A 144179-nucleotide genomic window follows, 5' to 3' on the forward strand; every position below is an offset into this window, starting at 1 on the left:
CTTCTTTAGATTTAATACATCCTGGCTTTAACTTTATACACATTTTAAAAGTGGAAGTGGGTAGCAAAGCCTTCTACATACAACTAGTCTTTTTGAAAGGTGATGTCCAGCATGTAACACAACAACTCAGTGAAGTAGAGAAAGTGCACTGGTAGTAAATGAGCGTGTCACAATGATTTGTCTCAGCTCCTGCAGAGGCAATTTAACATCATTTCAGTGGCAGTGTAACAAGAACACACAGGAATTCGCTCTAGTGCTAGCATAATTTATTTATTTATTGCTGTCAATATGCACAGTAAAGGAAGACCCAATGTGGCTACCTCCTGAGTAAAATACTTTTGTAAAATCCAATATTGTGGCTTTTGATGGTAATAGATCAAAGGTGCTGTATTCACAAGCCACAGGGTGATTTTCCTAACTGCCTGAATTACAGATACATTCTCTAGCTGTCCTTTTCTCTGTCCCTTCCACTATCACATGATATAGACTTGGTAACTGGAAAAGGGCCAGAGGTGATATGAGGACAGTGTAAAGGGGAAAACCAGCTCTGGATTGCTTTCTTACAGCCTTTCAGCCTTCCAGGAGCAAGAATTCATTTGTGGCTTTCTAGTATGCGCACACAAGTGGAAAAAACGTAGAAGGATCAGACATGATAAGGAGGGATGAAAATTCTTTTTTCCCTGTCACATCACCCATCATCACAAAAATGTCAGCCTTCAGTGCTGAATCCTTTGATTATGTAAGAGCTCCAATACTGGTCAGTAACTACCTGACGTGGAAAGTACAGGTTGTACCTTCAGTGCTTGTCATCTGGTCACACCAGAGCACCTCCCTTCAGGAGTATCACACCATCCCAGTACTCTCCACTACACAGTATCAACACCTTTCCTGTGGCTGGCAAGTCAGGGCTCCCCTTCGCTGCCTCATCCATGATTTCTCCCTAGAAACAGTGCTGAATTGGTAGGGAATGACTTAGGTGGCCAGAAGTCAAAGACTGGGACTGAACAGCATTACAGTCTGCATGGGACAAGTAAGCAGCTACCCCAGTGTCACTGGACATAAGTAATACCTAGGGGTACTGGCAAGGGGTACATCCCTGAAAACCCCAGTAAATCCGCACTTAAGAGCCCTTGAGCCCTAACTGTACCTCTGCTGCTAACTTCATTCACCTTTGCATCATTTGCAAATTTTTTTCTGAATTTATACCATGAGGATAACAGTGTTATGCTGAGTGTGCTTGTCATGTGCCCTGTAAGCACCAGGCAGTGCCCTCACTATAGCACAGATAAATATTAGCCAGCTGCTTGCTTAAAGAAGGCAAGAGAGGCTGCAAGGTTTCCACAAGAAAGTGGTGCCTCTCCTGTAACATATGAGATGACTACATGCAGGGCAAATCCTTACCTGAAATAACCATATGGTGAGCACTTGGGAGGGTAAGAGGCCAGCCAGAAGCCCACCTCTGAAAAGGCTGTCCACAATGACTCTTCCAATTCAGCCTTGACTTGCCAGAGATTCCAATTTGACCAAGATAACCTAGATTGCAATTAAGTTAACCAGTAGAGCATCTTACAAAGCCTTGGACACAGGCTTTTCACTGCAGCACATAGAGAGATTACTTTGCCCACTTCCACAGTCCTGATAGCTTGCTGCTGGCAATGTTTATTTCTCCAAGTGGTAGTGGGTTTTGTTGTTGAACAGTCACACAACCTGTCCTCCTGCTTGTTTTACAGAGGCGATGGGGAAGCCATCAGAGTTGAGTCAAAGGCTCCTCCACCCTGAATCTGCCTATAGATAACACCTTCTGCAGCACAGAGCTCTATGTCTCCTGCTGGCAGTGATACAGCCAGATGTCCCGATGCAAAAAAAAAATGCAAAGATGTCCCCTAGATGTTCTGCCCACAGTGAGCACAATGCAACCCTCCCTCCAGCTTGCGTCACTGCTGCAGAGTTACCTATGAGCTCTTCTCTAACCATGGCTCTTCTTGGAGCCAAATCCACAGCATCTTCAGGTTGTCTTCATCTCTTGTTCCTACCTTTTGCTTGAAATGATGCAGCATCAACAGATTGCCCTGAGTTTGGTGTTATTGCCTGTGCTTGGGAGGCTGGGGCTACTGTGGTCTTCAGGAAACGTGCCAGGAAACATGCCCCACTGAAGTGCTGATGACTGAGGGGGTGCAGCAAGGTGTTTTCTAGAGGGAATTGGGCAGAACAGGGTAAGCTGTGTCTGACTGGGGACATTACAGTAGCTGAAGCACAGGCTGATAGAGGACTTTGTTGGTAGCATTTGTATTTGACAGACAGACTGGACAGGAAAGGAACAAAGAGGCACTTTCTAAGCTGTGGTCTGAGGCTTACGTTAACACTGACCGTGATATCTTGGCAAAATATGGCTTAACATAAGCAACTGTAGCAGAAAGAGTTGGAGCGACCAGCAGAGAAAGTCTGCCAGGCTACAGGGAACATTCAAACTAAAGCAAAGACACTAACTGAGGGAATTGCCTACACACAACTTTCCCCTATTTTCTCCAAAGGGCAAATTTCCCTTCTGACCCTGGCACCCAATGGCATAACTTCTGCGGAGCTGAATGGCAAGTTTATATCAGAAGCCCCTTCCCAACAAGAGTCACTTTTCATCCCCTGAAGCAGAATCCTTTTGTGACTTCATGATCTGATACAGAGTTTTCCTGAAATGCTGGTCCTGGCTCAGTCTTTTGGCTGCTTCTTTCAGCTCCTCAATGTTTTCAGCTTCTGCATGTGAGATGATGAAGGACTGGGACTGCTTCACTGAAACAAGAACAGCACAGAAAGGTCAGCATTTTCCATCAGGGACATAAACTGAAGACAAAGCTTTTACTAGAGCACAAAAACCATGTGATCAACACAACTGACAGCACAGCAAGAGATGAACTAACCATAGCACTCTAACAGTTTCACCTTGTTGTTTGCAAAAGAGGAAAATACTGACAGCATGGAAACACACTTTTCTTCTTTACAGCTGCCTCTCATTTAAAGTTCTACATAGAACCTGATCTAACCTTGCAGATAGTCACTCTGAGCACTGGATTGGATTGGACAGGACAATGTCCAGGTGTCCCTTCCAACCTAACTCAGTCTGTGATCAAGCATTCAGATGAAGTTTTGAGCATATGTTTTTTTAAGGAGCGCAGGAACGACACAGCATAGAATCATAGAATCACTAGGTTGGAAAAGATCTCTTAGATCATTGAGTCAACCATTCCTATCTTCCACTAAACCATGTCCTTAAGTACCTCGTCTACCCATCTTTTAAATACCTCCAGGGATGGGGACTCAACCACCTCCCTGGGCAGCCTCTGCCATTGCCCAATGACCCTTTCTGTGAAAAATTTTTTCCTAGTGTCCAGTCTGAACCTCCCCTTGCGCAGCTTGAGGCCATTGCCCCTTTTCCTGTCCCCTGTCACTTGGGAGAAAAAGCAGTTACCTTTCAATATGCATGAAGAAACAGGCAACCAGTACGCAGATTCAGTGCACGCTCTCTGCGTAAGGAAGCTCCAAGATTCTCTGTAACTCCATTCTACTACTAGAGAATTCAAAATATGAACCGCATTTGTAGACCTCACCGCTCTGTCAGCCCCATCTGCACATATCTGCTCCTGCAGAATACAGAGGAAGAAGCTGCCCGATACCTACAGTCATTCCATGAAGTGCTGGCTCTCCGGCGGTGGAAGCGGCAGCTCTTTATGCGACGAGTGGCAGCCTTGTGGATGTATACAGAGTTCTTCATGATCACAGGCATCTTGGCCTCCAGCTCAGCATTGCGGATGCACTCTTCAAAGAACTCTGAGGAGAAAACACTGAGTAGTGATGGAAGAGACACTTCAAGCAATGAATCAGCCAGGACTGTTACCTGGCTCAGCCCAACAGAGAGTGCAATGTTCAACATCTCGCTATATCTTCACAAAGAAGCAATTAGTAAAGTTCCAGAGTATCATCAGAATGAACAAGTTCAAAGTGATAAGTACCTCCAGTCCTCAATAAATACATACTCAAATTACAAAAGGAACAGCAACCACCTGTTTCCCACCAATCATTCCCACATCTGCTCATGATACAACTGCCAAAAGCCTCTGATATTAGGATAAAACTTCTCAATGCTCTTGCAATATTGGGGCATGAAGCCTTTCTCATCACACCTTCTTTGAAGGGCTTCTAGAACCTGTCAAGTCTAACTGCAGAAAGAAAGTCTGCAAAACTGGCCTGGGCACACACCCCCAGACCATACACGGACAGGAATTTCTTAATTGCACAGCAAATACAAGCACATACATAGATACATTACAAGCTCCATACAAAGACTGATTATTATTTTAATGATATATTATAATTATAAATGTGTATACAAAAATATTTATAAATGTATATATATGTATACATGTGACAGTGTTCAGAATGCCACAGTACTATTTTCCTTCTCTACATTGGCCAATACATCCACCTTTCACTGAAATGAAGCCTTAACCACACAGATATGGCATCTTCATAACAGTTTCCCCCTGCACTATACTTGAAAACGGAAAACAAGCAAGACTTCATCCAGTTGAAGCTGCTAAGGTCAATTCCCAAACTTGTCTCAAGAGCGATGCCATGGTAGCGACTCATCTTACAATTAAAAAAACCAAAACAAAACACTTTTGAGGAACCCACAAGTGGATTGCGCCTGACCTGTGGACTGCAGTCAGTCATCTCAGCACAGCATTGCTGTGCTGGTGCAGTGATTAGGCCTTAAGTAAGGATTCAAACTTCACTTGCTAGGTCACCCACCAGCACGTTGCTACAGCAACCATGGTCCTACTTAAACTACTGATATTCTTGTAACCAAGGCTGAGAAAAATATTATCTTGAGGGGAATCGGAGAGCTTTCTATAACTTGGAACTAGGGAGGCTTTACAGGTCTGCCACGGCCTTCCTGTTTGATATTTTGGAAAGCGTTTGCTCGTCTCTGCCCCTGAGTTTGTCCTCCATCTGACAGGGAAGGCTGGGATAATTTTGCCCTCCTTTGAGGGCAAAACACCAAGTGCCTGCATAGCACACTCTGGATTCTCAAAAGGAAGGTGTGTTAAGGTACAAGGAATTGAGATAGCACATTATATACAGCTTTGCTAATCTGGGGACATCTCTTTCTATCTGGAAAGATGGGTAGAAATATTTCCTCTCTCAGAGTTTGCTCATCAGTAGACAAGGTGGATGACTTACTTCTCAAGTTACTGACATCTGCTTTCATCTTTTTCTCTTTCTCCTTGTTGCAATCCAGAGAACTTAAGCCTTGCTCCAAGCTCTGCAGTGCTTCCTCAGCTTCTCTCAATCTCTTCTCCAGGTCCATGCGCACCTTCACCTCAGCCTGAGAAAGAGAATAAACATTGATGAAAACCAGCTTCTCTCAATAACCATCCTGCTAACTCACAAGGTCTGTGAGGAACCCTACCAAGCAGAAGAAAAATGAAAAGACAACAGTAAGGAAAACAGATAGACATACTGTAAGACAACATAAAAGTTTTCTCATGTCTTCAGACAGAATCTGAATTTGAAGTTCAGATTAATTTCTTAATTCGTCTTTACTCCGAGTTTCATTTTCACAACTTCCCTCTCATTGTATAAGCCATGTGGAATCAGAGATGCTATTTCAACATGTGAATTTGTGCTTATGAAAGTACTTGCAGCTGAGCAAGAACAGGACATCTTTACAGCCAAACCCGATTTGAGTTAAACGCAGTCAATTCCCACAAAGGACTGTGCAGTACTTAGTTTCAGAAACAAAATACAAGAAATGTTAGAAATAAAGGATAATATCAGTAGTAGCTTGGCAAATGATAGTAACTAATACAGCTTAGGGTCAACTTAGCTTTCATTTGGCCAAGTGAAAGGTTACAGGATAAGAAAATCTTGGAAAAAAGAAGAATTGTGGGTGTTTTTTTCACAAATTTGTAGGAAAAAATTGAGTATGAAACAGTCAGTAATAAGCATAGCCTTTATATTATTTAAATTAAAATAAAATAGCATACTTCATCCAATTACCTTTGCATAGATTAAGGTATCTTCCATTACTGGGATAACGTGAAGGAGGGCTGGTCCCTCGCCTGCATTCCTCTGCTTTTGAACCCAGGTCCATGAGAGATTTCTCAAGATTTACAAGTCTTATGACTGATTTTCTGAGCACAAGTGAGGAACAAATATTTCTGCTTAGTTCTGCAATGTTCATATTAGCATTTCTTTGAAACCATTTTTATTCTTAATTGTGTTTTGTTTCCTCTTTTACATTTTTTCTTCCTCCCTCCATCTTTAGATAGTGCTTTCATGGTAGCAAATCAAAAAAGACTTTTACTGGATGGGTTAATCAGGCCTCAGGATAAGAAAATAAGTAGTTGTGCTACATAGATACCACATGGCAACTTCATATTACCATGATATGAAGCATAGCAACTGAAGATTTGTAAAATATAAATTTAAAATAACATAAACCCAAATCTTCCACTTGGTAAGTGGAAACAAAAGGAAAAAGAAGACAACTCTGGTCTCATGGACAGCAATATGCAACATACACAAGGGATACCTTGAGGTCTCTCTCCGCCTGCTGTTTCTCTGCAGTCAGCTCTGAGAGCGAGTTCTGCAGCGCTTGTGACTGGGAAGAGTAAAACTCTCGCTCCTCCTCCAATGCTCGTGACCGCTCCTCGTTCTCCTTCATCCTGGTACACAGCACAGCAAAGAAAGGCGGACATTCCACCCCACCACAACTCACAGGAAACAAGATGCTCGGTGATGGAGCATGCTTAACTACCTATGTGCCCTGAGCAAAGAGGCACTAACAAGAGCATTGCGTTTCACTTCAATAACTCAGGCATTGCTGGAGAAATACAGGTGTACATTTCTTGAACAGAAGATTCTCAGCCCTCAAATGAGGTCCAGGAGCATCAAACGCTTCTTATGGACAAGTCCATGAACACCAAAAGGATTCACATGCCTAAGTTTTTATTTGAAAGGAGAAGGCCCAAGCGGTAGCAAGGACCTCAGCTGCCCTGGCTCACTCTGTTCCCTCTGAAGCATTTGTAACCTGAACTCCTGACAAGATAAGCTTGCAGCCTTGTCTCGTGTTGGCAACCAAAAAGCAAGTCAGCAGACAGTCACACCATTTGGCACCACTAAGGTGAGAAAGACAGAAATGTCCTCTTGCCTTTACTGCACCTAAGAATGGAAATTATAAAGGATCTTGCCTCCCTGAATGTTTCAGGATAAACAGAGGAACAGTTTTCAAGTGATCCTAATTTTAAGCCTTGAAATAATTATCCATATCCTTTCTGATTGCCTCCCACCTGCGAGGGTGCAAACTACCTCTTTTCTCACCATCCTTTTCACACCAGATCACCTCTTGTCCCTCATAGCCGTCTTTGGCCCCACGGTGAGAACCCCTGCCCCCACTTCACCTCTTCTCTGCCAGGAGTTTCTCCTCCAGAAGTTGCTGCATTTTCTCTTCAATCTGTTGCAGGCTGCAGTGCAGTCCCCAGATGGGGCTTTGTTCTTTGCTGGGGCTGGTTGCAGGTAGGAGCTGGCTCTCATTCTCTTGCAGCATCTCCAGCATTTGTTGCTTTTCCAGGGAGAGATCCTTGAAGAAGAGCAGAGACTGTCAGTACCAGCCAAGTCTAACATTTCTGCTCCTGTTCCTGCTTGGCTCCTCCCTATTGAGTCCCTCCATCCTTGCATCCACCTGCTTCATTCAGGTTAAAAACAGGAATTACAAAATCTAGTTTTGACCTTATACCTGCCTCGAGAGGAGCAAGCCTCCAACACAGCCTTTGCTATGCAAGGAAGCGAGAAGCTGCATGCTCCTTTGACACGATATGCTAGTAAGGTCCCACCTCAGAGACTGGAGTGTATCACCACTGCAGGCAGCTTCTCTGCTTTTCCTCCTTATCCTGCTCCTCAGTGTGAACTAGAAGCATCCCCTTTGTGGTACTAACTGTGGGGCAATAGGACATATCATGCTGCTTTCCTGTGAAGTGTTCAATTAGGTGTACAGCTAGGGCATGAATGGTTCTTCCCTAGCTTCCCTGTTTTTTTTTCATTCCTCTAGCTGTGGACAAGGAAAACAGCTCAAAGGAACATCAGCAACAGATTTTTTTTTTTAAAAACTTGCAGAGTCTGACATGAATATTGATTGACGAGAAGCTTGACATGAGCTGGCAACGCACACTCGCAGCCCAGAAGGCCAACTTTATACTGGGCTGCATCAAAAGAAGCGTGGCCAGCAGGTCAAGGGAGGTCATTGTGCCCCTCTATTCCGCTCTTGTGACACATCACCCCGAGTACTGTGTCCAGGTCTGGAACCCTCAACAGAAGGAGAATACGGAGCTGTTGGAATGAGTCCAGAGTAGGGCTACAAGGACACTCAGAGGGCTGGAGCACCTCCCATATGAGGACAGGCTGAGAGGCTTGAGGTTGTTCAGCCTGGAGAAGAGAAGGCTCCCGGGAGACCTTATAGTGACCTTCCAGTACCTGAAGGGGGCTACAAGAAAGCCAGGGAGGGATTTTTTACAAAGGCTTGGAGTAATAGGATGAGGGGGAACAGCTATAAATTGGAGAGAGGCAGATTTAGACTAGACATAAGGAGGAAATTCTTCGCAATGAGGGTGGTGAGGCACAGGCACAGGTTGCCCAGGGAACTTGTGGATGCCCCATCTGTAGAAGTGTTTAAGGCCAGGTTGGATAGCGACTTGAGCAGCCTGATCTAGTGGGAGGCGTCTCTGCCCATGGCATTGGGGTCAGAACTAGATGATTTTTAAGGTCCTTTCCAACTCAAACCACTTTATGATTATTAATAACAACATTGAGGCTTCAGAAAGTGACCTGCGTGGAAATGTCGTAAAAATTATATATTTCGTACTGCTGAGAAAGCTTTAGTTCTGTTGGGCTCCATGTCACTTCTAGTCCTTTATCTGCAGGGGATTTTTGCCTTCCTATCAGCTACTGAATGAACCTGTTCATACACACAAGGCTAGCGGATACACTGGCACCAGTGGATACTAGATTAATTCCATGGGACAGCATTGCTTTTAGCCCTGGTCAGTTCTCATGCATCATTCCCAGAACGCTGCTAGTCAGATGGGAGAAGTGGTGACTCACCTCTAGGGTTTTCTGTAAGGACTGTGTCAGGCTTCGCAACCCTTTCTTTTCTTCCTCCACTCCCTTAAGGGAGTGGGCTGTGAGCTCTAGCTCCCTGGAGAAGCAAAAAGGGTGATAGCTATTGCAGGGGAACACTACCCCCACAGACCATGCTCCAACTGCATTGGCTGTGGAACTCCTAGTGCAGGACCTGCAACTGGTGGTTGGTACAGACAATCTTGGACAGTCAGGAGCTTGCCAAGAAGCATTACACCTTGAACACACTATGAGTGTCCACAAACTTCACTGTCCCTCCCAATTATCAAACCAAAACCAACTGTTAGCATGCTTCTCCAGCAAGGGCAGGCCTACAGTTGCAACTGGGAGAGCTCAGACAGGGCAGTCATGTCTAAGCAGAGGTAGGTTTATGAAAACAAAAACGGTTTGCAAACTCACACTGGCTTTTCCCATATGTTGTTTAGGAAGAAGGAAAAAAAAGAGGGAAATGGCAGAACACACCCTTTCAACACTCAGGGTAAAAAGCATTGGATCCATCCTTTTCTAAATAGGTTTGCTGTTCACGTTTTACATTGTAAAAGTCTTAAAATTATTCTTGGTTAGGCAACTTCATCATTCACCCACTGTTATTCAGCTGATGGTGCAAAACCCAATTCAGATATCTGGACTCCACATGGCTGGTCAGTGAATAAAGTTAATTGCCTCTCTGAAATCCTCTAACACCTGTCCATTGCCATGCTACCCCAACTAAGCTGAGGTTTGCTGATACCCTAGGGCCTTTGAAAATGAGATTGCTGGAGTCTTAAACGTAAAACGAACTAAGTGGTTTTCTGTTGGTCATAAAATTGATAGCAAATACAGGTAAACAGGTGTCAGCTGTCCTTGCTTTGGTCAATATTGGGGTCCAACACAAAAGCACCTAAGAATAGTCCTATAGCTCAGGAACCAAGAGTGGTAGGGGAGAGACAAAGAGGTGGTTACAGAACACGTTCTAACCTGTCACAATGAGACAAGGCTTGACTCTCTTGCTTTACTCAGTACGAGTGGACATGTGTTCAAATATAGAAGCCGGTCAGAAAATGTTGGTGTGGAAGAGTGAGCAGTGAGTTAACATAAAGTCAATGTGCCAGACCACAATGCCATCTGTAAAGCAGGTTTTAGCTAATATCATTGTGCTTCAGCACCCACCCTGTTCTCCGGACCTGGGTCCCTGAGATATCTATCTCTTTCCAAAGAGCAAGTTGGTGTTCAAAGGAATCTATTTTTTATCAGTAGAAGATGTGAAAGCAAAAACAATGGAGATCCGTAACAGGCTTTCAGAAAATGGTCTGCAGAATTGCTTTGAAAGTTGGCAGGATCATATGCAGCTGTGTTGACTCAGAAGTGAACTATTTTGAAGGTGGTCATAGTTGATTTGCTTAATTTTTTTTTAAAAAAGAGTTACAGGCACGGTTGGTTTTTTTTTTTTTTTTTTGCATCAGACCCCATATAGCACTTACATTCTTCCTATGGGTACAAAATAGGAGGGTTTTGCCCACTGTTTTGATTTACCACAACATGAGTGCTTCTGCTTGGTGTGGGCGTTCATGTCCTTTCTCTGCCCCTGGCAGTTTGCCACCTTACCGTCTGATCTGTTCCTGCTCCAGTCGCAGTTCCTGTACCACCTCTTCAAAACGGTGTTTCTCTGCTTCCAGGACCTGGTTCAGACGCTCGAGCTCCTGGACAAAAGTAGTAGACAGGATTGTACTCTGCTGACACATTTGACAGTCACGAAAGGCTTCCCTGTTAACTGGGACTTTTAACCTGCTGTATTGTAGAGCCACAGGGTATTCGATTCCACCACACTTTTGTCCAGGGGCAATTAGAAGGGATCGAAGATTGGTTGAAGATTTCCAGACATCCAGAAGTCCCAGTCAGGTTACCAGGCACCTGGAAATCCCAGACATGCTCCCTGCATAGATGAGCTCTACTGCACATATATAGAAGGCTCAGAGCTCCCTAAGAAAGCTGGGCTAAACATGCATGTAGCATCTTCAGGCACCCACATGCAGAGGGACAGAAAGTTCAGACAAGAATGCAACAATTCCAACACTGCTGCATCTGAAGTGTGATATTCCTACTGTCTCTGCTTTCCATCCCCACAGAGACAGGAAAACATGAACAGCAGTTACAGCTTTGCATGGTTTAATCAGCCTGTCTCTGTCTGTGCTGATAAAACCATGCTCAAAGAGCACCAAATACCACAAGCTTATCCTCAAGCGGTGAAACAGTCTCTTCCCTTAATCTAGAGGAAGTGATTGTACTGACACGTACTATGGATGGAGGAAGACGGACAAATTAGAGTGAGGACCCCCTCCCTTTCAGGTCCCCTTGCAGCCTTAGCTGCTAGGCAGAACTCCTACTGTAGACTCAGGCAGGTCACAAAACAGCACTTATGGTAAATAAACTCATAATAAGACTCTTGCTACCCGGTGCAGCTACGTGGTTCAAGCTGCTTTTCCGACATATTACTCCAAAGCCTTCAGGCTCACAGCAGGTCAGATCACCACTGCTCTTTGAGTTATTCCTTCATCAGTACCAAACTCCTTCAAACTAGCCTGGGCTCATCTGCTCTTTGTGGGCAATGGAGAGACCGTGAATGGCTTTGTAAGAGCAGATGTTTCATTTAGGGTCTTTAGACGAGGGCATTTCCCTCCCTATGGTTGTGGGTTGTTTAGCAGGCTACCTCACCAGAAAGGGATACATCCCTGCAAAGGCAGGAGGAGTAGCTTAGCCCTAAAGGAGTGCCCAAGTCACCTTTGGCCTTCAGCTCTGCAAAAGGGCACTCAGGCAAAAAATAGGCCTGAAAAGCCTAGGTCAGCATTGCCGTTTTTCACTACAGAGGGATCACAGTCATTTTGGATTAACTGGAAAAGAGTATGCAGTGGTTTGCAAGATTGTAATGTGGTGCTCTACATCCATGCAGGCTTTCCTATTCTACCACGTAATAGGACAACCCATCTGCAAAGCTATCTTGCGATTACTTTATGATGGTGCTATAAAAAACAGTATAGGTTTGGTGTGAGTATGAGACAGAGCTGCTTTTATTATATTACACAGATATAAGTTAGGAGTAGTTTGGAAAACAATAATAAACTTGATAAATTAACCTATAGTAGTCACATCTAAGGGAGTGCTCTCTTGAGTTTTCCCCAGTACAATATTTATTATTCTTGCCATCTCCAGTATGTCCAAAGAACAAACCACATTGTTTTTTGCTGCTCCTTCTTTGTAACCATGGTGTCTCTAGAGCAGGACAATGTTTATTTGCTTACTACCGTGGAGACTGACAAGTTTATTGCCACATTCTTCTTGAATCTGCCAAATAACAAGTTTATCATTCAACCCAGTGAATATGAATTTAATCTGACCTTCCACCCTGGTTCTCCTGGAGATTTAATCACAAATACTGCATGGAAAGCGCCTGGGAGTGGGAGAAAGAATACACCTCTAGGACTCATCCCATGGCACGACTCTTATTCCTCTCTTCATCCAGAGGGCCCAGAGGTTGGCCAGAGACTCTTTTGGCTCTGCAGCCTCCCTCCCTGGACCCTCACAAGCCCTCAAACCAACAACTCCCCGTCAGGCCACATAGAAGTTGAAGGAAATTGGCATGTGACGAATGCTTACCTCTTTTTGCTCCCTCTGCAGGCACAACTCTTCTGTTTCTTCCATTAGCTTATCTGCAAACACACACACATACAAAGGCCAAATGCAGTGAAAAGCAATTTATATCCTGGGGATATTTATGAGCATGGAATACTGACTGTTCGAAGCTTGAAAACACAGCATTCCGTATTGCTCTCTGTGTATTTGTCTAGGAGGCTCCAAGGGCTGAGACAACACTAATGGGATGTTCTGTAATTTCCCTCCTGTCAAATAACTTAAACTAAACAAACATATTGCTGTGCACTCCCTCTATGGTTTCCTCTCAATGTTCTGAAAGAGCACTAATGACCTAACCTCTGCAATCCTCTAGCTGAGTCAGGAAAACATTCTTATCTCTGCTTCATACACGAGGAAACAAAGTCACAGAAAGGGTAAGTGGTTGCACTGGGCTGCACACCACATGGCAGCAGTCAGTTGTCCTGCAGCTCAGTGCCCTGTCCCCACCCACCCGCCTAGCACATGACCCTTTCCTTCATTCCCCTGGTTATCACTGCCAGCTCCCTATTGTAACCAAGAGATGTCCCAGCCAAACCCAGAAAACCATTCCTTAACTCAGCCACAAAAGTTCTAGCTGTTAAGAATAGTCCCCCTCAACATCAGTTGCTCTTTTCTATTGAGAAGGACACTTACTCACCAAAGACTCTGCTCTGATCCTTACACTATGACCTGTGTTGTGTTATTCTCTAACCTTAAACAGAGATTTCTGCCTTAGGCAGCTCTTAATCACTCTTGCAGGAAACTAGACAGAAATGCATCCCTCAGTTAAGCCTAGGGTTTAGCTCTCAGCTCTGCCACACGGTTGCTGTGTGAGCGGGAGCAGATTCACTCTAGCACTTTATGATGAAGTCTTCCCTGGACCAGGCAAGGAGGATGCTACTGGTTTCCTTTTCACTGGGAACCTAAACAGATTACTACTGCAAGGAGGAATGCAGACTGCCACCTCCTGCCCATAGCAGGGCTCCTGGTGCCAGAGCAACACTGTCATGTTACTAAAGCTCTGCTGATCACCACTGCTACATTTCCTTCCCACTCTCACCCTCTTTCTCCTTGCCAAAACCCAGCACAGCTGAAATGCAATTACATAGAGGCTCTCCTACCTTCCCTTTTTGGCTTCTCTTGGGAGATGCAAGCTCCCAAAGGCTTGATGGGTTTCTGCAAAGTCTCTGCCTAAGAAACCCGTCCTGGATCCTAGCTGGGTGGGGGGCAGGTGTAAGGTAATTCCAGGGGTATTCAGGGAATTCCCCAGATCAGTGTTTCCTTCCTCCAGAAAGCCTTGACCTGATCCCAGAAGCAGTGCCTGACCTCAAAGCTTAACTACAGGATGGACACAGATCATTGAAGGTAAGACTAATGAGGCAGCAGTCTCAGCAGTTATAGAGAAATAAATAGACAATTGCTGTCAAAAAAAAGTAACCAACGGTGACAACTGACCAGCTCTGAATGTTCTTGTTATGGACCAAAGAACTCAGTGAAATATATATTTTATAATCCAAGTAGCTCCTGTTTGCCACAGAATGTGTATTCCTCTTGTTCTTCTTCACCTTGACTTTTATTGTACTTTGGCCCTTTTTAGTCTCTTAGACTCCTCAGTCTGCTCTGGTGGTTGCAAAATAACATTTAGACAAAACTTTCCTCTTTCTAATTTTCCTCCTGTCTCTTCACATCCTCCTCTCAGCACTCCCCATTATTCTTTTGTCAGGGGGTGGAATGACTCCCGCCTGCCTATTTTGCACACGAGCCCATCCATCGCTCTACATGTGTGAATGCACTTAGATGGCCACGATGAACATGCTTTGATATTTGAATTATGATCAGTTACATGTGAGACCATATACTGAGATCATCCCTTCTAGCGTGAGTGTAGAAATGCAAAAGGTTCTTCAAGATTCCTCCAGTGGCTTAATGATTAGGAGTAGATTCCACGAGCACCTGCCCAAGGCATCACCAACCTGACGCACTCAAAGCTGCTGCTTGTTTAAAGTGGGTAACTGTCCAGACCAGTCACTAGGCTCACATGTGCGACCAGCAGCCCCCAGGGTCAGAGGGGCTCTTAGACCCTGGGGAATGCTCTAACTTAGGAGTTGACTGAGCTAAAAAGGCTCCTCTCCCTAGGATCTTCCTATAGGTAATGTAGGGAAGAGAAAGCTGGACCTCCCAAGGCAGTCAGGGCATCCAAGGCACTGCCTTTCAGAAACTGGTTTCCGAGTAGGGGATTGGTCTGGATGACCCCCAGAAGTCTCTTCCAACCCAAGTTATTCTATATTTGGACCAACTGCCCTCTCCATTTCCCACAGAGAGAGCAATGATAAATTAGCCACTGCTTCTAGACATCTCAACAAGCCCATGTAAATGCTCCTACTTCCAGTATGAACAGTGTAAGCAAATACAGACAAAGACCAATTAAGACCAAAGAAATACAGCTAGAGGAGGAAAAATCATGCACAAAAACCTGTGATCAGCCTCAGAAATACCAGTACTGCATGATTCAGGGAGACAAAGGTGTTGGCTGTTTGCCTGGCAAGCAGCTGAAATTAGCACACCCAAATTAATTGGGGATAGCATAGGTTTGTACAGTCCAGCCGCCAGGAAGAACTGTAGGACTGAAGCATGCTGGTCAAAGCATGCTCTTCCTTTCATGCTCCACACAGATGTCTGGACCCTACCTTAGTATTTTCACATTTTGACTCCCTTCAAAACCTGAACTTCAGCTGCTGTCTACTCGAAACCTTCATTCAGCAAAAGTCAAGAGTAAAAGCCTGCGGCTGCTTAGCTTGATCACCCTGACAACTTCAGAAAAGCAAAGTGGCTATTTTGGGGTTTATAGCTTTTGGAAGTAGGAGTTTCCTACCTAAATACTCCTGTTTCTCCTTGGCCAGCTGCAGTCCTTGGGCTTCGAGGCTCTCAATCATGGCTTCTCCTAGCTGGGCATTCTTCCATGTCCTAGGGAGAGCAGACACAAAGCAGGCAATGTAAGAGAGCTAGGGGTCCCACAGAGAGAGGCAGGGGATGCAGCCTAGCAATCTGCTGAGGAATTCAAACACACAGACTCTCATCTGTTGGGACAGTGATTCTCTAAATTTTTCTCCACAAATTAATTAGAGAAATTTCCCTGACATTCAGTAATTTGACCTTTTTTCTTTCTTTTTAAACATAGGATCTGCACGTCAACACCACACAGCTATTCAAATGATTTTTCCAGTGTTTTGGAGATCTCTGTGCTGAACTTAGTCTTAAGGGCTCTCCAGACCAACCCAGCATATGCACAGCTTCCAACTGCAACAGGATGTTCCTGGAACCTGTTAAATGGATCCCAACAGACTTTATAACCATATTTAGCTTTTAACTTAACTAACTTCCCATATACTAGTGACATTGTCTTCTGCAGCCTTTCCAATATTTTGCTGCTATAGGCACTTTTCCTTTTTACACATTAATCATTTATTGACTCCTTCTCACAGCCTTCTATCTTCAGCCTTTCTGGTATCTGTCATCCATCCCAGAACCATCTAATCCTTCCTCTGCTAAACTTGTATGTCAGTTAGGATTTGATGTCTGGCCCTACACTGTGAGTTAAATGCCTCTCCCTGCAAAAACAACAAAGAATCAGAGACAAAAACCAGACAAGATGCTGGCAAGTAGGGAGAGTCAAAGGAAGCAGGCATATTCAGAGTACCTTATGTTATTGCAGGACCAGTGGCCAGAGGGTCTCAAGGTCTCTTGAATACACTACGAAACTAAGCTGCAAAACAGGCCTGTGGAGCAGATGCCCATTACTGATTGAGTTGGACAGGGTAGGCTTTAATACAGATAGTAAATACCAAAGACAAGGACACACAAATCAAAAACAGAACCAGAAATTAATTTTGCTGCTCACTTCTATTCATGTTCCACTAGAAAAAAAAATTATCTACACACATAAAATATATAAAATGTATACATAAAATTCACCGCAAACTATTTATATAGAGGCACATACAGGAACAGCAATTGCTTCCCAGAAATCCTGACATCTTTGTTAAACCCTAAGGGAGCTTATTAACATTAGGTACCTGTAAGCTTTCCTGTAGCAGGCATTTTTGTGAGCCATTTGAAACTGTAGCTTTTTGGAAAGTGTTAAGTTGGCAACCTCTTATAAAACAATTTCAAGGCAACCTGTACTTTGTCTCTTACAAAAGCCAGACAAACACATTAAACACACACCACCCCAGGGACCAGGCAGCTCACAGCTCCAGCAGCCCAAGCACCGCCTGTGCTTTTTGCACACTGCTGGGTTTCTTTTCAGCTAATGAGCATCTAGGATATTTCTAAAGTGCAGAGGAAATTACAACACTAATTAAAAAGGTGATGTTTTGCCCACAGGTAGAAATCTTCATCTTCAGCGAGAACATGTGAGTGTGAATGTGTTTTTCCACTAATGTTCTCTGATACAGGGTGACACTCATCCCAGGGAAACTAACAGCAAACAGCTAAAGGCAGAGGAGGAGGGGTAAGTGCATGTGTGACACGACAGAGTTTATTCTATGATTACTTGGCGGGTTTTGAAATGGCTGTAGCCTTTCAGGTGCCTGTCTATTCACTTTTTCAGTGCTCCCTCCCTTTCCCAGCCTAATAAGACATTTCCTTCATTCCTTGTCTGTAACTCAAAGGTTACTATGCCCACTACTTTATAACTTAGAAGATTCCCCCACATCACTGTGTAGCATCCAAGCTTTTATCTCTTTTATCTGCTGGAACCAATGCCAGTGTGTAACTGCAGCAGCGGGGAGGTAGAGGCTACCACTGCATCTGAGGGGCAAGCAAGCAATTTTTTTTGTTTTGTACCTCTTACCAAGTGAGTTTCCTTCAGAAAAAGCCAGATTGCTTAAAGTACTGGAAAGCACAGGGTCAGGAAGGCTCTTGGGACAAGTAGAAAGATACAGAACCGATAATATACTTCTGGAAAAAACTCTTGAAGTTGTATAGTATCTCTATTTGCTATACAGCTCAAACATGATCTATTCTAATCCTTTTGCAGCTCTGGGAACACCTCTCTATCTTTGCCTGCATTTTACATTTCTCAGGAGAATCCGCAACCAGTTGTTGGAGATGCTTAGCACATCATGGTCCACAGGGCATACGTACCATGGTACTTGGGGGTTTCTTCCCCATTGCCCACCGAGCCCACTTTTAACCACTGCAGGGAATGCTGCTATGAGCACAGAGGATGTACATGTCCCCCTTTCTCCACTGGCAGCAGTAAAAGCCTCTCTGGGTGGGAAGAGAAGCTGTCTGCAAGTCAGGGCTTTGTGCCTTTCTGAAAAGCTTTCAAGATCTGGCAAGTTTAAGTCCAAGCCACAAGACATTAGAAGGGTGAAAGGACCATCATCCTCCCTCCGAACTGAATAAGCGGTTTCCCTATCAAATCGGGAGGCTTGGAAAGGAGTGAAGAGCTGAAGGTGTTACTGATCACACTTTGATGGTGGAAGTAACAAGCAGTTATGCAGGCACGCACATACACACATCACCCAGCCCCACAGTTAAGGACGCACCAGACAAAATTGAACCAAAAGAGAGAGGATGGAAGACACTTCCCATCCTGGCTTCACCCTTTCCCCTATTTAACAAAATCCCAGTCTATGGGGTTGGGGTTTGGCTGAGGCTTTTTTTTTTTTCTCTTTAGTTGGTTTAAAATAAAGAGGGAGACTCTAGGATGAGTATAATAAACAGATAAACTGTAAGTGCTGCAGTGCCATCAGCAGTACAATCTATGTCTAGGCACAGCAGGGCACTGAAACAGGTTACCTAGAAGATTTCAGCTGTGCCCATTTAGGCTTCCTATTCATGGCAGATCAATTTGCTAGTCCATTCTGTGCCTTTCAGCTGCTGCTTAACTCCCAGCCCGACACTGCTAACACAAATCACATAAGCTGTGCTTTTCCTAGCATGAAGGCTATCATCAGCAATGATTAGGCACTAGAGCTGCATCCCTCTCCTTCTCTGGAACAAGAGACAGAACAGAAGCGGAGAGGGAATAGGATGTCTCAGGCAGATTTTCAGCTAGGCGCAGGCAGTCTGCTGTATGATAGCAGCCGCAATTTATCTCCTGTTTTACACACTAGTGCTCAAATATTGGAGCAAGGACTGGAGTAAAGGCTGGCTCTGTGAAATAAGGAGCTGCACAGGGCTTCTTTGTGAAAACCCCTCGTAAGCTGTGCCAGCCACACTTCTTCCTTCCCATGCACACCTGCAAGATTAATTTGGCCCACAAATTATTGCCCTTGGCAATAATTGAGTTTAACATTGGTGAAGGCAAGTGCGGACCTATGGTATCAAATTAAAAACTCCACATTAGTCAAGGGCTAAATCCTTTAGGTCCTGCTTTTCTGCAGTGGGCAAGTCTGCTCATACAGCAATCAAACCCACTCTTGCAGGTGGGCTGGAAATGCTTTGCTAACACCTCCTCCCCTGGGACTTAGCCTGCTTCTGCATTGCAGAATTAAACTATCTTGGGAGGCCAAATGCTCCTGCTGAGGCCTGGAGGCCCTAGAATCTGGGCAGAAAGGATGCTCACAATTGCTTCAGGGCTGTTACTGACATCTAGGCGTGACCAGCACTGCTCAGGAGAGCAGGGACAGGCTGGTGAGGTCCCTGCTCAAAGGCAGGGTGTAGAGTCACGTGGACTCAAAGCTCACTAGCTTTGTGCCTTGACTGTTCTGCTCTTACCTTACCTTAAATTTATACACCTGCATTGCAGGGAGGTTTTCTGACCCTCACGTCTGTCAAAACTGTGGACCTTGCTTCCCACACAAAATGGACCAGGAGATCTCCTGTTCAGTCCATGGTCCCACCTCTCTGAGGCAGGTGAGAGGAATAGCAGGTGCCACTTGCTATATCAGCATTTGACAGATGACATCCTGGGGTTGTTACCAAAGAGACATACTGCATACCACACTGCACACCAACATGGAAGGCTTTGTGTCAGTTCTAGAGCATTCCTGTTTAGGGAAAAGAGGAGTCTGAGAGGCGAGTGAAGGTCTCACTAGTCTTGGGAAGCTTGTCTGCCTCCTCACAGTGCTTCTAGTCAGGCTTCTTCCTCTTTATCCTTTACACATCTACAGAGCAGATCAAAGAGAGTAAGAAATAGAAAGAAGCTTACACTTTTCCAGACTCCTGTAGCATCTCCAGCCACTGAGCCTGCTCAAACTCTGATTCGGCTGCTAGAACAATGTTGCCCTAGAAGAGGAGAGGCGAGAGTGAAAAATAATGGATTAGAGATGCTAGTGCTTTACATGCTTCTGAGCACTCAGGGAGCGAATTGGACATAACGCAACTATGGCAGGGGCGCAGCCCAAAGCAAGCTTCCACCTCTGCAACTGCCATCACACGGGAGCAAATCTGATCCAGGCCTACCACGCATTGGAAAGACATGCACACGGCAAGTGGTCATGGTAGAAATAAAAAGATAGGGCTCCTGAACATGTCTACTGGTCTGCTAGTATCGTGAGACTCGCTGTCAGACAGAGCAAGTTTGCTTGTTGGTTATCAAAGCAGAAGCATCAGCAAAAGCTTGAGGGACTACCTCTAAGGACAGTCAGCCCAGAGAGGGTAGGCATAGCTTGTTGGGGTGGGAAAGACACCAATCCAGCTCTGCTCATCAACAATAAAATGTTTTGTGGGTTTTTTTGGAGAAGAAAAGAAGCCTACTTACATGGAAGTCGTCATGAGAGATCTTTATGGCATAAGGCATGTTAGGCTCTTCTCTGGGCTCCACGATGCAGCCTCCCAGGGGGATGACACCCTGGGGATAAATCAGAGCACTCCAATCAGTCAACAAAATCAGCTACAACTATTAACTAACCAGCAACTTAACTTCCAACCTTGGTCACTTGTAGCCTCCTGCCCTGCCTTGGCTATCCCAGGAGAGGCCATACATGCAGTTTCTGAAAAGCAGAGGGATTCTCACCACCACCAGGAGAGCTCCAAATGCTCACCTCAAGGAGATGGCTCTCCTGCATTTGGCTTGGAAGGAAGGCTGCTAGCTACAACATGGAAGCAGGAGCACTTTTGCCAAGGAGGAAGTGATGTAACAGGGGCAGATATTACAGTTTCAGTGTGGTACCATGAAAGAGATTGTGTATCCATTATATAAACCACCAAGAAGTCAACACCCCACACATGCTGCATGGGGACAGGTGGGCGGCCTGGTGCCCGTAACCAAGATGAGTGAGATCATCATCTTTGGAAGCACATGTGCTTCATCAGCCTCCAGTGGTTACAGAGCATAAAAGCAGACTCAGAGAACAGAGTTCCCTGGGAGAGCTCCAGGCAGCAGAGCTACAGAGGCGGCTTCTTGGGAGTGAGGGCACAGGGGTTAACAGGAGCAGGCTGAGACTGCTTACAAGTGCAAACACAGGTTAGAACCAAACAGTAACCAAAGCTGTTAGCCCCACCACTGGCTTTGCCAGTAGTATTCTCATAGCCGCAAGATTAGTTGATCAGGAGATTATGAAAACACTGGAATATGTCACCTACTATCATGTAAAGAAAATGTTGAAGTACATGCTGCATCCCTAAGCCTGGAGAGGTACTGTTGTGATTCTTGCTTTTTTGAGGCTTCCCTGGATCTGTGAGATGTTTGTGACTTAGCTCCCCTTCACTTGCTGGGCCTTATATAAGGGGGCAAAGTTATAGACAGAGTAAACCCCTCTCCCATGCAGACACTGCTCACCTTGGGGTGGATATTGAAGTATTTATTGCTTTCAAAACTCTTCTTCTCACTCTCAGCATAGTAGAGCAGGAAGCTTTCCTTAATGATGAAGAACCTTTAAGACAGAGAAAGGAAATTAAATCTGCTAGAACAGAGGTCATGGTTCACAGCACAAGAAAATCTCCACCTAACTAAAGCTGCTTTCTGAGCAGAAGAGTTTACTATTCCCTTCTAAGCCTAAGGTGAAGTGCCTCACTTCTGCTCATAGCCAAGAGCTAATGCTTAACACTAAGTACCAAGTTCAGCTGCTCGGTGCTTGCATGTTTACCATAGCATGCACTCAATATCGTTGAAGGCAAACCATGGCACCATTTACTCACAAGAAACTGGGAGAGCAGTCTGTGTCCAAGACAGGAGCACAGCCAAAGCCTTTTGGCATCTTGACCTTTGTGCACTCTACATAGTCCATGTGTTGGATTCAACCTATTGGAAGAGCTGCTCCTTTTCCTTTTTTTAAGGGTCTCTCTCACATGGGGCAAGAGCTACTAAAAGCTTATTCTTGCAATATACTTCCTGCCACCCTCTTTCTTCCCATCACAGCAAAAGCCCGATAGGAAGCGTTTCCACTGTAACACTGAGTCCTGTGGCAAGGAACGTCACAGGATAGCATCCCCAAGTGTCTCTCAAGGCAAAAGACTGGCCATGAGTGCAGTTAGGAGCAGAAATAAATTAAAAATATATTTTTAAGCAGAGGTACTGGCAAAATATCTTGTCTTTGACCTTGGTAAATATAAAGGAAATTGGATTTTTTTTCCTCGTATGCATCTCACAAAAATGTGCCTTGTTCTGCTCAGTCAGCCTTAGGGAGGCTCTGATGAACACTGTATAGTAGACATGAAATATCACAGCTTCTGTAAACCAAGCCTCTAACTTAATGGAACTTGGCCTCAAAATTGTCATTAAAGGAGTGCCACTTTTAGCTTATTTGGATGTTTAAAATGCCCCATAGAGAGTCTCTCTTAGAAAAATGAGGTTGCATTTATGCTGCAGGCAGTGTTACAAGGGAGACATCTGACGGCTTAAGTTTGGTCTAAATCTGCAGGACTCAAAGGCTGAGGAACAGCTGAAAAGATACAGGCTAGTTTAGCAGGAAGGTTTCAAAAGAGTCATTGACAAAGAAAATGTGTTGTAGTGTTCTGTACATATTTTCCAATATGAGAAAAGAGGGATTTAGATAAAGTGAAATGCAATAAGATGAAAATGAATAAAGAACACCTTTTTACATTGCACGAAACACTGCTGTGTAAATCGTTTTCATGTCATCCTGAGGACAAGAGCTCGTGAGGAATCTGGAAAGGATAAGGCATTTCTGTGAATAATGAGAACATCCCTGGGAAAACTTCCTGCTTCTGGGTGGAAAGCCCTCTCTGAGAGGGATCAGAAAAAGACTTTCTCCATGGAGTACTTTGCAGTTGCATAGCCTGGGGATTCCTGCAACAACCACTGAAGATGGGCTGTGGACCTAGAGGTCTGATCCACAAGAACAATTCTAATGCCTCCATATGTCCACCCCAGCCCAGCATTCTCCTGAAGCAGAGACCTGTCAGATGGAGCCAAGCACTGCCACCAGTATAGACGAGCACTGACATTTGGTAGCAGCTTATTTCCTAAAGCTAAAGAAAGAAGCTGGCAGGGAATTATCATTGTACTTACAATATATTATAATTAATAATTATTATACTCACGAAAAAGCTTTAGCCCTTCCACTAGGTCCTATCTTTTGCTCTTCTACTGTGACCCCGGCAACGCAGATGAAATTGCCACGTTCTGGAGAAATGTGAGGCCTGGGCTCACAGAAGGACTGGAAAACAGAGGATAGACCTAAATCTCTAAATGCCTGCAGCACGCTCAAGCTCTGGACCTACTTCATGCCTGCTCCAAAACATCATTGAACATCTGCTTATTTAAATCTGGAAATCTTCAGAATGTACAAAGTCCAGCAGCAATTCATGTTCCCCAAAGTTTTGCTTCTTGCCTGCTGAGCTATATCCATTTCTGTTGATATCAAGAGGTGGAGGGAAACAGACAGGTTGCTGTCTCAGCAGGACATTGTCTTCTCCTTCAATACTCCAGGAACATGATGGCTGACTGCCTAATCTCATCTCTTGTGTCTGTCCACACTGCGGCAAAATTTCTCTAGATAGAACAGCACGACTCAGTGCAAAAATCACTCTTCCACACTGAGCTCATTTAAGTAGAGAATCATAAAGGTCCCAATTCACAGTGCAGCCTGTCCAGCAAGTTATTTGAGTGGGAACAATTACTATTGACCTTCCACTGAGGGGACCACCAGCTCACTTCCACTCCACGCTCAAGTCGCAGTGCACCTCCCAGAGGGGCTACAGCTATGTCCCCTCAGCTGGCAAAGCAATGCACAACCCCACCTGTGGCAGCCGTCCATGTTCTCCCTGGAAGATGTGCCTAAGATGGACAGGGAGATGGACTGTCCACGGGGCACAAGTTGCTTTCCTTGAATAGGAACCTCCATCCTAAATCTCTTTCCAGCATCACAGATCAGGAACAACAAGTTTCGTCATGACAATGCAGGGATGGGAAGGAGTGGAGAAGGAAGGTGGGGGCCTGAACCGCTCACACAACTTTGAGACCCTGGTAAACAAAGCCCAGTCAGCAGACGTATTTGGCACATCTCTGTGGGTCACATTCCTGACAGAGTGGATTCATTGAGGTCCCATCTCTGTGTGAAACAAGGATTAGTATTTTCTGATACGTCTTCAGTAAACAAAACCAGCCACAACTCCTGCAAGAAGGGGCAGAGCTGATCCTGATCAAGGCAGATACCAGAGAGGCCTCCACAGTGCAAACAGAGCTTAGTCCTCAATTGTCCTATCACATCATTTCTACAAGCAGTAGCCTTCTGCCTTCCTCTTCCATTTTTCCTCCTACCTCTTGTCATTAATTCTATGAGCACACCTTCTTACGAGCGGCTACATCTTCACTATGTGTCTCTAATGCCTAGGACTTTATTTTTCAGGATGATATATTACCTCATCCGTACAATGAAGACAGAAATAAGTTTTAAAAGGCAAACAGATCCTGCCTTGTCAATGGACTGTGCTTGGTTCAGTGGGTCAGAGTGAACCAGATACTGTGGGCACAAACATGGAACTGAGGAATAAAAAAAGAACACGTGACATGGAAAAAGTCTATTCATTACTTTCAACAGTCTCCTTATTCTGAATGTTCTCAAGGAACGTTTACAAGACAGGTAACCATGTGTGATTTTTAATCGAAATGTTAACCCCCAGTTAAACCAGCATTTAGTTTGCTACATGCTTTTTGTGTGCTCAGCACTCCCGATAGTCCCCATAACATAGATTGTGCTCCAGCAGAAAGCAGAACCTAAACAAATGCAAGAACAAAGAATAGTACAGGTCTCAGAGCTGATGTGCCTTTGGCAAGGTAATGAACTTTTAGATCTCTGACCTCATAAGGATCTAAAGAAAACAGCTGTGGGGACTTGAAATGAAAATATACAAGATAGGAGTTAAAAAAATAACAAAATGCTGTAGAAAATAATGAGGGGAAAACATTGAATCTTGCTTAGCTGATGGATGTATAATATTTATGTTCTATTCCCTTATCTATCCTTACCTGCAAGGCAACACCTAAGCAACTAAGATCACCACTTCAACTTTGACTCTCTGGACAAAGTCTCCATACAACGATGCAAGGATAATTGATACAGCACAATAGAAAAAGGGATGAAATGAAGGAGTAGAGGAGAAAGAGCTACACGACCCAAGAACAAGACGAAGACTGAAGCAGCAGCCAAATAAGTGGGAACAGGAATGGCAAAGATGACCAAGGGCAAATGGAGAGAGACACCCAGTTAGGACAGATACTGAGAGACACTGAACGCATCTGAATTAGGCAGAGGTGTGCCAGCAAGAGAACAGGGAGTGCTGGAAAAACAGACGAAGATCTTGAATAAAAACAAGAAAACGAAATGGAAGAAACTAAAAAACAGAGCAGCATTCAAAAAGCCTGGAGGGCAGCAGCAAACGTGAGAAGATCTGGTACAGCCATGCAGACTCCACGTATGGCACAAGTAATACAAGAGCCATTCAGCATGGTCAGATTCTTTGGGTCACCCATCCCCTATCATTAGATCCTCCACTAAGAAACAACAGTGTAATTGAACTGCAATAGGACAGGAACAGTAACAATCTGAGTGACTTCGATGTAAAACCAGATACTTGATCTGCCAGGATTAAACACAACAGCTCCATACTGGACAAGTAGAGATACATGATCTCTAGTGACAAGTGCTTTCTTTGTATCTCAGAAAACTAAGAGATTAATTAGCTAATGTTTGTAAAAGTTTTTGAAGTGACAATGGCCATGTTAATTATTTACATTATAAAACTGCAGCGGTCTTGCTGGCCCTTCCTTCCAATGGCGGTTTTCTGGGCACCAGTCCAGGAGTGCAGGCAGCAAATCCCAGTTATGAGATCAGCCCAAATCTCTCTCCCTAGGGACAGCTCAGGAAAACAATAGGCAAAAGATCTTTATCAGCCTGTCAGCTCAGAGACCGCAGTACCTGTCTCTTACTCTTCCTCTCCTGGCAGCCCCTGGCTTTCCTGCCTGCCTACTGCCCAGGGTCTTGTAGCTAGAGAGGTGCCCAGCCAGGCAGGGAGCTGGAAGAGGTCGATGCTTCCCAACAGCTTCTGGCCAAGTGGGAATTTTGCAAGAACAAGAGGGGAACACAATCTTCTGAATCCACAGCCTCACTGCCTTGGCAGCTCTTGCTACCCATGCTGCGTGAAGGCACGTATGTTGCTCCACAGCAGGAACCATGTAGGGTGTTTTCTAGGTGTTTTGGGTTTTTTTAGAGCAGAAACCAGTCCTACACAATTATCCTTTCCATCTCTCCTGCAACCACATCCAGTTGGTACCCACTCTGCTGGACAATAAGGTTGTGTGCATGCTTTGCAATGCCACAGCCAGGTCTGGTCCAAGAGTACCTAAAAATTCTCTCTTAACTGTGCTCCCTCCTTACAGCAGCAGCCTGACATCTCTGATGGATTTACTCAGAAGTATAAGCATGTTTTGTTCTCTACTTTTTTTTCAGCTCCTCATGCTTTCCACCTTGCTTTCTGTCTCCGGCTGACCACCAAGACGATGCCCTTCTGGAAATGTTCCCCTTGGCCCCAAAGTCTCACACCTGAATGGCAATAATCAACTTAGAGACTGACATTCCTACGTGGACCTGGGATGATTCGGTAAAGGAGATGTGTCCCTTCCTACCTGCAAAGCTATAGCGCCCCATTCATGCCACATCCAGGACATGTATGTACCTTGCGTGTTTCATCCCAGACTCCATGCCAGGCTGATGCTTTTACCAGTACAACTTTTCTGGTAGGAAAGAGGCCAAACCACTTGCTGTTAATTGGAAGAAAGAATGGGGTGCATCTTGGTGGGAAAAGGGGCACAAGTCAAAAGCTGGGAATACAATTTTCTAAATCTACCCCAGCAGTGACCTAAGCTTAGATGGGTCAAAAGCACCAGTAAACTCAGAAGATGGTTGTGTTTCTCTCTTGGAAGGTTATCACTTTACAAGGAAAGAAAATCAGATTAGCCAAAGAATAGAACTTCCTCTCTTGGAGAGATAGGAGCTAAGATGCTGTTAATGGCATCTCAAAATAAAGCTCTGAGAGGCAGCGTGCTCAGCTCGTGCCCTGGCAGATAAACACAGCCACGTTGGTCCAATGCCAGAAGCACCCAGTCCACACTCGGTCAGTACCTGAGCCACCATACAAATGCTTAGGCTGCAGGACACAGCATCGTGTGGGCAAGGGAAAGGCCTGAAAGTGCTCCAGACAACCGCCTCATGTCAAGTCCTGCTCTCCTCACGGGTGCCACCAGATGCCAGCTCTGACTAAAACAAGCCTCTGTTCTCTGAATAATCCCCAAACCTGGGATTTCAGTTTCCAAACACTGGACACCATGCCTTGATATTTTTCCTTGATCCACTACCTACTCAGCCCCCATCCTCCCCTTAAACACTTGTTTTCTTCTCAGTGTTTCCAGCGGCACTGTTGTTTATCTCCCAGGGCTTCGAAAGACTTTCCTCAGGACAGGGAGTAGTACTATTGTCCACTGCAAAATTACTTCACAGCAAAGATACTACCTGTAAATACCAAATGGATAAAAGGTAGTAATCTGAGATTTCAGGACAAAATTGTAGTTTGCTCAGAGACCCTCCGGTGTATCTAGCAACAGTGATTTTTTTTTTTTCTCTTAAATTCTGTGGGAAACATCCTTTCTCCTTCTCATAAAATAAGGCACTTGGCCAGCTGTGTCTTGCTGGGTGTGGGGATAGCTGGGGGGAAGTGGAGATGGATTGCTCCTTAGCCTCCTCATAATGACTGACTTATAATAACATGCCAGATTTTTTACTTTAAAGCAAACTTCTCCCATGAGAGAAAAAGAAAAAAATCTTATAGTTCCTCCTGTTCCAGTACTTTTACTTTGTAAACCCCTTCCTTCCAAAGCCTACAGATTCCTCGTGTTCATCTCCCACTGACCCGTTTCTGGTCCCCCAGGGACCCTCACGGCCACCTCCCCATCTCTTCCCACCTGCTATCAATAAAATATTTACCACTTGCTGAAGATGACTTCTAGGAATAGAACAACCCTAAATAAATAATGACAGCAAGAACAGACACAGGCCATTTGCCTGCAAGAAATTTTGATTGGGAATAAGAAAGCCTTTTATGAATCTCATCCATCGTAAATTACCTCCCCTCTATTATGCTCTCCACTTCTTTTCCATAACACAGACATGTTAGTTTCCAGACATAATTAATTTAAATATCAATGTTTGGGAGCTGAGTAGAGAGAATCAGCATGAATTCCCTCATGGGTGAAAAAAGGCCATGGTCTTTGGGGGGTGGAGGGTTGGAGAAGTACAGAATAAAACCTGCACAGACATCAGAGATGGCCACAAACACAAAACTGCTTCCCAAGCAACATTTAACTCTTTTCCAAGCCATACTATTTTCACAGGTTTAGATTGGACAGCACCGTCGTTACTACACAGAACAAAACTGGGAAGGCTGTGTTTAGAAATGTATATGTTGCATCTACTCTGAACTGTAGAAAAAAGGTACCCGCAAGAGGTAACTATCAGAGGTAGTCAACAGACATTGTGTGTAGATTGATTTATTCTTCAAAAAAGCGTTCAGGCACACTATGCTACCAAGGCTATAAAACCTGCCTTTCAGCTCCAGAGGTAGCACAGGCTTCCTGTGCTGCCTTTTGTTAATGACTCATTTGTGCCTTTCCCCAGTGGAAAGATGAGGAGGGGAAGAAAACACCATTACTTTGCTTTTCTGGCAGACTTTTTCATCTGGTGATATCAAACTACTAAAGAGAAGTAAGTACTACTACCCTTCTTTAATAGATGACGGCAACAAATCCTGGTCACAAAACATATCTCTGACAGCAGCAGGGTGAAAATTCAAGTTCCTCGGCTGCTGGTCTTCTAACTGAATTATTTTCCAATGACGTCTAACAGCAGTGACACTAATCTGCCACCCAGGAATGCTGAAAGGCTTAATCCATTGGATCACATACCCCCAGTGAGCAATGAGAAAGAGCCGTACCATGTTTCTGTGAGTACCCATCCATAAACAGTCGTGTCTCATCACCTGACAACCAGCAGGAAACTCTCCTGTAAGACTCAGTGATTCACATAAAGAAGCCACCAACTTTAAACTTCAAACAGACCGATCACTTCAGCCTTACAGAATGTATTTCCATCTTTTGTAAAGGTTATAGCAAGCATTTTCCAGCTCCAAACTTCTTGCCTGCTAATACCCAACTCGCAGCAGCTTACAGGTCCCTGGCACCACCTAAGAAAGAGTTCAGAGCCACCTTCTCCCCAGGGAAGACTCTGCATTTGCATCACTGACTGGTAGCACAAGAGTACTGACGATGGTCCACAAACCCCCGCAGAACATCCACCCACCCACCCAGTCCTAGGTGCACTTTCAGCTCAGCCTGGCCATCTCGCACCTGGAGGGCTCAATGAGCTTTATTAAATGCTAATGAACAAAGTCAAGCAGCTTGGGGGCAAAATATAAGAGCTGACTCTTCCTCTCTCATGAAACAGTCGCAGGATGACTATCCCAAGGGGGCAGCTGGTCCCTGTTCCCACCCTGAACTGCATGTAGCACAGAGCCTGGGCAGATAAACGAGGCAGCACACTGGAGTGTAAGGCATTCTCAGAACAACAGGGAAACTATGCCCAGAGTTTCACTCCTTGTCTCTGCCGAGCTAGCCACACTTGAAGAGCTGCACGCTCAGGCTCTGACTTACCCCAGCACCCTTAGGCTTTGTACTTCGCCTGAGCATCCCTCAGTGACTGTGGCTTACCTCCTGGACCATTTGGCTGACTGTCTCCCAAAGGGTCTCTTCCACAGCACGCCGTACAGCTGCACTTTGGTGCTGATGTCCAGAGCATCTGAATCTGCCTGCTCCATGGATGGAGAAGGGGACACGGAACTGGATTTTGAAGTGAACATTATAGATGGATCTGGTTCGAACTCTTCCCCCTCTGCGCGGCAGCTCAGAGAATCCGATTAAATGCAATGAACCAGAAGGACATAACCAGCCACTCCAAGCGGCAGACAGAGAGACTGTGCTATGGTTTGAATCAATAGCTTGACTGCTCAGCACTCAGTCAATAATTCTCTCCCTGATGCACCGATGATGAGAGTTTCCTCATTGCGTATTACTTCCTGATGCATTACAGACAGCACGCATCCCAGCCCAAGGAAAAAAAAGAGCAAAGAGCCAGAGATCAGGAACACAGAGAGGCGGAAGAGCTCATCAGAGAGAAAGCTCCCAGCAACAACAGAAGCCAAAATACCTCTGCATCAGAGGCAGTTTGGATGTTTATTTCACTTGACATTGCAGCATCCCAGGCAGAAAACGGGACGAGATGGACATTTCACTATCAGGTATCTCTTACTATCATGTATACCCCTGATATCCTGCACTTGGAGACAGGTTCTTCTCATTTGTCCCAAAGAAGAGGGGAGAAGAGTGGGTGGGAGCCAGCAAGTTCAATCAGATTCCTTCTGCCATCAGGAGGGCTTTTGCTGTGCTAGCCTGGCACTGCCCACCAGGTTCAGTTCACGTGGCTCCTGGGTTTGGACTGGGCAGTGTCCATGCTGCACAGCTTGCTCAGCCTTAAAGGGCCACTGCTGAACAAAGAGCATCAAAATTCTGCCTGCCTCCATGCCTTGCTGTACCAACTCTGCCCTGTCTCTTGGGTACCGGCTCCTTTCTCGGCCACAGCACAGAGACAAAGGAATATGTCACACAGCTCAGGTGAGTCTCCATTCATCTCCTATTTAGTTCTCCTGCAACAAGTCTTTTATTCTGGTTCCCTAAATCTTTGTTCCCGTCTTGAAACGTACCTTCTCTCCACAGATAAAAACAGTCCTTCAAAAGATCCTCTGTCTTTTGTAATGGTCACAGGAAAGCACATAAGCATCATATTGTTCTGTCCTGCATCCTACCTTCTCTCCAGAATTAGGATTCAGGGAAGAACTGCCTGCATTGTGCCTAGGAAAGCATCTGCAGGTTTAGGCTATTGTATAACCAATGCTAACATACACATGCTGTGAGGCAACGGCTCCTGCTTTGTCCTCTGCCATCCTATATGTATCAATGCTGGTGTTATAATTGCCAAATGTCAGCCTTTCTCAATGCAGTTATTCAGAAATGACACACTGCAGACACATGACCTTTTCTCACTCCTGGAGATTAGGAACCCAGGATGTGCTATAGGCTACATCACAGCACGTGACAAAAACCACTCAAAATGCATCTTAAATAGAGGAAACGCAGACTGCCTGCCTCAAGCTCACAGGCTGCATTGGGCACTAGGGAAATTATAGATGCAAGTCCCTGATAAAAGTCACTATTGATCACTGAGGGAGTCAGCAAACTCAATGCTTTGTCACTTTCTCCCACCCTAGCTTTGACTGGCCTTCTGCTTCCAGAGAGGACATGTCCCAGGCAGCAGCTAATCTCATCTCAGAGTGACATTACGGGAGAGGGTGGAGAACAGGGGAGTGCAGCAGTGATGCCTCCATCTCGCATGAGCCCCAACTCTTGAATATATCCTGCATTGCAGAATAGAAGTATTAATGCTGTAGTGACTGTTCCACACACTGCACTGAAAATACTATTCATAACCAGGGTTTCAGGACAGGGAAAACTTTCCCTCAGATTATGTTGCACAAAGGGTAAAAAGGATTCAGGCCCAACAGCATCACCTTAATTTATAAGTGCACAATAAAAAGCCCCAGAGCTGCCATGTGAGGACAGTCCATTGCCCCTACCATTGTACTGCACCAGCAATGCGAAGATCTGATAGTAGTGACCTCCAGTGAGGAAAAGCAGATTTTCATCTTTTGCTTCTTTACTGAACTTTATTTCAGAGACCAAGACAGACAAGAGGCCTCCAGCTCCAAATAGCAAAAATGCAGATATTGTCACTTCTGGAAACATCTAAGACAAGCAAGGCAAAAAGAAACTTGCTTTTGTAAAGTCACCAAGACTTAAATACGGGCAGAAGCCAGCGATACCAGAGCAGTAAACAGCAGTGGGAAGAGTTCTGTAACTGCTGGTACCTGGACAAAGTAATTTGTAATAGCAGTGGTTCTGTTAATATTTCTTTCCTGTGGGTACCAATCTAAATAAATTGAGGGTCTGTCTGAAGGAAAGAGTAGAGGAGCAACACAACAGGACTAAGCAACTTGCCTCTGAGAAACCAAAGGTGACAGCATAAGGGGCAGCTTAGTGGTTCTTCAACGTTACTCACGTCAGGTGCATAACTTCAGCTGGCCAGAAACTTCAGGATCTAGAGAACAGAGACATAAAGCCAGGAGTCTATCACAGGGGGAGCAGGGAGAGTCAGGTCCTGCAGAAGCACCTTCTCCAAATTCTAGGAGACAGAAATCCATCGGCAAGCATAAGCAGATTTGGCCTTGCTACCAAGATCTTGGTGAAACCTAACAGCCCCAAAAGCACATAGGCATTTATACAGAAATAGTCCATTTGTATGTAATCTGGGAGTTCATCATTTAATAAGGGCAGAGGAAGGAGACCTGACTATCCGAGACCTTAGCACGGCAACCACGTGATACCAGTGCGAAAAGGAAGATGCAGTTGTGGTCTGCATTACAAGTGAAGGCAAACATAGGCCCTCGTACCAGACTCACACAAGATCCCATCTCTGCAGTTATGGCCAAAAAAGATTCTTCAGGCCTAAAGAGATGCAGTAAAGGACTCCAAGGATGATCACCGGTATAGTTAACCCATAGCATGACAGGAAACTTAATGGACTTTACCTGCTTAAATGAAAACAAAGAGGAACATTTGACTGCTTTCTAGTTTGAAGCATTCTTTCCCCTCTTAATGCATTGGGGTAAAGGCTGATGTTTGCAATAAACCACATGAGCCTAAACTGGCCATGAATAAATTAGAAAGTGTACAGCCCTCACAGAAAGGGAGTTGCAAAATTGCCTTGCAATGAGAGCTGCAGAGGCAAAAAGCCAATACTTGGTTGGATCCTTTACATGCACAGCAGCCTGAAGCAGCCACAGCTTCCAGGGGTACAGATTAAGCTCACCCTCTCTCTCTGAAGCATTTTCGTTCCAGAATAATAATTTAAAGATTTGAGATGGATGTCTCATTCTCAATGACTCGTAGGGGAAACACAGCTGTACATCCTGGAGAGAAAGCACTGGAGCTTTACTTGGAAAACCAGACAGACAAGTTGTACTGATACAGGAATCATTCTGCTAATATGTTGTGCCAATAAAACCAATAAAATTTTGCTCAAAAAAAAAAGCCAACTTTTTGAAGCAGACAGCAGTGCAAGCTAACACAGAAGTAACACTCCATCACAGGCCAACCTCCTCCAGGAATATGCTCCCTTTGAGTTTAAGGATGCACATATTGGCTAACTGCAGCCAATGAGGAGGCTTCTATTTATTTTTTTAACTGAAAAAGTTATACTTTTATGTTCTGGGCTGTGTTACAACAGTTCATGATGCAGAAGAGGACAAACTAATCCTTAGACTGGGGCCAGGAAATCAAGATTTGGACCAGAACTGCTGCAGAGCTGGAAAGATTCAGATCTGGCCTTCCAGTATTGATTTCCTTTCATCTTACATATTCTCATAGGCTCTGTAGCCATTTTCAACTCAAAGAACAGTTACCAACTATGGGAGGTGTTAGCAGGTGCCTGTAACAACGTGGAAAAGTAAAAAAGAAAGTCCAGCTCAGGCTTAATTTATGATATGTCATTCTTGCAAAAATAAATGTCACATGTACCTATTAAAATGATGTTCCAACTTCCCAGATATACACTTGTGCACAGAGGCTATTTTAAATAGAACAAAAGCAGCCATCAGTCCATCTCTTTAGTGTGAGACATTGACAGATTATATTTCTTTTGCACGTGGATAGTTTTTATTGTCACAAGGGGAGTCAAAGCTATCCTGCAGAGCTCAGAGACAAGAATTATTCAGCACATAGGCATCAAAGCGAAGACCCTTTGTAGATGTGTAGCCCCATCTGACATTATCCCTTGGTGAGAATCACATGTCTCAGTGCCCTGTTCCAGAGAAAGCCCTCCATCAGTCCTAGCCCTTCAAATTCACCCGGATCAATGTTGGATGGCTCGTGAATCATATTAGTCAAGCCATTAGCTATGGATATAGCAACACTTCAGGAGACTTACAGGAAGACAGAAAACAAAATGCCAGTTTACCGAAGCAAAGGGATTTGATTGCAAGCAGCCAGCCCAATAGCCTTGTGGACAGTAAGTATTCACAGCCTAGCTTTTGGGGGGAGGCTTGCTCAGGGACTGACACAACAGTCAATGATCTCAGCATCTAAAGGAGATTACTTCTTTTTTTTTTTTTTTTTTCTTTAATCCTACTAAAATCTCTTCTGGAAGAAGACTCATTCACTTTGTTGCTTTACAAAAAAGAAATTTCTGTTAAACAGGTATTTTTAGGGACTTCAGAATACATCACAGTGATGTGCCACATTTGAAAAAGCTTTCTCCAGAAGACAGCAATACATCAGTTTTTCTCCATTGAGCCTAAATAACACAAAGTGATCACTCGGCTTACATAAACACAAAATGCTTAATCCTAGAATAGTTAAATAGGCTGCTTCCAACCAGCCGCTCGTTCAACAGCAGTAAATAATAATACCTTTGCTTTCTTTCTTTTCTTACATTATGAACCCAATAGCACCTTTCCTCCCCGGGGAAAGGTGGTGAATGCTGCCTAACCAACCACATTGCTTGGGCAGCCCCAGCTGGCTGAATCCTGGTCCCATTACTGAGGCTGTGGGAGGGCGCAGCAGCCACGGGAATGCTCCTTCTCACAAGGGACAGCTGAATCTATACGTACATGGAGAGCCAAGAACAAACCTTTCCCCAAGGTTTCGTAACAGTGTTCTGAGATGGCAAGTTTGCAGCATAACATGCATGTCTGTCTACCTTTCCTGGAGCGCTTTGCTTTATCCATATCTTACCTGCTTGTGATTTACTCATCACAATCCCAAACATGACAGTATCATAGTAGTATAGTTTGGGTTGGAAGGGACCTTAAAGATCATCCAGTTCCAACTCCCAGCCATGGGCAGGGACATCCCACTAGACCAGGCTGCCCAAGGCCCCATCCAAGCTGGCCTTGAACACCTCCAGGGATGGGGCAGCCACAGCTTCCCTGGGCAACCTGTGCCAGCGCCTCACCACTCTCATAGTGAAGAAATTCTTCTTAATGTCCAGTCTAAATCTGCCCCTAGTCCTATCCCCACAAGCCGTTTCGAATAGCCCCTCTCCAGCTTTCCTGTAGCCCCTTCAGGTACTGGAAAGTCACTATAAGATCTCCTCTGAGCCTTCTGTTCTCCAGGTTGAACAGACCCAACTCTCTCAGCCTGTACCCTAGAGCTACCCAATACATGATTTGACCAGCTGACACAGCTTAGTAAGCTCTGCAGGAAGCTTTCCTGGACAGAAAACATCTAAGTCAAGTCACACGTGACACTGTGACACACACATACGTGCCACGTGAGTAGCACAGGCTATATAAAAGCCAGCTCAGCAATTTTTAAAGGCTTTTTTACCCTCTGTACCCTGTGGTGCCAGGACACTCTGAGATCTAGCAAACAGATCAGAGGCAAAGTTTAGAGCCGTTGTTCTGGTGGTCTGCACAGAGATTCAAAGGTGCAGTTGCTTACTCAGTCCTGCTTTTGTGCACAGAAAAATGGTTGCCTCTGTAACAAGGGCACCAAAGCAGGGTTCAGTATGCTGAGGCCTAGTTTCCAGCCTTAGCAATGTCCCTATCTAGCTTGAGCATGTACCTTGATTTCCCTCAACCACAGTTCCTGACCCGTGACACTGGTACTAAACCCAGCACATCACAGGAATTCATATAGTCATGCAGTAATTTGGATACAGTGGCCAGGCAAAAAAACCAAAAAAATTTCTGCAAAAGAAAGGAATCCGTTAGAGTTTCCTTAGAAGAACAAAGGGGGGTAAAAATGTACTACCTCTATGCAGGAACACGGGCAAACAACCAAAACACCAAACAACATTTTTAAGATCTGACAAAACAGTCCAGTAAAAGTAGGACAGTAAATGAGACCCAGGGCTGATAGCTGCCCAGTCCAGAGAAGAACACTCCTTAATTGTTTCAACACCACTGAGCAGATCTGAACTCTCCAAGTTTCTAAAACAGGGTCAGGTGCAGGACAACTTTCTACAAGGCATTTCTCAGCTGCAAAAGTTTAGGTATTGATTGCAGTCCATTAATTCTACCCACTTTGTTCCCTTTGGACAAAAGAGGGAAAGAAGTCATAAGCTTAAATTTTAAACAATAAATACATATTCAGAAAAGAGGATTGACTAAACCATGTTTTTATTTAAAGTCCATAAAATGTGCAGCATATGGACACAGAGACCATAATTGCTCTTGCATACAGACTCAATGTTCCCTTTACCCCTATCATTATTATGACTACTGAAGGCAAGGAATTTAAAAGCTAAGGACAAAACAACTAGAACTTAATTTAGAAGTGGAAAGTGCAGGGACCACACCGCCAACGTTCTTCACACCCTTCACCTTATACACCCAACAGCTCTAATCTGCAGCAGCCTCCAGTCCCAAGTTTCTCTGTCTCCTGGCCCTGCTCACAGCCAGTCACTGCAAGCTTAGGGCTCATGCTGCACGCACACACAGGACAGGAGCAAGACATACTTCTTACCTCCTTCCCATCTGCATTCTCAAGCGGTTCTTTAAATACAGAGGCACAAGCAGGAGACTGTGACAACTCTACTGCAAACCTTATGTGGAGAGCCATCAGCCAGATGAAAGAAACTGCCTGGCAAGGGAAGTCACCGAAAACATAGCCTGTTGTATTTTGTGGAGAGCAAAGAGGGCCATCTCCTCTCTCACCTACCCCCATCTGCCCTCCTGTCAGCCATGCTGCCCCGCAGCTTTTGTAGATGAGGATTCTTTCATACTGCTGAAGTCCAGGCTGCAGGGATAAACACTGAAAAACTCCCAGACTCATGGCTTGGCCCTCCATGCACACCAAAGCATGTTCACGTGAAGCATCTGCACAGGTTAGGCAGATATAAGGAGAACAACATTTTGTTCAAGATCAGCCATCCCACAGTTTCTCTGTCAGAAGGAGAAAACAACAGAGGAAATCCACAGCAGTCCTAAAACACAACTCATCCTACTTACAGCTTCACCCTCTGGAGGCAGGCAAGGAGAGATTGACTAAGTGTTACAGCAAGAGTCATTCAGATAAGCGCTAAGGCTGGTAAGCAGGGTTATCAGCCCAGTGCAACAATTAATATCTCATTTAAAGTGTTTCTGCTGACAGCAGAAGCCCATTAACTTCCACAGATTCCAACATAACTGCGATCATATATCAAAAAGCAATTACTATTTCAGACACAGGGTGGGCATAGAGATGGCACAGAGATACAGAACAAGCATTTTCCCCTTGCCTGTTAGATTTCCTAAATACTACATAGGTTTGGTGTCAACAACCAGGATACAGTTTACTTTTAATTAGATCTACAAGTTTTCTGAACAAGGCATTTTTCTTCACACTCCCCCCAACCATAACAGTTTGTTAATCTCACAACATCTCAGCAAGAGGGAGAAGTGCTGTGCCAAGGAGGGTGAAATGTTGTGCAATTCCGCCTGCAGGGATATTTGGATAAGGCTTGCACATATCAGTAGAAGAATGGCTTAATTTGTAAACTGGAACAATAGTTGACAGCTCATCTTCTTGCTGCTGTGCTTATCCCTAATGAGTTTCTGATAAAAATTCTTTCCTTAAAAAACGAAGGAACAGTCTACAGCCATCACTGGGAAGCCTGCAACACCACAGCTCCCCAACATTTAAGTTTTCAGTGATAAATTGTAAATCTTGTAACATAAATGGATCCAAAGCACTTCCTCACATCTCCAAAAGGATTTACAACAGACTGCAGCAGTTAAGTCTCCAGTTACCAAGATGACATTTTTATTAAACACACTAAAAGAATGCTAATATACTGCATAATGCTTCATCATTAAAACTGAATTTTACTTGCTGAAAACCCAAGACCTATCTGGCAAAGTACTGGCTTCCCATCCTTACTGCCTTGCATCTGCCTGTACTAACAACAAAAGCAACACTGACATTTCAGTTCTTCTACGGACTTCATATTAATCATAGTCTCTTGTGATTAATCCAGTCTAAAGAGATTACACTTCTTCCTAACCACACAAGTTCTATGAGCTACCAGAAAAATCAAAAGTAAGCAATTAGCTGAGAATATTGCTTATTGCTTTTATGAAATAGCTAAAACATTAACTGTTAAAGTGACAGAATCCTAGTTGAGTCTGTGAATAGCAGCTGCAGGAGAAAGATATAAATCTTTTTTTAATTAATTGCTCACAAACCATCTCTATCAAGGGTACCTCTCAATTTGAGATGCATGAAGATTTTAGGAATGCATACATCAGCCATCCTATAAAAGCATCATTCCCCTATTTTCTGAATATGTATATTTAAAAACAAATCCTGCTTCCAGGGCAGCCGGAGAGTATGTAGAGCAAGAGTATTTATGAACTGTGTCAAGTTAGCAGCTGTAGGAGAGATCTCATCAACGTACACAAATACCTGAAGCGAGGGTGCAAAGAGGATGATGCCAGACTCTTTACAGCAGTGCCAATGAGAGGACTGGGCTGAACACGAGAGAAAAGGCTTTTCACTGTTACAGTGACTGAACACTGGCACAGGTTGCCCAGAGAGGTTGTGAAGATAGTCAAAAGCCATCTGGACACAGTCCTGAGCAACTGGCTCTAAGTGGCCCTGTTTGACCTCCAAAGGTCCCTTCCAGCCTGAAACATTCTGCAATCAGTGCTCTAGACTGCATTCAATTAGCATCTTCCCACCAGGTGCTAAAGAACTGGGCACACTGCCAGGTACCACCCACATATCAGGGAGATGAAGGTCAGTCCTTTATCACCTATCTGCAGGCTGCTTTAAGGGGCCACTTCACTTTCTAAGATTGCTTTAAACCATTAATACTTCCCAAATTACTCCAGCCGATAGTTTCATCACTTAAGGCCAGTAACGGGAGTTTCAGACTCTTGCAAAACCCACAGAGATACCTAAAGGTGTTTCCCACCCAGGTGCTTCCTCTTGAAGGACTGCCTCGTGACAGGGTGTCAAATTCCTAGTTATTCCTTAGTTATTGCAAGGATCCCTGCCTCGATTCTCATCCTTGCACTAAATCCTGGCAGGAGCCATAGGGTGCTGCAGCGGTAATAACTTCCTTCTACAAACTCCCAAAAGCATCACAGCAGAAACCTTAACATGCTTTGGCAAGAAACAAGAACCCTTGTAGTTTTTACAAAGCATTTACTCCTGCAATGTATTCATTTATTTGCACCCTAAATGTTTTTAAAATGTTAAATCTAGTCCCAACCAAGTTTAGTAAAGTAACATTTTTAGACGGAGGTGTCTAGCTGTGGCCTCTTTCAAGTTGCACCTTAAAAAAATAGTTCAGTCATTTCTATGAAAAATTTGCCTCCCTACAGCCACAGCACACAATGTGCAACCCACTGGATTTTTTGAGAATCTTTTATTAAAACCTGCAAACCCTAAAAATATGGCCTAAAGTGTCCTACAGGAACAAATCTGGCTGTCCTGCAAGTTTTTGCTCAGATAAAAGGAGCTTTGAAAAATCTATTGTCAAATCCCCTGCCCATGTGCTTTAGAGACCACTAGTACAATTTGTTTTCCAACTATTTTTTGCACTTCACAATTATGTCAGAAGCAAATAAAACCCTCCCAGAGAAATTCAGTTTTACTTCACAGCAAGAACACAACTTGCTGTCAGTTACAATGACTGTCTAATGCTAGTCACGACCAGCATTAGAGAGAAAACTTAGGTAGCCATGGCTTCATGCAGGCTTTCATTTCATTGTACGCTGCAGAAAGAAGGTAAGCTGCCTTCCAGAAAGTCTGGGTCAGTATTGAAGACAGAGCAATATTGAAGAGCTGTTAACAGGTAAGCAGTAGGATTGCAAGGCAGTCAAAGAAAGCTGAGCTGTGACTTGGTGCTGGAAAACAGCAGGATTAGGGGAACAAGTCACAGAACAAGGATAAGAGAGCTTTCACCAGCAGTCTTCCCCCACAGTGCAGGAACAAAAAGCAGGCTAGCTTTTCTTTTTGCATATTTTCATGTACATTTAAAGTCGATTTTCATCCACATCACACAGAAGCAGGTATGTATGGGAAAGGCTACTTTTGTCACAGTCTCCAAAAAAGAACGGAGTGTTTATAATGTTGGATTTGGGGTTGACAAGATTGTTCTCACTCCATCCTGTGCTCTCATTTTTCTTTAGCCTTAGCTGTCCTCCAGCCTTTTAACAGTGGCCTGGAGCACTCCTGAGCCAATCTTGTCCTTATGGCTCTTCAAAGAGTCTCTGCCTTGTAAGCTTCAGACATTTTCCTGGGGCTGGGAGAAGAGATATTACACCTTCAGGGCAATGTCAACCCCTAAATGCTCGTGAGAGACAGTTGTCAAATACCCCTTTCAAGCAGAGCTGTTAAATAATTTCTGTATTTATACCTCTAAACCCATTCATTCCGAAGTCCAAATCAATCTGCTAGACTGCCTCTTTCAACTTGCTAGACTGCACTTTCACACTTCAGGTTTCCAGGAGGTGCTCTGACATCACAAAAAGCATCAAACATCTATACAAAGATAAAATGTACTGTCTACACCGCTTGCATCCCATTTAAGACTGTCATTTCTCTTTGTTAGAGCCATCACAAAACCCCACCCAGTAAACGACAAGCCAACTCCAAAGCACTGCACCTAGTAAAAATTTAATATAATAAAACAAATTGAAAACATTATTTTAACCATTCACAATTAAAGTGGAAAAATTATAAGGCAGCCATTCATGGAATGATTTTGTGTACGAATGGTTTGGAAAGAGAGACATTAATATTACAGTTCCGTACACGGAGTTCGGTAAACAGCAATGACCACGCAATATTTTTCCCTGGAAAGCCAAGGCTGCTAAAGGATGTAATAAAAGTAAGAAAAAAGATTTATTTCAAAGTGAGGCGAACAAGAAATCTCAAATTCATCATTAACTTTCCCACCATACCTCAACCACTCCTCCTCCTTCCACCCCCAAAAAATACAAATACACTTCCTTCCTCTTTTTCCCCCAAGTCCCAGCAGAGAACAGGAAGGCAGCCGTAGTTAACAGTTGTTTCACAGCATCATAAGGCTGATACCACATGGACACATCTGCTACTGCAAAAACCTCCTTGAAGGCTCTGAAGCAGTTCCTGACTAAACACAGTAATTTTCTTGAGTCACTTGGATAACGTTAGCCTTTTACACAAACCACCTGGAAATGGTTCTTTGAAGTCAGCAGTGGGTGTCTGTGCTAACACCCAGCCATCTGATACGCCACAACTTCCAAAAAATTCCTATCTTCATGCAAGTTATGCCATCTTCACTTAAGTTAATATCAGTGCAGCTTCTGCAGCTGTCATCAAGTGCTGAAAAAGAACTATTTCCCTTTTTTATGTAAGGAGCAGTAAGAGAATTAGAACAGTACCTGAACACATTGGGATCAATCAGCTTTAGTCCGATTCCTATAGTGATTAAGAAATCATTAACTGAAAAAACAGCTGATGAGAAGATTAGAGATTTCCTAGAGGGATTTACAGGAAAAAAGGGGGACACGCCTGGCACTTTGTTAAAGCATTACCTGCTAGACCTGCTGCCATCTACCTCACAGTAGAAAACACAGGCAGGGATGGCTATTACAGAGAGAGTACGAGGAACCTGTTTGCACCAGGGTCCCCTGAGGAGTAGAAAATGATACCAGATGGCCCTGACTACATCCAGTGCTTGGATTTACTGTGACAGATGGGGAGATAGGTAGAAAAAGAGGACATCATAAAATGGGCCATTTTATTTAATTCGTTAAAATACTCTGCCTGAAGAAAATAATCTCCCATGTGGAACTAACAATTTGGAAACGTTTGATCATATAAAATTTTATCCTCTCTTTATCACACAATCAAAAGCTTCCTTATTCACTGTAGTTTCAGCTACAGAATTGAAAATAATAGTTCAACACAGATAACAGAGGCAGCGAAAAGAAAATGCTGTTGCTGCTCCTAAATGGATAGGGAAAAAAAAATAAATCACAGAAGTGTATCACTTAACCGAGCACTGAAGTGAAAAGTATGTGTTACCAGAATTTTTGTGTTAATCTTGTCAATGTTTCCATTTAAGCATTTGCTGCTATAACTTGGCCTTTATAGTTCATGAACCATTAAACTGATTACAACCATTTCTGGTGGCTGTCCCTGAAACTAGAAACACGATCTGAGGGACAGGAGAAAAAGACCACAAGACCTCTCAGCAGCAGCACCTCTTACAATTCAAAGGCCAGAGGTTGTCAGCAGTGAAAAGGTTGGCTGGTACATCTTCATCCATACACACTCATACATGTAAGAAGGTACAATCCACATGGATATCCAAGACTGGCACAAAAAGCGTGAAATGGCACCTTACCTACATAACTCTCTAACCTGCTGCTCTTGTTATACACAAAATGAAGTTGAAGTGGAACACGGTCAGGATGCCATCTGAACTAGGTACAGGTGTACTTGCAAGTGGCAGACGACAGTTTGAAGCAAAAAACCTTACTGTTCTCCAAAACATAAGCATCTGATGCTGCACTAAGCTACCTCCTGCTTCTGCTGCAGATCTTGCACACTCTCCAGCTTTGGGAAACAGTTACATGGAAAGATTAAGCAAGGTAAAATAATAAAATTATCAAGGAAGAAGGTAATTAAGGGAAATCAGGAAGAACACTGGAGCTCTGGTACAAATATCCCTCTGTAGCATTCACATGCATTGGTAACCTGTATCACTAAACTTTCTAAGCTTACAACTTACTTGTTGCATGTGTATATTGTAAAAAAAAAAAAAAAAGCTTAAGAATGCACAGGAGAAGATCTCATCAATGTCACTGATTTCGCAATGGCTTCAGAACAAACTTCTGAGGGTCTAATATAAAACAATTGTTTAGACCCAATACACTAATTCTATCTGAAAATACTGTCTTGTAGGAAAAGATGCCTTTTAATAATTTTGCAGTGATTTTATATAGTAAAACACGCATGAACAAGCACTCCTGGAAATCAATGCAAGGTTCAATCCTCGGATCCACCTGTATGGTTACAAATCTAACAGACCAAGCAATCACCAGCCCAAGAACCAGGCCATACCACTTACTGAACTAGTAGACAAACAGGACAATGACAAAAATATAAAGTTAAGGGGCACAATGGCCTGCGTAGCAGAAGCAATAAATGTCACGAAAAACAGACACACTCATTCAAATGGAAACAAGAAGCACTTCACTTAAAATATTTCAAGTCTTGAAGATCCATGTTGAACAAAAAAAATCAAAATAAAACTATATTTGGCAATGTTATCTTTAAAAAGCACAGAGTACAGCTTAAAAAGGCTATGGCATTAAAAAGTTTTCCCCTAAAGAAAGAATTTTATGTTGAATTTGCACATGTCAAACATTCCTGACTTTTCAATGCACTACAGTTATTAGAGTACAATTTGTTTCGCATATAAGAAATGTGCCTGACAAGAGAAGGCTGTGCCTTGGAAAGGGAGGGATCTTTTATCGCTCTTCTGCAGTGAGAGGCATCAGCAGCTGGCAGTAAACCCTCCAGTAGACTCACAAAAACTAATGCTTATCAGTAAGAGGTGAATGCACAATTCCCAGAAAAATAGCAGAATGCCTAACAAGTCCACTGGGAACCCATCAGTTTGGTTTTTTGTTCAGAACCGGTTTAGAAACACTTTGTAGTCTATCTGTAGTATAAATATTTAACTAAACATCTGTTTTGTTAACATTAATACCTTTTATTCAACAAAAAAACCCACACCCATCACTGATTTCAGCAGTTCACTTTTGAAATGAGATAGTAAAGTTCTCTGGTCCTCAACAGCTGTCTCCATCACATTCCTACTGCTCAGAGCCCAGAACAGCTCAATTGTAAAGGACACTGGATCTCTCTCTCATTAGTAGCAGTAGTGTAATGACAGTAAGAAATACCTAATTCCTGCTCACATTTTTGGTGCCTACGCTTTGCTGACTTGGCAGAAGATCATCTTCCAAGAAGCACTGTCATTTCAAAAAATTATTAACAATTGCATAAACAATCAAAATAATATTCTCCTTGCTTCCATTCTTTGTCTTAAATAATGGAACACACTGCAAAATTAGTTTACACTTTCTTAACCAGCTGATTTCCTATTCTAATACTATACTTCCTCTACATCCTTCCTTTACTATCACTGACGCTTCTGTGCCAATAGCAGCGTTGCCTAGAATTCCAAGGGTAGCCCATTTTTACAATACAATTAGTGACAAACATTGCAAGGACCAGTCGCATCGCCAGGACAACACGGAACCACTGGGGGAGAGCCTCTTTCTTCATTAGTAAGACTTCAACCTCTCACAAGGCACCCATCCTTTTTTTTTTTTTTTTTTGAGTCTCAGCAGTGAAAGCTGAATTGCAGGATACTTTGGTGATTGCAATTTCATGATGAGTCACTATGGTCTTCCCCTCTCACCTTTCTTAAACTCCAAATTCCATCTTCCCTGAGAATAGGGCCAGAAGAAAGAATTAAAATAGCAAATGTCTTCAGAAAAGAAAGTTACACAGAATTTATGTCCGGCTGCCAAAGTACATTTTGCTACACTAAAAACTTTCTCAGTATTCTTCATTTTGCAATCAAGGTTCCCTCTGAACTCCATGGAGAGGATGGGATGGATGATAAGTAAGAGACAATGATAAAGGGAGCAGCTGACATTTACTGCTCATGTCAGATCAAGGAGAACGGTGAAATTCATGTGTTTAATGGTGGTGTCCAATAGACAAAACTAGAGGAATCAGGCATCCTAATACTAGGGCTGCCACCTCCAGACGACTGAGTCCTTTTCCTCCAGTTGATTCAGGTTTGTGGCTATGAGCAATTCCTCCTACTTCTGGAAGGACATGAACTGTGGCAACATACAGAAAAGTCCCAGCAGAAAACAGCATAGCAACTCCGGTGGCGTTGACTTCTGAAAGGGCTTCTTTGCTGCTCTGAAATGGAAAAATAAAAGAGAGCACAAAAAAATGAGGAAAAGCAGTTGTTCTTCAATCAACAATAAAAAATTCTCTAAGAGTCCAGACACATTAGGATTTTTATCAACTAATTTGCTCACAATAACAACAGTTCAATGTGTAGTTTTGTGTCTTGCACCTTATGTATAATAACTGACATCCTGAACTTGACACTGGGGGCAAAAAGACTTACTCATGCTATTTAGTTCACTTCAGACTTCTAGAATCCCTTACAGTAGGAAAAAGACAGTCTGTCCAGAAGAACCTTGTTTGACCAAGTCACAGGAACGTACAAAGAATCAAAATGACAAAATATGCTTAAAAAAAATCAGATGATACAGCCACGAAATTTAGGAAGGACACTCAAGGCTGACTTTTTTTTTTTTTCTTTCTTTCAAAAAAAGAATTCAGATAACATGTTAGCCTTTAAATATCTGGTCCCCTGCTCGTCAGAGCAAGATTTCCTAGATTTCAGTCCCAAATGATCACTCTTTCAATTTCTCATTTGTTTGTACAACTAAACACACAAAAGTCTTCCAGAATTTCCATGCAAACTTAATTAAGAAATGCATCTTCTGCATCAAAACCAAGCACCACTTCACATTCAGACTAGAATTAAGATAATGCTACACATCATTAAATACAATTAAATGCAAATCCACTCATATCAGTTACAAAATGCTTCTTGAACGATCTCCAACTCAAGTGTAATGTTTGTTCTCTGCTATACTCAGGTTAATTTTCCAAAGAGCAGAGATACATCATCTGCTCTGGAACTATATAATCACTCTGACAGCCCTTATGCCTTAATAATTCTCTGTCCTTTGCAAATGCAAAGTCCAAAACCAACTCTTGGTCAGCCTACATCTAAAGAGTGTTCAAACAGCATTCTCATTTCTATTTACAGACCAAATCCTTTCTGTTGTCCCCCGTTCTGCAATATCAAATATACTTCTTTCCAGCAAGTAAAGGGATTAGCCCGGATTATTTACTTCAACTTTCCTCTCACACCTTGAGTTTCATGATAACATTAGATTCTTTATGACACAACACCATAATGTGTCACCAGCATGGCCCACAGCAGTGAGAAATACAGGAGCATCCTGGGAAATGCTATGAGAAGCAAAAGCGTTTAATTTGGACAGAGATGATCAACTCGCCCGCAGCAGACCACTTCACAGGCTATTTGTCGTATAAAGCCAGGATACTACTAGGCTTTCAGGAGCATGAGAGGCAAAAAACACTGTTCTGGCTGAGGATTCAGCTTCTGACACAGTATGAAAAGAAATTTGAACATATAGGACCAATTCTGGCATGGTGGGGGAAACTAGCAAAGATAATTTTCTATCCGCATATTGAAGTAAGAATGCAGGCAGCAACACTGAAAATTATATAGTCACCAGAAAAAATCTGGTACGTGAGTAAATTGTTGAGTTCTCAAAGGGGAGCAGTAGAAAGGTAAAAAGACAGAAGACAGCCTTCTAAAAAAAAAAAAAAGGTACAAACTCTGTAGATGAGTTATCACTGGTTCTGATGGAAAGCATGGGTTATTTTTTGATTCACATATTCAAATTGCTACCTTTTAATCCTCTTTTTTTTTTTTCCCCTAAGCAGCTTCGAATTACATTCTATGAAACTCATGATATTCCTTCCCCTGAACTCCACCACTAAGCTACATTTTGGGCAAGAAAAAAAACCCCCAAAACATCACAGACTTACCTTGCTTAGCCCCAAGTATGTCACCATCGACATAACAGGTGCTGCTAATGCAAAGACCAGCAAGTGTTTTCTAATTCGATTCCGTTCCAGCCCAGCGTGCATCAGGAAGGAAACCAGGCCGAAGGCAGCTGGTGCCTGCAAGAAACAATATTCACTAGTAACATTATATCTTGTGCAATCCTCTGAAATCTGAGATAAAGTTAAAATACAACACATTACACTGAAATGCCCTGAATCAGAAGAAATTCAGGGAGAGTGCTAGCACGTTACAGTTAACCCAAATCAACAGAATTCTGCAGAATGCCCTACCTTAATAATAGTACCTAATCAAAACCCACATCCTGGCTATCAGAGTACACATATTTGTGTTATTATAAATATTAAAAAGTTCATTCAAAATTCAGTCATCGTTATAACCCCTAGGTTTCCATTAACTGCCATAATTTTCTTTGCCATCCTGACTCTGCATCCTTAGATGGACAGTTTCTTTATCCACATCCAAAAAAGTCTAAAATTAACATAGCAGAAGAAAAAATTCCCAAAGATCGATAATTGTCAGCTTCCACACAAACAAAGACTTAAGATCTCTTTGATGACTTCATCATTCAGTTTCACTTCTGTTCCCAGAGGGAAGTAAACAAATACTACTACATTTCCCTGTGTTGGCATCCAGCTTCATATCCACAAGGCTGTCCTACTACTCACAGAATTTACTATGTTTCTGCTCACCCAAAGACAGTAGCAGTCCACCCTGACATTTTTTGATATAAGACAAACTAAAATATATTGGGCATTTTTTAGACAGATTTTTTTTTTTTAAAAAAAAACCTAGAAGGAAACCATGAGTGAAGGAAAAAAGATGAGAAAAACAGAAGAATCAATCAAGATCAGAAAACTAGAAAAATAAGACACGAGAGAAGAAATAAATTTACTTTTCAATACCAAATATTTATTGATAATCTTTCACCCAAAAATTTTTCTCTTCTAAAATTGCACAATTTCAGAAGTCAGTTAATTTGAACATTAAGAACAACAAAAGCAAGTTTCACTTGGCAATAGCCATAAACTGAGCTTCACAGAAAGATGTGACAATGATGTTGTCACCTTTGAAGATGGTTATGTAAATCACAATTTACTGAATGAACAATGAAGACAAGAAATAATAGATGTGGATTTCTTAACATCTTGAACATGCAAATAAGCAAGAATGCATGTGCTACCATAAGTCAAATATGCATGTATGTTTAGAACATATATAGCTGAGATCTTCCCATCTTCTACAGTCATTGTTTGCTTGCTATCACTAAAAAAAAAAAAACTTTTTTTCTCCTGGCAGAAATTGCACATGACCGATATTGAAGCTGCTACAATAACAGAGGCAACCAGAAGTTGTAATTTAGTACACTGATATTAAGTGGCTCCAAAAAATTAACGCTTTAAACACTAAAACTATTTCTAATAATTATCCTTCCCATTTGGTTAAGAACATCACAGAACCAAAAATCTGCTGCAATTAGCATGAAATTGCTTTTCCTCCTTGAATACACTAGCATATACTTCTGTGCTTCACCCCCCAGAATTTCTCTGAATAAATCTCAAAGCAGTACAATCTTGGGGGCGTTGTTTGATTTGGTTTTCTGGTGGTTTTTTTTCTTAAAAAAAACACCAAAACAAAACAAACACCACCACTACAGTAGCTTCAGAAAAAGTTAGTGTGAAGCTGCCACATTTCTTCAGAACTTTTTTCTCTCCCTACTTTTTAGAGGCTTTTCCCAACCACTGCAATCAAGGTAGGCAGTCAAAATTCTCTCTTACTGTACCCCATTCAGACTTAGCACCTACCACCGGCTATTCTGTCATCCACCATATCAGTGCTTTTTGGTCCTTGAAGCTGTACTACTAACTTTCCCTTTCAATAGTATTATGCATTTCCAGATTAAACCATTTAAAAAACTTAACATCTCTAGTAAATTCTGTATGCTTTAACAGTCTTTTACAGAACAAATAAGATTTTTTGGATGATGACCTACCTTGTGCAACATAATTGCAACAAACACTATCAACTGGACACTAGTCTGAGAAGTAGAAGCTGCTGCACCCAACGCAACACCATCAGCTGAAACAGGAGTGCAAATTCATGGATTATTTCTCCACATCAGCTTCGGTTTTCCCACCCCATCAATGGCAGACCATACAAAACATGTTGATTTGGAAGTCCTGTTGGTCAAAATGCCAGGAACACCACCAATACAACACTTGATTCACTTCCCTTTGTTTCTTAAGCCACAATAATTTCAGACAACCCTCAACAAGAGCTGTCTCTCTATTTCCCAAGACCATACAAAACATACCAATAATCTAGTATGTATTGACAGAGCCTGACAAATTAGAAATAGGTAGCAAGTCTACTTATTTCAGTCTTTTGTAGTAGAAGTGGCTTCCTTAAAAAATTTAAAAATCTACTTTAGATTCTAAGCACTAGAAGAATTTTAATTATTTCCCATTAAATGAATTTTCAAATATAAATACTTTTTTTATCATTTAACATACATTGTCTAAATTAAATGTGAAATAGAATATTCAACCTTTATATATGGGATTCACTTTGCTTCATGAAGAAATATCTTTTGATCATCTTATGACTTATCTAGACAATAACTTTCAGCAGGAGAGATTAAAAAGCATCATTTACGTAATACACATATATAGTGAAGAAGTACAACATGAAAATGGGTTCACTGCAATACATGCATAACTTTTTTAGTCTTTACAAGTCAGCCCAAATGTATTTCAGGCAAATCTTTGTGCCCCACCCTATAATGTCCTTTTTGTCACAAGATACTATTTTTTTTTAAAGACTGTTTTTTTTAAACACGGGTCAACAGACAAGCAAACGCAAAGGTGTTTCATACTACTTATCTAATGTGTTAGCACATACTGAAATTTAGCAGCTAAAGCGGCCAAAGGAATTGAAGAGACAGAGAATGGGCATCACACAACTTTTCAGGTAGGAAAAAATAAAGGAGTGAAAGTATCATACTCAAAACTCCACAGAATATTCTGAGCGCTGGAGTACGTTTTCCCAGTAAGTTTGGGGGAAAATCTTTAGCTCTGCTCACCCTGCCTTTTTTTTTTTTTTAATAAAAAGCCATCTTCAAAACCAAAACCCAAGTGTTCCTACCACATCTAAAGACAAGCCATGCCACAACAGAAGTGCTTGTCAAGTGCTACCAATAGGTCCCACATTACCTGCAGCATGGACTACTAGCCCCAGTGTTGTGGTGATTTTGGAGTTGCCTGATCTTGCAGCTTCTGGGTCTGAAAAAGTAATGAGGAAAGTTAGGATCAAGGAACAGATACATACATTATGCTGGAAGAAAAATCGTAAGTACCACTGTACATATCTTTACCAGCTGCTTAGGCAGTTTTATTCAAAACTATCAGCTTTTTTATTTCCAGATTGGATATACTATTAAATAGTCTGATTCCCAACACCCTCAAAGCCTCTGAAGCTCTGCCATCAAACACATGACAGAACCATAGATAAATTCTTTGCAAATTACAGGATCACTGAGTCAGGCAGAAGCAGTCGTTTTTTGTAACCTCTTAGAGGTCAGTTAGCTGACTGCAAGCATGTTTACACAGCTACTTTAATAAGTCTGCCCTACTGCCATAACAGAGTCCAGCAGTGTTCTTTTCCTCCTGCCTGTCTTTCCGCCCTCCGGTCTCTCTCTTCATGCCCGGGCACCCACATAGTTGCCCAGTGAGTCAGATCAGGGAAGTGAGCTGGCTAAAAGCTTGTATATTCTCTTTGATCAGACTGATCTCCTGAATCAAGGTGAGTCTGTTTGAGCAAATTACGGTATACTCATGGAGATGCTCACAAAGAATATTTCCTTTAAATTTGTTTTGTATTGACCTCAAAGAGTGAGCCCACAATTGATTCCATACCTCCATTCTGGCCCAAAGAATTTTTCTAGTTTGGACAAAGTGAAAGATAAAAAAAGTACCAGACATTGGTTCAAATGAGAGAAGTGCTTTTCTTTGGCAGCTTTGAAAAAATCATTACAAAAACATTACTACATTCCTTGTGACTGGAGTACAGATTAGATAAAGCCTTACACACTATAGAATAGGATAAGTATCTAACATATATTATAGTCAATTTCCTCCAGTATTTTCTCTGATCAAAGGCATACAAAAGGGTCATAAACCTGTACAGATCAAGGATTCTCTCAGCAGCTGCTCACCTGCATCCCCTTAGTCATCCTCACTGCCACTGCTTCCTTTGAAAAGCTCTGAAAAATCAGCGAGCTATGGCTGTGTGACTCCATTGATGCTTTATTCAGGAGCACAAAGGTGGCAGCCCCTGCACTGGCCTCCCATCTGTCCCACCACACTGACCCTGCACAAACAATTGCGCAGGTGCACTGCAAATTGCCATGAATACAACCAAAACACATTCCCCCTCCCCTTGTGTGTTTACTTTTCCTTCAAGATAAATTCCTCGATTTTTGAGGGCCAAATTCCACTATCAGAAGTGCTTAGGTTGGAGAAAAATGAGCAGCCAAAGGCAATAAAATACCTTTTCAATTGACAAAACACCACTGACAAATTTGAAGCTACAGTTCAAGTGTTAGGTCACAGGCAGGAAACAAAGGCAACTGTAGGCATTTTGAGAGTCTTATAATGAAGATGAGAAACCTTTGGACTGAGCAGGACATATTTTGAAGTACGTGAGGCTCTAGACTAGCGTGGGAGCCCAGTGCAGTTACATGAAAGCACCAGAGCTTACATCTAGTCACTTCTGCAGTCTTATTTAAGATAACTTCTTGTTTTTTTTGCAAATTTTACCTACGTGTAAGACAGTCAAGTAGGAAAAACAAGTAAAGATAAGATTAACCCAAAGTTTTTTGGGAAGCCAAAGAAATTCTCTATGGGTGACATTGTAAACAGACAATAACTCAAGTGTCAAGTCACCTTGCACCCCAACACCATACATGCTTGTACAGTTATTTCACGATAGCGAAGCAAGCCCTCAAATTATGCTGAATTTCAGGATATAATATTTCACAAAGACCTTGCTTTGTATTTGTAAAGCACCTACTAAAATTCTGGACATGACTGGTCAAATTAAATCCCAGTAGCATTCAAAACAATTGCAACTTGCTAATTAAGACTAATTGAAGTGAATCTTTACTTACCATCTGTAGAGTGCACATGAGAGCTGCCTATTTGGTCCACCAACAGCATGAAGACAAAGCCAAGGACAAGGGATACACCAATGTAGGCATGCAACCTGGAATGGTCATGGCCATACTCATGTACAACTGGGATTTCTGCCACCTTCTCAGACTCAATTACACGCTGCATCTCACTTGCTGGGTGATGCTTCCCTGTGGCAAGCAAGCAAACAGATTAGGACACAAAGGATTAAACACGGCATGGGGCATGGTCACTTCTCCTTTGCTGAAAGTGTTTCTCACACATTCTTGGACAATACATAAAAGTTCTTCTAAAGACAGTTTTAGGCCATTTACTTAAGAGAAGTGCACATTTGTCTGGTTGGCCTCTCCTTGTACATATTCAGCATGGAAAAACAAAGAAAACATTAATATCTGATCAGCTAGGCTACTTTGTTTAAATGCTGCATTTTAAAAACAAAATTAATTTATAAAAATTGCTGGGTAATTACTTTTTTAAATTAAGTTGCCATTTTTGTCAGTATTCAGAGATACTGTCAAGGAGTTAAGTCATAATCTTCATTTAAGTGAGGAAAAAAAAAGGACGAAGAGACAAAATAAGTTCCATCCACTATGAGATCTAACACAATCCAAGATTAACTTTGTATCTCAAAGCATCAGTCTCTAGTTCTCTAGTTGTTTCCCTCCTTACGCTAATTTTAATTCAATCCCCTCTTCCTCTTCAACAACATTCACTTTGTCTCACTGAGCTACCCTGAAATTAGGTGAGCTCTGAATGACTCTAGAATCCAAGAAGGAGAAAGACGATGGCTGGACAGGTTTTCAGTTAAGTTTGCATGGTATCAAATGCTTTCTTTGGAGCGCAGTTCATAATTAAAAAATATTTTCAAATACTTCATAGATGCGTGACAAACTTCTCTACCAACAATGGCTCTTAGAAAGGAGAGGTGTAACGCAAGTTTACCAGCCTTTATAGGTTGCCATTAGCCCAGCATGTGTGATGTTTATCACAAGCAAATACTCACCACACTCAGAATTACCACCAACTTTGACAGAAATTGTATCAGTCTCACTCTGAATGTACACAGGCTTAAAGAGAAATATGATGTTTTTTTCCAGAACATGCATTTAACATTTCCAGTAGTCTTTGGCCTAGTAACTCCCCACACAAATCCACAAGATCCTCCAGCCTTGCTCACAACCACAAGAAATTACTGCTTCTGTGATCGCATCTAACACAGAGGGCAAATAATGTCCAGAAGTACATAGCTTTTTCAGTACTGGATACCAAAGATTGGCAAGAATTGCTTCAATATATTTAATATATATAATATATTAATATACTAGGGGCTTACAAGAAAGCTGGAGAGGGACTTTTTACAAAGGTATGGAGTGATAGGATGAGGGGGAACGGCTATAAATTGAAGGGGGAAGATTTAGACTAGACATTAGGAGGAAATTCTTCACAATGAGGGTGGTGAGGCACTAGCAGAGGTTGCCCAGGGAAGTTGTGGATGCCCCATCCCTGGAAGCGTTCAAAGCCGGGTTGGATGGGGCCTTGGGCAGCCTGATCTAGTGGGAGCAGAGGGGCTGGAACCAGGTGATCTTTAAGGTCCCTTGCGAAACTGTTCTATCACTCTGTGTGAAAGAGATTTAATAAAGCTATTTTTTACCAAAATTCTTGGTATGGTTTCCAGCTGATAAGCAAAAGATCATGTCTAAGCCTTTTTCTGCCAAGAGCACAGAGTTAGAAAGGTACAAGCCAAGATCAGGAATAGGGAACTTTTAGTTAGGTTCTCAACTACTGTATAGAGCACAGTAAGCATTTGATCTCCTGGTTTCAGACCCTGTGTTCACCTGAATCATATATTCTTTATTCTTCTGGAGAAGCATGAAGATGACTACAGGTCTGGAGCATCTCTCCTATAATAAAAGGCCGTGAGAGCTGGGAGTCTTCAGCCTACAGAAGAGAAGGCTTAGAGGGATCTCACCCATGTGTATAAATATCTGATGGGAGGGTGTAAAGATGACAGTTTTGCATATTAATCACTTGTACCTATCTATCCCTTTTAAATGCTCTCATTGCAGCCCACAAAGCCAAAAGTTAGAAGTTATATATTGTGTGGCCTGTGAGAAAGTAGAGAAGAAATAGTAAATTACTTTTTGTATCAATGACAAACACCTGCTTTGATAACAAGCAATCAGTCTCTGAGTGAAATTACACTTGGAACTGGAAAAACAGTCCCCTCTCTCTCTTCTCAATCAACAGTTATATGAATGTACCTCAATGTTCCTTTAGGCACCTTTCCAGGTTTAATCATGTAAATGGGTGATGCTACAAAAAAAAAGTTATTCTGAAAGGTGCTAAGTTGTCAGAATCTTAGGTTTATCTTTGGATATCCTACTTTTGTAAGAAAAAAACTCTAGAAATATTTTTTGTAGTTAAATCTATAATACCCACAAATTTTGCCTTCCCACAATTAAAAAAAAAATCATCTTTGCAGATAGACTGGCTTTAGTCATGACATGGTGAGTCAGGAATTGAGTCTGAATTCATTCATGTAACAAAGTCTTTTTTCCTTGGTAAATAGCTCCGATACTACTACAGCAGTAGTGGAAAGTGCCTTTTTTCTCCACATACTACATTAAGTTACAGAGCACATAGTTCTAAACAGCAGGCTGTAGATTTAATACATGGACAGCATATCCCATTTAGTGAAAAAAAAAAGCAAACCTTCACAGCAATTGTGTTTACTGCTAGTCATATCACTGCAAGAAAAATTTAGTCTACTTAGAACTAAAATTGAACACAAAGAAAACACACAACTACAGGTCATTAGAGAAGTCCTGCATTAAGAGTGCACAAATTACAGTATAAAAGCATGATCAGAGGTTCTTCCACTTCTTGATAAAGTGTTTCATATATCACGTCCCATTTGCTTAAAATCTAAGCAGAACATAAATTTAGTGGAAACTAAACTAAGATAAATTAAAGCATATTACTAAAAAGAAATTTAAAACGGTGTAGAAGCAGAAAAAGGATAGTATGAAAAAAGCAGAGTATTACAATTATCTCTCAATCCCAGATTAGCAACAGTGCTACATCAGATATCTGCAAAGTTCTCTACAGCCTCAACTTTACAGTCCCTTCTCCTGCGACCACTAAGTTGCTACGGTTTACCTTTAGACAAATTTCTGATTCTGAGTGTACTGGAGAAATCTCACGCATACAGTGGTAATGTAGTGGCACAAGACTCCAAGCTAAAGCAAGTTTTAAAGTGCACTCCAAACACAGGTAATGACCTCCAATTATTTAAAATGCCATGATCTCAAATCAAGGTTTAGCAAGACCTTTGTGTATATAGTGTGCTCCACACTCACATCCCTACAATACACAATCACTCTTAGTTTTAAACTATTCATTAAAGGATATGAGGTTTTGAAGACTGGCAACAGCAGACCAGAACTGAATGCTTGAACTTGGAACCACATGCAGATATCTACATGTAATGGACACCACCACCCAAGAAAGAAATGCCTCCAACAATGTGAACTAGCCCTACATAAGCATAGTTTTCAGGCACATATACTAAGGTAAATCAATTCAAAGATGCTCTTCACCTTCACAGGAAGAAATTCTGATGAGAGCAAGTATGTATGGATCTAAAACACTTCCAGCATGTGCCAAGAAGCAAACTAAACTAGAAAAGCAACAGCAAGTTGTCTGCAATTTTGTTCTCCGCCAAAGGCATCCTTATACCTCCTTTGAAGTTCCAGTGGTTAAACCTTTAACTCTCCATAGAATAAGGAACACTACACATGACCCGGCATAAAAGGCTGTGGTTCCAAGAACAGTACAGTACCTAGATCTGCTAGTTATTGGATCAGTCAGCCAGTAAACTGATCCAATGACATTTCTTTGCCAAATTCCCATACACACCTAATAGCACGCCTATGGCAGTTTTGTGTCATGCTGCTCTAAAATCCCTATCGCCAATCTCATGTTAAAAGCCCTAGAAAAGAGCCACAGTGTATCAGAACACCATGATCTAAGTTATCTTGAATAAGGCCAGCTACAGACATGGGTTTGGTTCTTACCCTCCAAAATGTCTTCATAAAGAGCATGTACTCCTTCTGGCACAATGACAGCCAAGGCAGTTCCACACAGCAGCCCAGCACCCAGAACAGTCACCAACTTTAATCTCTCCTGCAAGAAAGTACAAAAAAAGTATCACCTTTAAGATAGAGAATGCTTTCTTTACTCTCCTTCATTAACAGAGGTTGGGGCAGAGAGGTGGGAGGAGGAAAGTGATCTGCAAAACTTCTTGCTGAATTTTATCCGGAAGCCCCAGTTGGATATCGTCTGATGTTTCTAACTATTAGCTTTCAGAAAAATAAACATAGGCGGTGTCTGATGCAATTAACCGAAGCAGGAAATGAAAGTTAAAGATGACCCATTTGACTGTTAATATCAGACAAGAAATCAAGCATAGCATACCCGAAAACAGCAAGAGTTGCTGTATTTGGCACTAACGACCATTTCTGTCTAACTCATCCCCTAGGGCCACCAATTCTAAGGTCAGCAGAGGCAAAGACTGAACGAGCCCGAATTTTGAAGCACGTTTCTGACCCTACATTTTATCTCCGTTCTCGGTTTGCTTTCAAGTATGTCTTTCCTATTAGAAATCATAGAAACGCATGGAAGCTCCCTAAAATATCAGCTAGGTTTGGCAGAGTGCAAGATTGGTTTTTGGGGGGAACAGGCAATTTAAATAATACAAGAAAATTCAAGGAAGAAAACTAAATTACCAAAACAAAATCAGAAAGACAAGAGAACCAACCGAGAATGTAAATGCATCTACAGATAAGAATACATTGGTGAAGTATGAGTATAAAGTGCTAAATCAGCTATATTTATAGAACACAGAGAAGGGATAATAAAAGTTCTAGAACCAGAAAAAGAAAAGGACGATTTTAGAGTGAAAAAAAAGCAGCAGTAGCTCTACTTTTTCTAACGGGTTTAGAGACAGAAGAAATGAAGTTAAGCTGCTACGAGACTGTTACATGATAGATGAAATGTATTTCTGCCTTTAAACCAAACAGCCACTCCTGTGCAGCAGCTTGTCCTTAAAAGTGCCATACTTTAATGGTCTTCTAGTTAAGAGATAAAAATTAAGAAAAAGAAACATTTTTGTATATGAAAGATCTGATGATGTGTTCCAGGTATTAAAAAAAATAAAATAAAGTGCGAGGTGAAGTTTTAGAATGACAGTATCCCAACACTTGCAGGATGTCAGGTAGCTACAAAGCACAGCAGAAGGGATCAAATCCCCAGAATGGGTCCAAAACCAGAATTATTAAAAAAAAAAACAATTTAAGAAGGCTTACTCAAATGAGTTTGAACAAGGAAACTGCACCAATAAAACTGCTAATGGCGCTAATACACATTTCACATCCAATCTTTTTCTCTTTAATCTGATTAGGAGATTAATAAAAGCAGAACTGTGCTTATTGTTCCTACAACCTTTTCTAAGCCTTCCAGTAGTATTTTAAAATGAGATAAAGCCTGTAAAGGCATTTAGGGCAATATTAAATTATATTCTACTCTCTACATAATTACAGAACATGGCAATCCCCTTTTTTTTCTCTCTGCAAAGTCAGGTTTTAAAACAGATTTGTTACATAATTATTGTAAATCGGCAATTAAACCTTAACAAAATACATAAACTTAATGCTTTTATGGTATAGTGAAGAGAAATAGTTTAGTATATATTTCAGGAAGAATTTCTACAAGAAGATTAAAAACTACACACAAAGGGTTTAGGAGTACTTGGTACTAGTTATATTCTAATACGGGACAAAAAGCTTAGAGCTCTATCACCTCTCCCAAAGTGACTAAATTCTGTTTTAACAGTATAAGAACAGTTCATTATTACTTTTGCTTCCTTGTGACTACAACATCAACATGCTAAAGTCAAAGCCGTGTTCCAAAAATCCAATTATTTAAGCATCTAATACGACAACTTGCAGAGGTTGTTTCTCATCATTTCTGTAACTGTTCTTATCGTAACACCTGTAGCGACCATGGGAGTTTAGTGCCTTGCAACAACTGTGCAGCATACACTTTGTGGGAGAACCATCATCCTCTTCCATGCACAAAGACATGTCTGGGAGCTACCGAAATACTGCTGGTAGACACTGAGGACCTAGAGACAGACTAACGGGAAAACACTTGTTGCATATCCTTATTATGCCATCCGTTCTCCTTAGTGCACCACAGCAACACATCTTTTAATCTCACCAAAACAGCTAACACTTCTGTAGAAGAAATAGGAGGCTCTAGAGAGACACACAACTAGCTTTCTGAAAGCAAGTCAAATATGGTCATACAGAAAAAATTAGAGCATTACTGGGGAAAATCCAAATAGCAACGTGCAAGAAATGAAAACACCTGTTATATTTCCACCAGCATTCATTGTATACTGGCATACAGTGGTAAACTGTTATACAGTGGCAATCTACGTGAAAAGATAATCTTCAACATCCGCTGTTTATAAAGCTGTTGGGCAAAAAATATAGTATCTCACACAGAAAGAAACAGATTGTTTCCATGCTGCAGAACTATAATCTTTTTTACATACATACATAAACACAGCAGAAAACATGTTTTATTACAACTAACTGCAAATACAGAGTATGGCTTGCTTTCACTTGAACATCTGTGAATTTTGGAGACACATGAAAATAATAAACACTAATAAGTTACTGTTTCAAGAGAAGTCTCCAACCCCTTTTCAGTAAAAAAAACTTTTAAACACAGTGAATACAGCAATGCAATAGTTGCAGCCTACCCAGACAAGCAAAAGTAATTTAGTTTGATCCACGAAATCAAACAATTTCAGTCACAAAAACACTTGTGCATCTCTTGTTAAAAACAAGAGCAACACTGTAAACAGTGCTGAAAAACATAGGGGGAAAGTCTTAACCTCTTCAACTCACAAGCTGTTCCACTGCTCAGTGTTTGGTTTAAATTTGCATGGCACTGAAACTCTTACTTGGACCTACCAAGACCCCACACCTGCTTTCAGCAGCAAGCAGTCTCAGTCCAGTGAACACTGCCTGCCTTTCTTACACCAGCAAGACTCAAACTGCTGTAACTTTATTTACTATGTTTTGCATTTAGGCTGCAAATCGAGAGATTGTCTCACGAACTGGTACAGTGTTGTTTCTAGCGCAAAGTTAGTCCAACAGAGTACCAAAAATCACCATTAGGCTGGAAAGGTACATCTCCATCCAGAAACAAAGTGAAGCTCTGTTCAGGCTGCAACGCTTTATGACTCATGTTTAGTCATACCTGGTTTTGCCGTTTCATACTTTCAAGAATACCCAGACCTAGTTAAAAGAACCAGCATGAAATCAGAACACAACCAATAGGTTTCATGGCAAAAAAACTCATCTGAAGAAATGTATTAACACAAATGAATAATTTTATCTCCAGCACCTGAGGTTTATTATGTAAAGCATCCACTTTTGTTTTCTATTTCACCATTGTAAGTGGTCAGTGAGAAAAGGCACTTTTCCTCATCAAGGCCGTCTGCAAAACTTCTGCAAACCACAGAAAGCATAGTCAAAACAGTGACTTTCACTGTTTTGTTTCACTTCGAAATTGTCTCTGTTGCACTGTCCTAAGCAATTATTTTAACCAAAACAATTCTATATTCTAATTAGAAACTTCCAGGATTAGCTGCGTATAATTTGCAGATTCTGCTCATCTTTTAAACAAACCTAGCTTGCGGATCCTTAAGATATCTAATTTAAATGAAGTGTAAAAACAAGTCAATAATTCCTGAAAGTCTAAGATAGCACAATAAATTTGATTGTGCTTATGTATACTGTTGGTAAAACATGGCACACACAAAAGGCTAATAAGTACACGATTACTGCTTATACAGAGTTCTATATTTTTGGATTCTCCACTCATCAGTATACCTGCAGTCATCGGGAGTCCACTGATTCAACTACATAAATATTAATAAACCACATAAACACAGATCAAGAACTTCAAACACCATGAAATATAAAGTCAGACATAACAGGTGACTATCAGGCAGATACATGAAGAACTGCAAAATTAAATTAAAAAAGAGACAATATTAGCACACTAGGCAGAGTTCTCAGCAAATTTGTGAGAAAATCCTTTGTAGGCTTTGGGGCTAAAATGGTTTTTGAAGAGCAAGACAGGAAAAGCAATAGCCTTGAAATCGTATAAAGGAAGGTCCACCTGAAGTACTGGCAAAACAGAACTATGCTAATGTTTATGTAAAGACCTCAGAATACATAATCATCTTGCAATCCATTCAGCCAAAATGTAGTGTTACCAAAATGAACGGCCTTTCCTTCCACACTGCTCAGAGTCCACTGCTGCCAAAGCCTCCTTTGCACCAGTAACAACGGGACTGAAGGACAGGGGCAACCAGCACTGTGACTTGATGGAAAACCAAGTCACAGCTCTCTTCCAGCACTTAGCTTTCCAAAAGTGGCACTGCTCCCAGCAGAAATGGGAAAACTCTCGTATGAGAGCCCTTACTACCTCAGAACACCCAAATTCTCACTACATCAAACTTGCACAAAACAATCACCATCTAGAAATAGAAAAAAGGCATAGGCATCACAGGATATTAGGAGATCTCCAGGCACTGAAACAAACATTACCACCTCAACAATCCACTCCTAGAAGCACACAAACACATTTACTTGTGAACTCCTGTACTGCTTGGAAACTCATCCAATCCATAAAAACTACCCCCTCCTTTAACAACACCTTAAGTACCCAAAGTATTTTTCCAAATGAATGCCTTGAGTTCCACAGGATAGGAGCACAACTTGAAGTTGTGTTGTAATCAACAAGTTAAGGTTTAACTTTGCAGCACCAGAATTTATGAACAAAATTGCGAACCAAACAAAAGTTTTCTGAGAACATTCTCTGAATTGTTCATAGGAGCCCTAACTCGAGTAGCCCAGACACATAATAAATGCTAACCTTTGACTTCCTAAGCTTATGATGCAAGCTTCTAAGAACAACTACATACAGCCACTATCGTGTCTTTCGACTACACGCTGAGACTTTGTTTGATCTACAGCCAAGATGTTTGAATCACATTTGAGCCACTTGAATGGCTTTCATACACACTTTAGAATAAGCACAGTTTTACACTTCAGGTTTGAATAAAAATTAACACCACACTCAGAACTTCCTTAAAAAATCTTGTAAGGTTACCACATAAGCCACAACAGTACTGCCACACTCAAAAGGCAAGAGCATTAACTTTCTCCATCTGGTTTCTGCTGTTCTCCCGCTAGCAACCAACGAGCAGTTCGGCGAAGCCGTCTTACCTCAGAAAAATTAACTGCCAAGGGGATAATTCCTGCCACATAGCAGGCGACCAGCATGGCCAGAGACAGGAGGCAGATGGAGCGGAAGTCATCCATTTCGCCGCTTTCTGTCCGGTCCCTTAAAGCGAAATTAATTCAACGGCAACTTTTCCACCTCGCCCCACACGCCCCTAACCCGTACAGACACCGAGCTCCCAGCAGAGGCTTTCAGCCATGTCTGTCTCGCCCGGCGGCGGCCCCTGCGGGCCCGGCGTGCGGCGGCCGCTATCCCGTCTGGGCGGGCAAGGAGCCTGGCAGCCGGTCCCTCACCTGAGGCAGCGGGACCTCCCCCTACACCCCGCTGCCCCGGGCAGAGCGGCGCGGACGGCTCCTGGTAGAAGGGCGACCTAAGGCCTCCGCGCGGCGGCGGCGCGGGAGAACCTACGGGACCGGGACGCGCCCCTCCCCTTCGCGGCCGCCGCCAAGTGGCATAGCCGGGACCCGGCACTTCCTCTTCCGGGACGCCGCGCGCGTCCCACAATCCCTCGCGCTTCAAGATGACGGGCAAGGCCACGGCTGCCTTACGTTCCTCATGGGCCGCGGCGGGAAGGAGCAGGCTCCCTCATTAAACATGGCGGCGCGCCCCACTCCACAGGCTCCCGGCACGCTCTGCGGCGGGAAGGCGCACGCTCCCTTACCAAAGATGGCGGCGCGCCCCGCCCTACTCCCTAGGCTCCCGGCAGGCTCCGCGCCGTGCCGTGTGGCGTCGCGGCCCTGCGCGGGTGGCCGTTGGCGCAGCGTTTCCGGCGGGAGCGGGGGGTTGTGGGGGATCGGCGCGCGCCTCTTCTTCGCGGCGGTGCTGAGGAGCGGGAGTCGTAATGGTGAGCGCGGCTCGGGGCGGGCGGGGCGGCTCCGGGGAGTGTGGAGTGGAGCGGGGCCGCTCTCCTCTCTCTCCCCCGGGGCGGGGGCCGGGCGGGAAAGCGCAGCGCTGGAGTCCGAGGGCCTGGCGGGCGGCAGCACGTGCTGCTGGGGCTGCCCCGGCACAAAGGCCTACGGAGGCCGAGGCATTCCCGGGGCGGCCCCGGCACTGCAGCGCCTCCTCGGCGCTCCCCGCCCCTCCATGGTTCGTTGAAGCTGTTTGTGCCCGCGCCGCTTCCCGCTGTCTGCGTTGGGGGCTCCTGGAACCGCGCGCTAGAGCACAAAGGCCAACCCGACACAGGAGTCTTTTTGCGTTCCTCTGATAAATTGGAATGTGTTGCTGCGAGCTCCTGCCACGACGGCTTCTGGATTCGCAGCAAAGTTCTTCGTCTGGCTGGCGCCTGTTCAAAAGCGGTCAGTCCGCTTTGCTCGGCTGAGCGGCTCTGTCCCTGTCGTCTCAAGTGAAAAACGACACTTTAACCACACGCTAATTCTACCCAGCAGGAGAAACAAGAATATTTAGGTGTGGGTGTGTGGTATGCTACTTTTATCTTACTTTTTAGCTTTTCTTTTTTTATTTCGTGTTTTTGTTGGTTTGTGGTTGGTTTTGTTTTGCTTTATTGTTGAATAGACTCTACAGTTGGTAGAAGCTTCTTTGGACCCACGCTGCCTCTCTCTTGAGTCCTGCTGTTTTGGCTATCAATGCTTGCTAAAATGCTCTTTAGAAGTTCAAAATTGGTGTAATATAACCCGTATGGTATTTTGTGCAGCCAGTACAACTGTGCTTTTAAAGAAGTAGGAATACCCAACATATGTATCATAATAGTAAAAATCTGTATTGGACTCTTCCCAATAACTTAGTCCTAATACCAAAGCTTATGGATCTTCCCTTATTTTGGTTTCCTTATTCCTAATAATGAGATTTATACTTACGGGAAAACATAAGTTATTAATTATATTGATTTTTTTTTTTTTTGTCTGGCCACCTAAGCACATGTTCAGTAGGGCAGATAATATTTAAAAAAACTTTTCTTGTGCTTCTGAACTTGTCACTTTTTTGCACTGCTGTGATAGGAAAGGAGGAGCAATTTTATCAAATCATGCAATTTTTTTTTTCCCTTACAGTAAAGTAGTGGGAAGTTCTCAAGGGAACGTTTGAGATGTAATGCATTAACTCTACGATAGATATGGTCTCAATGGCATTAATTTTAATAAGTTTCAGGCCAGTATCTGCTGTGGGTATTTTAGAGTGTTTGAAGCGATAAATAGTTTAAAGTCAGAAGCCCAAATAATTCTTCCTGGAAGTTCTAAAAGAACTGGCTTACATGTCTGATTCACTAATATATTTTTCTATAATCTGTTTATTGCGGTAGTTTCAGAATATACATACATTTATTTAACACTTGAAGAATGGGAGGGGTAGCCTGGGTATTTATAGGCCACAAAGGCTAAAGTGATTCCTCAGCAAGATTCTGGGAGACTGAACGCAGAATTCACTCCATTGTGATATAGTTGTGTAACTCCTCATCGGTTCAGTGATATCTCTGTTCTCTTAGGTTTTGTCAAAGAGATCCAGCTTCCTTAAGACTGAGTTTAGTTGGAAGAGACGAATACGCATATGTAATCAGACAATACAAATGTAGTTTGCAAAACATTCTGATGCTAAAGTAACACAGCTTTTTATGGAGCGCACTGACCGGACTGGCTGATGCACCTTGTCCATGTTTGTTAATAAGGGATCCTTAGCCAAAGGCTCCCAGGAAATCAGAGTTGCAAGTCGTGGAACCAAGCCTTGTCATCGGTGATCAGCACATAAAAATGATAGTGCCAGGAAAAGTTCTTCATAATAGAGTTTGGCAGGGTCATTTGGACTCCCTGGTGAGACATGCCTGTTGAAGCATAGTGCACTTAAGAATAGCCAGATACCAGCACTACTTGGAAATTTGTTTCAAATCTAGCATCCTGTGGCATGCATGGAAGTGGACTTAAATGGTCTAATCATCTTTGTATGTTTTTTTTTTTGTTACAGTGTGTAGGTCTGAATTCCCCTTTTTTTCTATTTCTGATTGAGAAAAGTCTTGCTGCTTTTATTTCTCTTCGCAACTTTTTTTTCTGGGTCTTTCTGAATCTCCTTCTACCATGTTATTTGAGACTGATTTTAAAGAACTGAGAATATATTCCGGTCAGTGTCAGTCATGATAAAAAAATTTGTACTGTTTACTTGTCTGTTCCTTGTAAATTGTAATATTTGCCATTTTTCTTTTCTGTCACTGCATTTGAACACTGAGCTGGTATCTTCGCTGATATGGCCAAACTAGGGGTCAGGACTTTTCTGTCAGCAGCTAATTAGTTTAAGGCAAATAATATGCTTTGGTATTTTTTTCCAGTGTGACTTAGTTTGCAGTTGCTTCCGTGAATATTACGTGTTGTGTGCTCGCTTCATATATTAGCATTGAAAATATTGGATCCAATTAGCAGCAGTGGAAATGGTGGTTTTTACTGTGCTTGCAGACTTTCTGTGCAACATAACTTGTTAATTGGATCACAGATTGTGTACATTTCAAAAGTCTTGCTTGATGTTTGCTTAAACTACTTGCTTTAGCCAAGTGAAAAATATTACAGAAACAGTGCAAGCCACAGACTGTACAATCATCTAAGTCTTCCCTGCAGAAGAACAAGCTTATGGACTCTAACATTTGGAACAGTTATCTGTACCATAATTACTGTTTCAGTAGATTCACAGAAGTATTAAAAATCAGTGCATCTGTTTTGCAGGACATAATCTTGAATATGAAGTGCAGATTTGTTGTATAATTTGTTTCCTTGAACTTGAATTAATAAGTCGGTTTGTGGTAAAATCTTTAAGGTGAGACTGACAAGGAGGTTAAGTTGGACTCCCTCCTTGCTCTTTAGTTGGGGTACTTGAAATCATACTAAGAGCTTGCATTTGGAATAAAAAAGTAAATACACTAACGGGCATAGCTTTTATACATTGACTGTATTGCTTTGCTTTCCTGTTTATATAGAAAATGCTATTTCTGGGGTGTTGGTTTCAACACAATAGCTGCTTTATTGGTGATTTTACACATTTTAAACTTACGTAAGTAGTCATGGAACTGACTGGAAACAAAAATTATTAATGCAGATTGCATGAATAGAAAGTACTATTTTGAAAACATCTGTCTCCTTGTTTGGTGGCTCAGTGTTTTACTATTATGCTTCAGAGAAGTAATTGAAACAAAAAATCATTCAGATTTTGTAAGTAACCTGTTTTCTTCATGTTTGTTTTGTTTTGTGTTTCAGTCTCACACAATTCTACTTGTGCAGCCTACGAAGAGGCCAGAAGGCAGAACATATGCTGATTATGAGTCAGTAAATGAATGCATGGAAGGTGGGTGCAGACACAGTAAGCAAGAATTGTTAAACCCCCATTTTTGACATATTCACAAACTTAATAAGAAAATAAGTTCCTGTTCATGTTTTCCCAAGGTGATTCACACAAAAAATACAAACATCTATTATGCTTTTAGTTTGCTAATGTTTTGGCAGACTAAAAATGGTTAGTCTTTGTTTCTAAAACTTCCTTTTTACATGAAATGTCTCTTTTATTTTACTAGATTGAACCATGTTCAGCTTGGAAGACCAGGCAATATTCTTGGTGTGGCAGTGCTATAGACTTGCCTGAATGCATTTCATTTCAGGATCAGAGCCTACCTATCTCACCAGTTTTTGTGCTAGCCATGTAAAGGAAAGATTGCTGTGGGAAATAATATATAAAATTAAAGTATATATGTAATTGATACATTATTTGCAGCCTCATGGCATGTCTGCCAGGAAAAAAATCTTGCGTGACTTGGAAACACACAGTGAGCTTGTAAAGAAGATTGAGATTCTACAACTGTATAATTAAAATGTGGAAGGTCAACCAACATTAAAAATCCTAATTTCAGGACATTTTGCAAGTCAAACAAAAGCATAATAAAGACCATGCAAAGCCTCTGTGCTCACTTTAATATTATAGTCTTCTCAAATGTATCTGAATTATTTGTAGTCTAGCTTAAATAAAACAGATTTAAATTCCTATACACACTTGTGCTATCACTCTTACCTCAGTAGCCCTGTTTGACACTCATCAAGAATGATCTCTTATAAGCCTTGAGGAGATTTATTTGACATTAGTTCTTTTTCTCAGGTGCTTGTACTGTAGGACTATATGTCACAATTTCTGTCTTTTAAAATTATTGCAAGAATTTTCTGGTTTCCACTGGAGTTTACTGCAAAGACAGTTCCATCTTTGACAGAACTAAAACTTTTTTCTCTAGATGATGATAATGCTTCTTTCCACATATCTTACCTGATTTTATAGTATTATGTTTCAATGTAAATATATAGAACAAAAGCATTTAAACTCTGCAAAATCTGAGTAAGAAGTTGATGTCTGTTTTCATGGTAGAAATTTCTGAACTTGCCTGGAACCTGTGATTCAATATCTGAAGAATTTTCAGCAAATATAGTTGTTGGGGTTTTAATATTGCGTTGTTAATCTTGTTTCTCTGCAGGAGTCTGTAAAATGTATGAAGAGCATCTGAAGAGAATGAATCCCAACAGTCCTTCCATTACATACGATATCAGCCAATTGTTTGACTTCATTGATGACTTGGCAGACCTCAGCTGTCTTGTGTAAGTTCAGTTGTACTTGTGCATTTCAGTGACCTGGAGAGGTCAGAAGTCTCCCATGTAAAGTTTTACATGTTTTGTGTCAAGTCTGTTAAGGTTCTGATTTTGTTTTTTCAATAATTGTGTTAGTAAGGCAGCAGTATTGCAGGTGGCATGCCATGTTGTCCTCTTCAATTAACTGCATTGGAAGAAAGTATTTCTAAAGAAAGCTTAGAAACTGATGATTCCACCTGCATTTTAGTCACGTTGAAGCTCCTAGCATTTCAAACTGCTGGAGTCCAACAGTTTAATACAGCTACATATTGTATTAATGCTAGAAGCTGTTTAAATTGGGGCTGTACATTCTGACTACATTGTGAAATCAAATGTTAAATTTCACTATTCAGACTCATAGAATGGTTTGAGTTGGAAGGGACCTTAAAAATCATCTAATTCCAACCCCCTTGCCTTGGGCAGGGACGCTTCCCCATAGATCAGGCTGCTCAAGGCCTCATCCAACCTGGCCTTGAACACTTCCAGGGATGGGGCATCAGTGTATCCTGTTCCAGTGCCTCACTGCTCTCATTGTATTGTGCCTCTCTGTATTGAAACTGTGGATTGCCCCAACCCAGGTGTAGGACCTTGCACTTGGCTTTGTTGAACGTCATGAGATTCACACAGGCCCACTTCTCCAGCTCGTCCAGGTCCTTCTGGATGACATCCCATCCTTCTGGTGTGACAGCTGCACCACTCGGCTTGGTGTAGTCTTCAAACTTGCTAAGGGTGCACTCGATCTCACTATTTCTATCACTGATGAAGATATTAAACAGCACCAGTGTCAGTACGGACCCCTGAGGGACACCACTTGTCGCAGATCTCCATGTGGATATGGAGCCATTGGTCACTACTCTCTGAATGTGACCATCCAACCAATTTCTTATCCACTGAACAGTCCACTCATCAAATCCATCTCTCTTTGATTTAGAGAGGAGGATGTTGTGGGGGGATTGTGTTGAAGGCTTTACAGAAGTCCAGATAGATTAGTTACGTTGGTTTTCCCCATGTACACTGATGTGGTTACCCCATCATAGAAAGCCACTAGGTAGGTAGGTCAGACAGGACTTGCCCTTGGTGAAGCCATGCTGGCTGTCGCTAATTGTCTCCCCCTCCTCCGTGTGCTTCAGTATAGCTTCTAGGAGGATCTGTTCCATGAGTTTCCCAGGAACAGAGGTGAGGCTGACAGGTCGGTAGTTCTCAGGGTCATCTTTTCTACCCTTTTTAAAAATGGGGACAATGTTACCCTTCCAGTCACCAGGGACTTCTCCTGATTGCCATGACTTTTCAAATATCATGGAGAGTAGCTTGGCAAGCATGTTGACCGATTTCCTCAGGACTCTGGGATGCATCTCATCAGGTCCTATAGACTTACATATGTTCAGGAACCTGATCCCCCCCTACAGCGGAAGGGGCTTTACCCCCCTCGTCCCCATCTTGTTGTCCATTGACCCAGGAGGGGCAGTAGAGGGCTGAGCAGAGCAGAGTGAAGACTGAGACAAAAAAGTTGAGTACCTCAGCCTTCTCCTCATCAGTTGATATGAGGTCACCATTTTCAGCCATCAGCGGGGATGCACTTTCTTTAACCTTTTCTTATTGACATACCTGTAGAACCAATATAACTTAACATCATAACTGAATCACTTAGTCCAGATGATGAGTATTTTCTGTACCATAAATTTCAAGGTAATGGTTTGATATGACAGTGATATCAACTTTGCAGAAATTCTGTGAGAATGAAGATTCTTTTTCAACAAATGCCATAGTATTTGGCTTTCTAAGCTTAAGCTGCTGAATGTTGGTGTGGACATCCCTGCAGCTCTAATGCCCTGTTGGAAATCCCAGTGCACAAGCTTTGCCATGTTATTTTGCCAGTTAATTCCAGTTTTAAAAAAAAAAAAACTTAGCATCAGATTGCTTTCCTTTGTGTTCTGGTTTACATACAGAACTTATGTCACCAATAGTGACGTATTACAAATAGCATTTACTAAAGTTTTCAATGGAATAAGTGAAAGAGAATTACAGTTCCTGCAGAGTTACCTTGTTCCTAGACATTTTACCAGGTTTGGTCCTCAAAGTATTACAGTGCCAGGCTGGTATAGTTTGAAAGATACACTTTGTTTTAGTTTATCTAACAGACTGAAGCTAGCTACTTGATTTGGGAAGTAGCAACTGTTTTCTAGTACAGCCTTGTGCCTTTCGTAATTAGACTTATGAAGTCAGTGTCATGCCAAATTCTACTTCAGCTTATAGTTTTCCACCAGATGGCACACATAGCGCACCAAACAAGTCTTGTGTTCATAGAGATTCCTAAAGTACTTGCTACTTGGCCTCATGGTGTGACATTATGAATGGATTGAGGCAGAAATCAGTAACTTTTCCCAAATATTTCTTATGCTGCACTGGAACTGCTATGATATCAAGACATACTGAAAGTGTTTCTTTGACCTTAAACCAGTCATGTTTGTTTTTAAATAACAATAGCTTAGAAAGTGTATGCTTAGGGGGGTTTGCTTTGTTATGAACTGTAAATTATTGTGGTTTGAGTTAACAGTGGATTTTTACTTAGCTTCTTACCAATGACCATGTCGCCCTCCTTAAATGATTAGAAATATGTGTGCCAGGATTTAAAGACTGGGACGTCAGTGTACTGTTCTTGAAGCATTCACTGAAAGTACCATCACCATCAAAAAAGCATTCAACTTTAATGACTAAGGGGGAAAGGAAGGCATTAATCTATGCAGACGACTTTACAAAATTTGCTTTATTTTTTCAGTCTAATTCTGCTTCAGTTCAACAGTGTTTTGAGTAACTGAGTTCTCTGGCCCTGGCAAGAAGTCTTGCTAGTGGACTATTTTTATCAGCTGTCCCCAAGTCGTGAAGAAAATGCATCTGTGTGTTCTTGTTTTCAGTTTGCTTTTTATGAAGTGTCCTTGGTTTTTAGATGTAAGCTTGCCATCACTGCCAACTGGCAAGAATTCTTTGTCATCCATCTATGAGTCTACCTTTGTTCCTGGAAAACTGCTTTTATTCATTTTCAAAAAGCAGTTGCTTTTTGCTTGAACACTTGCTTGAAGTACTGTTGTAGAAGTGTTTGGCTCTTTAAGACAAACTAGATTGTTTCCTGGCGTAAATATTCTTCATTCTGAGCTCTACAATATTAGGATTCTCCATTTGTTGTCTCCCATAAGTAATACTATTCATGACTTAAAATGTGAACACACTGTGAACCAGTCACTCAGCAAATCTTGGGTCGCCAAGTTTTATTTCAGTTTCTTATGGATCTGCTCGGTAACTGGTTTTCAGAGAACTGGATAAATCTCTTTGATATATGGCAGTTTCTGTCTACTTCTGATACTACTTGTGTTCTGTACGCAACTTTCAGCCTCACACATGTAAGGATGCTTAATTGTTTGTGAAGTTGTGGTTGGTGTACTACTGGACAGACTGATATTGCATCAATTCTTTTTTTTTTTTCTGTAGTTACCGTGCTGATACTCAGACCTACCAACCGTACAATAAAGACTGGATAAAGGAGAAGATCTACGTCCTCCTCCGCAGGCAGGCCCAGCAAGCAAGCAAATAATGGGGGCACCATCATTTACATGGGTTTGGGGGAGGGCTTGGACAACAGGTGTGTACAGAGTGTAGTAGTGAACGTTTTGTATTATAGTCATCATGTTGCCATCTTGTTAAACTCTTTAGCCAGGATTGAATGTATTGTTAGCCATGCAAGGGTTTTGTTGGATTTGTCTTTTTTTCAGTGTAAATGGAGAAGAAAGTGCAACATCTTCAACAGAGTTTTAATTTGGTTTTTTTCCTCTGGTTAGCTAATGGTCTTGCCTTGTTTGAACCACTGGGGCTGTTCACATTGTACTTCGCCACATTCACTGTATGTGCCCTTCTGTGGGGTTTCCAACATTTAGTTATGTCCTTGAGGCGGTCTTAATGGGGAAAATAAAAAAACTAATCTTTAGTTAAAATTGACTGCTGAGTTTTATGTGTTTTGCCAAACAACAAATGAAATCCTTGTTGCCTATTTGCCAGAGAACAGGGTTTGAAAGGTTATGTGGACAGAACCAACAGCTGTTTACTGTATTACAGAATAGCTCAAGTTCTGGCCTGCCAAGTTAACTTCTCTGGCCTGGTCTTGGCTACTGCCTTTCCTGGGGATCTTTGGAAAGCACAGCAATCCTCTTGCAATCTAAACTTGATCCTTCTACCAGGCAGTTATATTCAGGTAAGTGTGTTTGCTCTGAGCCAGGTTATGGGTAAGAGCAGGCTGAATGTATTGCATCACAAACTTCACCAACCTTCCGCTGGTGAGGGAATAAGCAAAACCACTTGTTTTGATGATTATCTGCCCCGAACTACTTTTTCACTTTACAAAGTTTAAGGATTTAACTGCTTGCACACACTGTAAAATTTTATGTGCCCCAGATATCTTGAACACTGATGTCTTTGTAATTTTGCTGTACTGAAAAAGTTTGGATTTTGGAGGACACATTAGACCAAAAAAATACAGCAAGTAGAAAAACTTGGTACTTTGTGCTTTTGCATTAGTCTAGACTTTGTCTACTATAGGTACAGATTTGAATCTTAGACTGTACAGGTATGCTCAACTACTTCATACACATCCATCGTTTCTGATAGACCTCACAGCAAATGGATTGGCTTCAATGTATGTGAGGTTGAATTGTCTGTCTATAGTAAAGCTTTGATGAAAAGACCTTCACTGAGGTGACATGTGATAGCTGCTGAAGACTTTAAATCAAATTACTGAAGAGACTGAAATTCTTGGAAGGATATTGGAAGGGGCTCGTAAACATTTTTTCCCAATACAAATACAAATTGGAGATTAGATCTACTAGCTCTACCATTGCAGTGACTAGGAACTGATTCAATCTGTTAACGTCTAAAGATGCTTCCTTTATAGTAAATAGTGATTTTCAAAACATAGTAGGTCAGATGTACATTAATCTACTTAAGGTTCTTTAAATCTGTAAATACTTCTATGTGGAAGTTTCCAAATGTAGCTTTAGACAGTAAGAAAAACTTGCAAAATTCACTCTCGCCCTGTATAGGAAAATTCAGATTTTATGTAAGCAGTGTTATTTAAGCAGTTTACGTAGCTTAGCTTCTGGTATAGCAAGCAGCAAAATAATACGTTCTTTCCTCGCGTGCTTAAGGTTTACTTCTGGTAAATGTTAACAATTTTTTGTTAAAATTCCAGTATTCTTCTGGTGGATCATTGAAGGCGTGAAGTGGGATGCAATTTTGCAGTCTTTAATTGAAGGCAAATAAGAACCCCCTCAACCATTAAAAATATTGTTTTAATATTTGCCTTATTCTGTGAGCTTGTTTTCAATTTAAGGAAAAGCAGTCATGTAGGATCTTTCCTGATCGTGTAAAGTGCAAGGAACATGCTGCATCTATAGTAATCAGTAATTTGGAACGTTTCCTCCTCCTTCAAAGATAATCTAATGTTTAGTCTAATAAAAAAAAAAATCTTCCTCTCTCTTGTTTTTTTGTTCTAGCATAACTGTGCAGACTAAGGCCAGTAAACAAGTACAATAAAACATGAATTTCTAATTTCTTACATTAGAGCTGAAACTGGGAAGAAGGTGCTTTAAAGGTACAGTAATAAATGTTTCTCCTTTATGGAAAGGACTTTGTGGAGGTATGGTTTTTGGAAAGTAAAAGATAAACAAGCTTTAATTTCAAGATTAATTCACATGTTTTCTTTATACTTCAAGTTCTGTGTTTGTCTCAGTAACTGAAGTTTTTGTGGAATTGGAAAATGTAAGTAAATGTTCATTTTATATCTCTGGAGCCAGATTCTACCTTCTGCTGAGATAGATATTGTCTGTAGACTCCTTTAAGACGAGGGACTTGGGCATCATCTCTCATTTCCCTTTTGTCACCCAGATCCAAGCATTTTTTTTTTCCCCTGAAACAAGTTACTAAGTAAAACTCTCTAGTGCATAGTTCTTGAGCTGCTGTGCTACATATTCCTTTAGAGTTGCCTTTCGCTTTATTAACTACTTGTGAAACATGTTTGTTGCTTAACAGAGCAGCTGACCAAATACACTGGAAGGAAAAATGTGCTGCAGCATCTACCTGATGTGCAGCTGATTAGCAAGAAGAATCAAAATCTGGCTCCAACTAGTCACTGCCTTCAGAAATATAGTAAGAGGGTTATGAGCATTCGGAAGCATACAACATGCTACTAGACATGCTACTGGCACTCTAGTAATGTAATCTGCTCCAGCAGGCTTGGTGAAAAAATACTCTCCAGTTTGCTTCATGGCTCCTTTCCAGTAAAGGGTGGCAGCAGTGTGTTCAGGACTTTCTCCAGTTGCACTTGCTCTTATAGGCATAAGACAGCACTTCTACTAAGATAGATCAAACATTTGCCTGAGTTTAGCTACTTTAAAAGTGAGGTTTGTCAGCATTTTGCAAGTAAAGCCGTAAACAATTTTTATGATTACAGAAAGTGATCTTGTCATCCTATGTGTGCTTTGCCTGTGGGAGATCATCTGGTGCTTCCTGCGTAAAAGATGTGTACAAGTGGCAGTGTTGGTTATAACCTGCTACACTGTGGGAGTGATATACTAAATTATAATGGCTGTTTCTGCAGGAGAGTGGTACAGCATTGTTAAGCAGATAAAGAATGGAATTCAGAGATTAGTATTTCCAAGTGTAGAAATACTTAATAACTTTTTTTTTTTTTCAAAGTCCATTAGGCAGGCCCAGCCTCAGCGCAGTGAGATGTATGAGCCCTCATCCATCACCACGAGTACAGAGCAGCTGACATTCTTGCCTGACTTCAGCTTCGCTTGTAGAGCCATGAAACATGCTGCGTCTTTTCTAATCATGGAATATACAAGTCCTTATGCAGCCTGTAGGCTGCCTGCTACTGATTTCGGGTTGAGGCATGACCAGAATGGTACAACTAATCTCTTGACATGGCTACTTGCCAAGTAAATAGTAAAGTTCTGTGAGAAGGCCAAGCTGATCTAATGGTTCAGTGCTATTGAAAGGCATAATGCTACTCCCATGCTAACATACAAAAGAAGCATTGACAGTGGGGATGTGGCTGCCCTCAGCAAGTACGATGATGATGGTGATGGATGAGAAGTTCAATGTGAGCTGGCAATGTGTGCCCAGAAAGCCAACCATATCCTGAAGTGTGACCAGTAGGTTGAGGGTGGTGATTCTTTCCCTCCACTCTGCTCTTATGAGACACCACCTGGAGTACTGCGTTCAATTCTGGAGCACTCAGCACAGGAAGGACATGGATCCGTAAAGTGAGTCCATAAGAGGGCCACAAAGATGATCAGAGCACTGAAGCACCTCCCTTAAAAGGACAGGCTGAGGGAGTTGGGCTTGTTCAGCCTAGAGAAGAGAAGGCTCCAGGGAGACCTTATAGCAGCCTTCCTGTATTGAAAAGGGGCTATGGGAAAGCTGGGGAGAGGCTCTTTATCAGGAAATGTTGTGACAGGACAAGGGGTAATGTTTTTAAAGTGAAAAACAGGAGATTTAGATTAGATATTAGGAAGATTTTTTTTTTTTTTTTTTTTTTTTTTTTTTACTGTGAGGGCGGTGAGGCACTGGAATAGGTTACCCAGAGAAGTCATGAAGCGCCATCCTTGGAGGTCTTTGAGGTTCGATGACACTTTGAGCAGCCTGGTCTAGTTGAAGGAATCCCTCCCCCATGGCAGCAGGGTTGGAACTGGATGATTTTTAAGCTCCCTTTGAACCCAAACCACTCTATGATTCTATGATCAGGCATTGTGAGGAAGGGGAGAACAGGACTGCTGATCAACGTCAACAAGCATAGTAGCCAGTCACTTAAACAAAATCCAAAATCTCATCACAGGCTTTGAGAACAAGGTCAAGCAGGGCAGATGCTGTTGCAGGAAATGGTAGGTAAGTTTTCATGTATGTATAAAGAACCAGTTTATCTCCCATTGCATGCTCCTCCCAACCAGTACTGCACACAGCAGCGGGAGGATGCCCTGACACTATTCTAAAGCTTTAATCAGCCCTTTGTACAGGCCAAGATCTTGCAGCCAGTTCAGGGACTTAGGTCTGATGCAACCACGCTACGTTTGGAATTTGAGTTGTATTTGGTACCACAATAACAACAAAATCACCCTCTTACAGGAATTGCACTCTGTAGCCTCCTTCAGTATGCTGAAGGGGATGGTTAAAAGCAAAATGGAGATCGTGTCTCTAATTTGAGAGTGAAATAAGCTAGATAGTTAACGTACTTGTCTACAGTTTCTTCCGTTGTCATGTTCTTTTAAAACAGACTGAAATCATGACATCCATCACAACACATCATAAACACAGCAAGGAAGTAGCATCCCTGTCCTCATGCTTTACACCACTGCCACATACAACAGGAAAAAAGAGTCAGTAGTAGCCAAGACCTGCTTGTTATCTTTGTTAGTAACCAATACACGTGCTTCAGAAAAATCTGTTCACAACAAGAGGAGACTTGACCACTTGTAATATTTTTTAGGTTGGAAAAAACGCCAAATTTTTCATTTGTATTAGAAAGAGGTAAGAAAGTTTTAAAGTTGCTGGTTGTGATGTCCTTACCACATGCCAGCCAATGAGCTAGTTCATGATGCACTGAAAGCAAGGATACTTCTTAAGATGACCTACTCCCAGAGGGAGGAGGAGAGTGCTCCAGCTACTTTGCTTTAGAGTGCATAAACAGTTACGCACATTTGCAAGTCCTGCTAAGTAACAGCCTAATTGTATTGGAACTCAGCTACACTGGAAACTTAAAACCATCCATCAAGAAACCTAACAAACAGTGAAAAATCAAGGGCAGCTGGATGACAAGTACAAAGTAATTTCAAGCTCCTGTTTTTCAGCTGCTGTGAAATTATTAAGTGTCTGCTAGAACCTGGAGAATATTAAAACAAACAAATTCTAAATTCTCTGTCTTACCATTATCTTGTGGGGGTGGGTGGGGGGAATACTTGTGTGGCCAGGGAGCATAATTTGGCACTTCTCCAGCAGGAGATGGGGTATGGTCAAGGTTAGTAACTAAGTCAGAGACACAGCCTCACTGAACATCTGAACCACCCACCATAAGTATCCACTTCCCTTTAAAGTCTGGGAGTGCTGATTTCAGTATTTGTCTCCAGATAAAACAATAAATAACTTGTACTAGCTATAATAAACTGCAAGAGTAAATCTGTTGAGATAGAAAATTATTTAAAGCTCTGCCATATTACTCAATTCTCTGAGGTTTTCTACACTGTCTCATCCGCTATAATGTTGCTTAGCATTGGCTGCATATAAGGTACCATTCACCGAAAGAGCAGGGGAATGAATTTGCCACTGAATACGCTGAATAGAGATGTTTGGGTTTGTGTAGTACAAGGCAGTTTCCTATTCTGACCCATTAATAAATGTTTCATCCTCACTATGTCTGAAAAGGATTGAAGTTAAAGTAAAACCTATCTGGGTTTGCTACAGGTAAACATCATTTCCTAGCAATTAGTTTTCTCATTACTGTAATGTGAACTATGCCTGTATGAACATTTTATCTGGATGAGGTTTGGGCACAGCTCCAATTTATAGCTATTACTCCTACTATTTGTGCTGAATTTCCATAGGACATGCAAGTAAAACTTTTATGCTGCCCATCCCAGTTCAGCACTCTCCCTCGTCGAGCTTTAGCAAGGGTTTTGTTATTAATTTTGTACACACCTGAGTCGATCTGCTGCTGCAACCTCTGCAGTATCTCCATAGTCCTTCCAACTAAAACTGTTGCTACGCAGTTGTCTTAGAACCTGCCAGCAGTGACGTACACACAGTTTCCAGAACTCTGGTGTAGCTGCTGCGTGCCTTACATTGCTGCCACATATGTCAAAAAGAACTGGAGAAGAGACCTGTGTTCTTAGAGGCTGTGTTCTTTCTGGACTCTGCCGCTGGCTGATAAAACACTTGCACGGCCCAGATTTCCAATGTCCTAGTGCTTCCATGTGGAGTATTTAATTCCTGTATGGACAGCTTCTGCTCATTCCATTAACTGTGTAGGACACGGTCTCCTCAGTTTCAACTTAGTTACCGGAGGGTTGGGTTTCACATGCTCCTAACACAAACCTGTTGCCCTGAAAGGCTGCGGAATATCCATTCCTGGAGACATTCAAGACCTGACTGGACACAGCACTGAGCAACCTGGTCTGGCTAGACCTGCTCTGAGCAGGATTTGATCAGATCTCTTCTGGAGCTTTCTTCCAACCTAAATTATCCATCATTCTCTTGGAATCACTACTGGAACATCCCACATAATGAAAAATGGGAAACCTAAGCTTTGAATCCCTACTCTGACCAATCTCATGCAGGCATTTAACTTCAGCACTCCCCACACCACCTAAGACAGTGCTGCAAATGGGAGGCTAGGAAGTAGTTGTGAGTGGGTTAGTGTGACACGTGGAAGTATTCACAGGGCTACAGAAAGTGCAACTAATCCCCAGTGACAAAGACCAGATGAAGCAGAGTCAGATTTGATCTTATTCTGATATTCTTTTTGATTGAAGGTTCACATGGGACACCAAGAATGCCTTGTTGTGGAGGTCTAGTTCTGCAAAGTCATCAGACCTGCCAGCCAGATGCAACCCCTTACCCCTCCCATACACTCACGCACCCCACAGCCTTTTCAGCCCTCAACAAATTAAAAAAATCTGTATAAACAATAAAAGGCCTCAAATCTGTGATCTACTGATAAGAAAAGCTCAAGGACAGTGCAAAACAGCAAGGGAAGCTAAGAAACAGGCTATGCATGACAATGGAGGAAAAAGTAATCGATCACACTTGTGTCCCTGCCTCCTCTCCGACACCACCTGCTAATCTCATTGAGAGGCAAAGGTGTTCGTATCCAGTAATTTACTTGAGTGGGGAGGAGGAAAGTCAACACTACTAGGACTAGACAGAAGCCTTGGTCCACATTTCTTTTTTAGCTACACCTACTCTCAGGTTCTGGGTAGGAAGGGAAGGGGAGGCAGGGTTGGGGGGAGAAATCTCTCTCAATTCATGAACTTGATTTCTTGAGGGCATTCTTACCTTGTACATGTACTCCACGGTAACACTGGAAAGTAGCAGAAGCACCAAGACTATAGCAAGCAGACTCAGCATTCAAGTCTTCTCTTTGAAGCAGCAGTTCATATCTCAAATCCTGAACTGTTTCTTCTCCATCCCCATCATCTCCAGATATTTAGCCAGTGAATGCAGCTCTCCTTGCCTGGCTTGTAATACTGTTCCAGAACAGGCTTTTCACCTCATTAGTTTCCTTCCAGGCTCTGGACCAAGAAAGTTTAATTTCAATTTCTATCCACCTTGTGCTACTAACATCTTTCCACCTTCTTTCTACAAGCACATCTCCCCTCAATTCCTAGGAAAAGCAACCATTCCCTTTCTCAATTCTGCTAAATTAGTAACCTGTGATTAGTAGTTTCTTCTGGTACAACAGGTTGCTTTGTCTTCTGCTCATCCTAGCAGTTTTCTGTACCTCTCCCTGTATAAGTTTGCCTTCGATTGAACATAGTTATCATTCTGGGCAGCTGCAGCTCTAAAATGAAGTTTACCAGTCTTTTGTACTGTGGTGACAATATCTTAGTCTTAACCAAGAATGAATCACACCTCCTAGAACTAAACGTGTTGTTTCTGTGTTTACAACACACTTAATTGCTCAGTGATCACTCAGTGCACCCTCCTTCCCTTTCCTCTATCATCTCTGAGCAAAAGCTTTTATTTTTCATACAAAATAAAACAACTTCACCTAGAAAGCTTGAGAGAGAGACACGTGAGACTCTTAATGAAGACACGTACCTGGGATATTCCAGAAGACCCAAAGCCTGTCTGAAATGAGCAGAGCAGGGACTATGTTAACCACAAACCAGTGTTGCTCTGTTTCTTGGCAGAAAGGCACCCAAATCAGGTCAGCCATAGCTCCAGGAAGTATTTCCATTTCCCTTCTGAAAATACCAAGGAAAAAATAGGCACCCCCCTCCATCTTAATTAATGAACTAATCATCTTGTTAGCATATTGCATAATGTAGGCAGCTCTCTGCTCAGCACGCTGGCTTCTCTGTCTTGCTCCTCAGTCCCAATCCTCTATAGTCCTTAACTATGGGAAGCCTAGGCATCTCATTTGGAGCCCCATATTCCTCCTGCTGGGCAACAACAGCCAGTAGACTTCTTACCAAGCTCCCCCTCTCCCAAGACACCTCAGATATAAGCTCCAGAAACTCGAGTTCTCCATCTAAACTATTTCTGTAGAAAATTCATTACTACCTCCTGGCATGCTGTTGCCAGAATTTAGACATTACTTAAATCTAATTGCAGGGAGAAGGGAGATCTCAGCCTCAAAGGTGTTTAACATGAAATTCAGATTGAAAAAGCTACCTTCTAGCTCTTGGAGTAATATAACAGTGAAATGCAGGTCCTAGCCCAATACCAGCTAAGCCACCTTCCTGCTGAGCAGTTCAAGTTCTCCCTTTCTCTCTCTCACACATACATTGACCTAAATGACACCTCTTACCCTACTTTCCATTAAATGCTGACATTCACCCTAACTAGCAATGAGTGGTGCTAATTAGTTAATGCAGAAGAGAATGAAACCCAGCCCTCTTCTTGCTTGTTTAGACAAGCCCTATAAAGTGAAAGCCATCAATGGTTGTTAAATGCAAGGATGCTGTCTTTGGTTCGGATGCCAATGCATCAGAAGTTACTGAGAGCCCTGAGAGGGTTTGGGGAAAGCAGCACCATGTAGTTGTCCCATTGTTACGTTTTTCCGCTAGATGCTTGGTTTGGGGTCACTGACAGAAACAGACTAATGGACCAGGTGGCACTTTTATCTGATTAGATACACATAAGCACTCTATGTTAGGGTTATTTTGTTGGGTAGTTTGGTTGGGTTTGTCAGTTGTTTTTTTCCCCTACTTGACTAACGTTTTCCACAGACATTTTGCTGGGAAGTTTAGAGTGTCTATGCAGACCTAAAGTACCTAAGGAGGTGCAATAGGCATCATCTTTCCCCACTGTGTATTTTCTGCATTGTTTCCACTAGTTTGGTGTTTTGGGTACGTGAGACTGAGATAATTGGAGATGATGTAACTCTACCTGATATAGTTACTGTTTAACAGCTGTTTACTCCTGGGCTTCATGAAGACCCAGAAAATACTCACCCCAGAATGCAAGTGGTACTACAAATTAGTTGAAATATCTACTTTATGGTACTGAGCGGTTTTTAAAGTGACTCTTAACATGGCAGATAACTTTTTCGTAAACTTAAATGCAATTAATAATACTGATTTAGCCACATTCATGTTTCTTTGAAGTCTAACGCTTCAGCACTCTTGCAATTACTTCTCCATATGACTTCTGTGGGCCTTGCAATTGCTTTCTGCTGCTATTTTAGTCCTATGCCCTAGGAGTATAAACTCAGTTATAGAAACTCCATCTGAGTTCATTTAATTAACTACATGAGTCAGAGCCCTGCAATAAAGCCCAATCAGAAATGAGAGCACAGAGGTTATCGATCCTTTGACAGGTCTCAGGATCTGCTTGGTCACTCATCGCTATAGCAGGCACCGAGCCTTTCCTGCCAGTTCCTTTTCAATAGCTTGCTGAGATTATATTCAGATAAGGTGTGATTGAACATATGTGAGCTGGTGGGTGCCCTGGGGTATGAGGGAGAGCCACCAAATAACCCTTCTCACACATGCTCAGAGTCTTCTGGGTCAGGTTTTACTACTATCTAATTCAGAGGAAATTTCTACAGCAGCGCTTGCTTCTCTTCTGAGCAACACCAAGAAAACCTTTGGAGATTTTGTAATGTTTTGCTAATGGACACGGTGTCTGGAGGCTCAGAGGTCACAGATGAGAGCATTACCATGCACAGCAGCCCCATGAAATGGTCCAATGAACTTCAACTCAAAACCTTCAGCCTTGTTTGCAGTATATTGCAGATTAAAGACCACCTGTGGTAATGAAACGTGTTCAAATGAGAAACTTGAATAAGAAGTCCAAGTATGCATTAAGAGGGATGTATGGCATTCTAGTCATATGTAGGGCTCAAAGTCAGATGATTTCAGATTCTTTACAGACTGTACCCCACATGATGTATGGTGTCGGAGGCCCAGATCTGAAGGTGGTATGTGGGATTTAAATCATTAGATCTTACACTGGAATCCAAAAAGCCTGTATTCAGCTGTTGTCCAAAACTGGATTCACCTCAAAAATTTACATCTCAGTCTTCACAAATCAGGATTTGCTCCAGAAGCACTTAAGCCTCATCTGTGTTCAGAACATCTCCGTGAGTAAGTGGCTAAGGGAACTCATAAATGAGATGTTCCTCCATTTCCTTTGATCTGGTAAGCCCTCCTAGAGCACAATCATTGTGAATAAACACAAAAATAAAAGAATAGTTACTACTTTCCCTACTTCACCAAGTCATATAGGACTGTCTGTGGCTGGCAGAAGGGATTAGAGGGCAAAACGCTGAATATCTTATAGTGAGGCTTTTCTGAAATCCTTGATATGGAATATCTGAGGATGACCTGCGCCAGAGGGAAAATAATTGCAGTTTTCTAGCAGCACCTAGGGCATTTGCATGGCAGGAAGATTCTGCATTCCAGGCACTATTCCAAAGCTGTTTATGAACTTGAAATTAAATGGTTACAGGATAAAAACGCGAAGTAATTCCCGAAGCACTCTCAGGCTCGAAGCCTTGCTCCAGAGATGGAAAGCTCTTGAACTGCTGGGTTAGAAACATACATCCTTTGTCAAAATTAAGCTTTATTATCATGTGAGGTGGAAAGTAGAGCAGCTTTAGCAGGCAGAGCTAAGAACAGCTGCACCTTGAGCAACCCCAGTTTTCCAGAGTCTGTTCCTTCATTAAAACATTGTTTTGTCACAAGGGTGGCAGTGATTCCTGATGGCCAGATGAGATGCAGTGACCAGACCCATCCTGTGGATTTCCCCTAGCAGGAGGCTTCACTTGCTATGAGAAACCCACTATAACAGCCCTGTGGCAGTCCCTCGGGCTTCATAGTTCAGTGTGTGCTAAATATGCTCCTGCACAGAGGGGCTACAGCCATGCTGGAAGCGACAAAACTGGCAAGGGCTCTGGGATGCTGCAAGTGGCCACCAGTGACCCAGATGTGTCCTCATCTAACCTGGGGAAAAAAGATGCTGCAAAGAGAGGTTACAGCCACCTTTTCAAGCACCCTGCCCCTCACAAACTCAGTGCTAAGCTCATTTCTGATTTGGGGACCCAGCTTAGGCTGGTGCCGTGTTACTGCCATTCACTGACACTATTTATTTTTAATAAAATCAAATTGAAACTGGGACAAGGGAAAAACTGAAGAGTTTTACAGAAATCTTGAGCTCTTCTCTCTCAGGACAAAGGATCTGTGCTCCAGAGACTCCCCCAAGCTCTTCAGCATAGGCTCAGCACTTAGACAAACTTCTGCACAAAAAGTTTAGAGTAAACAGAAATTATATTGTTAATGAGCATCAGGTGTTTGCAGCGGAAAATGGCTCCTCGACTTCGATATGGTAATTATTTTAAAGATCTATTTAGCATTTAGATTGCTTAGGGGTAAAAGAGCTTGGAGAAGCTGATTGCCTTGAAAAATGCTCGGGTATTAAGTGGGTCTCTGAACATTGCTTTCATCCACTCACACAGAAAGCAGGGGTGACATTTCAGCTTGAGATAACTACAAGGACTTTGACATCATTTGGTTGTCCTTGTCAACAGCATTATAATACGTAGCCTTGTTTAAAAAAATGCACACAACAAATCTCACACAATAGCGTTTAAGAGAGTTAAAATACAAGTGACTAAACGTGCTGCACTGAAGCCTTGAGAGGAGCCCTGCAAGAACAAGCCTGAACATTAGTACTCCATAATTTAACCCCTTTTGGAATGCTTTTAGACTTAGGAATGCTTTTAGACTTAGCTACATCTGTTGTATTTTTAATGCCCATTTTCGTCAACAAATATTTACGGCTGCAGCATCATCAGCTCTCACAGGCTGAGTGACTTAGACTGAATAAAACTCTTGAGGTGAAGGCTCCCATGGAAACCCCAGATATGGCAGAAGGTAAGAGAATTGCTGAGTGAGGGACCCACTCTCTGGTGGCAGCTGAGTATCTTAGCGCAGTCAGACTGCACTGTGTTAGCCTGCGCCGGTGAGCATAGTCTGGGGCACAGTTCAAAACTATTCAAGACTTGACAAAAGGACAAAGCAGCCTGCAAGCCTGATACACCAGCATGAGCAAATCCAGCAATTTGGAATCTCAAGTGTCTGCTATGTTTTGCTACTTTTCCTCAAAAATCTGAGAAATTACCTAGAAAGAATTACTTCTGCCTCAAAGAGGTCCCTCCACACCAAAGTTGCAGAAACACCATCTACTCACTTCCTGCCCTGCAGCACATGCAGCAGCACAGCAGTGCAGATGATATCATAAAGTTCAGTCAAACCTTCATCTACACAGCAGCTGTCCTTAAGCTGATTTTAACAGGGAGAAGTATCAGTGTATTTAAGCAGTATTGCAGATGAACAAACCGAGATAGGTAATGTGTTTCAAAGGGGAAGAGAGGTGATGCTACGCACCAAGGGAGGATCTGTACAGAGCATCCCCTGAGCAGTGCCAGGACAGAAGGCAGGTCTGCTGTAGCCATTACCTGCATTTCTCTCCCTCCTTGAAGCTATTTCAAGATTTAAATGTTATATTACTGGTTTGCCTCTGTATGTTGCTGAAGAAAAAACAAGCAAGATAACCACCAAGCTTCCCCCTAGCTCTCAGTCTCACCTGCCTCGGGCTGGTTCTGTACTGCTGCTTCTGCCACAAAAGCAGCAACTGCTGACCAGCAGCATTCTCCCAGCCACTCACATCATTTAAAGCCAATAGTATTAAAATTCACAACCAGAAATTTAATCCAAGCGGGAACAATTAATTAGATTGGGTCTGTTTCCCAAATCTGTCAAGTGTGTGCATTAAGGAATAACACCCCCCCACAACCCTGCAAAAAGAAGAGGAAAATGCAGCAGTGAGGAGAAATCCCACCATCTATTTCTACTAAGAAAAATGTTTCTGTCTTCTGTCTCCTCACCCATAAAGTCTGTTTTAAAACCAGAAAGGAGAAAAGCAGATGTAAGTGAAGATGATGGCAAATCACACAGAAATTAAATAGAGCAAGACTTTCACCATTGTCTTCCTGCTTGGCTGGAAAGGCAAGGTAGGACATGTAGGTGCACACACCAGCTGGAGGGTAGTTGCTGCTGTAGTCAGAACAGCAAGGAGATCACACAAGGGGAACAAAGTGTTTTGGTGCGTAAAAAAATTCACATAAACTGCGGTGAAACATAAAAAGATATCACCTCTTCAAATAAGCAGCTTTCTCTACTTTGTATGCAGCTGCTCCACTTCTTTGAAACCTTTGTGGGCATTTCCAAAATGCAGCTACACTGCAAGGTCAGCTCTGGTCACCCAGCCGCAGAAGGGAAGCCAACAGCAGACAGCAGCAGGTCTACAGGTTAAAACTGAATAACAATCGGAAGACCCCACTGCAGACCCACAGGGCAGTGATGCAACAGGGCACAAGGTGAAGCGGAATCTTGAGAGCTGGGGTGAAGCCTGTGAGAGCTCACAACGACCCTAGGAGCCAGCAGTCACCATGCTTACAGGGAGCTCAGGCTGCTACACAGAAGGCAATACTGAAATACACACAGCAGCTGAGACCCAAGACAGGAAGAAAGCAAAGAACGCCTGGGCTCTGACCACAAAATTCAGGGAGAAGAGCCTTTGGGGAAAGAAATTTAGACAGATCAGAAGGTGAGGAGGGCCCCATGCTGCTTTTTGGGTCAGTGACCCCATTTTGTTCAGTTCATGCTCACAACTTTGAGCATCCCCCTAGGCACCAGCCAGGTCATCACCCAGCAGACCACTGCGGCTGTTAACTGCCAAGCTCAGTCCCACTGCAGTCAGTGGTAAGCAGCGTTGCTGTACTTGTTTCCATGGAAATAAAACCCAGCAAAGCTGGTTTCCACCAAAAAACACATTAAAACACAAGTTTGTATCAAGGAGATTATTTTGTTATCTTTTCTCACATTCTTCCTTTTGCACCATGCAGTACAGACAAAGCTGGTTTTATTTTAGTTACTCAGATTTGTAAAGCACAAGTTGCATTGATATATCAAGCAAAAGCTGCTATTTCCATTTGGATGGGATGTTCCCTCACTCAAAAATAGTCAGGTTAGAACACTTACACAGTACCGCTTTCATCACAGAAATACTACTTCTTTCTGGCCTGGTTTTATTATGGTCAGTCACTGATGAGATTTAAACAGACTCAGGTCAGCTAAAAAAGCAAAAGACTGTCTTGAGAATGAAGAGACACGAGCTTGAGGACAAGGAATCATCACCACCCACAGATGCCTGCTAGCTAGGTGCCTTGCTGAGCCTCAAATACTGTGGCTGCCAAAGTAGGATAGTAAGCTTTCCCAATCTCACCTTAAAAATAGGAAAAAGAGAAAAAAACCTACCCTGCAACATCAGCGTGGAGGTGTTGAGGTTAAAATCAGGTCTAACTGCCTGTGAGTTCATCCCCAGAGCCTTTTACAAACTATGGTCAGCTGGGTCTGCCCTTACAGAAAGCAGCTGTGCTGGAGCCTCTGTCTTTGAAAGGAGACTGAGGGGAATCAGTGCTTCCCCATCCTCTTGGTAATGTGCCCGGTGTTTGAGTGTGGTGAGAACTTAATAACAAGGAAAAGAATTGGGGCTTTCTCTCTTGATGCTGCTTCTGTAGCAGGACATCAGTTGGGCTGTGTCCCTGGAGTCATGCTATGCACACCCTGTAGTGCCCTAGAAACCAGGAGATTCTCTGTAATGATGGCTGGGCAAACTTAGTCCTGTCTGAGAAAGTGAAATATTGATCTTCAGAAGAGCCAAATGATAGGGGAGGGGATAAGGGAAAGAAATGAGTGAGGGATGGGTTCCCCTCTGAGTATGATAGTGTCAGATATGCAGTGATCTGGCATATAAATGAGGTAGAGAATAGTTTGGAGTAGAAATAGTTTCATCAAAGGGGACTAGAACCAAGCATAGGCAAAATTATAGGGGAGTAATTTCTTTGAAGGAGGTTAAAAACACAGAAGTACCACATCCACGGTAGTTGTGTAGTTGGGTCAAAGAAATTCGGTACGTGCTTTCTTGTGAAAAGCAAATCAAGCGTTGTTTGGATTCGTTTTGTTTGGGTTTTTTAAAATACTCAAATAGTTCATTTCAGAACTAACAAAGCAGATTATTTTCTTAGAAACAAAGATGTTGTCTAGTATACGTTCAGTAAGAGAGTTAGGTGCTAGGAGATCTTTCAGCAGTCTGTTAAAAGGGCTTTAATTGCTACAGAGACCTTTGGTAGGCTTAGCAGGGAATAGGCAGGCTGACAGCCTAAGGAAAAGATCAAGGAGGGAGATACAGAAAGAATTAGTTTCCCCCCACCCCTAGCTATTTATTTCAGAATGTAAAAGCCTTAAATTAACTGCTCTTAACTTAAGCCAGAAAGGACACTTCCCTGTCCAGCCAGCTGAGGAGGGCTTCTTTAGTCGTTTTCAACTGATATGCCATTGTATCCCACAAATCCTTCTGCCAGTTCTTCCAGTATCCCTCTAGAAGCAACCCAGGAATCCACGCAAAGAACTGTGGTAAGTCTGTCTAGGAACACAAACCTAGTGAGAAATGGAGGCAGGGACCAGGCAAGAAAGGATGAAGGCTCTTTTCCGGTGGGAAGTAAGGGAGAATAAGAACAGGCTGAAACACTTGTTTCAAAGTGGATTTTATTCCAGGCATTAAACAGATTCTGGCACATGCTTTCTTCAAGAAAAGGGAAAACAAATCTGGGCTTCACATAAATTACATCTGGCAAAGTGCAACTTACAACTGAGTGGGGAAAATAAACCTTTTGAAATTGATTTCTGTACAACAGTAGTTTCAGCTCCTCTTAAATAAACCCCTATTGGTTCGCAGCACACAAAATTACATTGGATGATCTGATAGAATAACAGCTTCTCAAACAGTACTACCAACGCAAATGCTCTGTCTTGACAGTCTAGAGAGCTGTTTAAAGTAAACAGGAAAACAAGGGCGAGCAGCTGCTTGTTCCGACTGTTCAAAAAACAAATAACTGGACTAAATTTGAGGGCTCTGGCAGCTGGCTTTCAAAAACCCCACTGGAATCCTGTTCCAAAACATGGCACTGTGTGGACCTTGGGGAAAAAAAGCACAGATAACATTGCTCATCCTTCCCTTCAGCGCAAGGAAAATGGAAAGTATGCCAATTATGAGTTGGACAAGGAGAACTTTAGTTTGCCCATACTGGAAAGCACCCTCTTATAATACACCTCCTTTTCAGCAATTGCAAAAATCCATTGGAAACCAATGTCTCCCAGAAGGTCATGTGGGGGTTTGTCTACATTGGGCCTACAGGAAGGTACGGGTGAGCAGTGCTTCAGTGGTGGGGAAGTGACCTCTGGAGAACACATCCAAAATCAGGTAGAGTTAGAGCACGGATTGCTCCTAGCTCCAGGGGCAATTTAAGTTATTGACATCTAGCATATGCCCATCTTTTCCCTTTTCTCCTCCAGGCTGGGACACCTGAAGAAGGAGAGTGTCCAATGTTCAGCTGCCCCAGCGCACAGCCCCAGATGGACACCAGTCCACGCTCTGCCAGGTGGTAAGCCACAGGAAGAGAGGCACAAATCAACGTGGCTAGTCCAGGTACCCCTGCTCCGGGAACAGTTGGTAACCTTTAACTTCGGAGCCAAGCACAGTCAAAGGCAGTAGCCAGCGTGCTGACAAGAGCCCTTTGAAGCAAGGCTGGCCCAGAGCTTGGAGGCTGCATAAGCAGAGCCCCCGTGGTCTGCAGCAGTCAGGAGAATTGTTTGTAGAGAAGCTGGGTCCTCATCCCAGTACAGTTCTGAAGGAGGAACTGCAAGTACGCTGCACACACAGTGGGAGCACAAAGGAAGGAAGCAGTACCTGGTGGAGCAGCGAACATGCTGTTAGCTGCAGCCCTTAAGCTGCTGGAGAGTGAAATGAGGCAAGCTCAGATGATCTACTTAGGATGCATTTTTATGAAAATATGTAATCCTTTACACCTCATTGTATATAGAGTTTATATAACGTACCTCCTCAATGATCTTCTGTCTGTCTTTGCATCAATTTTTTTCAAGCCAGGTATGTGAAAACTACTGCCAAATGATGAGGTTCTGGAAGTAGCACCTCCTGCATATTCTCATTTGAAAAAAAACATTGCTAGTAGGATGGTGCATCCTCTGACAGGCCTCTCTGTCCTGCCCTCTTTCTCCTCCTAGGCTATTTTCTTTCCTTCTCTGCTCTTTCCTGTCCTCAGTGGTTCAGGCCCAAAGAATCTCTACACAGGGAAAGAGAAATCTCTATAGTTAGTGCCCCCATTCCCATACAGAAGTGTGACTGCACCATGTTGTAAGCTTAGAACCAAATGTAACTGCCTCCCAAGTTCTTAGTGCAGGCTGGTCATTCATGAGCTGATGTCAAAGTGAAGAGGGAAATAGGAAAAGACCTCCTGCGACATGACCAATTTTATTTTTTTAAATAAAAGAAACAAGAACAGAAAGCAAATAATCTAGTTCTCACAAGCCTTCTGAGCACATGCAACACATGAAGAACAGTATCTGTTCTTTTGTCAACTGTTTGGGCTAATACTAAGATAAGAAAAGAATTAAAAGAGATACAAACATGATCAAAAGCAGCCAGCTGTTCAGAATCCAAATGAACATCCTGTTTCTTCAACACCAGATCAGAAAGGATCCAGGCAAGTGATTGCTTACTGAAGCTGGCCCCACTGCCCAGTTCCCTTGTAGGCTCTTGGAGAGGAGGGTTGGTTTACAAAACCTAGCTCCAAGAGGAAAACTTAACAAATCTATTAGGAAAAGGTAAGGTGTGTTTTTTTTCATGTTTTTGTGTTGTTTTTTTTTAAATAGCTAAGCTTCCCCTGGCAGGTCTGAAAACCCACACTCTGGATTGGTAGGTGGGAGCGGGACTGGGATGCTACTTAAGGACACCAGTTTTCTTCAGTATTTCCAGAACACAAAGGAGCAATCTCTTGAAATAAGCCTGTACTGCGGCAGCATTTGTGCAGAGGGCCGTTTCAGCTTCACCAACTAACCTTCTCAAGGTGCCTACCAGGAGAGAAACTGGACATCGCAAGTGGTGCAGCCGTAGGCCTTTTCACCTCCTCTTTCTGAGAGAGAGGCAGAAAAGCAACTAGACAGAGAGGTTGGGTGGCTTGTTAGGCCAGGCTGTGTTCACAGAAGCCCTGCAGAGCCAGAGAGCTATCGAGAGGGCTATGCTCCTGTCTAGCCAACAGCAGGAAACCTGCTACGAGCTACGTGCTGCCCCTTCTGCCTCTCGCAGCAGGGAACTGGCACTGTCCCCACAGCTCTGTGCGTGGAGCAGCAGGCAGTGTCTGGTAGCACCAGGCAGAGCTGTCAGAGGGTGATACCCTGAACTCAAGTCCAGCTGGGCTGCCTGCAGGCTTGGATCACTCATGGAAAGCAGGACTGGCCTTCCACCTGTAAAAAACTTGAAGCAAGAATTCAACAGGGAATAGTCCCCAAAACAGTCCCTGGTTGTGCTGCTAAAACAGACTTTCCCTTTCCCAGCTCTTTTGTCAGCATTGTGCCAACCTCAGCCCATTTGGCTGCAGGGAAGCTACCGTGGTCAGAGGAAGGCCCACCACAAAGAGATTACACACGTGCCCTGAGGTTCTGCTAGTTCCTTCCCAGTTCTTGCACTCATCATGTGAGTCAGTCCTCACTGAGAGACACACATGCATGAATGATGCATGATGTTAGATCAAAAAGCCAAGGAATCCAAAGAGCTATCAATGTTTGTACAAGCATTGTCTAAGCTGTTGGACTGAAGGTCATGGACTCTGGATGCAGAGAAAGGAACAGACAGGGAGCGCTGCAAGGCAGTTCTGGTCACTCCAAGTACTGGGCTGGGTCATCCCCCCTCTCTGGGTGCAGCTGTGCACAGACATCAGCTACAAAGGAGAACTTAAGAAAACAGATAGGAAGATTTCAACAACTCCCCTCATCCCTCTCCTCACCCCCAGCTTCTTCTCTGAAAAGCTCAAAACCGCCAAGTGCTCCACTGAAATGGTAGTTTGCTGATCGACACAATGAAAACATTTAGGGTCAGACATACAAAACCATACCTCCCTTCCCAATCCCCCTCTGTTCCCAAAGTCTCATGCACAAAGAAACACAGAGATCTCTGTGCTACCATCACGTTGCTTGTAGCAGCTCCCACTGTTGGCCAGATACATCTGCTTGGCAAGGGTTGGTCACCACTCTCCCAGTCTGGTTTTCCAGGCAGAGACCGCTGACAAAGTGTTGAATGAAACTGCCTTTCATCTTCCACTTCTGTGAGAAGACAGGGAAGAAACATGCTTTTAATTCCATTACACCAGGGAACCATGCCTCCAAGCTGAAGGAGAGAAGTTGAGCATAAACCTCAAGTAAACTCCAGCAACCGAGGAAACTGAAAATGTGGGCATGGGCAGCATCTCCAAAGCACAGGGGTCCTGTATTAACAGTATCCAGAGTTTGAGTTTAGCTGAATTATAGGGCTAGATATTCAGAAACATCTAGAAGGCAAACAACACAAAAATCAGCAAGTAGCGACATTTTCAAAAACATATTCTATACAAACTTTCCCTGCCATTCTTTGTCCTGTATCTTTAGGCATCCAGATACTTGTCAAAAACCGAAACCCTTCTATAGTTTCTTTCCAATCCATAGAAAGCAAAGCATTGAAAGCCTACCTAGCATGGAAAGTAATCCATCCACAGAAAGCAAAAATCACACTTCTCACTGCTTAACTAGACTGCATCTCTCTCTCCTTTCCATCTACCCTCATCTCTTCTCTCATCAAATTCAAGATTTTTATCAGCACCACATTGAAAGCTCTTCATAGCTCTAAACACTTCTCAGCTGGCTCTTCCTCATAATCTTATCTGCCCTGCCAACGTTTCAGTTTCTAAGTGTCCATTTGATAGCTTCTCAGTACAGGTAGCAACGCTGTCCTCTGCATCTGCTCCCCTCAGAGCATACTCACAAGGTTCCACATGCAACCCCTTCCTGAAGGTCCACTTTGTTTGTTCTGCTTTCCATGAAACAAAACATATGTCCTAACCTTGAACAGCAAATTCTGCTGGGAAAGGGCTGTACCTTCCTTTCCTGCTAGAAAGAACTGAGACCATTGTGGCTGATAGTGAAGAGAAAAAAAAGTAGAAATGAGACTGTGGACCAGGGACCCCTCTTCCAGGTGAGGCTGCACCATTGCCCTCCAGCGGGGCTCAGATCAGCAGGTTATTGGATAGAGTACTCCAGGCTCCTAGGACTTTCCCATTACAAGAATTAGAATCTGCGTGCTGAGACAGTAAACAGTTTAGGAATATTATGAGGATGATTTGGCTAATCCATGAGCCTGATGAAGAAAAAAACCAGCTTGACAGCACTGAGGGACCTCAAGGCTGTTGCAGAAACAATATGCAAAGGGAATAAAAAAATTCCTGCAATATCCAGACAATGTCAAAACCTACTAACATTTTAATTCTTGGATAACACAGCAAACAGATTGCCACATGCTGTGTGGTCTAAAAGATCCAGTTATGTTCGCATATTGCTGGCAGCTCTCCTCCCAGTCTGTGTTCTGGTTATGATTCCTTGCAGGGCAGGGCAGTGGCAAAGCCCAGAGTCATCTGTTGCTCCTGTATCACACATTCCTTCAAGACTAAATACCAGAGAGAAGATCACTTTGCCAGCAGTGCTAGCCCTGACTGACAGGATATCGCTAAAGGAGAGCTGTTTGTGCTGCAGGAATAAGCTCTTTTTAATAGGCAAGAGGGCAGAGGAATGTAGTGATGTTGGAGAGGAAGATATAATGCAGTCTGTCCACTGCAATGCCCTCACCAGCTGCTGCAACCTTATGCCTACACAGGTCCCAGGAACCATCTGGCTTTCATCTGGCAGAAGTCTCCCTGCGAACATCTGACAAAGAGTTAATACCACAAAGCAGCAGCTGTAATGATGGAGTGGAAAGCAGCAGGTCTTCTCCCCTGGAAAGCAGCACGCTGTGCCTAGCTGGTGTAACCTTTGCACAACGGCCTCCCCACCACTGTTTCCCAGGGTCTCAGACACCTCAGTGAAGAGCCTCTTGACCTTCTGCAAAGCACATCTACTGTACAACAGGAAACTCTTTCTTGCCCTCCACCCTCTCCCTGCTTCTCTGCAGTTGTGAATCCCCAGCCTCCTCCTTTGCCTTCCTCTGTGCATGTGCTACAGCATGCCCACCAGCTGTCTGTCCCACATGCCCCTTGGCTCACCAGAAGACCCTGCTGTATAGGACTACGCTGTTATGTAATTTGAGATGGAGGACAAGTGCAATTGCCAAGAGACATTGGTTTTCTTCTCCCCTCCTAGTTGTTCAGGAGATCACTAGCACAACCGGGAGGCTCACTCATTATTCCTCCATATCAGAGGCCCGCTGTCACGTCATCTCTCCATGCTGAGCAGGTACCTTGATGTCTACAGGGAGAGTTTACAGCAACAGACACCAGCAAACAGCAGGACACCAGCAAACACTCACCAGAACACACTTTCTGCTGCTAGCAAACTACACTGAATCAATTAGCTTCTCAGGGAATCACACTACTGGAAAGCCCAGCATTTCAAGTCACCCTGGATCTCCATGTTCAAAAGAAAATAGTGCAAGAATGGGGAAGAGGGAGGTAAAACACTGAAAAGGTGACAGAGAGTTGAATATAAGGCTCACCGGAGCAGCAGGGAGGTGCCATGCATTATTATAGGGTACAGAAGTAAAAGCCAAAGCAGGGCTCCTCACGGAAGTGGTATTTTCAGAATGATGAATTCTACCCTTCCTGGACAGAAGCTGTGCTTTGCTGCACCGTGAGATATCAAAATGATTCCCCTGATTTCACCTGAACCTTTTGCAAGACTCCCCTGCCTGACTGCCAGAGCAGAAGATTACCAAGGACAGACCAATACCTACCCCTGCAGGGACACATCCGATTTCAGGCGCTTGAGGGGGGTGAGCATTAGGAATGGGTGGTGAGCATTAGGAACGGGTGGTAACAGGAGATAGGGGGCTCATCTCCCACCAGCAGCCACTTCAGAGCTGAGCAACTTAAGTCTAAACTAGTGCCCTTACGGGGGTGGAGGGGTCCAAGGTACAAACACCTTCTGTGAGGGCCCAGCTTTCTTCACAGACAACAAGGGGAGCCCGAACACCTATCTTTTAAATGACAGTGATGATGCCCATCTTAAGAAAAAACAAACAAGCAGAGCAGACATCTCCTGCACACACGGCAAAACATTACAGGGAGCCGAATCCTCTCCTACACCCAGATATTATGACTGGCTTGTACTTGCAAGGAAAGCTTTTGGTAGACAGAAGCATTGCACAACCTGAAAAATTTTGGCTTGAAAATCTTCCTTGGTCTCTCTTTCTTCTGTAGATGGAAATAATATAGTTTACTGGTCACAGCAGGTTTGGAGTGGAGATGAAAAAATAAAAATCTATATTTTCTCTGAAATATTGTGTCATGATCCTCTTCCCCAGTGTCAACAAAGAGTTTCCCCATTCTTTTCTAAGCTCCATCTTTATCACCTATAATTTTAAAGCAAATGAGGTAGCTGGATATAAGCACTCCATGCACAATCACTATGACAAAAGTCAGAAACAGCCAGTCCTCTTCAACCCAATATATACGAAAGCTGAAAGTGTTTACACTAGTGTAATTTTTCAGGGTAATGAAAAGTTTCATTTTAACCCCCAGTAACCCTGTCAGTGTAGAGGTTCTCTCAAGATCCTAACAACAGCCTTGTAACCCTGAAAATACAGTGGAGTTGGCCAAGCTCAGGAAACACAGCTGAGAAGACCAGATTTTCTTGATTAGGACTGAGACGCTTCAGACAGAAACGTAAGGAGTGCTGATAACTGGAATAGCCAAAGATGTTGCAAGTTGTAATTGACTGTATTATTCACAGAAACATTGTCAAGCTGAAGCTGGTGTTCAAGATGATGAACACTAAGTTTCAAATATATGAGCAGAGAATGATGGAAAAGCTCACGCCACCATCCAGCAAGAACTATCTCCTTTTGAGCACTTAAATTTGTAAAACTAAGAACCAGAACTGAGAGAAATTCTTGTCTCCTAGAAATTGCTTTCAAACTGTAGCATACTGCCAGTACTACTCTACCCACTTATTATCATGGAGACGCTGAGTCAGGTGCTTTCAGAACAGGGAGGTTCTCACTCCTTCTCTTTTCCAATAGCCTATATAAAGTTGCTTTTCTCTGCCCTTCAAGTAATATGATACGCTGAGAAGGAAGGTGAGAAAAAAATTCCCCAGTCACGTCTAAAGGCACACAGGACTTCAAATATTGTTTACCTCATAAGAAAACTTGGTGTCCTCATTTTCAGACTGGGGTCACACTCCCTCATCACATTTTAATGAAATATGACTGTTTAATAGGATTTCTCAGCATACTTCTTGTTCTGTTGGGAAATAATGTGCCAATGTTTCTCATTTTTATTCTCTTGTTTTAGTGTCTGACTCTCACTTTGCTTCTATCTGTCCTCACTATAATACAAATTAAAATGCCACTCTACCATCAGTTGGAGCCAAAACCAAAGCTAGAGGCAATAAATTACGGCGCATTCAACTAAAAAATGCTTTCTCCAAATAACATTATGGATAACATCCATCTGGTTTGAAATCTAGTTCTGATTATGCAGAAGAGCTCTTGGCTGGTCTGCTGCTAGCCGTGCCAGCTGTTGCTGTTGAATGATCAATGGGATCATAGCGCCTAATACAGTTTGATCCTGGTTCCTTTTAACCCAAGGGTGAATGGTCTGATAGAATAAAAAATCACCTAAATTTTGAGCATTGTCTCATACCCTCTTACTTTATAGTTCTAGACTTATTTTGTTGTAAGACTTCAGATACAGCTTATAATACTATAAAGCCTCTGCTACAGGGTTATATTTATGCTATATGGATTGTTGTTTGCATTCAAAAATAACAACAAAATTATCCGCCCCATGGACAAACTTAATGCACAAAAGCTGTGTAGCATGGGTACAGATTCACTATATTCTAAAGTAAATTTAGGAGCTGTATGGTGCTGTTGTAAGGATGTAACCAACCTCCTTTGGTGATGCTAAAAGCCAATGCCATTACATGCTCCATATTTTGTTAGAAATCTTGCTTTTGCATCACTCATCCATAGACATGAATTTCAGATCCAGAAAAGTACCTTCCACCACAGACCTCTGATAACAGTGACACCAAAGACGTTCAAAGCTGGGCTTTCATCATGCCACCATCTCTTCTTATGATATTCTATGTCTGGTGCACGTGGCCCAGGCTCACCTCCTCCCACTCGGTCTACCCACTCGTAGCTCTCACTTGCCGCCTCCACCTTTATGAGGTAGCTCAGCTTCCCTTCCTCCATTCCCACTCAACTCCTCTGACTGTTTAAGAAGGCCACTTGAACTGAGGAGTGGCTACATCCACGTGTAGTTTGAAAACGCCTCTCTCCCTGAGTACTCACATTTCGGGCTGTGAATACCCATGAGGAAACAGGCAAGTTGTAGGGCAGTTGGGGGATTTTGTTCCCTCTAGCTTTGCTCTTTCATTTTGCACTTTAAAGATCAGAGACAGCAGTGCATGTCTCCTTGAAACTCAACCTCCCAAATATCAGGAGCTGGGCTTGGGTGACACCTGAAGCAGGAGGTTCTGCAAGCTGCCAGCCTAGAAAGAATAAGACTCCTCTCTCTCTTGGCTCTCTGTTGCCAGAAAAGCACCTTGTCAGTCCAGACATACGCTCTCAGATGACCCCCATAAAGTTGTTAGCTTTTATGGGCAGAGACCTGGGACCTGGCAGAGAAAGAGTCTGTTCCCAAAGTAAGCAGAAAGCATTGCATTAGATGCAGATGGTCCCTCTAGAAAAGAGATGGAGGAAAGAGAATGGGATAGTTTGCAAAGATGACTGACTCGAGCTAATTAAATCCAATGTCAGTATTAACAACAATTACTGTTGTGTTTATGGGTGGAACATAACAACATAACAACATTCCCCAAGAACATAATAAACTTAGGCACTGCAAGTAGAACTGGCTTTTATAAGTAGAAATCTGAACTGGGAGTTTGGGACTTCAAAAAAATAAAAAAACCAAACCCAACATTTCAGCGCATTTCAACCCAAATTAGGTTAAAAATTCAAATGCACATCTCCCAGCTCATACCCACCTCATCTGTTCTGCTGCAAGGTGGTTTGGAACAGCAGCTGTGATTCAAATCACTTTCTAATTATTTGAAATGCTTAAACAAAATCCTTGCTTATAGTTAGTTGGCTAAATCATCTGCTAGGTTAAGTCTTTTATTTAAGTGCAGTTTGTTCACATAAGGAAATGGAAAACAACAGCTCACATCCTTAATCGTGTGCATCTCTTTAAAATGAGTCTGTATATAATCAACACACCAAGGCTCAATAAATCCTATTCCAGCAGCAGAATAAGCCTGCCTTGTGTTAGTGTGGATTAATCCCTCTGCTGGCTAGCAGGGCTTGCACTCCACCCGCCTTCAGGGAACCCTTGTCCTCCCCATAATAAGGGAGGAGAGGAAAGACAGCTGATTTTGGCAGCTGCTAGAGTGCTCTCTGCTGCCAGGGAGGAAAATGCTGCAAGGCACCTAAAGGGAAGCAAAGTGACCTAATTACACAGCAAGGGGGTGAGTGATTATCAACAAGAAAAAGGAGCAGGCAAGCACAGCCCACCTGGGATATCCTTGCAAGGCTAATCTGAACTCAAGAGTTTTCCAGTGTATTTATGGTGACAACTCTTTAAGACATTTCTGCATTAACCAGCCCTCCAGAGGAAAGTCTACACAGGCTTTCCATAAATGGGCAAGACTGGATTTCAGTGCTTTCTTTCAGGAAGAACTAAATTCAGAGATCCATATAGCACTATAAAGTAGGGACAAAAGACAATACTGCTGAAGACTGGTAGCAAGCTGAGCATCTCCTGCTTCTGGGCTACCAAAACAATAGATGTGTCATAAAACACAGAGCCAGCATGGCCTTAGATGACAGAAAATGTATTCTCTCTTAGTGTAGATGGAAGAACAGGACCTAGGGATGAAACAAGCCCAATCCTCTGTTTGCCAGTGCTGTGCTGTTACCTGCTGTGTTTTCCCAGTTCTGATAAAAAGGCACTCTGGCAATCACAGAGGCCATCTCTTATCTTGTGCTATAAGGCAAAATAACTTATGTGTCCTGGCAGACCAGGGATACACATCTTGGAAACAGCGCGAGAATAACAGAGCTGCATTTTGTTGGGAACATTGCTGCTGTGTATTTTTCCTCAGAGAGCAATCTGGGTGGAACATACAGTGCTTTATGTCAGCTGCTATTTCTCAAATAAGTTGCATGCACTCAGTTTTACAGGTCTGTTCACAAGTCCATAGACAGCACAAAGAACACAGTTCTCTCACTTTTAAATAAGTAAACAAATGAGAGCACACACCACCCTTTCCTTGGGTAGCTCAAACCATTTACTGCTTATCTACCCCTCTCTGATGCTGTGCTCCATCCACACACCAATCCAGCTGAACAGAAATGTATCAAAGGAGCGAGGTTGGGGTGCTACTCAGCTAGAGCTAACCATGATGCTGAGGGTTCAGGCAGAGCAGACACCCACACACTAGTGCACTCTGTGCTCCTTGCTTTGGTCGCAGGCAACGTCATACATCCGAGCTTATGAAAGACATCAGAGAGGGAGATACAGAAGATGGAAGAGATCTTTATGCTTTGATAGTACTAGGTTTGCCACCGCAGGCTGCACTGATGTAGGAATGTAGATCATCAGTATATGGCAATGGAGCGATTAAAAATAGGTGTGCAGTTACCTACCTGTCTGCCGTCTTTTTGATTGCAGGCTTCCAGTGTGATTTGAGAGCCAGTAGAGAAGGAGGTAATGGAAAGACACTTTTCTTGCTGTCTAATTAAAGGGTCATTGAATACCCACTCCTTTGGCATAAGAAAAAGAAAGGTTCCATTAGGATCATAACAGTGATCAGACGAGGGAGAAAGAACTTTTTCTATCAGATATTTCAAAAACTTGTATCTTTGTTCAAGTCTTACCAAAGGCTCCCTGGGAAGACTGTGGCAGTAGTCTTCAGCTGATCAGAAGTTTATGGTCAAGTTTGGTGCATCATGACTATTTCAAAGCCTGCAGCTGGCTCCCCTGAACATCTGAGCTGCCTGATTAACTTTGGATCCTATGCAACTCCCTGCTCAGCAGCTTTACAGATTTAGGCCAACAAAGCAGAGAGGAGCCTGACCCTGATTTACATGACACACAGCTGCTTCTGCATATTTTACATAGCAGACACATTCTGCAACAGGTATCTGGGACCTGTAAATTGTCAAGTGAAGCAAAACATATATAAATATATTCAAGGGCTAACATGTATCACCAGCACACATGAAGCACAAGCCACTTCATTTTCCCTCCTCTCACTACATGGATAATCAACCCAATCAACCATTATTATTATACTTTCCCCAAGGAAGAAATACAAAATGCACTACGTTTCAGAGATTTCCAAGAGTAATCATATGGAACAATGAGTCAGATTAAACGGCACGTTGAACACTGACCGCAGACTAGTTTCCAACAGTTAACAGATGTCAATATGTATTTTCTGGCATAAAATATCCTCCTGTGACCCTTAACTTTCTCAAGCTGCTTCCCTGCTGTTTTCAGTAACCAAAAGAGGCTGGGTGCAGATCCCCAACTTATATAAACCAGCACGGCTCCTAACGTGCAGTTAGGAGAGCTGCACCAAATCACTCCAGCTGGGGTCTGGACTATTTAAGCTATTTGGGCTTTATACTGAAATGCATTTGTAAAACAGCATAATTCAAGCCATCTGCAGCTACAGCTGAACTGACAGTCCAAGGAATGTTTCTGAACCTGGGAAAATCTCTTATCTACAAAGCATGATACTAGCCAAGCACACCCCATGACCAGATCTCATGTGTTGGATGATGAAGCAGAGCACAGCCAAGCAACAGTCTGAGGGAGTCACTTGCCTACTGCACAGACTCACAGTCCTGAGCGTTCAAGCGCTACCTGTTGCCTTTGAGTAATGAAAATTTTCCTACTCTATGCCTGACTGCTGAGTCTGTTACGCCAACAGAGCTGTAGGGAATGGGTGTAGCTTCTTTTTCTGCTTACTATTAAAATCATTAACAGGGCCAAATTCTTCCTTCATTCACCTCTGTACAAACCCACCAAGGCCAGAGATGCCTTTTCATTCACCAGTAACAGAAAGGGCAGAAGCAGGAGCAAAGCACCAAACTGGAACCTGCCTTACCTGAGTGACAAGTGGATTGTTCACTGTTCCTTTACAGATTCCCATGCCAGCCAATGTATTCCCTGTAGTATCCTGTGCCCGAGACTCCAGGCAGTTTCCTCCTTGTTTAATTATTCCTGGAATCAGCTCCTTTTCAGGCACCCTTGAAGTAAAATGACAGCTGCATGGCATTTCGTACACAGAAATGTCCAAAGCACCTACACATTTATAAGGGCATAACTGTCCCCTTACTGAAACATAGTCCCCTTTATTTGACAGAAAACGAACAATATGCTAGCTATCCACTGCAAATACCTGTAGGAGGAGAAAGTCAATGGAGAAATTGGTCAGAGGGCTGGTACTCTTTTGTTTCAGAAGGCTGAAGGTGCCTTAGGTGCACCCCAAGCAGTTAGGTGCAATGGCTCTTCTGAAAGAAGCCACTGCCAGCAAAAAGCCAGACCCACAGTGATTTTTCCGGCTCCTGCCTCCCTCTTTTCTAGAGCTCCCCCCAAGTGTTAGCACATATTCACTGTCTCATTGGTAGAAATACAGGAAAGATCTGTCAAGGCCAGACTACAGCTGGATATTTTAGCCTTGACCCATGTTAGCTACAGACTTTGCTTGACTGAGACATAAAGATGCACTGCCAGGTGTGTTAGCTAACAAGTACTAACAACACAGCTCTGTCCAGGCTACCTTCCAGTACAGCAACGCCACAATACTACTGTATCCTGACCTGAGCCAGAGGAAATCGCAGGCATAGCTGGTATTCACCGGGGCTTTCTCTTGAACCACCCCGGGTCTCTGCACTGAGGCTGTCTTGGCTCACTACCTCCAGGCAGATCATCCAACAGGCAAAGACCAAATCTTAGCTGGGAAGGATGTAGTTCTCTGGCACTCATCTACACCCCACAGCTTTGAAAACACCACTGTTGCACATTTCTGAGGGACAGGTACATAGAACAAAGCAGAAGGCTCCCACAGGCAGAAGCAACAAACCTTTTGCAGAGTTGCTGTGATGATACAAGTCAGGAAATCACAAAAGGTTTCTCACAAGAAAAAGATGAACAGAGGAAAATCTTTTCCAAGCATAAGTCTTTTTTGCTCACTGCTACCAAGGCGCAGCTTCATTTTGTGACCCGCCTCCCAGATCCTTCAGAGATTTCTACAAGTGGAGAACTGACTCACTTGAGCTCGGGGTAGACGTTCTCTAGATACCACTGGAAGGATTTACAGTTCAATTTGCGTCGCTGTTCCACTCGATCTGCAACACTAGAAACACAGGCAGGTTGTTGAAGATAAAGTAGTGAACAGGAAGGAGTGGAACAATGAAGATGGGCCAGGAGGTTTGAGAGAGACTATACAATTTTTCCACTTTTCCCTGTCACTCATTCTCCCACCTAGCTGTTGCTGGGTTCAGAGCATTAGCAGTGACCTCAGGTGAAAAGGAGACAGGCAAGTAGCAGGAAATAGAAAACAAAGGCATAAAAACCTTTGGGGAGCAATTCTTGCACCTTCTTTGCCTCAGAACAGGTGCAGAGCCCAGGTCCTACAGTGTTAAATAATACATTGCAGTAAAACTACCGTAGGACAATGAAAGTGTTTCTGTCTCTGAGGGCCCCTGTAGAGGTAAACTTATCAACTCCTGAAAAGCCCTAGAAAGTTTTTTGCTCAGGCATATACCAAAGGTTAATCTGTGTGTGCTAGAGGGGAGGGAACAGAGGAAGCTCTAGGTGCAGGTTGGGTTTCGGACCTAAACAACACAATTTGTTCTAAAGCAGTTTTGGGAAAGGGGAGGAGTATAGTAGAAAATCAACTCAACATCTCAGTAGCTGCCTGCTGCAGCAGTCCTCCCCCTGCTGACTTGCTTGGCTTTTGCTGGCTGAAGAGGACTTTCCCTCAAGCAATCCTACTGAGCAGTGACACTAGAGACTCTCATCTTCAAGCTACACCATTACATTTTTGTGTTGGTGTTCCAACCATGCTCCTTGCCACCCTCAGCCCATAGAAGCAACTGTACTATCCATACCTCAGAATAATGTACGTAGATCCTGTATTCACATCAAAATACAGGGAAAGAGGGTCCACTTTAGGCCCATAATGTCAGAGGCATTTGCATCCTAAAATCTAGATTTAATGCAGGTTCACAGGGCTGTTACTACAGGTCAAGAAGTTGCCTGAAATCAAATCCTACAGCTCTTCTCCAGCAACACTGCCAGTAAAGCCACTAGGAAGTCTGTGTGAACAAGAACTGCAGACTTTGGCCCTAAAACACATTAGCAATCTATCCATGTCCAACATACAATAGTCCTGTTTCCTTCACAAGCATCAGGGTTACTTCCTATTTGGCCTCAGCTCAGCTGCTGCAGCCAGCTCAAAGACAGATAATTAGGTAGGCAAAGCTATTTGCATAAATATACATAATGCATCATAATAAAGCACAATATACAATGATGTACAACAAAAAGGGGGGGGGGGCACCTGCTTGTCATTGAATAATCAGAAGATGCATCATTACCAAGTGCATGTAGCTACACATTTGAGACACAGCCAGTCCTTCAGCTGATGCAAGAATAGTCACTTGTTCGCAGGCAGATATAGTCCACAAATATACACCACTCCCAGAATTTTTTAGATTTATTTAGGACTCATAGGGGTTTGTTAGCATAGAGAGTAAGCTCTCCCCTCACCCTAGGTTTTTGTGTCCATCATTGATTTCTAGGTCACAAAGAACTCTTAAGCCTGTAACTGTGAGTCTCATGTGGCCTGAAGATGGCTTTAGCAAAGGCTGTAACAAGCACAATTCTGCACAGGTGCAAGCTACCTCATGCCAGCTAGCTGTGCCTGCCCCAGATTCTGCATCCACACAGGAACTTCGGATCATGCTCTAGTAACTGTACAGCTTGCACTTCCAGAGCAGCTGCATGCCATTTTAGAAATTATTCCTATCTATCAATTTTAAAAGTCTGGCCTTTTAATTTCATTACAGATCTCTTCAGCCTTCTGCTAACAAATGATTTACACAGGGTCACTAGGGGAAAGAAAAAGTGAATCAGAAGCAAACCTTGTTAACCAGACACTCGAGCTGCAACCTCCCTGGCAAGACAGCCATTTGGAGCTGTTTCCCACACTCAGCCTCAGAGAAGATCCAAAACCCCTTGCTAGCAAGGGGCTTTCCAGAGCTCTCCTATCGAGGTTTGGGGGCATCTTACCTCCCAAATGACTTGCCAATGGCAGATGGCCGGGCCTCATAGTAGTACTGCTTGTATTCATCCATCCAAACTTCTGCTGTGCGCTTGGTGTTCCTGCAGGGCGATGAGAAAATGCTTTGCTAAGTGCTGCTGGAAAACCTGGCCTCCTAATGAGCAGGCACTGGGTGGGGAGACCCAAGGCCTGTCTACCAGGAGGGAAGTGGAGGGCAGTCCCAAACATAAAACTCAGTGGGCAGTATGGATGGATATAGATCGGATGTGTTAAGTCTACAAACCCTGGAGAGGATGTTTCAGTTCAGGAGTAAAAATTTTAACAGCCACAGCTCACCACTATTTCTTTCACACATGCTCCCTCTGCCCAGATACCTGGACTGACTGACCCTGATTTACAAGTATCCCTTTCTCCAGATTAGACTAACATCATGGAATAATTCAGTTTGGAAAGCACTTCTAGGTGTCACCTGGTCCAGCCTCCTGCCCAGAGCAGACTAGCTTCAGGTCAGGTAATGTTCCTGGTCTTGTCTGGTTGAGTTTTGAAATCTCCGGGTATGGAGATTTCACCATCTCTCTGGGACCCTGTGCCAGTGCTTAATGATTCTTACTGTGAAGCACTTTGCCTCATCTTTTTTCTCTTCCCATCTGTCCTGCAGTGGAAATTGTCCTTAGGGCTTCTCTCGGAGCACCTATAGCTCAACAGGCTCTCTGGATCAAAAGGCACTCAGAGGCACTAGATATGTCTAAGGGCTGCTGATATCCAGGCACATGTCACAGGGCAGTATCCACGAATGGCCAGAGGCCCTCTCTAGGGTACTGCTCCCCCACTCCACTGCAGACTGAGGAAGAACAAGATGCACTAATACAAAAAACAGAGAAGGGAACAGATTTTGTTCATAGAAAACGGCAACTCATCCTTCCCTTGAGAAGCACTGCTCAGCCACAAGCCATTCTCTTTTGTCATAAGGCAGAAACACAACAAAGAATTCAGGTTTATTTAGACATGCCCAAGGTGAACTGGCTGCTACCAGCAACTACCCCACACCTACTTGATATAAGTCAGCGCATTGCCCTCAGGGAAGTCATAGGGATGGCGCTTCCTGAACACATGTCCCACTCGACTGCAGGGAACGATCTCCAAGCTGCCACCGCACATCCACACCCGGAAAGAGAGCTCTGGAAGAGACCCCAAGAGTCATACAGCTGCAGCCAGACTGGCAGCATTTCCAAGAAGAGCAGCTTCAGCAGTGTGTCTGAAATCCTTGCCCCTCTGCTCTAGATGTATTGCTTGTAACAGTGAAACCAGGAATGACACCACAGTGAGAGCGAAAAAGCTGTCCTGTCTTTTTTAAAATGGAAGCAACCTTTGTGGCTCAGAAATTTCCTAGTCTTCTCCAGGTCTGTTTCTATCTTTGGTCCCCTAAGAATTATCAGCGAGACACCTTTCATTTCAACCAGATTCTTGTGGTTGGTTCTCAGGCCTTCAGGATGGCATTTGGCCAGAGACTGAGATCACCCCCACACCCATCTTGTTTTGGACTCCTGTAACTATCAGCCCTGCGCATGGATGGAAGATAAAAAAGAAGAATTCAACACGTAAAGCAAGTCATGTGAGGAAGAAAATAAGTCTAGGAGACAAAGAGACAGAAGTGAACAAGATGAGGGCATAGGAAGTGAGCTGATGTCTAGAGCAGAGTCCTCTCCCTCGTACCTCCATGTAATCCACCCTACAATCTTGTTGCTCTTGTTCTGCTTGGCACTGTTAATAAAAGAAAAAAAGGTTGATGACTGGGTTAAAGTTTGCCACCAGTTGCCTCTGCTACTGAGAGCAGAAACCAGTCTAATAGTGTGACTATAAAAATATGGAGAGAACCCTGCTACTTGAAGAAATCCAGCTCATCCTGAACCTAAATTCAACACTTTGTTAAAGGATTAGAAGAACACAGGGCTTTGATATACAAGCAGTAATTTGCATCACAGAAGATACGTGATCTCACTCAAGCTTACAGGGCTGTCCTCACAAATTTAATCAGTGCCACGCTGGAGGGTTTTTCCACTTGCATTTCATGTGGCACCAAGGAGAGAAGAAGGAAGAGGAAAAATGAAAATTAGCTGGGTAGCTTGGTAATCCTTACCAAAAAGGCATCAGATTGTGCAGACCGATTACTTCAAAAACTTTACCTAGCTGGGATCCCCTTCCAGTAATACCTGAATTATGGAGCTCTGATGTTTAGAAATTAAAAAGATGTTATGTATCCATACCTAATAGCTGTTTCAAAGCATGTTAACCCACTAACACCTCAACCTTTATCTTTCTCCACTGCTTTTCTCTCTCACTCCTGGAAAAGGTTGTTTAAACAGTGTGGTTTTATGGGGGAAGATGGTGTATTTAATCTAGCTTCTAAGTAAAAAAATATTTTATTAGACTCAATTTTGTGGCATTTCTTACTAGCTCTTGCCTCTCCCTGACTCCTTCCTAGAGCTTATTATTTTCAGTTACTTCAGCAGAGAGTTCCAGCTTCAAAGAGAGTAAGTGCTCTAAAACAAACAAAAAAAAAAGGCAAAGGCATAAGTTTCTGTCTGGTAGTGTGTCCAGCTAGCGTTTGCTTTCCTGGAATGAGGTTCTGACTCACTCTGGCCCACGATAAAAACAAAATCCTCAATCTAGCATGTTTAACTTAAAGTGATGTACACTTCCCAAGGGAGGATTCCTCAGGTCATATTGGTATCTTAGGCACATAGGCAGACTGCACATCCAGTTTTGTAAATAATGGAATTGTTTAAAGACAGTGTGAAAGAACACATATTTTGGGCAAAGAGAAAATGGAAATCAAACAGAACTTATAAACATTTTTCATCCATCCTCTTACAGGAAGCATAGGCAAACTTTTTGCTGTACATTTTCCGGGACGTGATCTAGTCCATACTTGTTTGAAGTGACTTATCCACTGTGGCTTTTCCCCACCACAGTGAAAAAAAGGAGTTTACCAGCTTACATCCAGCTGGAAGGATACTTAGTCACCTGGTAATTGCTACCTGATCACTCCTATGTACGTACTATGTACGTAGAGCTTGTCTGTGCCCTTCCCATATATTCTCTTATCCTGTTTCCTCACAAGAAAAAAGTTTCAAAGAAGATGTTTATTAAAACCTATCTTAGGGGGCAGAGAAGGGCCCATCCTGGCCACTCAAGTTCATCAGAACCACTCCCCTACCTCATCTGCAAGGAGTGACCTTATCCAGTTCCATTCCACTCAATACTGTCAACTGTAGTAAAAATAGTGTTTCAGTATATCACCAACATTTTTTCTTGATCATAAAACCTGATTTTCAATTAAGTATGGAAACCCATATTCTTTAAGAACATGGTGTAAATTAACCATTCTGAATAGTTCTTCAAGGAAAAACAACACTTTTTGTTGGCAAATTCAGGTTGGTTTCAACCCCTCGGCCATGCAACAGCAACAGGCTCGATGCAGAAGCCACGGGTTGATTCGTTGCCTCATGTGTTGAAGAGCTGAAAAAAAGGTAGCTTTAAAAAAGAAAAGTAGTCTGGTTTATTTTTACAATAGCTTCCCACTGCCATCGTTGCAGCGGTGGTGTGGCCGTTGCAGCGGTGGTGTGGCCATGAGGCGCAGAGACAGGTGTCATTAAACAGAGCATTGTGCACTTAGCTTTGCCCTCTAAAGTGAAGAGTGGAGGTGCAGGACAAGAGACAAGTAGTGGAAGGTAACAAATTTACAGGGAAACCACGTAACAGGGCAAAGCTGGTGAGCGCCCTGTGCACCTGGCCCAGTCCCACACAGCCTGAAACAATTATGCACATAGATCAGCTCTATGTGCAAGAATGGATGTGGGTGTGCAAGTAATTTATTGCCACTTATGACAGAGAGCTCTGCTTAGCATCAAGCTACTGACATACACACCAAACAACACCACTGGGCTCTCAGGTGGGCAGAAGCAGACGACTAAAAGCTTAAAGAAGTATTCTTTCTTCATCTTCAGGGTTTACAGTTGCAGGTCAGACGCCGGTAGGATGGTCAAGTGGCTGGCTCCACAGCTGGAGCAGGACTAGTGACAGCAAGGAGCTGAGTTTGGCTGTGCATAAGAATCAGAGGTACAAGGACAGGGGATCTCCACGCCTGAGTAAAGGTTGCGTGTTACTTCTGCTTGGCTGATGTTACTAGCACTGCTGAGATCCCATTGCAAGCCCTATTCAATATCTCTTTTTAGTATCATGAATATCGTAAAACTGAAGCAAGACCTTGGAAAACAGAGCACGAGCACTCATTAGCAGGTATTTAATTTTAAAAAGTGGCACTTTGATATTCTGTTATCAGCCAAAAATATTATTTCCTGGTTTCAGACAGCATTTGAGAAAGAGGCAACTCTCCCAGCTGTATTCAGAGAAACAAAAGTTTCCTCTTCCCAACTCTTTCTTTCTTTCTAATTGGTTCTTGATGTGCTAGAAAACACCATGTAAATTCTTCTTTAAAGGGATTTATTTACAAATCTTTGACATTTATGGAAACTGCAGAATCAGAATATTTTTGGCAGCATTAGCCACAGAAAAGTCTATTTAAGTTGACTGCAAAACAGAGTAAAGCTTTTATCTCTTCAGCTCCACTTGCATCATATCTAAGTGAACACCTCAAATACTTGAGGTCTCCGTGAAACTCTTTTGAATACTCTTCTTCCTTTTGTCACTAACACTCACTGACATTGTGGCATTCCTTCACATGACAAGGTAGAGAGAGATGCCTGGAATATCTATGCCACCAGTAAGTGCAAGGAGATGGATTAAAGCACCACACCCTATTAAGATAAAAGCACTTGAGTAGACAGACTACCCTGGGCATCTGAGTTCCTCAGATGATTGATACCCAAGTTGGCTTCTAAATGTTTGCGTTCTGAATCTATTTGTACCAAATTCCACTTACAAAAAGGCTTGTATTATTAGGAAAGTAGTCCTTCTGACCTATCAATCTGGAAGAGTAACTCAGACTTATCTGGGAAAGAGGAACAGGTGTAAGAGAATGTAGGAGTGACTGTCCACTTCAGAGCTGTGGCAACACAGACTGTCATGTGAAGGATGAGGGGGATATCTTCCACATCCAAGAAACAATTTATATATCAGGAGGTTCCTTTCTCACTGTACTGTGGAAGCATCTGTCTAATAGTGCATTTGCCTGTAAGAGAGTGACAGCTCTGATCGCAAGACATCCATTTACTTTGCACAAATCTGACAGCGATTCAGTTCTGACCAACAAGGGGATTATCTGATCATGTCCATAGCCTTATATCAACACCAGATATCAGCACCAGATATCAGCAGACCAGATCCCTCAAACAAAGAGTTCTGGTAGGCACTGAAGACTGTAAAGTGATTATGCATTACTGCATCATTCCCCTGAAACACCTAAACTTACCAAAATTTTCTCCTCCCCAGATGTCCATTTGAGTATCATATTTTCCCAAATGGTTAAACCAGGACTTGTCGATCACAAAGATGCCTCCCGCTATGACAGGGGTTCTGAAAAAGAAAACAACCTTACACAAAATCAAAAATAATCATATGTATACCTAGCACTACCACCTCCATTTTAGAAGGGAGACAATTTGTCCAGGCCTGACAAATTGTATCTCATTTAAAAGAGCAAAATAGTAGAGCTGGGACATGAAACCGCAGCAGGCTTCTGAGATCCTTCTCACTACATCATCCTCCTGCCTTTGTTAGACGGTCCGGCAAGCCCTAATATGAGTAATGCTGTGTCTTTTGCATTTATACAAATACTAACAACATGAAGGAATGACACTGAATGGCACTGTCGGATGATTGTGTTCACAAATTAGATGCAGTGTGAAAGAATTTGCTGTATGCACTGCTCTGCTGTTAGTAAGCAGATTGCTTCTCTAGTACAAAACAGGCTCACAATTTACACAGAGGAAGAACTGAATGATACTTTTGTGTTACGAACAGGAAGCTGCCTGCCTATGCCACAAGCACTGTAACTTTTTGTACCAGGATTTATCACATTCTACATTCCTCCGAGCCAGCACATAGCAGTGAGGCTGGCAACAACCGTTTCAGCCAACAGTCTCTTTTTGTCTATGGACACACACATTTAGGAGGGGAGGACAATTCTGTGCCAAAATTACTAAGCAAGATTCAGCTCTTCGGTCTGCTTTACACTTCGTAGGTGACTGTTTAGCTCCTTAATTCCTCACCTGGAAGATGAAGGAAATTAAAAAACCCTAAAGGGATTTCTGAGGCATTCAGAGTGTTAAGCAAGACTACAAAAACAAATATATAGAAGAAGAGGTGGCTTGTAGAGGTGGCAATGCCTAGGAGCCTATGATAGCATATAATTACTATTCTTACAATATTCAGTGATTAATAGTCTCAGAATCAGGCTACAGATCTCAATGCATTCAAGGAAAGAACATGAGTTTGTCACCATCAAGTGAACACTGTGCTATTTTGCCCTCAGCAAGACAGTCCCTGTGTACTCTTTGCCACACAGGTGAAGGCTTAGTAAAGGTATTTGGAGGACTGCACACAGCCCATCAGAGACAGCTACCTTATAGACTGAGTTGGGTCTGTCCTGGACATCTTCTGCTCTATAGGAATCTGCTCCCACTTAAAGTGAAGGCTCCAGTCAAACCCTGAGAATGAAAAAAAAACAAGTCAAATAGGTTTTATTGTTGTTTTTCCCTGCCTGCCAAAGTTATAAGGCTTTAATCAAAGGACTTTGTGGGATTTGATGTATTCTGGGAACAAAGTCCTGAAAACCATTGTAACCATCTCTTCTTTCAAGATTACTGTTTATTTACAGGTGGCCTATGGTGGATAATTGAGCACAGCACAGTCACTAACATTATGCCATTGTCAAGGGTCACCATAGAACAAGCGGCAAGCAGCACAGCAGCGAACCCCAGCCACAGAAGAGGGAAAAGAGCTGCGCTCTTTGGGTGTGACCCAGGAAGACCACAGGAAGAGCTGCAAAGGGGTTCAGCTGCCAGGAGAGAGGCGAAAAAGTTTTTTAGAAGATGCCATGAGATATCCTGGCAGCAGCAACTGGAAGTGCCTGTCAGACTCCAGTGTACATGTAGCATAGGGTGGACAAGGGCATATGTTTAATCAGTTAAGTAAGCCCTGAAATTGAAGAACATTATGACAGTGATGCAAGCCTAAGAGGAAAACACTGTTCGGGTTTTGTTTTAACTCTGCAAAAGGTCTGACTTTGCAAGCTGCAGGAAAATGAGGATAGATAGGAAAGATCATCGCACTATTTTACTGGAAAGTTGAAGAGAACATAGATTATTTTTCATGCACTGCCCCTCAGGCCTGACTTACATAAGCCATTCATTATACCCACCTCCCCTCAGATCTGCTGATGCTGCCAGGTAGGCAAAATTATCCAGGCTGATAACATCAATAATTGGACTCACAACTCGGGTATAATCCTGAGGGAGAGAGAGAAAGGCAAAAAAAGGCCTCAGGCTTTTACTGAGATTGGAAGAGAGAAAGCTGCACACGTAAATTTTTGCCTGGCTTCTCCAATACAGGTCTGGTAGCTGAGCAAACCACTTAGTCCAAACATAGAGATGATGAGTATTAGCAAACCACACACAGACATGCAGAACGGAGCCTGGGACCTTAACATCCAGGACTGCTCCTAAGAAACAGCTCTTTATTTCCTGCTTAAGTCACAGGACATGAATCACTGTCCCAAATGTTTTTGTTTTAATATTCACTGACAGCATACCTTTTGCTCAGCCATCCTTGAATTAACTCATTATCAACAGTGTAGAAATAATTGCCATTAAGGGGTATAGATGCTTACAGTTTTCCTTTGCAATCCTTTTACTAAGTAGAAGTTGAGATTATAACAATTTTTCAACATCATGAGATGGGGCATTAAAGACAGTCTTATGCCAGCTGAAATACATGATAAAACTGAGAGCAGGCAATGCCAGAAACAGCAGCTTGTTATCAGACAGTTGCCAACCTTTGCGCCTTTCCTATCAAACCTCCATTCTGTGCCATGCCGCAGCTTGTCCTGCTGTGGCCCAGTTGGCCAGGATGGCACATCCTAGGTGAGAGCCAATCACCCATGCATATTTCCCTGGGTGCCGCGATGGCTGCACAGCCTGAGCGATGCCAGCACCCACCTGGCAGCCTGGTGCTCCAGCCACTGTTCCAACCAGCCAGCACTAGGACTGGGTAGGTGTTGGGAACTGAAGTAATCTGAAATTGGACTGTTTGAATCCTGTGCTTTGGTTAGCATTGGTAACTGACTTACTTAGGGCTGGATTGTTGAGTTTTACATGACTGATTTATTGTGACTTAACTAACATAATGACACTGTAGAAGTAATATTAATGAAGATAGTATGCTTATCAATATGAATGGAGTGAACATTACAATCAAAAGAAATGGAACCATAACTCTTGGGAGATGATGGAAGAGACCATTCTACTTAAATTTAGCGAATACAGATGGGATCCAGGTGCAGATAAAAAAAATGGATTGTGAAACTGTGTAGAGGCATCTGCACCAAAACACAGTCATCAAAGACGACAAAATGTTAAACAATTTGATTGCACAAAAGACACACATGAGCCACATGAACAGGTGATGTAATAGATTCCGAGGCATTACAAAGCATAAGAAAATTATCGGGGGAGTCCTTCTTTGGAAGCACACAGTTTGACCTGTAATAAACCAACTCTGTGACAGAACCGAGGGGTTTAAACTTTTCTTTAACAGTAGGGTAAGTTTGAAATCTGAACCAGGATGCATATCAGAAATATAGGAAGTAGGCCTGAAACAGGCTGACTTGAAATCTGCCCAGTAAATAATACTGGAGTCAGTACCCAAGATTTTGCAACTTGGGTTCTTCCCTAATGAAACTAGTGAGGTCCTTTCTGCTTAGGGACCCCTATGCTGCTGCTGCAGCTTGACTAAAAGAGTGGCAGTAATGTAAACATTTATGGGCTTCTGAGATGGAGGATTCATTGAGCAGGAAGAAAAGGAGTAGCTTTTAAGTCATCAATCCTGAAGTTTCACCTTCTTCCACTCCTTCATACTGAGCCAAACGAACGTGAATATAAGGCAGCATTAGGGCTTCCACTTCTTCTCCTGGGGCCCATTTCTCCATGGGATCCTTCCTTTCAGAGGGGATCAATCTCAACCACTTGCAGGCACAGCTCTGCCTCCTCCCATCAACTCTCCCAGTTTGCTCTTAGAGCAGAACCACGTCTCCCCCTCCAGCCCTACAGTGTAGTCTGGGTAACAGCTGCTAATATTCTAGTCCTAATTTCCCTCTTGCAACCTCACGTCCAACCTTTCCCACATGAACCAGCAAAGGGACATCCCTGCACTCACAAGCAGCTACTCTGTGCTAGGAAGCCATCTGCACGCAGGTGGTGTGTGTTGGCAGCCTGGCAGAAGCATCAGTGGAAAGAAAATATTGGCAGTGACAAGGCAGAGGAGAGGGTCCAGCAGCAAGAAGGGCTGAGGCAACCATGGGAAAGTTGCACCATGTGTGCTGCTGAAGCAGCTATCCTACATACATGCGGACAGGATTAGGAAGCACAGCACCTGCAAGAGACCTGACGTACAAGTTAGTGGTTGAAGCATTCACCACTGCATCCCATCACTGAACACCTTTTGCCCTGCCACATTAGCAGAAGAGTGTAGAAGCCCATCAGGGAAGTCTCGACCATTTAGCTCAGGCTGTAACTTCCTCTGTGACAGCATGCTTGAGGAGTATCTGTGAATGCTCTGTCTTCACTGGCGCTGCTGGTGGCATGCGAGGGCAGAGGATCCACCAGCATAAGACAGGTTAGCCCCATCCATTCCAGAAGGGGAGATGGTGCTCACCTCTTTCACTCTCTGAAGCATTGGCTGCAGCCACTCGCTGTTGACTTCACAGTGACTGTCCAAGAAGGTGAGGACGTCAGCAGTAGCCACTTCAGCTCCTCGAACCCGAGAGCGAATCAGCCCTACAATGAGGAGGGGACAGCAGCAGAGGAGCTTGAAGGGTAGGAACAGAAACAGCTGAGCCTCCTTCAGAAATAAAATACTTTGTGTAGACGTTACTCGGGAAGAGCAGTTGGTTCTCCTGTATCACACCTCCATCAGGAACAGAGAACAGGTTTAGCAGGGCATCCACTGCGGGACACACTGCCAGCTGAGCCCTCCCAGCACACAAAGAATGACCTCACCCATCACTTCATCCATGCTACTGAGCTTGTATCTGGTTCCTGCCTTGATGATGCCCCCTTTCTAGCCTTCCCCACAGGTACTTTGCTGCTGCCTGCTCAGTATCTCTCCCATCAGAGCACTCTGCTGCATCTCTCACGGCTTCTATGGGACCTCTACCCTCTGCTTGTTGCCTTTCTTACTGCTTACCTGCTTTATTCCCACTTGTACTTTACTCTGCCCTGTGGTCAGAGATGTCAACTCGGCTTTCACATGTCTCCATACTTTCTTACAGACCATCCCACTACCTGGCATGCCCTTTGTGAACTGACCAGTGACTTCCATCTCCCCTTTCAGATCCTTGCTCCAGGCCTGCTGTCTTCTGACAGGTTTAGAGATAAGCCAGGACATGTGAGTCAAACTGAAGAGCAGCTGGGAAAGTTGGCATTACCATTTATGCACATAGGAGAAAAAAGTTCCTTAATTGTATCTATTTATGATAGATGATTTTTTTTCCCTTTCACAAATCTCCTCGATGGCTTGTTACCTTGCAGTCTGAGTTTAAAAGGGCAAGACTTACATCTGCATCTATATTCATAAAGATCTTAAACCGCAATCCTTGTTCTAGCCAGGGCCTCTGAACACTGCTTCTCAGTATTTATAGTATGAAATGAGACCCCTGCAGCCTGAGAGTTGATGAACCAGGTTTTCCCTCCACAGAGCCTCCAAACTAGGACACCAAACTCTTATACTGAAAAAAACAAACTGTAACCATAAGAAACAACACACAAGCAGCTGGCAAGCAAACAGGGCCATGTGGGAAAACCTGCAAAATCTTTGTACCTGCAAATTTTTCATACTCACCTTCTCGCCTGGTGTTTCGTAGACACTTGACCTTCTGGATCTTGGTGAGGAGCTGGCAGTCTTCAGCTTAAGAAAGGCAAAAAATCATTTGGCATACATGCATGAATTATTTGGCTTCAACAGAGAGCTCCAATTAACTGTTCTCCTGCCTCTCCATGGGAGCGGAAATTCTGCTTTTACTTAACATCACATTAATCAGCCTGATGGCCTTCATCTTTTTGTCTAAAGAGTACCCAAAAGAGCACTACTTGCTTGCTCAACTCCTTGGACAGGTGACCCAGTTTTCCTGATACTCAGAGTAGCCAGGCCTTTGCCCTCCTGCACTCGGCATTTCACAAGAACAACAGGGCACGCACTGCCAACACAGCACCGAGCACTGATGAAATGGAGGGACCACAGGGAGCCGGGACTGTAAATCACCGAAGTGTCAAGTAAAAGAAAGTCCTGTCATACAAAGAGATCTCACCTGCTCTCTTTGCCTTCAGCAGCTCGTCTGGGCATTTCCCACCACTTGTTCTCAGGTTAGTTTCTTCTTGGTTTTACTTAATAAAGGCCACAGGGATGTGATCTGCTTCCTTGGAGACACCATTACATTAACATATGGATACCTAACTGAGGGCTTTGCTGGCAGATTGCCAGAAGCTTCTGCCACCTCTCATTTACATTGTCCAGGAAAGATGACAGAGAGGAACAGCCACTGGCTCCAGCCCAGCTGTACCAATGAGCATTGGGTCTTCAGTTCTCTGTTATCCTCTGTCTATTCCTGCCCTACAGGAATGATTTCTAACTTTCTATTTTCTCTTGCTCCACCAAGTTCACTGCAGTTTCCATGTTTATTCCACATCCCTTTTCATGTCTCACACCTCCCCTTTCCCGCTGTCATTCTCCCGCAGACTGAGCACTCTGCGGAAAATGCAAAGGCTGTTAGCCAAAATGCATCTCTTGGCACGTTCCTGCAGGAGCATTTCCATTTTCAAAGATACATGCAATCTGAAATAGTGCTCTTGTGTGACCACTTTGGCAGCTGCTGCGTCATCCAAGTGAAGTGGCAGGTGCTCTTAATTACAAAGTACCAAGATTTTGCTGGACATCTGCAACAAAGGAAGGCAGCGCTCTCATCATGGCCAAGTCACAACTTCAGGTATGACAATCCTTATTTAGTTGTTCACTTTTTGAGAGTGGAGCACATCATTCTGACTGTAACTACTTGCCAGAGCTGACAGACTCTCGGTATCTTTGGAGAAACCAAGGCAGATATTAAATCAAAGCGTCAGACGTGTGCTAAAGTGCCTCCATGCAGTTGCCTCAGGGGAGTAGCTGCATCCACAAATATTGAGCTGCCAATGCGAAAAAGGAGAGCTGTCATAGGATGAGGATTTTTAAAAATCTTGCCATTTACCTAGGAGCCCAAATGGGAGTTTCTGGCTGAGCCCTGTGTAGCTCAGGTCCTAGAGGTTCACCAGTGTTGATCTGGTACACTTTGGCCATTGAAAACTGGATTTCTAGATGCCACATATGGGATACTCAAGACTTTTTGTTGCAGGCGCTCAGGAACACCCAACTGCAACAGCCAGGAATAGGTCAGTCCTTATCCAAATCACTAAGGCTGTCAGAAAGTGAAATCCCTAATCTCAGCATCCACCTTCAAATTTTTTTTTGGTCAAAGCTACATTAAGTATTTAGCTGCAAAATCAAAAGAGCAATGCCTCCTTACCTCAGCAGGCCAAGGTGGGCATTCTCAGCTATTTGTAAATTGTTCTGAAGGAGTAATTATCAATTATTCTAAGTTGCACACAACTAGATTGTCCTTGAATCTACCACACAACATGGCAGAAGCAGGAGGTCTTCTGTCCCCACTATCCTCACAACTACTACACAATAGTCAAGAGCAAGAGCAACTGAACAGATGAAAAGAGTCCATAGCCTCCTGTCTGCAGGTCTGGTGGGACTCATGCACAAGACATTTCATTGCTGTGCCAAGCTGCAGAAGAAGATATGGGGCTGCCCAAGGTATTAATCCTTCCACAGACTCCTTCCACACAGGGACACCTGGGATCCCAAACACACGGAGGCAGGCAGACAGTCTCACCCCAGTCTGCCTGCAGGACCCCAGGGAACAATTTTCTATTGCATCCTCTTGGTCTCTCTTGGTTTGTAATTACCCACTCTGCTCATGTACACCCTTGCTACACACACATCTGTGCTAAACAGCTCACAAAATGGTGCATAATGAAACTAGACACAGAACTCTGGCAAGCTGGCCAAAACTGCCAAGCTGACAGAAAGAGAAGGCCCAATGGAAAAGAAGAAAAAAAGAGGAAGAAGCTCTGTCCTCTGCTACGCATGGACATAAACTAAACACAGAAAAACTTCCTCCCTTTTCTTTTTCTCTTGCATACAGACATTCTTCCCTTCAATCTCTGTGAAGAAGGGGACTGAACAGAACAAACAAAAAAGAGAGAAAACAGAAGGGAAGAAACAAACGCAAGGGAAATAGGTCCACACTTACGATCTGAGCTGAAGTCATCTACCAAAATGATCTCCTGGATGAGGCTGGGAGGGGTGCGGTTCAGGACGCTGCAGGGACCCAGGGAGGAAAAAGACAATCTCTGTGAGCTGCCATAATAACCACAATGGTAGGACTGATACAAATCTGTTACACTATGCATTACAGCAGGAATTCCAAACTCCAGCAATGTGGAAGAGGTAACTTTGCACTTGTACCAGGGTTCATTGGCAGGAGCCAAACTGCAAGCAGGAATACTCCAGAGAACTATGGCATTTCAACCAGATGTTATAGATACCCACCGCCAGGAAGCTGACGATGGGACTTCCCTGAAAGCAGTTAGGAAAAGATGCTGCGGCATGCTCTCTGCCTCTAAACAGAGACAAAGAGGAAAGCACCACTGGCACAAGGCAGCCAGGAGGCTGCTCTTAGCTGCCAGGCTCTGGGCAAAGCTCATCATTGCCAGAGACCTGACACTCACTTCAGCCAGCAGCTCTGTGGGTTTTTTTCTCTCTTTTGCCTGTTACACGTCTTTCTGTCAAACCAGTCCCCACACTTGCTGAAAGCACTCCCATTTCCTTGGGCTGGTCACACCATATCCCATAATACCTTCAAGACTGCAGTAGGTTTGCATCTGCAGGACATGGGGGCTTTCACACACAAGGAGGAGAGATTAAAGCTTTTACCCTCCTCAGAAGTATTGGTACCCTGGAGTCAGAGAAGTCCGATTCTGGATCTCTTTGTCCCTCTCATTTGTTTAAGACACTTGAACTAATTTTCTATGACTGCTTCAAGCCCCTCCCCTACGATGAGTGATGAGGACAGCTATGCAAACTTTAGTACTAAAAAAACAATTCCTCTTGGTTCTAGCAATGTGTCTTATTTCAGTGGCATCCGCTGTCCTGATTTTGATACATTCTGCAGAAAGATTGTTGGCTGCTTTTTTGGAGTTTGGGGTGGTTTTTTTTTTTGTTTTATACAGGAAACAAACCCCAAGAGTAATCTCATACTCCCAGGAAAAGAGCTGTAGACCAATAAATTACCATCTTGCTACGTAGCATCACTGATGGCTTTGCATTCAGAGCCAAAGTTTCCTCAGTTTGTGAGAGTTTCCTGCTGTCTCACGCAGCAAAATCCTGACTGCTCTGAAGCTCAGTATCACATCCCACTCTATTTATGCTACTTCGTATGTCTCAGAGTATTTGTATTTTGAGCTTACATGTCCCTAGATGACTGAGCTTGCATTTTTCAAAGCTGAATCTCATTTGCTTCTCTTGGCTCATACCTTTCTGGATCCTCTGGCATGGTGGGGTGAGAGGTGGGGGATGTTCCTCTTCGCATCTGTATATGCAGTTTCTCCCATTATAGCCATCATCTGCATATTCTACAGACAAGGTTGTCCTGTGCTGAAATTCTTCTCTGTGCAAACTCAATGCAAAACATAACTAATCCAGACAGGCTGCATCCTGCAGTATAACGGCTGTACAATTCTGGTTTACACCTTCTCCCACTAGGCTGACTGTTAGCAATGCGCACATTTTCTCCACAGGTTTCAGGTCTTCCAACTCAACATAATCAAGGAGAAAAAAAGGAACCACTTTGTTGCTTCTTCCTCATCTGTCCGCTGATTCCCAGTGAAAAAACACTCCTCGAGGAGCTCACAGCTCATTGTTCAATGCCCAGTTTTGCTCTCAGCTCTGCAATAATTTGCTGCAGATCCTTGGGAAAGGTACTTGATTTTTTTGCACTTTGCCTCGCCTGTCTTTTTAGCAAAGAACACAACAATCCTAGTTTTTCCCTTCAGTGAGGTGCAGAGATTGGTATAAATAACAATTATTTTTAGGCACAAAATGTATTATTAGGATCCCAAAAGGCAATTTACAATTGCTTTTTACAGCAGAAACACAGACTGCTCTCCTCTCTTCTCGTGGGTTCCCCACCTCCTTTGTCTTTTCTCACAGCTTTCTTCTTTCAGTATCGGTGTCCTTACTCCGTTGTATGACATCACATCAGCATTGCCAATGCACTCTCCTCTGCTGATCTATCCATCCCTCATCAGCTCATGGATAGTCTCATTTATTCCAGATGTTAGCAGAGAAGTATCTCTTTTTTTTCCTTTGCTCTAAAATAACCTCCTCTTTTGCCATTATTTACATTATCATTGTAATAGGTTGTTATACCAAATACTCTAGCATTACGACAGCATCCTTTTAATCAGAATTTATACAGGCTCTCTGCATAGGCACCAAACTAGACAGCTGTTCAAGTCCATTGACTTAAAACCTGACTGTTCACCTCTACATTTGCACCAAAATCAAACAATACCTGCAATACTGACTGAAATCAGAAATAAAGATAAAGAAAAGGACCAGTCAACAAAGTGACTGATTTTCCCTTTTGTAAGAATGGTAATCTTGGCAGAAGTGATAGCACTGCTTAATGACTAATCGGGCATAGCCATCAATCATGCAAAATGCCCTTTGAATGACAGCTATTTCTGAACGAGAAAGGGATGTGAAGCCAGTAACTGGTTGGAGAGTGACAGCTATGTCCTGCCGAGGAAGAGCTATCACACAGGCAAGCAGTTCTTGACTAACACACATCTGCAGGACTAAGGATGACAGCAACAAGCCATTTGAACTGGCACGTTCACAGGTTCTGCTGGATATTCTACTTCCTGACTTTTTTCTCCACTCTCCTTCTTAGTCCCTTGCTGGATATTTTTAACCACTTGTCTCCCTCCATGCTGAAAATGAATCAACAAAGTTCATCTGAAGGAGTGCATTGGACAGCCAGAATTTGAGGCAGCATTGCCTACTGCTATGCCAGCTTAGTCCCTCTGGCAGCTCACAGCATGGGCAGCAGGTCTAGTTGCCTGCTGCCTTTACCTAGGGGAGAAGAACAAAAGAGCAGCAGGGAGCCCACACTGCCTCTGGGAACTGGGAGGGACAAGTAACAGGGTGCTGGAGGGAAAAAGTTAATTGTCCTCACAGTTGTGCATTCCTCTATTTCTCCCTCTCCCTCATACAAAGACACTTCTCCCACCAGGAAGTGGTAATGACAGCACATCACTCCCAATGCTTCCACCTAGCAGCAGAGGTGCTGGGGCAGGGGCGGCAGGGAGAGCTTGGCATCTGCCCAACTGCCAGAGATGCTTGTGTGAGTCCTCGTGTGCATCCATGCAGGTGTGGTTAGCAAGAATGCTCCACAGATCAGGATCCGGCCCCTACAGCTACTATGCTTAGACAACCCTGAAACCATAAGGCAGGAGTCTCATCCACGGGTCATTTCCCAAAACCTTTTGGTACCAGCATTGCCACTCAGTTCTGTTCCCTTGCAGAGCTGTCAGAATAACACAGTAAGATGGTGTCTGGCTCACGGGAGCACATTTAGGCTCCCACTAGTTTTAATTTAAGATTAATTCAAACCCAGTACCCTTTTCATATATTTCTTTCTAGAATTTCCCAAACTTTTACAGCTGATTTTTGAGTGCCCAAATTCAGGCACACGATAGCCAGGCTTACAAAGACCCCAGGTATGAAAACTTCAACTGGTAGTACATATTCTACTCACCTCTAAAGATTGGGCTTCTGAAAAAGTTTTCAGCCATAGAAAATGTTGCTTTTAGTGCTGCACATTTCCATTAGCTGTCTTCTTCCACCTCCACTTCTCTTATAGCATCCCCACAGTGCAATTATGATAAGTAAACTTGGGAAAAGGCCAGTAATAACAGAGGAATCATATTGAACTTTCACCAGGTCCATCTCAAATGGTTACTTCTAAATAATCTAAATAATCCTGCTCTACCTTAGAAAGGTCTTATGGATACAGTAGGCTTAAGAAAGGTCTTATGGATACAGAAATAATGACAAGTTGTAAGCCTGACTAGTCAGCAGCTAGGCAGGCACTGTAATTTCATGCCTCCTGTTGCTTAATATCACTGTGGTCCTCTGCAGACTCACAGCCAGATCATAAACCAAACAGAACAGAACAGCCTTGTCCCTTCTTACTTGACATCCCAAAGTGCTGCAAAGTAATTACACACTATTTGGTGCACTGACTGCGTATGCGAATTGAGTGACAATTACACTCACAGCAGTAACTCAGCCTGGCATATTCAGATGTGTTTTGCTGAAAGACAGGACTCTCAGCTTACAGAAGAGGCATTGAAGAGCACCATGAAACCTTCAACCCCCTCTGTAACATCAGTATCAACCTGCAAGTGGAACTCAAGACCCAAGCCTCTTCTAACAGTGCATCCATAACCTAAGTCTTCACCTCTGTGTGTGGTTCTCAAACCTCTCATACCTCAAAGACCAGGCTACCAGCCAAAGCTTGGTTGTCTGACACTGAAAATACTACAAAGCCCAGTAAGAATCCAGCTTTTGGGATCCTTCACCAGACAGGGATAAATCATGGACACTTCTGACATTTGATGCAATCAACCCAGTGTACTGGCTATAAACCATCTGGCAATGAAGACTCCAGCTAGAGGTCTGGGAGCAATGCCATCCACCCCACCATTCAAGAGCACTCCTCCAGTGGCAGCAGGACTGCAAGGAATACAAGAAAGCTGGGGCAGGACTTTTTACAAAGATATGGGGTGACAGGACTAGGAGCAATGGCTATAAATTGGAGAGGGGAAGATTTAGACTAGACGTAAGGAGGAAATTCTTCACAATGAGAGCGGTGAGGCACTAGCAAAGGTTGCCCAGGAAAGTTGTGCATGCCCTATCTCTGGAAGTGTTCAAGGCCAGGTCAGATGAGGCCTTGAGCAGCCTGATCTAGTGGGAGGTGTCCCTGCCTATGGCAGAGGGCTTGGGACTAGATGATCTTTAATGTTCTTTCCAACCCAAACCATTCTATGAATTTGAACATATGAGTCACTCATTTTCCCACAGTCTTTGTTGAGAAATCTGAGTTGCAAGAGACCATATCTGAGAGACTGGTAATGCCACATCTTGAGCGCTGTGCCCAGTTCTGGGCTTCTCAGGACAAGAAAAAGAGGGACATGCTGAAGCAGGTCTAGAGAACAGCCACTAAGATAATTATGGGACTGGAGCATTAGATGTATGAGATGAGGTTGAAAGAGCTGGGACTGTTTAGCACTCAGAGAGGCTGCAGAGTCAGAAAGCTGCTCAGAGGCTACTCAGAAAGCTCAGAGAGGCTGCAGAGTCTCCATCCTTGGAAATACTAAAATCTGACCAGGCACAGCCCTGTCAGTTGACCTTGCTTTGAGTCAGCCTGGCCTGTTAACGCAGCACTCATCTGCTCATTAGTACACATCATCTCCACAGGATCTGGATATAAATTTCTCTTTCTATGAGTTACTGATGCTCTGAATGTCATCTTCTCTTCATTTTAATTATCATGGCATCTGACTATTTGATTGGCTGCCTTGAGATTTTCTTAAGGATCGTTAAGAAACCATGGTTTCTGAGCACCTAACCATTTACTGTCTGACCTATGATGTAATTGGCAGAAATCTCCTCCTGTTGCCCTAGCAGCACCACAGTTTCAAACAAATCTACTCATTTTCTCATACAGTGGCTCTGTAGAATTCATTTTATAGTTCAAATGAAAAGAAAATGATAGAGGTAAAGAGGCAAAATGTGTTAATACTATACATACAGGTCTCTGGAAACACAGCAGCACCAAACCTGGCAGACAGAACCCCAGACTTCTAGCCATGGAATCAACTTGAAAAAGCCTGTTATTTATTCACACACGCATTTCTCTAAGCCCACAGGATCTGACAGGGGAAGTGGTAATGATGAATAATGCATTCCTGTTAGTGATACCGTCAGCTCAACCTTCTACCCAGACAAGACACTCTTCCCTCAGACTCCCGAGGCTGTTCCCGGACCTGCTTGCAGGCTTCAGAAACCCTTTGAGAAATGACTTGCTAAGTCAGAGAGGGCAGAGGGCATTTTTTGTGCAAAACTTGAAAGGAAGAGAGTCTCGTGGGTTCTCTGGACGTGGCAGGGAAGGGAAGGAGCAGCTGAAACATTGGTTTGTGGTACAGTTAATCGCATGCTCCCATCTGCTTGGAGATGCTGACAGGCCCTATGCCACCTAATTACCAGGTTAGATTTGGCCAATGCTGATAGTCAGATATAAGGAGACACTGGTATAAGATTGTGAGTGTCCTGCAGGTTCAGCAGGGTCCATGCACAAAGACCCAGGTACAATCTGGTGGGCCATTAAGTTGACCAACTATTTACTGGCAAGTGACTCTGAGCACCTGCTCTGACTGCAAGGGCTTGGTCTCCACAGGACTTCCGAGTTCATTGTTTTCTGCTCAAAAAAAAGCTATGCTCCTGTCACTTGCATCCTAGCAGGAGACTGTCTCCTTTTTCCCGTTTATGGAACACAGTTCCTCCCAAGCCCCTTCCCTCAGTTGCATTTGGCAACACACAGTGTCCGCTTTGGTCCTCCCTCACTCTTCAAAACCAAGCTCACACAGATTGTTCCTACCTTTGGACGCAGGCACAGCAGACCCTTTTCCCTTGCTCATGTTTCCCCCTACAGGAGCTACATAGTGGCTAACTGCAGATAGGCTCTGTCTTTGAAGATACATCCAGACTGTCAATCCAAGCCCCTGACCCATCCTTGCGGCCAGCTGGAGGGCAGATCACAAGCTCTTGGGGACTGCAGCAACCCCACTTGTCTATCTGCTACAAAATGCCTAACCCTCCACCAGTGCCCTCCCAGGCACCACCATTTAGGCAGGGCCACCACCATTTACTGAACTCACCTTTTCACTGTGCGCAGCAGGGTGGAACGCGCTTCATTGTGGAAGGTGATGATGAGGCTGGTAGCTGGCAAGTCTGCATCATAGCGTACAGAAGTGCACCTGCAACATGGACAAGCAGAAACATTGTCCAGCCACTGCAGCAATACACCTAAAATTCCTAAAGTAAGAAGAGAATAACGTGCTAAAACCAGTTGAGCTTCAGCAAGACATGCCTCAGCAGCCCCTACACCAGGGCGAACAGAGCTTAGAAAGTTTTGAGCCTATAATAATTAAACTCATGATGCTGCATGCTTAGGAGAACACGTGGGTTTCATGGAGATCAGGAATTCAACATCGTGGACTCTGGTCCATGGATTCACCTGTGATTCATGTAAAATATTGCTTATTCATGCACAGGACGTGTACATGTTAAGGATGCGTGGGGCCGGTACATCCAGGCATCACTACATAAAGCACTTCAAATTCTTTGGACTTTGGGCTTTACAGAAAATGAAAAAACATTATCCAGTACTTTGACCTGCATCAGGGAGTTGCTGAGGTTCAACACTAACTCATCAGCTGGCAAAGGAAAGCAATTCTACCCATCCTCTCATCTGACTTTGTAATGTTAAGTACATGCACCCATTTTCACACTCGGAGACAAAAATTAATTCAGGGTCAGCTTGCACCAGGTCTGCTCATAACCTGTGGAGAACAACGATCCTTGGAGAACAACTCACAGATGTGAATCCTGGATCCAGTTCTGGCAGACACAAGGAATAGCAGATTTGGGCTGATCGGCCCTTCCAGAGCATTCACTTTCTTAACTTCCAGACAGTGTCAAATAGCAGTCAGTCTGCACTAATTCCCTGCCCCATGAGGATCTTACACCTGAAATAGTGGTCTAGTGTTTTTAATGACTCAAGGCCATGTGTAGACTGAATCCATCCTGGGAGGGAATACAACTCACTTCTTACAGCTGCTACTTGTACTACCACATTTACTTACTATTCTTTTATGGCCGTTACTAAACCATTACTGTTTTTATCATCACGTTCAATCCTAATGATTTATGACTTTTTCATTTCAATATTTTATTAAGGGGATAGCAGGTTCTTACAGCAATTTTCAAACATATAAAGAAGCCTTGATAAAGACTGAAGTGGAAAATCTGAGACCAGACTGGAGACATACCACACTTATTATTGCTTCAAAATAACTCCACGATGTAATGCATATAGAATGTATTAATGCATCGGGAAGTGGAAAAGCAGAAGAGATTGGTGCATGTGTTATTTAGAAAAGTCTTCCCAAGATCTCAGCATTATTACAGTAGCACCAAGACAAGGACAAAGTTAGTGCTTGAAAGTTGGCCCTCTCTTGCCAAAAAAACCCTCTTGCCCTCTCTTGATCAAAAAACCAGCTACATGCTGGGTCAGAAGGAGCTTGTAGGATGTGGAGGCAAATATGCCCAACTCTGCTTGAGTGCCTAAAGAAAAAGCAACATGTTAGTCACCTTTGAAGTGAGCTGGTTTTAGGCTAGAATATGACAGTATATTAACAGAAAATGGCAATTCTGCATGACAGGAAGACTCACCAGTAACACAGGACACAGCATCGCTGCTTCTGAGTTACTAGGAAGTCAGTCCTGAGCACTGTGCTGGGGAATGGGAGTACAAGATTTTCATCTCACAGCCAAGGTCCCAACTTCTTGCATTCACAAAGCACCCTGATAGCTGTCATTGCTGGCAGGCTCACAAAGCTCTATGTCTTCTAACATCCCTTTCACAGTCTCAGTCAAGTCAGATGCCTGGTTTCCCAATCCCAGCAGCAGTGAGGTGTTGCTTTACAACCCCAGGTAGGGTCTAGGTTCCAGCCCAGAGAGACAAACATTTCAGGCATGGTTAGTTCACTTCTATTTTTAATCCATTGAAGCAGGCTGGTTTACGCTACCATATCACTATCAGACCTTCAGGTTTCAAGGTACATTATCTTTTTGTACTCCAGAAACTATAAAATAATCACCTGAGCACTATACAGTATTTAAGGATGAGCTTCGTCAGTAGAATAAATACAGCCCTACTGAAATAAGGACAGAAAGATGAGCATTTGCAAGCCATTAAATATTCACTGATTTCTCTCATTAGTTTCATCACCACCCCAGCAGCATTCATCCAAACTGTAATACTTGGGCTGGAAAGAAGGCACCAAACCAGCATCAGAGAGCCAAGGCATAGCAGGGGAGTAACACCAGAGCAAAGCAAGGCTGCAACAAGAGCGTACCTCGCAGCCAGGACAGAGGGTCGTTCAGAGAAACCATGAACATGAGGGGACTTGTGCAAAAACCAGCTGTCAAATTAGCAATTTGAGCTGCAGTGGAGGGTATGTGCTGAAAGCCAAAAGACAGTGCATGGACCTGGGAGAAGAGACGCTGAAAAAGCAACAAATTAGTTGCTGGGGCCAAATTAGTCAGAAGTCTCTGTGCATTTGACATCCTTTCAGATTAACCATGAAATACAGTAAAGTAATGGACCAACCGTGGTGAAATAAAAACATCCTTTGCCAGCACTGCAGAACAACTCAGGAGGGCAGTGGACTCCCCACACCAAGCAGCAGCTGAGGCTTGGAGGAAGAGCTGCATGGTACCTGTAGTGCCTGGTGTCCCGAATGGGCCGATCACTGCTGAGTTTGTCGCTCTCTAGCTGATTAAAAGCATGCTGGCGATAGGGGTCTTCTCCGGCCTTCAGCAGCTTGGAGGACAAGTAAGCCTTTTCATCAAAGCCCCTCTGGCTGTTCTTCTCTCCTTGGGGAGCCCTTGTCATCTAGAGCAGAGACAAGCATCACAGCATCAGGTAGAGCAGCTGGCTCATGTTTAGACACAGGTAATAAGCTCAGACACATCTACACTAAGGCAAGCCATTTGCCACACATCTGGAAGTGGCTCAGCTATGGGAGAAGATATGACAGGCAAGAGCTTTGAAAGGAAAGCAGGAAACCCTCACAGATGTGGTGTTAAAAATTGCTTTCTCTGAGGAAAATCGCAGGCCTTGTTATCCTTACCAACTGAGCTTGGGATGAAAGCTGCTTTCCTGACAGAACAGGCAGAGCCAAATTCCCGTTAGCACTTGTTACACAGAACGTGTGATACTTCAGGCATTTGGAAACCCCTCTAGGCAATGCGGGTTTGCAAGCAGCCCCCAGCCAATGTGGCTGAAACACAGTATTTTCAGGAAGAACAGTTTCAGCTTTTTGTCAATCGCTATTATATACAAAGAGGTAATTGATTTAACACGTTCCCCATTGTACTTGTCCAGCTTTGCCTAGTCTCATAGATGTCTGTGATAAAGCTAGAAACCGCATGTGACTGTTCCCAGTCCCACACCACAGCTAAAACACCTGGGCCATCCCTTTCCTCTCCTAATTTTCTTCTAGCTTTCTGAGGTAATGGAGTCAAAGCAATGACAGCATCTGAAGACTATTCACTAGGGCTGCTGAGAGGGAGAACAGGCACAGTCCTAGCCTGTGCTGAACTCCTGGCATCTACATTTCAGTTGGAAACAACCTAGAAACTGTAATATAGTATTTATAAAACGCTTGGGATTATTTATACAATAAAAGTAGTTCAACAAATTGTCTATGGTAGATCAAATCATGAAGAACACATAAAACACTCCCAGACTGGTACAAAGGAGTGCTAGAGCTCCCTAAAACTGTAGGAAAAGGCAGATAGCACACCCACATCTTAACCAAAGTGCTTGACAGTCATAGAATCATAGAATAGTTAGGGTTGGAAGGGACCTTAAAGATCATCCAAGTTCCAACCCCCATGCCATCGTCTTTTCTACCCTTTTTAAAAATGGGCACAACATTACCCTTCTTCCAGTCACCAGGGACTTCTCCTCACTGCCATGACTTTTCAAATGTCATGGAGAGTAGCTTGGCAACCACATCTGCCAATTCCCTCAGGACTCTGGGATGCATCTCATCAGGTCCCATAGACTTATATATGTTCAGGTTCCTCAGGTGTTCATGAACCTGATCATCCTCTACTGTGGGAGGGGGTTTACCCCCCGGTCACCATCTTGCTGTCCCATGACCCAGAAGGGGTGAGGAGAGCAGTTACCGGTGAAGACTGAGACTAAAAAGTTGTTAAGTACCTCAGCCTTCTCCTCATCTATTGATACATGATCCCCATTTCCAATCATCAGTGGGGGTACGTTCTCTTTGACCTTCCTCTTTTGACTGACCTGTAAAAGCCCTTCTTGTTGGTCTTCATTTCCCTTGCCAAGTTCAGCTCCAGCTGTGCCTTGGCCTTCCTGACTTCATCCCTACACAACCGGGCAGCGTCTCTATAGACGTCCTGGGTTTCCTGTCCCTGCTTGCACTGCCTGTGCAGTTCCTTCTTCTTTTTCAGTTTAACCAGCAGGTCTCCACTCAGCCATGCTGGTCTCTTCCCTTCCCTGCCTGATTTTCTACATATGGGGAACGAGCGCGCTTGCACTTTGTGGAAAGCTTCCTTAAATATCTTCCACCTCTGTTCTGCTCCCTTTTCTCAGAGGACCTTGTCCCAAAGGGGTCCTACCGAGTAATTCCCTGAAGAGCTGGAAGTCTGCTTTCCTGAAATTTAGAGTCCTGACTATACTCTTCACCTGTCCCATATCCCTCTGGACCTTGAGCATCACCAGTGCATGATCACTGCAGCCCAGGCTGCCTCCGATCCTAATGTCACTGATGAGTTCACTTGTATTGGTGACCATAAGGTCCAGCATTGCTTCTCCTTGGGCGGAAAATTGAGCATCCCCATGGACAGCTCAACGAAAACCTGCACTCAGTCCACTGAAATGGGAAATATAGCAAATCAAGTGCACTGCAAATGGGACAGAGAAAACCGAATTCATCAGGAATGCTGTTATTTAAAATCAGCTCAGCAACCATGGCGAGAGTGAAAGTTTTGTCGAACTAGTCTCTGGAAGGGAGCTATTGAGGGGTGAAGAGAATTTAAAGGTTATGACTATTTGATTTGAAAAGAAGATGAATAAAGTGAGAAAAATTTGAAGAATGCCTTTAAAATCATGCCTAATAAAGCCATGGTCAGCCTGATGTCCAGATTTCCCTTTCTTACCATAGAAGAAGTAGGTTTTTTCATAGAAAAAAAAAGAAAAGCACCACTATTTTCAACATGAAGAAACTTACCCAACCACTGCCCAAACAAGCTGCCGCATACGGATTTACTTTAGTGCAGGGCTTACATAGGCACACGTCGGCAGACACTCTGCCCACCTTTCCACCTCTCCAAGCAGTGAACACCTTGCCTGGTTGCCCCTCTGCAAAGGATGCCATCCTCCAGCCACCACTCACAGTGCCCACCGCCACCACTCCAGCTGGACATGTTGCTGGGTTAGGGCAATGGCTCAGTTATCTGTATGGCTAGTTTCAAAGGCTGCTGCCTAGACTCTCCTTGAAATTATATTTTCAGTATGAGAAGGAAAATAATTACTTTAGTACCTCTAGGAATTTAAATGTTTTCCTCCTTTAATTCATTCTAGGCTTTTTGTCAAACTTAGCTTCCATTTTTCTTTCTCCTCTTCCTAGAAAATGACATTGACTTGTAGCAAAAGCCTAGATTATCACATGCCTCTAAATATTTTGAGGTCACTTGTTTGCCCTTTACTACTCATCTCTGTCTCCCCAAGCTCAGGAAAAACAACAGCTGGCTTTGGTTTATATTGCCATGAACATCGTGCAAAAAGCTAGAAGCAGCAACAAGTAAAGCGAGCACCTCAAGGGCTGTGGAGGTTCCCCATGGCAGGGCAGGGTCTGGCAGCCAGGAGCGGGACAGATGGGGGGCACTGGGGTGGCCCCAGCCCAGAGCATGGGGCACCTCTTAGGCAGAGCCCATGGCCTGGCAGAATAGGGCTGTGGGGAGCTGGAGACCTGCCCGGCTGCGGCATCGCTGGGGCTGACAGCCCTGGTGTCCTGGGCTATGGGCAGGGTAGAGGGGGCTTAGGGGGCTGAAATGGGGTCCTAAGCCACTGGCAAGGTCAGGGAGGACTGGAGGAGTGGGCAGGGATAGGGAGGTCCATCAGCACTCTCAGGACCCACCAGGACACATTTAAACTGGAACTGTTAGGGGTAATTCCTCTAGATACTATCGTTCACGCATCACTTATACATTAAATTTAAGAAGTGGTAAAAGAGCAGTGGGAATTGTCAGTTAAGAACATTTCTCATTTCCATCTCAGCCAGTATATCTTTGTGCTCTCTTCAGATAGGGGAAAGGGAGAGATTGGGGGATGACAGCTCAGAGACCCTAGCTTCAGCCTCCAGACAGACAGCTAATCAACAGGTAATCGACAAGTAATGATACAACTCATCCATGAGCACCAAGAAGATAACAAGGTAATAAATAGGAGCCAACTGAGATTTGTCAAGACCACATAATGTCAGAACAACCTAATTTTCTCCTGTGATGGAGTAATCAGTCTTAAAGGTATGGAGACACAGTAGATCGATAAGCCACTACTTTGGTAAGGCTTTTGATATGGGCTGGGAAGACATTGTCATTAGCAAGCTAAAGAAACAGGTGAAACTAATGCAGAATGGGTGAATCTGGTTGGAAAGCCACCGTCAGAGCAGAATTACCAGCTGTTCACTGTCAGAGCAGAGGGGCTATGGTGTGAGCAGGTCTTACAGGTTTGTTCTGGATCTAGTGCTATTCAGTATTTTCACAAGCACCTTGGATATTGAGTTGAGTATGTTTATCAAATCCATAAGAAATCTGGAAAAAATGTCAAACACATTGGGGAACAGGATTAGAATTCAAAATTATCTGGAATGGAAAAAAAAATGTCTGAAAATAAAAGCAGTTCAGTAAGGGCACCACAGACCTCTACAGTTCCTCAGGTCTGTGCTAATACAAAAGGCATCAGAAACAGGAAGGCAGCAGCTCCTCAGAAAAGCTTTAGGTAGTATAGCTTATTACAAACCACTCAGCAGCAAAGCCAGATTAAGAGAGGAGAGCAAACACCATCCTGAGCTCAGATAGCTATGAAAAGGACTGGTAAGGTGTATATAAAGCTTATCTTAAAGGATTGACTTGCTTTATCACATTCTTTCCCTTAAATATAGATGTTTGTCTACAGGACATTTATTACTTTTCATTGAAAACATATTTGACAGGAACAGCACAGGTTCTCTATGAAATAAGTAGACAGTCCCTTGCCAAACTCTCTTTCCTCTGCCTTCCCATTAGCACCTCTCACTTCAGGAAGAAGTCACTACAAGCACATAGGAGCTTCAGATATATTAAAGGAACAATATGTACAGGTGAGTGCAGAGCAAAGGCTTTCACCATGTCATCAGCACAGTTCATACTGATCAGTTCTCTATGTAGTTAACACACCCTCTATTCCCATGCTCGAAGCTAGAACTACAAGTGGGATTTATAGGATCAGAAGAACCCAGTTCCTTCTTACTAATGCTCTGTGATAGACCATAAAATATGTCCTAGATGAAAGCAGAAAAAAAAGATGAATAGATACCAAAATCTGAGTATCTAGACTGAGGAATAGCAAAGTAGTTTGCACAAACTAAGGTTTGTCCCAAAGATTGCTGAGAACTCCAACACGATTCACATACTAAAATTTCAGGAAATACTATAAACCTTCTAATCTCATTTCACCATTTCTTATCTTCACATGAACTTTTCCCTCTCAGTGACAGAATAAACTGAATGGTTCTTCTGCCGTCGAAAGCTGGTCACAAATAGGTTCCCTAGGGCTCAGCGCTGGGTCCAGTCCTGTTCAGTATCTTTATCAACTACCTGGATGAGGGGATCAAGTGTACCCTTAGCAGGGTTTCCAGGAGGAAGCGTTGATCTCCTGGAGGGTAGGGAGGCCCTACAGAGGGATCTGGACAGGCTAGATCAATAAACAGAGGCCAATGGGATGAGGTTTAACTAAGGTTGTTTAGCCTTGAGGGGGCTGACGCAAGACCTTAATGCTCTCTACAACTACCTAAAAGAAGGTAGTAGAGAGGTGGGTGATGGTCTCTTCACACTGGAACAGGCTGCCCAGGGAAGCGTTCAAGTCACCATCCCTGGAGGTGTTTAAAAGGCAGGTAGATGAGGTGCCTGGGGACAGGTACAGCTGGACTTGATGATCTCAAAGGTCTTTTCCAACCACAAAATCTATGATTCCACAAAAGCACATTGTTTGTGTTTTGACACAGCTCAAGAGACGAGAAACTGCTTAACTAGTGAAATTAACTTTGTAAGCAAGGAATTGAGGGAAAGGAATTAATGTCATGCACATCTATGAAAACTTGAGAGCCTCATTTCTCAAACAACACAGTGACATTCCTTTAGGCCTGATTCCTTGTGAAATAGCAAGTTCCACTCATTTCTACGCATTGTCACTGTCTGCCAGCTTCCAACATCATGCAAATAGCCACTCAAATCAGAGGAACTGAGGACTTCAGGGTCCCAAGATATTTTTTTGTAACAGCAGCCTTGGCCAAATTCAAAAAGGATAACCATACTCCAGAGGTCATGAGGAATCATTACTAAACTAGAGTAAGGTATGCAAAACTCTCAAAGGTAAGTGCAATTAATCACTTTACAGTTACTGTGAAATTAGTCCAACAGCAGTTTTATATGATAGGATGCACACTTTGCATCTTTCGCATATCTGTTTCACAAGTGTTTAGCGCTAGTGCAACAAATGAAGCAAGAGTCTACCATACTTTTTGTTTAAGCCCATTTAAATGAAAGTTTCAGCTCTGTCAAATCCCAGAACAGAAAAGGTTCAATCACAAGCCATCCCCATCACTGCCTTTCCGTGGAAGAACTAATGGACTAGGAAGGTCTAACTGATGACTATGGACACAAAGTAAGCCAGAGAGTAACAACCTCACCAAACCTACCTTCCTCCCTCTCAAGGCCGTATCTTTGATTTATCACACTGCCGCAGACTCATATACTGCCACTGCCATGACCCCCAACCCTGCCAGCACTCCCTCCCACCAGCCATGCAGGTCCCACTCTCCCTCAGCTAAGTCTTCCCCTCTGAACTGGTTTAATGACACCTTCAGCCCATTGGGTTGAGATACAGCCTTGCTTGCCAAGCCATTCCTTTTCCCTCAGAGCATAGACCAGGGTCAAGTCACCTCTGTAAACCACAGTGGAGCTACTGGGTCCCACACGATATGAAATTTTTCTCCATGGGCTCCGCTTGCTCCATATGTTCTCCCAGTGACCTGAAGACAAGCACTAGAGAAGGCAGAACAGCACAGCATCACCACCAGCAACTGGATGCTGGGGAGCACAGCAGTTCTTGGAGATGCTACAGAGAAAGATGCTGCTCAGCTTTGTAACCCCTGTGCTGGCACATGGATAGGCTACAAATGGCACTGAGCACAGACAGGGCAGGACTGAGGGCTGCAGCAACTCTCAAGAAATTCCCAGAGAGTAAGCTACTCTTGATGGACTGAACCTGCAAGATAGCATCTCTTGAATGCTTGTTGCCAAGAGCATTTGTTTTAGAGGGATGTTGCATTTCCAGTTGAGTTTAGGAATCCCAGTGTGTGCACATGGCTATTGTTATGGCTCATGAAATAAATAGTCTGTATACTTCTCTGAAAAACTACCCAAATAGTTTAAGAGAAAAGCTGCGCCTGACAGCACAGGGCCTATTTTATGAATGCTTTGTTCAACTGCATAAAGCATTTTAAACGTGGTTTAGGAACCGTGCTCTTATGGAACTTCCGTAATGAAATGCTAATAAAAATTACCACACTTAAATAGAACCATCTCTGTTCTTCCAGAAGCGCAAGTGTTGACAGAGGAATTCAGAGATTGATCTGAATGTTTAGTTTGTAGCTTGCAAAATCTGGAGTAACACAATGGAATCAGTAAAGCAACTTGATCTGATCAGCTCCCAGAGCAGCTAATTAGTCAGGAGATTTTCTACTGCCATCAGCACCGAACAATCTTGAGGCTGCTGCCACCTCCAAATTGGTCTGGAGACACCAGTGGTGGACCCCCAGCAGAGACTATTTTCAGTGCCCTCTGAGGCCATGGTTGCCAGCTCACAGGGTTTCTCCAGGCCCTGTGCCAGAGCTGTAGTTGCCAAGGGATAGTGGAACTAAGAAGCAGGGAAAATCTTTTGGGCCTTGCTTTCCAGCACTTCTGCTTGCCCAAAGTGCCTCTCCAGCTCCTACTATTTTCCGCTGTCTCATGGTGTTTATTGCCTTCTGTGCATGCAGAGGGAATTGTCTGCCAGCTCAGCAAGACTGCATCTCTGCTCTGTTCCGCTTTAGCCCCAAGCAACCTTTTGTCTCTCTCCCCGCCTCATGGTTAGGAAGTCATAGGATTCCACCAAACATTTTCTACTTTGTTCTTCTCTTCTTCCCTCGTAGTATTGCCAGACATTGAGCTGTTGACAAGAAAAGTATCTTCAAGCATCTGGCCTGAAAAGGTGGAAATCCTGTATAAGGCAAGACAGGGGAAGCAATTATTTTTCTGTGTTTGGTTTCCACAGCAATGTTCTTCCCACACCCATCAATTTTTGGATGCTACTTACAAAGCCTCCTCCAAGAGACACTGGAGATGGCATAGCATTTTCCATGTTATTGCCTACAGCTTGGATGAGTGAATACCACACTCTCCTATGGTGTCTGTTACAAGCAGACATACGTTGTTAATGTGAAGAGTTTAGAAACAGGATACTCCTGACTTACAGGTCACAACAGTGTGCTAAGACAAGGGTCAGCCGCTACCATTCAAGCAGACTTGCCAGGGTTTCACAAGCTGGTTTTTGTGGCAGTTTTAGGGCAGAAAGTAGGCAACACAAAAGAGGAAAACAGCTTGGGGGAAGTTTAGAGGGAGAGCAGAAAAAAAAACCCCAAGAGCAATTAAATTACTACTTCTGTCTATTACAAGTGATCGCTTTCCGAGAGCTTCATACACCACTACCCTCACCCAACTTCTCAGCATACGGAAAGGTGCTGTTGTCTTAGCACAGTCCCAAGTCCTTGATTTCATGTCTAAGAACTCATAATTTTGCTTCTGAGCCAGCGAAGTGGCTTCTGCCTAACAATCCCATCTCTTAGTGACTCCATGCATAAGCAACCTTCTTGTGGTATTTCATCCTGATCCTGCATGTCCTTGTCTACAGGAGGGAAGAAATGCTTTCAGGAAGCACATCTGGATTACTTTGCCAAGGTCCCAAAGGTATACAAAGCAGCATGGGTTGACACCTGGAGGATAGCCAAAAGTAATACACAGTGCACAAATGCCAGCACTACAGCACACACCAGTCCCATTCATGTTGCAGACAGCAGCCCTAAAGAGTACAGGGTACTCGCTGACATGCTAGTTATAAAAACTCAGCATCATACTGCATGCAAACAAGTCACTTGCACATGCAGTGACTGGCATCAGCACAAACTAACCCTTCTTCTCCCTCATGTAGATTAGAAATCCATGCATAAATCATGCCAACTTAGATTCCCCTCTGAATACAGTTCTGATACATATTCATTGTAGAATGGTAACCTGAGAAGCTGGAATTTATTATACAACCTCAGGTGTGACAGGTGCATAATACTATTGTTTAACATGCTCAACGCGGGCTAAGACAGATACGGCATATATAGAAATAACATATAACAGATGATATCTTCTATAAAACACGACCATCTTTGACCCAGCTATGTAATCCTGAACAGATCTTGAGCAGTTATCAAGGGCTGGATCCTATAAAGTCTTCTGTCCTGGCTGCCCAGAGGCAGGAAGGCACTGCCCATAACTGGAGGGAGAGGACATGATGCCCTGGGGCATCCTTCTAGTCTTTTGTTGTTATGAGTGTTGAATAAAGCAAAGCAGTGGAAGCCAAAAGGGCTTCAAAGATAGATGCCCGAGGGCACTCTCTTCCAAACAGCTTTGAGGAAATGAGGCTGCTCAGAATGGTGGAAATCCAGACCCCAGATGAGGTGAAGCAGTTGCCAAGGTCTATTTCTTCCCCCAGTATGAAGTTTAATGTGCACAAATGTCCATTATGCAAAAGTGAAAAATTATACTATGATTTTCTTTCTCAATATATTTTTGACATTCACATACATCAATTTGGTATGAATATCCACATATCCAGACACACATATACCTGGCTTCTACATTCATTTAATCTTCATCTCATTGCAGGGAGTAAAGCCATTTTGTTCCTATTTGGCAAAATTTGCAACACGAACACTGCTTTTTTTTTTTTTTTTCTGATAAAAGCCTTTATGCTCTTATATTTCTCTCTAAGAGAAAAACAATGTGGAAAAAACCTGAAAAATAGTCAAGGGATGATCTTAAAAATTGCTGAGTACCAGCATGAGAGAGGTGTGAGGTTTACGGAGTTGTTTTCCCCTGAAACATCACTTGTTTTCCAAGCACATCTCTCTCTATCCATAAATATCCATGACGACATCTGGTGTCAGGGAGAAGACAGACATGACAGCACACTCTTTGAATATCTAAGGGACTAGGCAGTTCATGCTGGCATCTCCACCAAAATGAGGGCGGACTAGGTCTTCATTAAACGTACTGGGCACATAAATTGTGTCTCTCTGTGCCCACTCCCCCACCTATGCTGTCCGCACAGATGCGGCGTGCTTACGTGCCTCCTATGCTGATGTACTATTCCCTTTGAACTCAAGTGACCTACATTCAACTTTTCCTTTCAGTGAATCACAGCTGTCTAGAGTGACAGATGCCGCCACACGTATTTTTGCAGAGAAGAAAAAAGCAACTTTAGAACTCATAAGCTGCTAACACAGACAGCAGCGAAGTAGTTACCTAACAGACAAGCAGAGGTCAGCTAGCACTGAGGAGCCCGCACTGCTCATTCAAAGCATTAAAACATTTCATTATACTAAGCTTCAGGCTCATTTGCTTCGCCTTCAAGATCACACTTTAAGGGGTTTTTGCTAAGGCAAGAGAAAAGAAGTTGAAGTACCCTCTTAATCATTCATCCTCAAGAGTCAGAGCTTTAAATGGAGATTAGAAGATTAAGGATGAAATAGTGTAGTTTTGCAATTAGTCAACATTTGCACTAGGCAGAAATACTATTTACGTGCACAGCTGAGCCAGGAAGACAACGGCACATTTTACACCTCCACCAGGAACAATCCCAACCGCAGAGCAGGAGGTGGGAATTTCTCCCCATCTTCCAGCAAGGAAAGAACTTTCCCTAACATGTTTGTTAGCAGGTCTTGTTCATTCATGATTTTGAGTATTATCCAAACCACGTCACTTCTCCCTTGCTCCCATGTTAAATCAGTCACCAGATAGATCCTATTACAGGTTCTCATGCAGATGGGAAGCATGCATGGCACATCCTGTAGACCAAGGCAGGTGATAGACTGGTCTCAGGGAGCCACAGTCCTGCCTCCATGCTGTCTAAGGTACCACACTGCTCCTAGAGGCTGGCTCACAGCCCCAGAGCCTGCACTAAGCTTGGCTTCCCAGCACATAACACCTGGGTAAGATGTGACCTTGACAAGTCAAGTAATTCAGCACAATGCTCCACACAGCTCTTCCTTACACTAGCTTTTGAGCATCACATAGAACAAGTCGTGGCAGGAACTGTTGGTTGGGAGGTAGCCAGGCCCAATATTAAGATGCAGCTTGCCTGTAAACCAACAAGAATGCTGATGTTTAAGAAAAATATATAATATAATATAATATAATATAATATAATATAATATAAGAAAAGAAAATTTATGTATAAAAATTATATATAAAAATTTATATATAATTTTATATATTAAAAATTATATATATGTATATAAATATATAACATAATATAGGACCCTATGCCACCAATGAATCATGACCCAGTTTCTTGCAGGACTCAAGAATGACCTTCAGCTCACAGAGCAGACTTGTATTTCAGAGGTTTGAAGCCATAAAATCTATCCCCAAGGACTGTATTAGTACTCCTTCTATAGTGACAATGGTGATGGTGCACATACATCCACAATTTATTACAAAAATGAGTCCTTCTGCACAAGACCTATTTCACTCAGCTATGTTCTCTGCTCTGTATTCAGCCCTGCAGCACACAACATTGTCTTCTAATAGTGGAAAAACTCATTGTCTATTTGTCAGCAAAGATTTGAGAATATCGGCCTGTTGGCATTTTGTTTAGGAGCCAAATGATATTCCATTTTAATTGATTAATTTTTCAGTTACTGCATTGTTCCAATTCCAGGGCTCAGCAATCAATTTGAACTGACAAGACCCTTAGAGCCATGCTCTGCTCCTGCTTGGGTGTCCATTTGCAAAGACATTAAATTCACCTCCCCAATAGCAAATTCAATCAAGGATGGTACACATCAATGAATAATCATGCAATGGGCTCATATATGCCTGTCAAATATGAAAAAAACCTGTGTTATGCTATGCAGGCCTCTGTCATTCTAGACTTCAATCACATTATTACTAGAAGCCTCCTCAACAGCCTCTCTGCTCTGCCTTTTAATCACTGTCAACGAGGAAAGAGCTCTTACAAAGAGCAGAACCATTGTAGTAGCAGGCATCACAAAAATACACTCGGTACAGGTAAAACCAAAACCACTGCTCATGGAAACACAGTTCTCCCCATGCACAAAGCACTACAGTCCCTCACACAGCCACCTGTGCAAACTGCAACAAAATAAAGTCAATGATTGTGATTACCCAGGAGAACCTTTAAAATCCATTACTCTGTCAACACCCATCCAATACAAAGGGCACTCATCACCTGATCCCGCATACACAGCGCTCGCAGTTTGTTGTGAGTCTCATTGCGTAAGATCACCTCGAAAAGTTATGACTTCTGGCTTATGTTGTTAGAACTCTCAGCTTTTCTTTTGAAAGGATAACTTTTTGGCTTCATAGTTGCAGCAGAGAAAGAGGTGGATACCTAACAGTTGAAAATCCAGAAAGTAAAGATAAAGGACACAAAACTTGGTTTTCAAATCAAGTAAGGTTTGAAAGTTTGTGGTCAGCAACAATAGCGCTACAGATAATGTGGGCTACAGCTGGCTTTTAGCCTGGCTAAACCATAGGTCTGATCAGGCAGATTTTGGGAGCTGCAGGTTCTGAGTTAATTTATTAAAAGAGGTGTCTGGCATTTTTCTCCATAGATTCAACCAGTGCGTTTTTGCCCAAATCTCATTTTCAGAAAGCTCCCAAAGCCCTGCAGTCCAGTCCCACTTTCCTCACGCCAGGCAGAGATTGCACTCCTGATAGTCTCCTCCCATCACAGCTGGTTGGCTCACAACCCAGCCACATCAGCTCAGCAGTCTCCATTCTGCAAGCAAGTTTCCAAAATAAAAGGTCATGCATATGTCATAAGAAAAATATGGGTGCCTGTTTCTGATAACTGGAGCTGTGCCCCTAACCTTTTGCTTCCCAGAGGAGCATTGTGTGAGTATAACTGTTGCTGTCAAGGAAAACTGTTTCCCCTTCTCAGTATCTATAATAGATTTTAAAAATTCTCTTCTTCCAAAGTATGACAGCAGAGTATAAGCAGTGGAATAGAGTGAAATCTATTCACCTCCTTGGGCAGCAGAATAGCCCAGCTACCTCCCATTGTCTAGGAGCACCGCACAGCTGCATTTTTCACCACACAGATTTATTTAATCAAAGAGAGAGCACAGCTCCAAAAGCCACCAGTTCTGTGATGGCCAAAGAATCTTGCCTGAGCCTTCAGCAGCCTTCTTGACTATGAATGAAAAATAAAACCTAGATACAGCCAGTCCTGCCACAGGTCCATGCAAACCACAGGGATGGTCACAAGGATGAGCTCTGCTCGATGAAGTCTGCTTGCTCCTCTCTGCAGAGATCAGTATGAAGCACAGAGGCATTGTTTGTGTTCAGAAGAAAACAATATAAAAATCTAAGTGTGCTGTAAATTACTAGTGAAATCCAGTGGCAAAATTCCCAGTGACATCAACAGGACAAGATTTCAGCCACAACAAAAATATAAACAGAGAGAAACAAACATACAAAGTGTACTCATGGAGGCCTCAGTTTTCCACCACCTTTCAGTCATTCACACTCATGGTTTTAGCATAATCTATTGGAAAAATATAACTGTTTAACACACTGAAATTCCCCTTCTTCCAAATCATTATTTGCCCTGGAAAACAGCTTTTATTTAGAAACCATTCTAACAAATATGTTGTAAATAGCCTTCATTACTCAGAAGACAAATAATGTATAACTTTCTAGCTGGAGGTTGTGGTGGTGAGGTAAAGGTTAAATGCAAGACAGCTTGTTAGAGACACAGAGTCTGTAACACAATTCATTTTCTCCCAAACAGAAAAAGATGTTGAGACATTCTTCACATTTCTGGCTTGCTCTTGTTGGCTTTTAGCATTTCTGGCTCCAGAAGGGAACATAGAGACGAACAAAGATGAACAAAGGAAATGTGCTGACAGGTTTGTTCAAAGTAGGTTTCAAAAGATTCACGAAACCAAAAGCAAAGCTATGATTGTGAACATGGGAACGGACAGCACCAAAGATACCACAAAATAAACTTAAAAAAAAAGGAACCCAACAGAAAACTAACCACCGAAAACCCTGAAAGAACTGTTAGAGAGGGAATAAGATGTGGGAGACTTACTGTTAAATGACAAAAGGCGAATGTTAAAGAAGTATTATAACTTGTAACTCTGCATTACACAGTCTGGAATAAGCATTTCTTACTGTAGCTGTTTGGATGTAAAAGATATTCTATAGTATGAGTCTGAACATGGCAGGACTACGGAACAGCAGCAGACAGGCAGGGAATTCACTCGCACACCCTGTACAGTGGCAGCCCATCCCTGCCACCGCTGAAGGTGCTCCACCAGCAACACACCAAATGCCATTTGAGAACAAAACTCCTTAGGAGAGCAGCACCTCCTAATGAATAAAATACAGTTAACAGTTTAGATTTTATTTCTGATTATCACAAAAGCAGCTCCCACTGAGACCTCTGCAGCCACAGGCTGTGAGCCAGAGCACGCACAGCAGCTCTCATGCCTGCTGAGTAATGTTCACTGCTCAGGATCAAGCCAATTGCCAGGACAGCATTCTTCAATCTTTCTCCATAATTAACAGATGTTTAAGCAACGTGAGTTGCCCTGGCTCTCTAAAACCAGTGATGAGATGTGCTGAACTTTTACAGGAGCGCATCCTTCAGGATTTTATCTACCTTAGTTGGAGGGTACTTCATTGTCTGTCAATATTTTGACAGTATCTGTGCTGGTTTTGGCTGAGATAGAGTTGGTTTTCTTCGTAGTAACTTGTAAGGGGCTCTATGTTTTGAATTTGTACTGGAAACTGTAGATAACAGTTTTAGGGATGTTTTAGTTACTGCCGAGCAGTGCTCAGACACGAGTTTTCTGCCTCTCCCGTCGCCCCACCAGTTGGGGATGCACAAGGAGCTGGGAGGTGAAGTAGCTGGGACAGCTGACCATAACTGACCAGATGGATATTCCACACCATAGGATGTCATGTTCAGCATAAAAAGCTGGGGAAGGGGGATGTTTGGTGTTACGGTGTTTGTCTTCCCAAGCACTATTAGCACGAAGGAGCCCTGCTTTCCTGGAGAAGCCGGAATACCTGCCTGCTGATGGAAACAGTGAATGAATTCTTTGTTTTGCTTTGCTTGCATGCACGGCTTTTGCTTTACTTATGTAACTGCCTTTATCTCAGCCCATCACGTTTTTTACTTTTACCCTTCTGATTCTCTCCCACCAGGGAGGAAGGGAGTGCACGGCTGTGTGGTGCTTGGTTGCTGACTAGTGTTAAACCATGACAACATATAACATTACTTCACCCACCTCTCTCCCTTGTCTCCTCCACTCCAAACAAATATTAAAAGGCATATTGAAGGTTATAGAAGTAAGCACTCATCACAGAGGGCAATCCTAAATTACAAGTGTCAGTGCAAAGTTCTTTCCGTGCTCCTCTGCAATCATGTGCAAAGCAGAACAGAAACAAGTGGCATGCCAAAAGTGATCAGATCAAGCACCCAGTGATATCTCACAGTCAATAGCTTAAACTAACGTGAAGCCAGAAATGGTAGTCAGGAAGAAGCAGCCTGTAACTTGGTCCCAAGGAGAACCAGAGCAGCAGCAAGCCAGAAAAATCCTTGCATTACAAAAGGCAGTTTCCTTTTCACTTCCCAAGATCCTTTCAGGATCATCCCTCAGGGAGGGCTGCAGGGAAACAAGATCTCTTTTAGGAAGCAGCATTTTGAGGTCTTTTTCCCTCTTCAAAGCTAGGCCTTCTCCTAACAACAGCCTCATGATTACAGTGGGGTCCCCTACATCTCTGTAATTGCCCTGATGGAACTTCTTTCCCTTTTTCTTCTGCCCTATTGCCCAGTCCCAATGTATTTTTGGGGAGATGCTTTTGGAGGGCAAGATGGCTATCTGAGTAACCTAGACACCCCATGTTTTATGGGTGCTTTGGAAGAACCTGCTCCATGTCAGCCAGAAATTCAAAGCTCCTTGCTGCTGGCACCTCCCTTCCTTCTTCAGCAATTTTAACACTGCCCATAACAGATTGAGAATGGAATACAAGCATAAAAACAAGGCAAAACTCAGAACTGCTGCACTCACAAATAAACACCATGCCAAAGAAGCTGAACTCCCTTTGTCTTCTCCCAGGACTGTCATTGAATATGATTGTGGAAGCTGCAAATAATAAACTACATGCCAAATTAATTAGTCTTTTTCAACTAGTCAAGCCCTCCCAAAACCTGATGGTATTTCAAGCCAAGGTATTCTTAAACTGAAAATGCAGAATATTCAAATGCTGATCCCATAATCAGACATTTCTGCTTAGCCATAACAATGCTGTGTAGTGCATTTGGCCCCTCATTTCCCATCGCCTGGATAGGCAGTGGGCAGACAAGGACAGATGCATACAAACAGCCTGCAACAGCTCCTAGTCTGCCTCAGAGAGAGCAGTTGGTCCATACTTGGAAAGATCTCAAGGTATCATAAACCTGCTGCTGTTTTCCCTTTACAGCATCATTTCTGTCTCTGATTGCATATGCAACCACCAGGGCACAGGCTATAAAGCCCCAGCCTGCAGCTGATACACTGCTCTGTCTGCATTTCTAGATGTTTGTTACCATAGCAATACCATAGTAATTTTTAGTTTGTATTGTTGCTTTTGGGTTTTTTTTAAAGCTAGGTTCTTATTCAGTGCAAACAGAGCCAGTTCCCAGTTACACGAGAAGCAAATTAGTACTCACAGTGTGCTGCAGACACGGCAGGGCTGCTACCTGGAAGCAGGGCGGTGAGAGGAGATGCTCAGCGCCCATCTCATACCCCCACTGCAATTGCAGGGCTCTCCCCACTACATTCACTAAAGCCATCTCTGATGCCTATACCCACTTCAGTGTCGCTACCTACCCATGCTCATGAGTATCAAGCTACTGTGCCTCCTTGTCTCCTCAGGAAGCTCTTGTGATTAACTTTTCTCAGAACAGTTGTCAGATCATTATAAGCATCCACTTTCAGCTTCTCCCCTAAAGAGCTCAGCCAAAAGCAGCTTACAAAAATCAGCACAAATAATGTAGAGCAAACTTTAGACTCCCTCCCTAGAGTCTACTTCCAGGGTCTAATAATCACCTACAAAAGCCTTAATACAGCTATAATAGGGGCGTTTACTGCCATATCAACATACATTGGTCAACAGCTTGGTTTTTGGCATGTCATTCATGAGCTACTCCATAGGCTCTGCAAAAGATGAAACAAGTTGATTGCCAGATGTCCACTCCAAAACAAGGAAGTATAACTAACTCTGCTGGTGTTCCAAGTTATGGATATCCAAGAGATAATCCTTCCAGAATTAAGGGAAAAAAAAAAAAAAAAGTATCCTTTTGCAAGAAGCTCTTTTGTACCAAGCTCTTGGTACATTCAGATAATTCAGCTAAGCCGACCCTTTAGCAACCAATGCCCCAACTAGGCAGAACAGAAGAGCTTGGCAGCACACTCTTAGAAACTAGCAGTTAAGTTAAACAATAGAAAATTGTGTCAAAGCATCAAATCTTTGTAAGATACATCCATCATAAAATGGAGCAATTTTTGCAAACCTACCCTCCTGACTTGCTAGAACTGCGCACCACCCATTTCTGTACGCTGTTTCGCAGAGGATAACTGCCTGGTACTGTTCCCACAAATAAATAATCAGTCTTTAAATGCAGGCAGTAGCAGTTTGTGTTGTGATGCTAAAGGTCTGTGATTGATATGTATTTGTCAGTCATGCAGAATAACAGAACAAATAATTTTGTTAAAGGAAAGGAATCTTTTGAAAATCCACTGATCTTTAATCATAGATTAGGGAAGAAATCACGTTTCTTTTTATAGAAAGTAAGTGATCCTCCTCACCAGAAGTATAACTGCAGAGTGTGATGGACTGCTTAAAAAATGAGTGCCTTGGAGAGAAACAATTGACACAGACCACACACTGTGACAAAGGCATGGCCATAGCAATTTACATCTCTGCATTAGCCAGTTTCACACAGTTCAAATCCTACTGTGCCATGTCTGAGACAGGATGATAGGTTTCAAGAGAAAAGGAATACCTATCTCAAGGAGGCTCATTAACTTGGGAACACTGAAACATCAAACAAAATCTCGTGGGTTGAGGTACTACAACTTCACTTAGCCATCACGAGCGAATGCTCATTTATTGCTGTTTTAATCAATGGAGTTGAAGATGCTTCACTAGCTTTTGCTGGTGGAGTCTTTGCTGCAAAGCTCAGAT

At 43.1% G+C, this 144179-nt stretch overlaps 4 protein-coding genes across 4 annotated transcripts in view; 1 reads left to right on the forward strand and 3 right to left on the reverse strand.

Moving 5' to 3' along the window:
• Window positions 1-285: 285 nt before the first annotated feature.
• Window positions 286-30709, reverse strand: PLEKHD1 (pleckstrin homology and coiled-coil domain containing D1). The gene is made up of 13 exons (XM_009564959.2): window positions 30002-30709; window positions 21563-21656; window positions 20543-20632; window positions 19991-20067; window positions 15704-15795; window positions 12817-12869; window positions 10771-10865; window positions 9151-9244; window positions 7455-7633; window positions 6587-6719; window positions 5233-5377; window positions 3670-3819; window positions 286-2784 (listed from the first exon to the last, which is right to left on the reverse strand). Exons 1-13 carry the CDS (start codon window positions 30148-30150, stop codon window positions 2624-2626), a joined length of 1512 nt encoding a protein of 503 aa, XP_009563254.2. The 5' UTR covers window positions 30151-30709; the 3' UTR covers window positions 286-2623.
• Window positions 30710-39384: 8675 nt separating this feature from the next.
• SLC39A9 (solute carrier family 39 member 9) lies at window positions 39385-62314 on the reverse strand. The gene is made up of 7 exons (XM_009564940.2): window positions 61726-62314; window positions 56431-56539; window positions 52333-52524; window positions 50378-50446; window positions 49159-49244; window positions 47129-47263; window positions 39385-45388 (listed from the first exon to the last, which is right to left on the reverse strand). The coding sequence occupies exons 1-7, from the start codon at window positions 61819-61821 to the stop codon at window positions 45158-45160; spliced, it is 918 nt and encodes a 305-aa protein (XP_009563235.1). The 5' UTR covers window positions 61822-62314; the 3' UTR covers window positions 39385-45157.
• Window positions 62315-62446: 132 nt separating this feature from the next.
• On the forward strand, window positions 62447-72781 carry ERH (ERH mRNA splicing and mitosis factor). Its single transcript, XM_054067020.1, has 4 exons — window positions 62447-62585; window positions 65926-66013; window positions 67182-67302; window positions 70816-72781. The coding sequence occupies exons 1-4, from the start codon at window positions 62583-62585 to the stop codon at window positions 70916-70918; spliced, it is 315 nt and encodes a 104-aa protein (XP_053922995.1). The 5' UTR covers window positions 62447-62582; the 3' UTR covers window positions 70919-72781.
• Window positions 72782-87185: 14404 nt separating this feature from the next.
• GALNT16 (polypeptide N-acetylgalactosaminyltransferase 16) overlaps window positions 87186-144179 on the reverse strand; it is a 78379-nt gene continuing 21385 nt past the window's right edge. Inside the window, exons 2-15 of the mRNA XM_054068450.1 lie at window positions 126026-126201; window positions 123401-123499; window positions 116647-116714; window positions 114138-114203; window positions 112953-113074; window positions 110443-110530; window positions 109645-109729; window positions 108493-108596; window positions 104113-104239; window positions 103070-103162; window positions 101046-101129; window positions 99879-100020; window positions 98410-98526; window positions 87186-90833 (exon numbers count right to left, since the gene is read on the reverse strand). Coding sequence (XP_053924425.1) covers window positions 90696-90833; window positions 98410-98526; window positions 99879-100020; window positions 101046-101129; window positions 103070-103162; window positions 104113-104239; window positions 108493-108596; window positions 109645-109729; window positions 110443-110530; window positions 112953-113074; window positions 114138-114203; window positions 116647-116714; window positions 123401-123499; window positions 126026-126201 — 1509 coding nt within the window. The 3' untranslated portion in view covers window positions 87186-90695. The remainder of the gene's footprint in view (window positions 90834-98409; window positions 98527-99878; window positions 100021-101045; window positions 101130-103069; window positions 103163-104112; window positions 104240-108492; window positions 108597-109644; window positions 109730-110442; window positions 110531-112952; window positions 113075-114137; window positions 114204-116646; window positions 116715-123400; window positions 123500-126025; window positions 126202-144179) is intronic.

Source organism: Cuculus canorus, chromosome 5 (genome assembly GCF_017976375.1).
Source record: "Cuculus canorus isolate bCucCan1 chromosome 5, bCucCan1.pri, whole genome shotgun sequence".
In the NCBI taxonomy this organism is placed as follows: domain Eukaryota; kingdom Metazoa; phylum Chordata; class Aves; order Cuculiformes; family Cuculidae; genus Cuculus; species Cuculus canorus.

What these genes read in the sequence shown, in the direction of transcription:
- SLC39A9 (XM_009564940.2), bottom strand. Translation starts at nt 61,821, where the DNA reads ATGGATGACTTCCGCTCCATCTGCCTCCTGTCTCTGGCCATGCTGGTC. An exon ending in TTATGAAGACATTTTGGAGG is followed by an intron (nt 52,525 to 56,430) that starts GTAAGAACCAAA and finishes TGCTTGCCACAG; the next exon opens with GGAAGCATCACCCAGCAAGT. An exon ending in TCATGTGCACTCTACAGATG is followed by an intron (nt 50,447 to 52,332) that starts GTAAGTAAAGAT and finishes TTACTTTTTCAG; the next exon opens with ACCCAGAAGCTGCAAGATCA.
- PLEKHD1 (XM_009564959.2), bottom strand. Translation starts at nt 30,150, where the DNA reads ATGTTCACTTCAAAATCCAGTTCCGTGTCCCCTTCTCCATCCATGGAG. An exon ending in GGAGAAACAGGAGTATTTAG is followed by an intron (nt 12,870 to 15,703) that starts GTAGGAAACTCC and finishes GTGTGTTTGCAG; the next exon opens with ATAAGCTAATGGAAGAAACA. An exon ending in AGATGTCAGTAACTTGAGAA is followed by an intron (nt 3,820 to 5,232) that starts GTAAGTCATCCA and finishes TTTTCTCCTCAG; the next exon opens with AGTTCTTTGAAGAGTGCATC.
- ERH (XM_054067020.1), top strand. An exon ending in AGTAAATGAATGCATGGAAG is followed by an intron (nt 66,014 to 67,181) that starts GTGGGTGCAGAC and finishes GTTTCTCTGCAG; the next exon opens with GAGTCTGTAAAATGTATGAA. An exon ending in GCAGACCTCAGCTGTCTTGT is followed by an intron (nt 67,303 to 70,815) that starts GTAAGTTCAGTT and finishes TTTTTTCTGTAG; the next exon opens with TTACCGTGCTGATACTCAGA.